The sequence below is a fragment of the Rhipicephalus microplus genome, chromosome X (assembly GCF_043290135.1).
Source record: "Rhipicephalus microplus isolate Deutch F79 chromosome X, USDA_Rmic, whole genome shotgun sequence".
Taxonomy (NCBI): domain Eukaryota; kingdom Metazoa; phylum Arthropoda; class Arachnida; order Ixodida; family Ixodidae; genus Rhipicephalus; species Rhipicephalus microplus.
In genome coordinates, this window is record NC_134710.1 from 39,635,961 (window position 1) to 39,780,139 (window position 144,179).

Here is a 144,179-nt window from a genome sequence, read left to right on the forward strand (position 1 = left end):
GAAATGGACTGCAGCAATCTTTCTAGCATGTTCAAGTATATTTGTAATTTTTGCAGTAGAGTATAAATATAATTGTCAGCAGAAAAGAAGGCTATATCATCAGCATATACATAGACACTGATATCCTGGCAGTTCGGTATGGAACTCATTAGTATATTGAATAGAAGAGGTGAAAGGACTGCTCGTCGGGGAACTCCGGGATTCTGTTTGTATCTAGATGACGAGCATCGATCCTTGACACAGTAATATACCCGTGAGGTCAAAACGTCTGCTAAACACGCCTTCATGTACTGTGGGAAGTTTAAAAGTCATCAGTGTGTTCAGCAAAATCAAATGTTCAACGCTATCATCGGCTTTTGCAATGTCAAGGGTCACTAGTTCCACGCATTGTCTTGTTATTTTAGCAAGCTATATTCGGCTCTCTAAGTCTGCATGGGAACACCAGAATGGACAATCGGATCTAAAGCCGATTTGTTGGGGTTTTAGTATTGACTTGGCTTCTATGCAACTTGTGATCCTGCCGTGCAGAACCCCCTCTATTAGTCTGACCACGTTAGAAGTTAAGGATATAGGTGTTATATTTTCTATGTTGAATGCTGATCTTAGGTCTTCTTCTGCTTCTCCTCTTCTGATGGCTCTTACCCAATGCAGGTAACTAGACTGGCTTGGTGCCAACTGAAACGCTTCTCCGCTTTAGTTTATGTCCTGGCTACGATTGCCTATTTGATCACGGCGGGAATCCGGCTGCAGTCATATGCGTATGTGTACTATATTTTAGAACTGTAGCGTCGCGCCTGTCTTGGCCAGCTGCCGCACTAAAGAAGAAGAGGGCCGCGTGGCTCGTGACAGAATCTGGACAATCCGCGACGAGCATCTGCAATAGTCCTATTTCGTAAATTTTCCAGACTGAAAGATGCGAGAAATTGTTCTCATCCAGGCAGGACAGTGCGGAAACCAGGTTGGAGCGAAATTCTGGGAAGTGATCTCTGACGAACATGGCATTGAACCAACTGGCAGCTACCATGGAGACTCTGACCTGCAGCTCCAGCGCCTGAACGTCTACTATAAAGAGGCTCCTGAAGGCAAATATGTGCCGCGTGCGATCTTGGTTGACCTCGAGCCTGGCACCATGGACTCCGTGCGGTCCGGTCGATTTGGGCAGCTTTTTAGACCCGACAACTTCGTCTTTGGCCAGAATGGTGCCGGAAATAACTGGGCGAAGGGCTACTACACTGAAGGTGCCGAGCTCCTGGACTCTGTGCTGGACGTTGTCCGGAAGGAGGCGGAGGGTTGCGATTGCCTGCAGGGATTCCAGTTGACGCACTCGCTTGGTGGCGGCACCGGCTCTGGTATGGGCACCTTGCTCATCTCTAAGATCCGCGAGGAGTACCCCGATCGAATAATGAACACCTTCTCGATCGTCCCCTCGCCCAAGGTGTCGGACACCGTCGTCGAGCCGTACAACGCGACCCTCGCCGTTCACCAGCTCATCGACAACACAGACGAGACCATCTGCATTGACAATGAGGCCCTGTACGACATATGCTTCCGCACGCTGAAGCTCACCACGCCCACGTACGGAGACCTAAACCACCTCGTGTCTGCAACCATGTCCGGTGTCACTACTTGCCTCAGGTTCCCAGGGCAGCTGAATGGCGATCTGCGCAAGCTGGCAGTCAACATGATCCCATTCCCCCGTCTGCATTTCTTCATGTCCGGCTTCGCCCCTCTCACCGCTCGGGGCTCTCAGCAGCACCGTGCCCTGACCGTACGCGAGCTGACACAACAAATGTTCGACGCTAAGAACATGATGACAGCATGTGACCCAAGGCATGGACGCTACTTGACGGCAGCGGCCATCTTCCGTGGTCGCATGAGCATGCGAGAGGTAGATGAGCAGATGCTCAATGTTCAGAAAAACTCCCTCTACTTCGTCGAGTGGATCCCGAACAACGTCAAGACGGCCGTGTGTGACATTCCTCCTCGCGGGCTCAAGATGTCCGCCACATTCATCGGAAACAGCACTGCCATCCAAGAGCTCTTCAAGCGAATCTCTGAACAATTCACAGCCATGTTCCGCCGAAAGGCTTTCCTCCATTGGTACACGGGCGAGGGCATGGACGAGATGGAGTTCACAGAGGCAGAGTACAACATGGACGTACTGATCTCAGAGTACCAGCATTACCAGGGGGCCACTGCAGATGAGGAGGGAGTGTTCGAGTACGAACCAGAGGCCGATGCCGAGGCTTAGGCTGCATTGTTTTTTTTTTTTCATTCATTGTTTCCGAACCCGCTGACCCTTGTTCATTTTGTTCCAGTGTTTTTTCTCATTCTTGTGCAATTTTAAAATAAATACTTTTTACTCTTGAAATGTAGAGAAAGACGAGTAGCTGCCGCTCAGCTGAAGGTTTTCGGTTGCACGTCCTGTGAGAGGGAATTGGTCAAACTTATCACCTTTGGTTCTTTATCTGCTGTAGAACTTGTTTTTGCTGATTTTTCAGGAGCCATCAATGCCAGTCTCCGGTACCTGCCAGGGCTCACCCTGGTCGGCCAGTCGCCCTGCTGAATCGGTACCACTGGAGTGTTTTCTCAAGAACAGCGTATATGCAGTTTGCCTGTCGCGCTTGTGTCCACTGATGGTGGAGCCATTCGGTTGATTGAAACGGAAGTGTTTCAAGAAGAGCTTCGCAACATAACCGGGCACTTTCTGAACATCCAAGAGGTGAGGCGCTTCGGCAAAACTGGCAAACTATCCAGGTCTTCAAATATTCAATGCTTAACGGACTTACTGGTCTCCACGAGATTTGCGTTCATTGCTGTTCATGTTTTTATCCCCCCCCCCTCATCTTGCTTGCGTGAAGGGCATTGTTCGCGGTGTTCCTTCTAACATTAGTCCTAAAGCATTCTTGAAGATGGACACTCCGGCTGGCGTGATATCTGTCTACAGATGCACCAGATCTGTAGGTGATACGTGTGTTCCTACTGAAAGTGTCATTGTTACCTTTGCTGGTCTGGCACTTCCCTCTGACCCGGAGGCCTGGCCTTATCTATTCCTTGTTGACGCATTGACACCTCGCCCACTGCAGTGCTGTAACTGCTTGCGATTTGGACATAGCGCTAATGCTTGCAGATCCTCATTGAGATGTGCGAAACGCCGTGGGGCACACGCCGCATCAGATTGTCTGGTAGACAACTGCAGGTGTTGCCTATGTGATGGAGCACACACAGCCATGGACAATGGCTGTCAATGGACAATGGACAATGGCTGCTGTGAACGTGAAACAAAAATTGTGAATATTGTGCAGAAACGCAGTTGTTCTCGGTCTGAGGCAACATCTTTCATTAAAGCATGCGAGGTGGGGTACGCCACTGCTACGTCACGCGAGTGTGGGTCCATTGAAGCGACGGTCGCTTCTGCAGTGTCGGCAGCGATAGATAAAGCTATGACGGTGATCATGGAACGGCTTTTCAACACCTTTGCCGAAGGTCTGACGAAGATGCTCGCCGCCAGCGTAAACAGCCTTATTCCCTCTTTCGCTGCTCACACTGTCACGGTTCAGGTGGAAGCTGGGCACCTCGACGATGAACAAAACAATCAGTGTCAAGACGACGTTCCCCCGGAAAAAGCTCGCCAGCTTTCAGTCGCCGACCCCTAGGAAAGACTGCAGGCATGGATAGAGAATGAGGGGGTGCTGGGGGAACTGCAGAATGAGTTTGGGAAACCCAGGAGGTTGGACGACAGTCTGTTCTCACTGAAGCAGTGCATCGCAATTGCTGAAAAGGAACCCAAGCCCCTGTGGCTAGCATTTTTGGATGTCAAGGGAGTGTACGATAGCGTGGTTCAAGAGGACTTGTGGGGAATACTGGATACACTAGATGTGGAAGATGGAGTCACTAATCTTTTAAAGGATATCTATAAAAGTAACAAGGTATAGTTATAAAACGAAAAAAAAAAAACAGGTATCCAACCACACAGAGATAAAACGGGGCTTAGGCAGGGATGTCCTCTGTCCCCCTTATTATTCATGATGTACCTACAAGGATTAGAGGCCAAATTAGAGGGGAGTGGACTGGGCTTCAATCTCTCTTTCATCAAACAAGGAAAACTAATTAAACATGCACTACTAGCATTTATGTACGCAGATGATATAGTGCTAATGGCCGACAACAAGGAATATTTGCAGAGATTGATGGACATCTGCAGTAATGAGGGAGATAGGTTAGATTTCAGATTGAGTAAGGAAAAATCAGCAGTCATGATTTTCAATGACAAAGAAGGTAGTGAGTTTAGGATACAGGCTGTCACGCTAGAGATAACAGATAAATACCAATATCTGGGAGTATGGATAAGCAGGCGAACCGAGTACCTAAGGGAACACGAAATATACGTAACGCTTAAAGGTAACACGAATGCAGCGGTGATTAAAAATAGGGCACTGTGGAATTATAGTAGGTAGAGGAATATGAAAAAGGGTCATGGTTCTTGGTCCATGACCCTTTTCCTCAAACTCAAAGTGAGTTTGAGGATTCGTACTTTGCAGTGAAAAGTTTAATTTTCACTCGTGCCTTGACTTTAGCCACCAATCAGATAACCTCCTTCTAGTTAAGTCTACCCGCTTAAAGTCTATTTTGCCCTCGCTGTCCCTAAACGCCAGTGCTTTGAAAAACTCTGCGCCACCATCCTGAACTATAGGGTGAAGCCCTTTACAGAACATTATCAAGTGTTCGGCAGTTTCTTCTTCCTTTCCACACGCACTGCATACTGTGTCTTCCCCTTCGTATTTGGTCCGATATGTCTTGGTTCGCAGTACTCCCGTCCTGGCTTCAAACAGTAGAGAACTACCCCGAGTATTGTCATAGATCCTTTCCTTGGCAATTTCCTGCTTAAAAGTTCGATAGATCTCTAGTGCGGACTTCTTAATCATGCCCATTCTCCACATGTCAGTCTCCGTTTCCTTCACTTTCTTCTTAACCGAAAGTTCTTTTTGGTTTGTCCACCTGCTGTTTTCTAAGTATTTACCTGTCAACTTCCTGGTTCGCTTCCTCCATTTTGTATCGACATTCTTCATGTACAAGTAGATGAAAACCTTCCTAGCCCAACGCTCTTCCCCCATTTCTCTCAATCGCTTCTCAAACTTTATCTTGCTGCTAGCTTCCCTGCCATCAAATGATGTCCATCCCATATCACCTTGTACTCCCTGATTTGGTGTATTCCCGTGAGCTCCTAAAGCAAGCCTACCTATTCCACGTTGCTTAATTTCTATTCTTGCTTGAACTTCTGATCTCATGCACAATACGGCAGTGCCGAACGTCAGCCCAGGAACCATGACCCCTTTCCGGGTCACGGGTTGGGCACGGCAGCGCCGCGACGCAGGAGTTTACGGCAAAAGGCCCACACTCATCCCATGTATTCGACTAGGTCACTCTAACCAGGTTCTCTGAAAAGGTGTCCTCTTCCTTGGGTCAAGGAATTCATTGTTTAGGTTGGATGTGATGCGAATGTGCCAGATTGGCGCGTGAGCTCTTGTCGCGGTGGTTTGCAGCCGTTCCTTTTTTTCAATGTGTGCCCCTTGAAGTTGTTTCATTCGACGATTGTCAACTTCTGCGTCGTGTTCAGCGTAAGTCAGAAACGATCTTAAAGTCATGTAATGAATAAGACTAGACAGTACGGCAGATTAGTGTGTCATCTCAGTTATGCCATGGTGGACGAAACTACGCTCGAGCTCACGGAACTTCCAGCTCCCAGCAGAAACCTGAATGATCACTTCTCGTTGCATTCCTGACCAGATAACACAGAAAGTTGTGTCATGGCTGCTGTCTTAATGTGAAAGAAAGGTGATTTTGAGCCACACTGTCTCACGGGTGGCGTATTTTGGGACGATCTTTCCGTTTTTTTTTTTTGATTAATGGCTGATGTTCGTGACCGGCTTGCACTGACTCGTGCTAACGTCGATAACTAGTGTTGACCGAGTTTGTGTATTTCTAGGTACGCCTGCCGTGCTGCACGACCATGGGTTACGATCTTTGCCGTTTTCAAGGCGACGTCGATGAAGAGTTGATCTGCCCGGTTTGCTCAGGTGTTCTTGAGGAACCCCTACAGGTATGAAACTTTGTTTCACCTTTTTTTTTTTCGTGTCATTTGAGCTTTTTTATTAATAGTCGGACTGGTAGTTCGTGCGTGAAGTTTGCTAAAGGTTGTCATGATATGGTGCATAACGTGTAGTGTGTCGGGTTCGACGGAGCTTTGATGTCCTGAGTTCTTCACAGATGCCTCCAAGACTAACTCCTCTGTGTCCTACGCTGCTGTCGGCCCATCCTTTTCGGATGCTGGCCCTCTACATCCACGCACAAGTATCTTCACAGCGGAAGCTTACGCGATACTGGTGGCAGCTAAACACATCAAACAATTACAAATACAAAAAGCAGTAATTTATACAGACTCCCTCAGTGTGGTAACAGCTCTGCACAGTCTTAAAAAACAAAAAAACCCAGTCCTTGTCTCACTTTACTCCATTTTGTGCACACTCTACACGCACAAACAACATGTTGTAGTGTGCTGGGTGCCAGGGCACCGTGAGATCCAAGGCAACGTGAGGGCGGATCAGCTCGCTGCATCCGTCCATGAGAGCACCGCCATTACATCCATATCAATCCCGGCCCTTGATCTTAAGCCGTCTCTCAAACTAAACCTCAGGGACTACTGGCAGAGCAAGTGGGATACACACACACAAAACAAACTACACGTTATCAAGCCACACCTTGGCCATTGGCCACCAGTATCAAAATCACGTCTAACAGAGGTAACACTAACAAGACTCAGGATAGGGCACACATACACGACACACACACATCTTTTATCCGGTGGTGATCCACCATTGTGTGATAAATGTGGTGAGGCTTTAACAGTTCTTCACGTTTTAATCCAATGTAAACAGTTAGACACTCTAAGAAGACAACACTTCCCATTACCCTACCGACAACATATACCTTTACACCCTGCAATGTTTGTCGGTAGGGAACCACTTTTCACCCATAAATCATTGTTAGCTTTTTTAAGAGATGTTAATTTTTACCATGTATTATACCCAGGCATTGCGTAGCGTGACCTCTCAAGAGAGGTCGCTGCTGCTGTGATTACATTTAAAAGCACTTGCCTCGCAGCCCTTCGACACAAGGGCACTGATGAGACAAGTGTGCTAGTGCCAAATATTTTTACATGTTTTTATTATCAAAACCTTTGTCACCCTTTTTAATATGCATATCACGCCACTGTCATGTCTTTAATACTTATGTTTTTACCCACATTATCGCGAGGAATTTTAAGGCCCCTATACAGCCACGCAACATATCATTGTCCGCATCTCTATACTCATTGAAATGGCGCTCTTTGGCCATCAATTGGCCCTTGCGCCATAAAACACCACACATCATCATCATCGACGGAGCTTTGACAGCGTTTCGCATCTAATTTCACAACTCTGTGTAATTTCTGCTGTGTGTTCGTTGTCGCACTGTGTGTGAACTGCAATTATGTCTAGCTGAACATAAATTCTGTTCGTAAAATTCTGTGTTGTGTCGGCGCTGTGGAACAGTTCACATGCCCGCTCGGGGACGCGCGCATCGAGGCACCGTTAGAGAGCCTTCATGTATAGACCTTGCATCAGGCGAGAAGGTCCGGTCTGGCAACCATTGCAATCCTCCTCTCTGGCAAGCGGGCGATGGCTTGGAGTGTGTGTTGAGGCTGGTACGTGTGGCGTTATCGAGCGGTTTGCCATGAATTAAGCCAACCTGCAGATTTTTTTTCTTCATTGCTAGGATGGCCAAGAATTGGTCATCAGTGAACCACTGCGCTGTTTTTCGGTGCAGTAACAACTACAGAAAAAAGAAACTGCTGTCGGAAGAAATATGCCATGTGCATCACCGAAGACGTTTTTTTTTTGGCTGGGGACTCTTCTTCAAGTTGCATCGTTTTCCTATTGACGAGGAACAGCGGCTTCTATGGCTTGCAAACTTAAACAGGAAAAACTTTGTACCTTCCGTGGGTACTGGGGTATGTTCAGAGCACTTTTTCTCAGGCGAACGAACCGCAACGACTTGACACCGATGCTCAACCTCAGCTATGAATGGAAGGTATACAGCCTACAGCTATTCCAACAATGACAGTATTTCCCCGATAAGCAGCCCCAAGTAACATTTCTTTCTATCGCAGGTCAAAGTACTGCGGCACCGAAAGTCACTCAGATATCGCGATTAAAGAAAAAAAGAAGATAAAAAGGGGATGCGCAGACACGTCAGCATCGTTTGATGTAAAGGCTGTATTCTAGTGCACACATGTAAAAACAAATGAGCGAGTAAGATACCGTCACTCCTTCAGATTTGAGAAACAATTCAGTTAACAGCTAGTGTGCAGTTAACACAAACCGTCAGTGCCATGAAATAAAGACTAACCGCTACACTCCAATTCACCGCTTCATGCAAGAGCGGTAGCCGGTGCAACGGCATTGTGTAAAAAATCTTTTTAGAAAGGCGTATGACTACAGCCATCGGTTACCCTGTCTACGCGCTACATGCCCGGCCCATGTCTATTTCCTCTTCTTTATTTCAACTATGATATCCTTAACCCCCGTTTGTCCCCTAATCCACTCTGATGTCTTCTTGTCTCTTAAGGTTACACCTACGATTTTTCTTTCCATTGCTCGCTGCGTCGTTCTCAATTTAAGCGGAACCCTCTGTGTAAGTCTCCAGGTTTCTGCTTCGTAGCTAAGTACCGGTAAGATACAGCTATTATATACCTTCCTCTTGAGGGATAGTGGCAATCTACCTGTCATAATTTGAGAGTGCTTGCTGAATGTGATCCACCCCATTCTTATTCCTCTAGTTACTTAAATCTCGTGGTTCGGCTCTGTGGTTATTACCTGCCCTAAGTAGACATAGTCTTTTACAACTTCAAGTGCACTATTACCTATCTCGAAGCGCTGCTCCTTTCCGAGTTTGTTGTACATTACTTTTGTTTTCTGCAGAATAATTTTAAGACCCACCTTTCTGCTCTCCTTGTCTAACTCCGTAATCATGAGTTGCAATTCGTCCCCTGAGTTACTCAGCAATGCAATGTCATCGGCGAAGCGCAGGTTACTAAGGTACTCTCCATTAACTCTTATCCCTAACTGTTCCCATTCTAGGCTTCTGAAAACCTCCTGTAAGCACGCGGTAAATAGCATTGGGGAGATTGTGTCCCCCTGCCTTACACCCTTCTTTATTGGTATTCTGTTGCTTTCTTTATGAAGCACTATGGTAGCAGTTGATCCCCTGTAGATCCCCGCGTAGACAGAATAACCGATGGTCATTAAGGGTAACTAACTGGATTCCCAGAGAAGGGAAGCGGGTTAGGGGGAGACAGAAGGTTAGGTGGGCAGATGAGATTAAGAAGTTTGCTGGTATAAATTGGCAGCAGCAAGCACAGGACCGGGTTAACTGGCGGAACATGGGAGAGGCCTTTGTCCTGCAGTGGACGTAGTCAGGCTGATGATGATGATGATTACAGCTCAAGATTAAGATATTCACTATGCTCTCAAAGTGTTGTTGCTCAGTCTCGAAAAGAAAGAACTCAGAATATTGCACATATTGTGCTGTGAATATATTGCATCAACAGAGGCGGACTCATTCGCGGCGCTGTGTAATAAAACTATTGACCCTCAGCGATTTGAACCTTGTCAGAACGTCTCATAGACTCATTTTTTAAAGAACCTGCATCACTTCAGTCAAAATTCACCACGTAAAAACTAAACAAGAACAATAAAATCGCAGCCGCACGTTTAATTTCTATGCAAATAGCGAGCTTCCCGCATGCCAAATGGGTTGCCAGACCAGAAAAAGGCCGCCCGGTAGCAAATGGTGGTGCCCACGAAAAAAATGTTTATAACGCCTAGAATATACTGGCTGGTTGCTGAGCGGAGCAGTTCACAATGGGAGGAAATGGCTGGGCCGGTGGTGCCTTCCAACTTTAGTGGGCAAGCGGCGCCACTTGTTGCTAAGGTGCAGTCAGTGCCGCCCGTTTGTATGCGTGTTGCCTTTGTTGCTTCTGCGGCATTGTAAGTTCTTTGTGCCTCGTGTTGTCAGAAGCTGTATTATTGACGTGTGCACTGTTTTTAGTGTGTTAACCCTGTTCTTTATGCCCTTTGGATCCGCAAAGACATGATATAACGGGAGAGGCATCAGGGCAAGCAGAAAACGTGCTTTGTGCTGAAGTGGCTATCGCACAATCCCGGAGAAGTTGTCTGTGTTTCCTGTGTCGTCAGACGTGACTTGCTGAGTGGGAGCGGCTCAGGCTGACTCAGGCATGTGTGTTTTATGAGAAGCATTTTGAGGACATCTACTTAAAAGAACCTTTAAAGCTACTGTGGGCGTCGTTGTCAAAGAGATCGCCAGGGAAATACCGCGCCTGAACCCTGACGCACTACCAACAGTATTTGACAGCTGCCCTAAACACCTTCTGCGTAAAAAGGAACAGGAAAAGAAAGTCAGAAATATTTGTGACCGTACCATCACTAAACGGCCAAGCGCAGTGCCGTTACAGATGTCAGCAGTGGGTCATCAAGCACACACCTGCATTGCAGTGTTCAGTCCATCGTGCTTCAAGCGGAGTGCTCAGCCACGGGGCTCTGTTTATATTACTGTGCTTCAAGCTCAACACCTGTTCTGCAAGTTTTCAATTCCTGCGACGTGGACTATTTTGACCGAAGCCAAGCTGGCTCTATCGCCTACACGCGTTATCACGCAGAAAACAACATTGTTGCTGCGCTATTTATTGAAATAACGGGGACATTTGGAGCTGACGTTCAGAGCTGTTATGCCCCACGTGATTCAGTACTGGCTACAGCATATTTCAGGGAACTGTATTTTTCTGAAAAGTGTCAGCTTAGTGTTGATAGCTGCGCGCAGTGCAAATATCTACGAAGGCTCGTGCAAAACAGACTGCACAGGAAAAAGTGCACAACATGCTCTAAACAATCTGTCAGTGTATCATATTGTGTGAAACTGGCCACTGTGCAGAAGCAAGTGGCTGGCATGAAAGTCCAGAATGAGGCACTGAATAAATTAGCAGTGCAAGAAAGAGTAGCAACCCCCCTCAAAAGCGGTAACTTGCTGTGAAAATATGCTTTCTTGCTGCCCAACGACAATCTGTGAAAGGCATGCCATACGATGTGAACTGGATAGTCGAGTGCCTTTAGATGCGAATGCTCAGCTCGAGACTCTATGAGCACCTGCGCAAGGAAAAGATATATTTGTTTTGCCGGGATGAACTTATTTGCAAAACGTACGTGCAGTGGTTTAAATTAGACTTAATTCAAATATATTTTCTGCCTGAAAGAAAAAGAAGACCAGGGAGATGGATTCTTTCAGCCACCACGGGGGCCTTGTCATTGACCAGTCCTGGGCAAAATATCTGTTCGCGATTGACAATTATAGTAGCCGCATGATCAGACTACCCCGGCACATAAAGTGTACCCTTAGCATGATGCTGCATCATACCGAGTGTGATAAGCCGCTAACGAAATAAAATATCACAATGATTGATCGAGCGGTGTGGATAGCAGTTGACTAGATCGAGTAAAATTATTGCGTTGGAAAGAAAACAACACGGCGGGACAAAGAAAAAAAAAGAAAGAAGCAGGCACTCTTCTTCAGTTCTGTGTGGCGCGGTTTTTAAGCAGTAAGATGTACCAAGTGGCAGCAGCTGCGAAGACACCCTAAATCGGGAAAACTTGCGAACAGTTTTGTGTACCTGTGAAAAATCGGGAGTTTTATTGTTCATAATCGAAATTGCCATGAGCCAGTTTTACGACACGATTTCTCGCATCTAATGTGTCAATCTTAACTTATTATTTTGAAATAGCAGCTTTTGTAAGCCATAGTACATTCAAAGTGGCTCCTCGTATTTGGCCTTGGTCGTCATAAGCACGGAATCGCGAAAACAAGCAGACGATTTGAGGTACGTGCGTGTGAAACGCTTCGTCGTTCTGTCATTCCGAACCAGCAGAGGATTATCTTAGGGCATATGAAAGGATTTTTTTAACGTGAGGTGAATTACAAAACAGAAAGGAATAGAGTGACAGGACAGAGTGCTCTGTCCTGCCACTTTATTCCTTCCTGTTAAGTATTTCGCCTCACGCTAAAAAAATCCTTTCATATGCTTCATCAACAAGCTTACATTGCAACTATCTTGGGGCAGTTATTCAGCACTAAGATCTTTTTGCGTCTGGTCAAGTCTGTTGTCAAGTGTGTTAAAAGCAACGAAGACTGGATTTGCTGCAGAAAGTGCTCTGCTACGCTTCTCCTAGCGCAGGAGCCGCCGACGCGCGGTGGACCTTAGAGAGTGGCAGCGCCACTATGCAGTGACGGTGGGAAGGCATCAGCGCGGCGGCCACGCGAGAGCACGCACTGAGCACACTTGCCAGTATACTCTAGGCACTATACTTCATGTGCGCGCGTCTCCGTGTTTAAGCATGGTGACAACTTCGACCATGTTTGCTTACAGCGGGCTAAAACGACCACCATACTTGACGGGCCGCCATGTTAGTTCTCAGCGGTCGCTCATTTACATTGAAGGCAGCGTCGGTTTCAACGAGAAGGGGTTGGTGTTTTTTTTATATAGCAAGTTCTGAAAGCTGGAGGGTTGTTTTCTGAAGTTAGCTGTCGTTTTGTAGAACAGAAAAAACGTCATACGACTCGAGTTCGTATGAAATACCATTAAAACAGTTAGTTTCTCCCATTTGGTAGACCCACCGCGGAGTGAGGATATTTAGGAGTCTTATATTTGCGAAGGGGAGAACCTCGATTTCACTGTGAACAAACTTCAATGTCTGGGTGGCATTGCTGAAACTCACCTTATCACTGCAGAAACCTCAAAGGCCTTGCCCCGCCACGGTGGTCTAGTGGCTAAGGTACTCGGCTGCTGACCCGCAGGTAGCGGGATCAAATCCCGGCTGTGGCGGCTGCATTTCCGATGGAGGCAGAAATGGTGTAGGCCCATGTACTCAGATTTGGGTGCACGTTAAAGAACCCCAGGTGGTCGAAATTTCCGGAGCCCTCCACTACGGCGTCTCTCATAATCATATGGTGGTTTTGGGACGTTAAACCCCACAAATCAATCAATCAAACCTCAAAGGCCTTCTAGTGCAAGGCTTGAGACCATGCTGTATTATGTGACAGCATCCATAACGACAGGGAAGGCAGTTCAAACAACCGGGTAGCTCGCGATGTTCTTTGTAAACTGCATAACTCCACTAGCCTGTTTCTCATACCCTAAATATTACTTTTGTTCGTAATATAATTTCCCACAGCAAGTTTGGATCTTGCAAACGAATCTGTACAATGGACTGCTTCAAAACCTTACAAGCTGTAAGCATTGCCAGAAAATAGTAGGGTACTCACTCATATTACACCAACCCTCCCCCTCCCCCCACAAGCCTGTATATTAGGCTAGAAGAAAAGCAAAGGGAAGTAACAAGGGACAAACCAAGTTTTTCCAGGTCAGATTTTATTGCAAGCAGCATCCAAACAGCATCTGGCCTTAATTTCTTCAAACTGTCCTGCCTCCTTTGCTGGAAGCTTGTGTCCTCGCAGTGGGCCTACGATAAAGCAATAAGGCCAAAAGTTATACACGGCGCCGACCACATATACGGAGTCCATACACATTTTCTCTGCAAGCACTAAATAAAGACTGAGTTCACGATATCAAATCATATTTTTGGCTGGTTATGAAACAAAAGGACGACAAAACTAACAACGCAGCAGCAATCTCTCATGGGGCATATTTGAGTTATGGGCCAACAACTGACTTGCTTAGTGCACATTTACTGCACCGTTCAGGACCGCCACACAGACAGATAGACAAACAGTAAATCTGTCGCATTCTATATTGTTAAAGCTAAATACTTTTTGCCAATGTAGAGCGAGTTTCAGTGTGGTTCTGCATGTCATTGAAGGGAATTCAGAACGAATATTCCATGGAAAGCCGCACAACATATAGTTGTGTTGTAACTGTTCAAGACTACAAGAGTCTACAGGGAACGGGTTCGTCGGCTCGTCTGTCTACCTCTCCAAATGCCCCTCCTGAGCGACCGAAAAGAAAGTGCAAAAATGTGAACATGTGTCAGCAAAGGAAGACGCGAACGCGCGCGTCTGTTGGTGGTTTACGGGCGTGGCGTTTTCCGGTACGAATACGGTGACGGCTTCCGAAACCAATGAAACGCAGATAGTGAATGCATGCAAGGCCATACGTTCGACTAGTCATATCATTCGATTGGTGAACTGCGGTTCGACTACGAGGATAAACAAGCATACTAATGTTAACCAGCTTTCGCCCGCATAACCCGGCGTAGCCGAATGAAGCCTGGTCAATTTCTTTACTGTGCAAGTTATCGTGTTTACTTTGCTCAAACTGCTTCTTTTGCATGTTTAAGTCAGCCATTTCACTAAATATGTGGCGATATACTCAACCCACTCGTAATAAAATGGGTACTCGCCTCACAAACACAGGGAGAAGTAGTCGGCTCCATGGAATCTTGCTTCACTTGTGTAATCCAGCATTACTATTGGGGAGAGCCAGTCGGGAAGCGGGACAGTATCCAGATGGTTTCGCATTGTGGCATGCCGTACCCTGGCAATCACACTCCAAAGTTCTTGTAGGTGCGCTTAGCGCGAGGATGTTGTCGTAGCCGAAGCTAGGTCAACGGTGTAGTCAAATGCAGCTCATATCGCCGCTAGCACATTTTTTTTGCGCCAACATGCACCTGGTGCAGTGTGGCAGAGCTGGAATGCGTGACCGCAAGAAGCAACATGGTGCTTGTTGCCGTGAAAACTGGGACTGGCAACATAGGGCGGCGGCAAGTGGTGGATCAAAGGCTGACACCACCCCAAAACAAAGACGCGTGCACATGAAGGCTCCCTAGACATCCTAGTTTACTTGGTGTTGTTGAGATACTATATGCATAGCTAACTTTACTTGGCAAACGCGTGACCCATGCCGTGACCCTGTTTACTTATACCATACATTTGTAAAAGTGCGCACTCAACTTTAAGCGCTTTACTTTTTTAATGCTGCTACCACTTTTTTGGCAGCCAAGGTACCAGTGGCACATAAGCAATAAATTATCTCTGGCCATCTGTTCGGCCGTACAAGTACAGAAAAAAAGAAGGTTGAGAATGAAGTGCCAGAATCACTTAAAATTTGGATGTAGAGGATTGCATATCAGTTTTGATCACTCGGGGTCCTTTAATGGGCATCGTAGATGTTAAAGGACCTACACCTGGCCAGAACATGTAATTATATCCTGGTGGAAACGAAAAGACCTTGAATAGTGACAGATTATATATAGTGTCCGTTTCACAATCGGGATAGTATTTATACTTGTAAATCCCGTTTGGCAGTCACGAAAAATAGTGCACTCTGCTTATAGAAAGTATTCACTTGACGTTATCCACAAGGTGTGCTAGTGTCGTTCCAGGATGCAGCCATCTTGGCAGCATCCTGGTTCAATGCGCTTGCGGTAGCTCCGGTGACACTGTAGAGCTATCTGTTTTTCTCTGTTTTATTGGTGTACCTGTGCTACCTGGAGAAAGTGCATCTGTGCAGTGGCTTGGACCCAATCGAACTTCAAGACCCTGAACTCCACCGTGATGTTTAACTGCTGCCGCGGGTCAACTTCACTGACATAAAGAGGGCTACCTTGTTCATGCGACAAGTTTTGTGTCACGTGAGCATAGGTTGGTCACGAGTCGGCTCACTCGGATTCACTCAGATCGAGCTGGGAGTCGGAGTCTGAGTGAGTTCGGGTGAGTAATATTTTCGTGAATCTGAGTGCGAGTGAGTCCGGTTGAAAAAAAATTTTCGTGAGTGCGTGTGCATGTGAGTTTGGCTCAGGAAAATTTTGGTGAGTCTGAGTGCGAGTGAGTCCAAAGCGCAAATTATATACCTTGAGTGAATCTGAGTGAGTTCCACTTTCTTTTGCCAACATAAGGTCCTATCTAGTCATCTTTGGCATTTCTATCAGCCTTACCTGGTTTCACGTGTGTACTCACGTGTTCTCACAGATATTCCAAAAGGTTGTCATTCATACACTGTTTCAATGTTTATAAATTATAGACGTGAATTACAAAGCGGATGCCTTGACCTCCCCCCACCAACTCTTCCAGTGAGTTCCTCCATTACTGTATCTTATGCTGCCATCTCACATAAAATCGGTGATATTATTGTTGTTGGAATTTTCTCAGAAGCACGCTTGGGTTAGCGGCGAAAACTATGCTTTATTAGATATTGGGTGTCTCTAGGTTACAATTTTAGGGTTCAAAATATGGAAAAACCTCTTTATTTACTTTACAAACTTCCCGATTTAATAGAGTAATTTGAGTAGATTGTGATGATGGTTTTAATTTATCGAGTTTCAACTGTGTATGTAGAGGTGCGATGAATTTAGTTGGAATTTGAAACATTTTTGTCATAAAAAATGAAATCCTAGTCTGTATGCTGTTTTTTAGTCCTTGAAGAACGTGTGATATCTTTGTATAGGTGCGATAAATTAAGTTGGATTTTGAAACATTGTTAAAGTAAAAAACGAAATCCTTATATGTATGCCATTTTTTATGTTCTTGAAGAATGTATGATATCCTTGTATATGAGCAATAAATTTAGTTGAAATTTGAAACATTGTTATGGTAAAAAATGAAATCCTTATTTGTATACCATATTTTAGTCCTTGAAGAATGTGTGATTTCTTTGTATAAGTGCAGTAAATTTAGTTGGAATTTAAAACATTGTTATACTAGAAAATGAAATCCTCATTTATATGCCCTTTTTTAGTCCTTGAAGAACGTGTGATATCCTTGAATTTTCTCCTTTGAAGCCAGTACAAGCCCTGCTTAGCCGACTTGTGCGTTGTCTGTTGACAGTGGCAGCACACGACCCCGATGTAGCGCAGCTAACTGTTGCACTAGCCTTTGTCATTGACAGTGACATTGTGAAAGCGCAAAGCTTTGGCTAAAGTTCTGGAAGACTAGAAAAGATGTCCTATTTAAACTTTCAAGCTCATAATACTGTGGTGCATTATGCTTCAAATGATGCAAACATTTCTGTACAGTGCACGTCTCGATATTTTTTTTCAAAGACAAAGTGGCGCATGTACTCTGGTTCTCTATAAAATGACAATTTACTCTCCTCTGCTCATTGCTTCTTTTTAAATTTAAAGCCAGTAGTTTCAAAGTCATAGGTTGAATGATTTTTGCTTTAGTAATATTGTTGTTGTAATGCTGTCATATTCACTTATGCCAACATTAGGTGGCTTAACATGAGTCGAAAGGATTCTCTATCGTCACAAGGAGAATATGAGTATAATAAAAAATGTTTAGATAGTACTTAGCTCTTTTGACATTGCAGGAAAGTTGTTCATATTTTGTAGGTAGCAGTAAATATTTTTTGCTATGGATAATTTCATATATCAATATAAAGCTAAATGAATTATTTTTAGTGGGATTCCTGTAAAGCACTATTAGGTTGTTTTATCCAATAATTTAATGAAAAAAAGGGGGCAGGGGAACGGTTGAACATTGCATAAGCTATTCATTTTTAGGGGGATTCCTGTAAAGCACTATTTGGTTGTTTTATCCAATAATTTAATGAAAAAAATGGGGCAGGGGAATGGTTGAACATTGTATAAGCTATTCCTGATGTTGAGTGAAGTACATAGAAGGAAAAACAAAAAAGTTATCTGAAATGTACTAGCTGTCAGCTCAAGAGTTGTCTATAATAGAGGAAATCCTCAATCATTTAGCTCATAAAGTGTATGAGTTACAAAATTCCTTTTTCTGCATAGTGAAAACTGCATTGTTTTATCAAAGAACGAAAGAAGGCAGTTTTTTTTTCTTGAGGGGCAAGTTTTTTTGTTGGACATGGCCAAATGAATTCATTGGACCGTTAAGCCAAGTGAACTTGGATCCTACCAACGGAAAGGGTGCTGCTTCATCCACGCTAAATAATTTCAGCATGTTTCATAATTAGTACACTACGGTTGAAAACAACAAATAATGTTCCCTGTGATTACTTTATCTGAATTGTCTGTTGGATTTATTGGGTTATATTGTCAAATTGTAATGTTATAATTTTTCCTCTACAAATTTTCTAAACACACTAATGAGTATTAGTAAAAAAAATAAAGTTGCTTTAGAGACATATTTTGGCAAATCATGCTTAAAAGCAACACAAGAAATCTCGTACCAAGAGATAATACTGAAGACAGCACCAATAAATCCTAAAGTTTCCTTAACTGTAAGCAATAAGAATATTTTGAATGTGTCAGGTAAAAAAACCTAGAATTTTAATGTCTTGACACTAGCGAAATAACTGGCATCTCATTGTTTTCACCTTGCACATGAATGAGCTGTGTCGTCTGCAGTAAAACCTATTGTCACTCATTGCTATAGTGTTGTGAGGTGCCTTACAATTTTCAGTCACTGTTCCATAAGCCTGATACCTTGATGGCCATGTCTTGTCAACGTATTGTGCAGATTATTGATAGAATACAGTCTGAGGGGTTTATGCGCAATGCTGATCTTTGCTGTTGCAGGGAGTGTGTTAGTCGTGACAGTGACTCAGTAAAAGTCTCTGGCTTTCCAATGGCTAGCAGTCTGCTACTGCTGAATTGTGCAGCTGGACAGATAAATGATGCCAAGTAGAAGAAAGATACATTTCGTCTTTTTCTCTAGTGCCAGTGGTGGGTTTTATAGTGTCCGGTGAAATGCGTGTGAAAGGCTTATATAGTCGATTCCCATATATCGTTGCATTGCCTGTTCTGCTGAAACAGCTGACCACACAGTGCTGGAGGCTGTGCCCATTTCAGATGAAACCTTTTCAATTCTCCTCACCTATATGAACTGATACCCTCACTGTGAATGTTTTTGTGGCAGCTTCACTATAATAATTTCAGACCTACACTCAACATTCATATTCTCTGCAGGCACCACAATGTGAGCATGCCTTCTGCCAAGGCTGCATCTGTCAGTGGTTGTCAAGACAGCAGACATGCCCTGTTGACCGGCAGTCCATCACTGCAGCACAGCTTAAGCCCGTGCCACGCATTCTGCGAAACTTGTTGTCCAGGCTCCAAATGTCGTGTGACAATGCCCAGTTTGGCTGTAGTGCCATTGTCAAGCTTGACTGTCTGACATCACACCGAGAAACTTGTGAGCACAACCCTCGGCGACTAGTGCCATGCGAGCAGGGCTGTGGCCTTGTTGTTCCAAAAGATGAACTGAAGGTTTGTTGAACTGCACTTATAACGCTGGGAATCATTTGAATAATGTATTGAATGAGTCAAACAGACGTTTAGGCCAGGAAAAGTGTAGGGTACAGTGATTGGACTCTTTGAACTGTTGTGTTATAATAATAACGTAAATTGAATGAAATGAAAGTGAAGGAAAAAAAAAAACACCCTTTCATCACAGAGACCCAAATCCACGACTTTTGAGTAGTGTGTTGAATACTCTACCCATTGTGCTGCGGTAGAAAGTGCTTCCCTGTTTGCTTTATTGGGAATCCCCGAGAGCCTCGGCCAGTGCCACTTGTAATGAAGGCAAAAGTGTGGAACACACTTCTTGCCAGAGGGTGCCATGTGTTACGTGATCTTTGCATGAGGTGGCAGCTCACCAACAAACTTTCCTATGCAAAGGTAAGGCATTAATTATGCCAAGAAAAGCCCTCGCTATGAATGAACAAAAGAAGGTGATTTTTTTTAGAGGAGGAAGGGGGGGGGGGCTCATTTTATTGTTACAAGCAACCAAATAAATCCATCTGACAGTTGGCTTTCCTTGGCTTCAGTGACTGTTTTCGTGCTGCTTCTGGTGGTGCATGGCTGCCTTTCATTAAGTGTCTTCTATGGGAATAGTTTGGAAGCTTTTAGCTAAAGTGAAGATTTTAGTGAGGAAGATAACCACTTTAAGGTAAACTGGTGTGTGCAAATAAAGACAAGGACACAAAAAAGATCAGGTAGCGACGGGCACACTCCAATTTATCTTGAAATATGAACCAACTTGCCCAGCTGCAAGTTTTACTGAAGACAACCACATGCCTCCATCACAGGATGGAGGAAGTGATTTTATAAAAGCCAAGGACGAACATGACGATGACCTTGTAGACTGCTGCTCTGGTAGCACAAAACCATGTTCTTCTGGAAACCGTGCAAATAAGCCCGAATTGCACCCAGAAGAGTGCTATGAGCACTGCCATACATTGCCCAGCTATTGCTGAAAGACTTGAGCACAAAATGAACTGCAAAAATAATCATGTAATGAGCTTTTCCTTGCACAGTTGTTTCTTTCACGATTCCCGAGACTGGAAAAATTGTTTTGGACTGGAACGGCTGGAAATTGGGTGAAAGTTTCAAACAATAAAAGGTTAAACTATGAAGTCTTGTTTCTGAGGAGTCCATATGGTGTTTTTCATATTCTTATGTGGTTTGGTTAAGGACGATGTAATAGAGCAGGCTCACTTTGAAAATCGTGAAACAGTGTTTTACAGCAGCAAAGGGAAGGCAAACACACGGTTTTTCTTCCGGTAAGTTATTTTTTTCTTCCTCCTCAGGAGGATACTTTGGTGGCTTTTTGCAACTTTGTTCGTCCAATACCATTAAGGTCTTAGTGTAGTGTGAAAGCTTCCCTCTAGTATTATCGCTGTCAATACCATTGACCTCCATGTGGTTGGGCAACTGTTCATGAGGATTTTTCTTTTCTACTCTGGGGTCACATGGAAGATGACATTTCAGATGCCTGTTTTATGATTGGGCAAAATGATATATGCTCTTTTGAATGTTTGGATGTTGCAGTTGTTCTGAAGTATGTCAAGCTTTACAGCCAGGGAGATTTAATTGCCCCATAAACATAAATGTATTGTTCCTAATGCATTGCTACTGTGACTTTTTGTAAAATTCATATTATTCCGAAATAGGGCTCTCATCATTGTATATGATTTATATTGAACTGTATCCTATTTAAACATTCTTGTCCTTACAAACTAGCCCAGAATCATGATAGCCAGGTGGTGAGAACTGATCTTGTAGCACGCGATAACATCGCTGGCGAAAGGAACCAACGCCAACCCATCCTGAGAAACCATGACACATCAGCGAGCTTTGTTAATAATTTTCGTTGGTACAGCCTGAAGTACAAACAGCTAAAGTAGAAGCTGCGATTTCCCTGTTGGGGGACACCAAATAGTACTAGTCAAAACCAGAAAAAATGATGTGGCGTTTGCTCATGATGGTACCTCAACATAAGTAGCGATACTTAGTAAACTCTTACAAAAGACATTATTGTGTTCAGCAGTCTTAAAAATGGAAGCAATATTTCACTTCTCTGGGTTGTTCTTTCTCCAAAGGATCACAACTGTGTGAAGGAGCTTCGATCACTGGTGCAGTTTCAGCAACAAAGGCTCAATGAGTTCCAACTGGAGATCAGGGAACAGGGGCGAGAGATCAGCATGCTCAAGGTAGATGAAACGTTTTTTTATGGTAAACTTTGCGTGTCACTGCATGTGTGTGTTTTATTTAATACGATTGACTTTGCCGCATTTTAAGATATAAACTAAGTTATTCAGCTCCATAAGCTCGTATTTCCTAACCACCCCCTATGCTTGATGACTTTTATAGCCATGATACCTTGAAACTCTGACATCCAAAGACAGTTTGTGGCTGGTCGGTATTTTTCATACTGAAGTAAACTTGGCATAATTTCATAGAATGCTTCCATAGAATGTTCATAGAATTCTTCTGGATTCCAGAAAATACAGAGAGAACATTCTGTACAGTGAATTTAATAACCTAGGAAAGGTAAAATAAGGCTTGTGACAGCCTTTCGATAATGTAGCTTTCTCTTCTTTGGTTTTTATCGTTTTTTTTCCTTATTTCTTTTGCTTCATGTGTTCTTGGAATGAAACAAATGATGAAGAGTGAAATGGGTGGCACAGGTGAGAATGCCAGTTGAGAGATGCTATTTTTTGCTACAATCTGACCCCGCTACAATGAACTGCACTTCAGCAGAATTCCACTACAACTAAAAATTCTCGGTTCCCTGTCAACAGTTCATCGGAGTAAATGCATAACCATTTTCGCCACGGCGAACACTTTTTCTTCTGCCATTTCGCTCCACTTAAGTTTGAGGATGCAATTCCAGGCTCAGATATTTAATGCCATGTAGTAAACACAAGCTCGAACATTCTGATGCATTTTCAGAACATAAAAATGTGTACACAAGGTCTTTCTAGCAATGCCAACATGCGTTCGCATCGCCAGAAACCACCACTGTTTACTATGCACGAGGCCACCATTGCTCGATAGTGATGGCGATGAGACTGCCCTGCTTTTGTCACTGGCTTGCTTCTGTGCTTGCAGACAATCCGAAGCTCTAGCTCAGTTTCTCAGTTCATAGTTTCCTACCTGTAGCTGCTAATTGCAATTCAGAACAATGCCTTTTTCGATGCCAATGCTATTGGTTCTTTTTGCACGTGGCCAGTGCGGTCACTGGTCAGAGTGGCTGTTCATCTGTGTTATCAACAAAAGCAACCAGCTGCAACAAGTGGGTGATAACAATAACATAGAATAAAGCAGAAGTCATCGCTCCACGATACCATGCCGCCATCTTGACGTTGTCGGACACCTTTGACAGCAGAAAGCTACTGGCGTTAGCGCAACTGTTAGGTTCGTTCACGGAAGCCATTGTGGCCGTCGTTTCAGTGTGCTTTTCATCATGGCGTCACTATGCATGGGTGAAAATCGCGTTGTGATGCTTCTGGGGAAAAAAAAAAGGAAAAAGCCGACACATTCTGAACTGCTGGAATAAAAGTTCCTTTGTTTTGCTAGCTCAGGTCAGCTATATGTTTTTTTTCGATTTCACTACAATGAAATTTTTGCTTCAACGAAATTTTTTTCAGGTCTCTTCAGCTTCGTTGTAGCGGTGGTCGACTGTAATAACCCTGCTTTTCAAACACTTTTCTGCAAAGCTTCGCTTGGATTTTTGTATTGCCACTAGTGAAGCAGAATCGCTTTTTATTACCATAACTGGCTTTATATATAAATTTTGCGTGACTTTAGGACTTTATTAGATTCTTTGTGGTTTATTTATCAACATGGCAAACAGCACGGAAGACAGGACAAAAGACATTCAGTGAGGTTGCCAATGCACCAACTGGGCCAAAACATGAAACTAGCTATGTAAATCCTGCTACATTTCCACAGACTGTTGTCAAACTGTACTATTATTGTGCCATAGGATGCACTCTGGCTTTCAGAAACAGAATTGAGTATCGAGCGCCACCTATCATGTGAGCTACCGATTCATGACACACAGGCCAGTCCAAGTTGTGCCACGCTAGATGGTGATACTGTGGTATTCGTATTAAGGCCTACTTAATCAACCATACCTTTCATTTGCTGTCTGAATTGGTAAATCTGGCTGTAACTAATATGCCCGAAAGCATGTGAGACTCTTGCTGTAGCAAGGAGGGTCTCATGACTTCCTTCACAGTGTGGTTGTGGTGTGAGGTAGCTGTCTTCATCCTAGAGATTACCACCCATAAATCCCAACTATTTCATTACCAGTGGTCTAGTCAGCTCAAAGCATTTGTTTTTTCATGTCATTCCTGCTGATTACTGTGATACAGTTTTGCCCTCTTTATACCACCTTAGTGCCCACCCACTTTAAATTTACCAACGGTTAAAACATAGTAGCGACGAATCCCCGACTGAATTTCATAGCGACTAATGCATTCAAAGACCGTTTTAAGTCATAGTAGTTCATCTTATGCCTACTGGTCAGTACGCAATAACATTTTGCGCCATAAAAATTTAGCCCTGAACTTGCAGATGCCACAATGTGCCGCAAACGGTTTTCTGTCATTTCGAGAAGTACGGAGACTGGCCGATTAACTACTGCGCCTTCAGCGCGATGGCGGCAGTGATTTTGTGGGCAATCATAAAGAGAAAAACAAAGCCATGGTGGCGACCGTTGACAAACACACCAGTATGAGTTATCAATCGACGAAAAGCCTTAACACAGGAAGCATCCGCAGCCATGTACTAGGGAATGCATGTGGTATAGCGCCATGTAAGCCTACTGTACATTTTTAATAAGCGGCTACTTAAACGCCCTGGGTGGCCAACTGCTGCTGCTTCATAATGCGGGAGCAGGACAGTGTTTAAGCACGCACCGTCTGCAGAAGTGCCAGCAGCTTGCTGTTGCGGAGATTAGCACTTCAGGTCACAGGCACCAAGAAATCTTGTTGTATTGACGGTAACATGCTCACGGTGCAGCAAGCATTGTGCTGTTGTAGCCATATTGCACACCTATGTTAAGCGACAGCCCAAAGGCGCATCCGTCCGCTGCCATTACCGCTAGAGCATCGCGATGTGCACATCGCTTGTACAAAGCTCGTTATCACTACATTAGCCCAACAGGCTACTCGCTGCATCTGTGCATAGTTGGAAGCGGAGTGGGTGTTTTCTACACAAGAGTGGAAGTTCAGCACCAATTGCGCCATTCTGCACAAGTGTGACCTGCTGGTCCATGCTGAGCATAATATGGCGATTTCTATGATAATTGTCGATTCGAAGTGTAAGTCATTAATGCTAGCCGATTATTATCCTTGACAGAGCAACACTGAGCGTTGGCTATGCAAAGGACGCGCCCGCATCCATATCCAGTGTTCGATTACGTTGTAATTCGGTTCATTCATGGGGCTTGCTAGTGCTTATCTTATCACTGTTATTGCTGTGGTTTCTCCCCTAAAGTGGTGTAACCAACATGAATAACTGTGACTTAGCGAGTAATGCAGTGAAATCTCGATAATTTGTACCAGCCGGGAACCCGGCATGATCATACACCAAATGGCAGTGCGTGCTTACAAGTACAAATATCCGTCTACTGACGTGTGCCTTTGCCAAATATAGTACCTCTGTATATGTTGCCCAAAGTACCCACCAGAAAGTGTTTTCTACCTTTTTGCGAAAGTGCAAAAAAGAAATTAGGCTGGCACTCTAACATGATCGTTTTATAGCGCGTATTGGTGACACAAAGGCGCATTTCGAAACTATTACAGGGTACGGAGCGACTGAAACAGCGACAGAACGGACTATCAGCTTTTTCCGATACATTTGTGCGCTTCTCTACTGCGATCTTGTATTAAGCGACAACTGACAGTTTCATTGAAACACAGAGTGGTCGCGTGGACTCGGTCATCTCCTGGTTAGTTGCGTGCAGCGTGGCACCTATGCTGCCCACGCCATCGCTGTCAGACGGCTCAATGTACGGTGTGTGCGGATTGGCTCTGTGAATTTCTCCTCCCCACTCCGCTTCATACCGAGCTCAGAGGAGCAGAGTACAGTAGACTTCATTTAAGACGAACTTGAAGGGATCATGATCATTTGTTTGTCTTATCAGGAGTTTGTCTTATCAGAAGTGCCCCCCAAAACAAAATGGTAACATGCCAAGTACACCCACATATGTTGCTTCAAAACACTGAATGAAGTGTACTTACAATGGCAACAAAATGAACAAGACAAAACGTTCATTTGTCTTAGCTTGACAAAACATACTTTCGAGTAGACTATTTACACTAATCTAATGAGTATTCAATTTTTCTAGTTCATAATAACTATGCCTATGTGTGAATTGTTGCCACATTTAAACAACAAAACTTTAGCATGACTCTATTTTCACAATTACAAAAAGATAAAAAGGGAGAGGCAAGCACTGTTTTCTTTCAAAAAATGGGAAATTTATTCTTCTTGCTGTTCACCTTCCGAAGGGCTGTTTCACTGGCTTTGCTATCATTCTGGGATATGCCTCCATTGGATACGATTACCTCTACAAAGCTAATATATGCAAAGTTACTTATGAAAGTCGGCAAGCTTTTCTTTGAGGTTCGAATGTTTAATTTTCAGCCACAGTAACTTTTCCTGAACGACGTCCAGCTGAAGATCTCCGTTTACACTACTCACGATCACAAGCCTCTGGCACGCAGGAAAGACACGATGCAGCTATATTTTGTGTGCAAAAATAAGCTTCCTTCGTCGGGCACTTTCATAATCAAAAATAGTGCATCACAGTTGGCTGTATTTTACTGGGAACAGATACGACGCACACTGACCACAACATGTTCTCAGGCGCCATTGTGTGACAGCGATAACAATGCATCTGACTCCTCTGACGGGAGTTCTGATGCCGCAAATGTGGTTTCGGTTTCATGTGATTTATATGAACAGACAATCTTTCTTCCTGTTTCTACTTTCATTTGGCTTTTATTTTTGCCCCCCTTCCCTTGCATTTTCCCCTCTATCCAAGCTCTTGTGTTCTTCCTTTCTCCACTAACTCCTGTTGGGGAACAGAACGTAAGGAGAATGCAAAAGGAGGAATGCTTTTTGTTGCTTTCTTTGCTGATAAAACTGCCTCTTTCTCCACGTATCGGCTATGGGTTGTGGGAATTGAGGCTAGCCCGCTGCCTTTGCGCGGGCTTTGCCGCCTTTTCTGCCGTTCTCATGTCCCGACATGTCTGCCCTCCTTTGCTGTCTGCTGCGCTGAGAGAGCGGAATGACGTTTAACTCCCTCACCCGGTAGCGGATGTTGACTGTGGCGCCGCGCGCGGGGACTCCCGAGAGGTTCTCGCGCGCTGCGTCGGGAGCTGTCAGATACTCTCCGGGACAGCAAACGGTGAGCCACGCTATCTTTTCCGTCCGTCGACTCCCGTCACTCGGGGCTCGTCGGACTTCGCTGACGGCGCCTCGCGCCCGAGGCGAACGCTCACCTTTTGTTGCCCCGCTGCGTACGCACAGCCGGGGGGTGGTACGGTGTCCTAGTGCGTGGCCTAGCTACGCCGACCCGTCTCCCTTCGAAGCCAACACGAGCGCTTTTGCCCTCGCTCGAGCAACCGGGCCTTGGTCCCGGTGTCTCCGTGGATCACCTTTACCGCGGAGACGTGCTTGTGGCACCCTGTGTAGTACTTTGTGCCCGTGGCGTGGATAAGCCGACTTGCTTTCCCGCCGCGCCTTTTGCAACGGGCTGTACTGCGTTTGGTGTTGCCACAATAAAGTGTTGCGACTTTGAGCAGTATCGTGTTCTCGCGACGGCAATGGTTAACGTGTGCCCTGCGGCTCGCTAAGACCGGACCCACGCTAGTGGCCGTACTCCTTCGGGATACGTGTACACCACAGGGTGAAAAAGATACCAGCTTTATGCATGGGCCTTTCTTCTCCTCTTATCTAAATCGGCAAACATCCATATTTAAGTCCATAAACAAGCGTGTAATATGAAATTATTGGTATTTTTGCTTGCTACCAGCTCTAAACTTTAGAAGAATATCATTAACAAATACATTGTAGAATACACTAAATGTACACAATATACTTTCACGATCACAGCATGGGTTTTGTGCTGGCTATGCTACTGTTATACAGTTGCTTCAATTTACGCACGACATTGCTTCTTTCCTTAATGACAAAAAACAGGTTGATGTCATATTTATTGAATATTCGAAGGTCTTTGACTTTGTTCGCCTGGCAAAATTTTTAGATTTTTAACAATTTTTTATGGCAATAACAAGCTGGTTGATTGGATAGCAGATTACTTGCTCTTGCGCTCAAAATTTGTTCTGTTTAACCACACGAAGTCAACTGATGTACTTAATACATCAGTAGGGTGCCTTCAGACTCGGTGCTTGATGCGGTTTTGTTTGTTATTTATATAAATGAACGAAAAAAAGTTGTCGGCAATACTCAAATTCAACTTAAAATGTAAACAGATGACTGCATTATCTGTAGAATCACGTCTAATACTTAAGGTCAGAATGCTCTGAATAGTGTTTAGTCGTTTTGTAATGAAAGTAAAACATGGTAAACTTCAACGAAACTGTGGTCACAACCTTTTCAAACAAGAAACAGCCTCTTCATTATACATATACTAATGACGGTGTCGGTCTATTGTAGGTGTTTTAGTAGATGTTTAAACACATTGGTGCAACTATCATAGCAAATTTAAAATGACACACTCACGTCGAAACAATCTGGAACAAGCTCTTCGAAAATTATGGTCTCTCCAATGCACGTTAAGCAACTAGACAAAAGAATGCTGACATTTACTATTAAAGGAATTTATGTTGGTCAAACTTGAATATGCGTTGGTTGTTTTGTTGCCTCACCACAAACATGACATAACTACGTTAGGAAGAGTTTTCTTTAAAAAAAAAAAGCAATGCTGCTTTTATTTTGTCGCTATGACTAGCGTTTCTTGCCTACTTCGCATGGGCATTATTATCACTGCAGCCATTCTCAAACATTGGCACACTTACAACCGTGTCATCCTCCTGCTTAAACAAGATAGTTCACACTGGTTCGAGCGTTCCGGCAACCATATCCTTCGTTGCATCTTCTGCACACCGCACCTAGTTATTTGATCTTCAAAATATTGTGCCCATTCAATTTTTGTTTTCTTTTGTTTAGTTTGATTTTCTGCAGAATGTGCACTTTTTTTGGAAGGAGCTTGATGGGTATTTGCACAGACTCGGTGCTGAGAAATTGGAAAAAAAAATAGTGTGAAGATGTTTTTTTGTTAAATTATATTCAAGGTGCTGAACTTCTCAGTTTTCAAGGTGCTGAACATCTGTATTTACACCTGCTATGTCTGGAAAACCGAGACAGCAGTATTTGCAAATAAATAGCATTAAGGCATGCTGCTATCACATTTACTGCTAGATACGTAGCAGAAACCTAGCTTACAAAGATGGTTCAGCTTGAATTGAGGGCGATGCAGCGAGCGATGGAAAGGAAATGGTGGGTGTAACCTAAAGAGACAGAGAGCAGAGTGAATCGGGGAACAAACCAGGGTTAAGGATATCATAGTCGACATCAAGAAGAAATGGACATGGGCCGGGCACGTAACATGTAGGCAGGATAACTGCTGGTCATTATGGGTAACTGACTTTAAAAGGCAAGCACGTTAAAGGGAGACAAAAAGTTATATGAGCAGAGGAGATTGGGAAGTTTGCGGGTATAAAGTGGCAGCAGCAAGCACAGGACAGAGTTGACTGGCGGAACATGCGAGAGGCTTTTGTCCTGCAGTAGACGTAGTCAGGCTGATGATCAGGATGATAATGCTTTCACGTTAACTGCTTCACCTTTTCGGGAAAGCAGATTTTGTTCATATTAATAGGAAAATTTGTGTTACTCACCAAGACTTCGGTGTTCTAATAAAATTTTTGTTTATTATCATATTGAAATGGAATTTTCAGGCAACGATATTTTAACCTGCTATGAAAATATATGCAATTCATTTTCTTTCATCTCAAGTAGTTTTAGAGATATTGAATAAATAATGAATAGCTGGATTGCCCAAATATTCTGCAATTTAATCATTGAATATCCTAGAACACTTTATGTGGACATAACCTGAATAATCAAGGATTACACCTATACTATCACTCTAATTAAAGCTCTATTTTTATAAAATTTATTGCCATATGTATTGTAATGGTTGGGAACATGAGAATCTTCATGAGATTTATCAGCACATAAAAATTTTTCTCTTGACTAAATATAAATTTCAGTAGTCTTATTGTGTATAGGAACTCATAAGCTGTCAATTAGAACAAGAATTGTTGAAATCTGATCACTAGATCAAAAGATACTGTGGGCAACAGTATAGCACATAGGCAAAAAACTGATTTTAACAAAATGCAAAAAGAAGTTTGAAGACTTGATATAGGTTTAATTCTTGCCAAAAAAGCAACAGATAGGAGTCCTTTTTGCTCTAGAAGCCACCAGGCACATAATCACTATCGCTCTTTTTCACACGCCTCTTCTTCATGGCATTCTTGAAGTCTTCTGCTCTGGTATGCTTTTTGTCGCATGCCGCTAGCCGCTGCTGGTCCTTTTCCAGACATCTTTCAACATCTGTGTTGCCTTGGTTCAAATGCAGCTCCTTTAAAATGGCCTCAGAAGCACGTTTCTTTCCAGCATTGAACCGAGCAACCGCTTCCGCAACAGCAGTTTTGACTGTGAATAGTGAGGCGTGCTTGGTTTTCGGTACAAGTGACCAGATCACTGAATAAAGGCTCTCATTTGAGTTTTGAGTTTTGCCTCTTTGGCAGCGCTCCAACAGCTTTCGATCTGAGAGGCGAGTGTACACTGGAAGGAGCGCTTCAGCAACATGTCCCGGGAGTTTGTACCGATGCTTACGAGGAGCCTGCTGCCTTGCCACTGCCTTGTTGTGTGCACACCATGAGTCTTCTCTCTTTGGGCACCGTGAATGTTGTGGCTTTGCATCAGTAGAAGTCACATGATAGTGAGTGGCAAGGGCAGCATTCTTCATCTCATCGATGTTTCCCCGGTGTGCCTTAAGTGCCCAACCATAATAATTTGTAAGCTTCGTTGGAAGCTCAGCAGTGAGCTTTCCTTTGCCACCGAGGTTTGGCCGACCTTCCCCCTTGCTCTTCTGCAGGAGGTGTCTCAGTGCAGCACCCATCCTTTTATGTATATGATTTACGCAATCCTCCTTTTGGATAGCCACGAATCCATACACTTGTTCCTCCCGAAGGCTGTTAAAAGCGTGGCTATCGCCATCGCACAACATCGTTGTGTAGTGGAATCCATGCTTTTTGAGCTGCTCGTGAAGGCTGTTGAAAGCGCGGCTATCGCCATCGCACAACATTGTTGTGTAACAGAATCCATGCTCTTCGAGGGACCGGCGAAACAGAATTTAGGCAGCCTCCACCTCCATCTGGCCAGGCTTGCTCGAAGAGATTTTTCGGCATTTATGCCGAGCTCACCACTCACTGTATCGAGGGTCATCGTTCTTGGGGCCAATCTCGCAACCCAAACAGAAGTTCAAGAGAACTTTGAAGTCCAACACATAGCCCGAAAACAGTTTTATTACAATTCCCACACAAATGTTTGACAACTGGCCACGAGTGAGCCAAGTCCCGTCGAAGCAAACTGCGATATTGCCGGGGTTCCCGAAATTAAGTTCAGTATAGATGGCCTTCACAGCTGTTGTGCACTCGCTCATAATACCTACGGATGCGTTCATCGCGGCAGGGTTCATCTTGGTTTTCACGTAGTCTTGGTACGTTTTGTTGTGCATTCCACGACGAGACATTCAGGGCCGAAAAAATGTCGTTTAGCACTGTCTGCCCATTGCCTGTGCTGATAACTACACGAGCCGCAAGCACATTTACTTCGAAAGGGTTGCACTTCGCATTCCCCCCTGCTCTCGGCGAGCTCCATCCGGCGCTGACATCTCCGCAGACGGCACAGTTCACCACTATTCTAACTGCCACTCTGTACTCACGGTCGCCCCGTGAAACGTTCAATGGGCCAGAGCAGAATTCGCATTTCGCGCACAGAAGCAGTTGGTTCAGCAACGGTAGGCTTAGCAGCATGAACTGTGTGCCGGACCCACCACTTCCAGGGAATCTCCGATAAGCGACCGCTTTCGGCGGGTAGCGGATAACGAAGACAGCTTCTGTCGTTGCTCTTTCGCGCGATGCTCTTTCGCGCGATGCTCAATCTCCACTTTTTCAGCTTCTGTCACAAAATGCGTATCGATGCGCGTTGTCCCCTTGTCGTCAGCCACAGGCATCGCTTGCGCGGCTGCAGCTTCGGTGGATATCGTGCACCCACTGGCGCATATCGTGGAGCTCATCGCCATCGATTCACTCGACGGTACTTCAGGTATCCAAGAGCAACGCTTCCGTTTTCTGTCGTAGGCATGAGCTGTCGTGATTGCGTTGCCCGCCAACCATCGTCGCGTCCGAACAATTTGTGACATGGAGTCGCGCATTGTCGGGCAGGCGAAATTTTCGGTCGTCCAATTAGAGAGCAGGATTTGCTCCACGTGGTACGAACGCGCCAATGCCGTGCGAGTATTCCCTCCTTTTTGGTGGCGTGTAGCTCCACAGTCGCCATACTTAGAGTTGTTTTCTCGCTAAAACTGGATTGCAGAAGAATTTAGCTTTCGAATGATTCCAAAATGGCCACACTGCGGCTAACGGTAACCGCAGACGATTGAATTTGCCAATGCGGCAAATGCGGCTAACGGTTACCGCATTGAATTTGCCCATTTTCGGGGGGCATTTTCGAGCGAGAGTGATCATGATCTCTTTAGAACGTAATAACAAAATAAATAATAATCGGAACGCGTTAATATTTCAGCAATAGATTCTTTTGGACGTCCAGATTTCGAAAAAGAAATATTTTGAAATATCGATTTTTTCAAGACCCGTGTCTTCCTTTAATACTTGACCCCCCTCCCCTCTACGCGCCGCGCCTCCGCCGAAGGTGAAAACACCACAGCACCACCACCGGCAATTTTGGTACCGGCGCAAAGGTCTACTTCCACCCCTGTCTACAGCAAGCGGATCTGTAGACAGGCGTGCGCTGAATGCAGCTAGCCAGTAGACGATTTAATACTTTGCTGCCGTACTGCGTATAAAAAAAACCCAGTTTTCGCTTGAAAGCAGACTACGAAACACATGTATCGGGAACAGCCGATTATGTCCATTCCATCGTCCAGGATTACATATCGTACTTTGTGTATCCTGGACCCCGCAGTAGTTTCTAAATGCTCCTTGGCGTCACCGTTGTGTGCTATCACATGGTTGTGCGGGAGTGGCAAGATCTTTTCTGCACTTCATTAAAGAGAAATGGCTTTGCGGGGAGTACTTCAGGCAATATTTACAGTGGCACTGCATTTATTCCTTTGCTGGCGGCGATGCCGCACGTCAGCAGATGCAAATTTGTAGCTGGTGGTTAATTCATAGTAAGTTAAGTGGGTATTTATGCTGCCATTCATGGCAAGTAGGTATTAACGAGGTTTCACTGTACTACTTGTTATGTTCGAGTTTAAACAAAGGTTTCGTTATTTCTTCCCTATTTTTCCTGCTACAGGCGGATCTGTAGACAGGCGTGCACTGAATGCAGCTAGCCAGTAGACGATTTAATACTCTGCTGCTGTACTGCGTACAAAAAAAAACTCCAGGAAATTCAGAAGCTATAATAAAGAAAATGTATTTAATAAATACATTACTTGGTCATTTCCTTGATTTATAAGAGCTGTTTTTTATATCTATGTTCTGATTAAGCTTCAAGACTGCTGTGCACTTTTTTCTTAACATTTTAGCATGTGTCTGCTGCTTCTACTGCCACCCTTCTTGAAAGCCCCCTTTTTTTTCCCTTCTTCTTCTTTAAAAGACATCTTTGCATGCTCTGAAAGTGTGATTTCATGCTTTTAGCATTTCCACTTCGAATTTTGTTCCGAAATGACTGTAGCCAGTTTCATAACTCAAGTTTACAAGCAGAGCACTCTTTCTTTAGGTGAAAGCTTTAGGTGTCTGTGTTTCAAGATTGTAAGGGTTCCAGAACATAAGCTAAAAAAAAAAGTGAGCGCACTAGCTGTGCGTGTAGTTCGTTCAATTTGTTTTTGTGGCATTCCTACGAGTTAAAGGAAACACCACAGTGGTGTAGTGGTGCTCAACTGCTCACCCAAAGGTCGCAGGATTGAATCCTGGTCACAGCGGTAGTGTTTTAATAGCAGCTAAATGCTAGCCGCTCATGTAACCCTTTGTCGGTTGACCTATATTTTTTACACAGTGATATGAAAATGGCTGCGGTATATTCTTATAAACTTCAAAGAAGTAGTATGAAACTGATTTCATTACAATCAAGCCAGTAGTTTACTGTAAAAAGTGGGATATACATGTCCTACTGACTCGTGAGACTGTTTTGAAAAAGTGGGAAAGCACTGTCCCACTGCCTCATGAAGGCACCATGTCACGATTGGTTCAACAGGTATTTGGGATGAAATGCCCGAAGGAAGTGGCGCAGAGTATCACTTCTCAAGCTTTCAAGAGCAATGTTGGGTGAACCTCCTTTCAGTAGAACGCTATCTGCAGTTGTTCCTCTTGTGAGCCTTCATAGCGTTCTGTTCTGTTTCTGTAAAGCTTACTTCACTGCCAGTGCAAACTATTCTTTTTTGCTTATTTGATTTTCCTTACTTTTTCTATCATAACTGTGTAGCACAGCTGTTGTCCCAGAATACGTGCCTACTTTTCGAAAGGTATAACACACAAAGAGAATCATTTCCACGCGCTAATATCTACAATAGCACTGAGGGATGAGCAGGGCGATTTTGAAGGGGATTGTTCGGCCATATTCATTGGCAAGTTATTAGGCAAATTTACAAATACGTGTGATGACTGGAAGCTATAATGACCTCTTGAAAACCACAAACAGAGGAAGTTATCCGGAATTCTGGTTGGTAGGTTCTGTGAATTTGAAGAAGAGGAAAATTCAGAAGCTATAATAAAAAAGTTGGCCAAACTCCCACATAATTGTAATACAACTTTCGCCCTTCAAGAGCATGATAAAAAAATTCTTGAGTCTATGAAGACTTGACCCTTTCGTTACTGCGCCTGTTCAAATTGATCACCGATGATAGTCGATTTGGCATGTTAAACCTGTTTCTTGTGCATCCAACACTTTCTGGTTGTTAGTCCAGCCACTCAACTTTCAGAATCAAATTGAATTTACCCGTTTCGGCAACATAGTGTTTTTTGGCAGGCCTTTGTTCGAACCAATGTGCTTGTGTTGTTGGAAATGTGCACTAGGCTGGCGAACTTGACAAAAGGGTGTGCTCCTTGTGATTATGGTACTGTAACATCGCAGTTATGTAATAAAAAAAACCTTTGCAAGCTAAATATTGAATTAAAGTGTCAGCTTCACAATTTGACAATGTTGAGCAATAATGATTGCCAAAAATTTATGCCAGCTATTCAATAGAAAGTGGTTGCTAGGAGTTAGGGAAAATTTATTCTACAAAAAATATTTCAGAAGGTCCGCCGCATGTTGAAAGTGTCAAAGTGACCTTCTCATCCAGTTTCCAGCAGCTTTGGCATTGCTTGCATTGTTATATCAGACACAGGGTCGCATCTAGTGTCATTAGTCGCTCCTATGGCATCATCAGCATACGCGTATAGGTGTGCACTAGCGCTGAAAAACACACACGCCGCTCGAATCTTTCTTGCAACCGCACCTGAATTGAGTGAGGACGAGCTTAGAGTTCAAGGATGACAGCACCTCAGCCTCAGGTTTTACGGCGGATGTTTTGGGTCAGCCTTAGACATCTGAAGCCGTTCATGGGTTTGTTTTGTTTACAGCCTCAAGATATTTCCTCCGCTGAAAGTACGTAGCTGCCGACCTTTGTGCACAATCTTATAGCTACTCCAGTTACTTATGAGGTCCACGCTTTGCTAGGGAATGGTGTGCTGGTGTCGGCTGCAGAGCTTCTCCTAATGACAACAAGGCCACCGGAGCACATCTTGGCGCGGACTACGGAGCATTGCAAAACGTTTTAGAACTGCGCGCGATATCGTTCGTTTTTTAAGACTGTGCGAAATGCTAAGAAATATGCTTGGATGCATATGTCAATCTATACGGAGTGAGCTGGCTCATGGAAGGAGGTGATACTAGACGAAATAGTGAAGTTCATTATATTTTATTCATAGAGGGATTACTCACATTATGGGCATCCATTTATATTAAAAAACCTGAAGGCTATTATGGCAAAAAACAAAAAAAGCTAAAATTAACTGAAAAAAAGTGTAGATTCACTTGTGTCTCGCGAAAAATCAAGCAATGCTTCACCACATGGCACGGGCATTAAAGCAGCACATCGGTTCTGATTTTCTTTGTCTGTTTGAATAGAAACATTTCGTAGAACATTTATTATTTTTGATACTATTACTGGGTCTCAAAATGTATATTCTGAATTTTCTTTGTTTTGAATATTTTCGTATTAATAGTGTTTTTTTTATTGTACTGTTTACCAGCCGGCAACCGAAAATCACACACTTTTCACATTTTTATTCATTTTAAAATATTTTTATTGCTCTAGGAAATATTTTTAGAAAGAGCACTTCATTGCACAAAATTTGGTATACCGGAATGCATGTTTTAGTTCTTTTCAAGCTGGCAAAAACGATCTTACCGAGACATATGAAAAATAACCATTTTCGTGTGGTAACGAAAGAGATAAGTAAGATAAAAGTGACAGATAAATAATCATTTTTGCATGGTAACGAAAGAGTGAAGTTAGATATAAGTGACTTAGCGCTGCGCTAAGTGCGACGGGTGATGTGAGAGATCATTTTTTCTTTGGACGGCAAAGTGGGACGTATGTGTCCCACTTTCACACAAAGTAGCACTCCAATGCATTTTTGACCATACTGAGATAATGCCATTTTGAATGTAGTGTCGATCCCGGATATATCGAACTTGAAGGAGACCACGAAATAGCTTGTTATATAGATAATTCGAAATACAGATTATGCACATTTAAGGCTTGAAGCATTTGAGGCCTGAGAAATTGTTACAAGTGCTAACATGACGATTCGCTTAAAGTATAGTGAACAAATGTGAACTGCAAGTTGCAACGCTTTATTTCGCATGAAAATACACTCAGACCTCATTATAATAAATTTGCATCTTACATGAAAATAAGTTTGCTATATCCAAAAATTCGTTATAAAGGTTTATTCCTAACACTATATCTATTGCACGACTATTTTTTATTTACTTTGTTATAACCAATATTTCATTATATCTGTATTCCTGCATTTCCGATGGAGGCGGAAATGTTGTAGGCCCGTGTGCTCAGATTTGGGTGCACGTTAAAGAACCCCAGGTGGTCTAAATTTCCGGAGCCTTCCACTACGGCGTCTCTCAAAATCATATAGTGGTTTTGGGACGTTAAACTCCACATATCAATCAATCATTATATCTGTATTCGTTATATCGAGGTTTGAGTGTAGTCCAAAAGCTTGTCTTGCTTCTTGTGGGCTGTTAAGTTCCAGTCCTCCCCAATATCATCGAAGCTTTTCAAATAAGCAAGCTCAACTCCTTCGGCCACAACAGCGTTGATTGATGCAAAATGCTCATGCAAGCTTTGAAGCGCGGTGGGAGCGAAGGCGTTCACATATTCATAACCACACAAGTACACTTCCGTGGCAACAGCAGCCATGCTCTCAGCATCAATGCAGGCAGAAACAGCTACTTCGTCATCTGCACTAATGAAGTCGCTCACTGTTCGAGATCGTGCCTGGAAACATTGATAAGTCGCAGAATTCACTGGAGAACCGTACGCTGTTGTCAGTGGTCATGATTCACCCGAAGTCATAACCTGGCCCGCAAGGAAGATTTACAGCGGTGCTTTACTTGATGTCGCTCCAAGTGCCAGTTATAGTTTTTATCGCTACGTGTGCATCTACGTTCTGTTCTACTCTTGAATGAAGATTTATTGGGAACAAAAGGTTAGAAGTCCACAAGGCGCAAAATACAACGTCGTTGCAATGTTGCCAATATCGATGTCACTTGTTGCTTTGTAGCCGTCAGCCACTGCTTTCAGCTGCTTTGATGCGAAAAGCTAGAAAAAGCGTAGCCCTAGAGACATGTTTTCAAACCATAAACACCAAAATACGTTACGAGGTTGCACATCTCGAAGGACATGCTTTTAAGGCTTTCATACCATTTTGCGCTAGCAAACAAAGAAGGGAATGCAAATATTGCAACGAAATCACCGAGTCACTTTGCATTCTTATTTTAGTGTCCTCGGCAATCGGCCTTTTCATAACACTATGCATTAAGACCAGAAGATTGTGCATCAAACATACCGGCGCACTCGCAAGCGCCGCACAACGATCCATATCAGCGCGATACAATAGCACTGTCGTTTCAATATAGAATAGCACCACGCAAAAAGGGTTCGGAACTCGTTAGGACGTGGTCAAAAAGTGATCATATTTGCTAGGAAAAATGCACTTTCTGGACTTCGGTACAGCGCAGCATTGGATATAGCGGATGTTCGCTGTGCAGAACTTCTATGCACTGGTGCACCAGTCCCATACTTTTGCATGGAAAATTAAAGGGTATTTTCAACTGTTTAATATAGTCAATAATTCAATATAACCATGTTTGATATATCTGGGTCGACTGCATTAAAAGTCATGTACTAGCCAGGTTGGTTCATTTTGCTGAGAGACCTTCAACAATTTTAGTAAGCGTTCAGAAAAGCCCAAACCATAGCGAAATATGCTGCACGACGTCATGGCTGGCCATGGTGTAAACATAGCACACGTGCTTCTTCTGTTGTACAAAAAGGAAGCTGGTGATGTCGTCTGATGCGGAATCTTGCTCATCAGATGATGAGCAAGATGATGAGCAATCTTGCTGTGCCAGCCTGTCTGAACTTACCAGTGATGGATTCAGTGATGATTGCAGCGACGACTATGTGAGCACAGAAGCATCGACTTTTGATTTCGATCTGCTGGCACGTGAAGTTGCTGACGTGCCCCGCATCGATATCCTCATTGCACAATGTTGTGTGCGCTTACTACAAGACCCTATGTCAACGATGACTAACTCGCAATGCAGCTGACAAAATCGAACTGTTCTTGTGTCGTAGTGGCGTCGTAGACGAAAGCGCGCGCTGCATCTATTTGCTGGGCTACGCGGGGTTGGAAAAGAGCAGTCATGTTACGCTACATACACAAAGTGGCCCAAGCATTTACCAATTTTCAAATTTGTGTTAAAAAAGAAGTAAATGGCACGGTTTTGTGATTTGGCACATATTATCAGGGTACTGAAGAGAACATATGACACCACATGGTCAGAATTTCTGTAGCCCTTACACTGAGGCATTCTTCATAATCACATTTTGGTTTTAGGACTTAAAACCCCAAAAAGGTGCTTTGAGCTTTTTAAGAATGTGAAGGCGAAAGACTACTCAGATGTTCTGTTGATCTGCTGTGGAACTTTCTGCTGATATGTTTAACTTTATGACTAGCGACAACTGTCAGTGGAGACACGTGAACAGTTGTCGTAGTCCGAAATTTTCGAACCTAATAAAGAGAAATTGCTTTGATAGGTGGAGGTAAACAGCACAGTGTACAAGCTCCGAGTTTATTGCAACCTAATTAAGAGAGTGATTTGAGAGCCTACAGACACACTCATCATAGTACAGCACTGTTTCTACACGACTCTGACAGAAGGTAAGGGCAATAATATTTGAAAGTTCTACAGATTTCAATATAACAGTTCATAAATGTCAGCAGGATGTATATGATTGTCAACAGAAAGTTCTTTGGAAGCTTAACAAAGTTTCAGTAATGTGCTGCTACAAAGTTTGACAAGATGTGGGCATTTAGTTGAACATAGACTTCAGTAGCATATCAGCAAAGCGTTCAACAAAAGGCCTCAGGGGGCTTTTGCCTTCACCTTCTTCAGAAGTGCTAAGCATTCCTCATATTTTATTTTTGAGTTTCATATCTTTGTCTGTGTATGGACCATTGATATGTGGGCCAACTGTGAACTTGCCAAGCCTTGAATGTGTGCACCTTGTTAATAATTATTGCTTAAAAATCTTCTACATTACAGGATTACATCAGATCCATACGGACATTCAGCTCCCCCCTGCCTCCTGCTTTGGACCCCCTAGTTGAGCAAGATGAAGTCATGGGGTATGAGTGCCTTCTCTCTCTTGAACCCTTTCTTCTTTCCCTCTGTTTTCTTTTCAATTGAGGAATTGGCACTCCTGATGAACTTCAGTAATATTGCCCAAGCAGCGGTTGAGCAGCTGTACCAATTGCGCCATGTTGATACAAATTTCCATTTCTGTGACGAGCTAGCCAAAACCATGAAATTTCCTTAAATTGCACCATGCTGTGCCAAAATCCCCGACTAGTCTCAAAGTTTTCTCAGTTGCGCTAATTTCGACGAAAAATGTAGGCTACGTTGGTCACCGACAGTTTGCGTCATCAATCAATCCAAGCGCGCAGATCCTAACCCTAAATTGTGGTGTCAGATACATTCTCATTAGGTCAGAGCACTCGTGAGACGCGATCAACGAGCTAAAGTAATGAATCCGCGCACCCATTTGTCCGCAGCGGATACCTATCGGCGGGACGACGGAACTTATAGACAAAAATGCGTTTCCGTAGCCACCAACGCTTCGCGGGAAATACGAACTTCCTAGTCGGCAAACGTAGCTATGGCATGTTAGCCGCTAAAGCGGGAAGTGTATACCCCATTTTTCGCGCGCGAACAGAGTCGACGTGCTGCGAACGCCTGCGTTGTGACCACGTTGGTCGCCATAGCAAAGGCACATAAAACATTTTTCTGCCTTTAAGTTGCTTTAGTTGCGTCGTCTCGGTGATAAATATCAAATACCGGATCAGCGGGTGCGTGCCTTTGTTACTTTATCTAGTAGAACACGTCTTGCAAGTGATCTGAGAAGTTGTGGCCTAAAGCTAACCCTATAGTGAGAAAAAAAAAAGAGGGACTAGGGACGTAGCGGTGTTCGAAAATTTCTTGGCCTTGCTCTAACCCGTGCAGAACGCTGCTTAAGCCACCTTCGCCCCAGTACACCAGTTCATTGCGGAAAAGCATATTGTGATTTGGAAGGGGCTTTTAGCACTAGTCACGGGACATAGCTCCTTTTGTTCAATCACTCATGTGCGCATACAACACATAACTGTGAATACCAGTATCATTGATGACTTCTAAAATTGTTACGGGCAATCATTCGGAGCAGTGCATGACATTGCTGGTGCCTTAAAAAAAAGTGTGTGCCAATTTTTTTTTCTTCTTTTGCCAACACTACTCCTCAGTTTTTCATCCCCTGTTTTTCAAGGTCACCAGTTCGGCAGGTACACATTTGAATTCACAAGGTCTGTCAAATTATTTGAAAGATGCGTCAAATGGTAGCATGGACTTCATCATTTATCATTGTTTGCTCAGTGGGGTGGTTCAAAATACTACTCGTATTGAAATAATAGTGCACTCTGCAAGATTCAGGTGATGATGAATGGTTTGTACATACTTGTTTTTTTAAATGTAAGCCTTCTCTTTTTATACGGCTTGAAGTTTGGTTCATAGTGATAAAAATTCATTTTTTTTAACATGCTCTAAATTTGCATTTTAGTGCTCCAAAAGTAAAGTTTTTATTGCTCTGAAAATTGCTCCAAGTTCTATTTTGGCTGTTCCACTCCTGCCCAAGGTTTTTCATCACAGCTATACTTCAGAAACTTGTTAATACACATTTAACAAGAATGTGTTGCAATATTTTATTAATGAAATAAATTTCAAGTCCACAGTACTCCTTGGCCAAGCCACGTAGAGGCACTGTAGTCGGGATTCAGAGCGTGGCGTCGGGCAAATGTTAGTGTGTATCGTGTCAGCCAGTCATTTGTTCACAGCTTGCCAGGTTGCATTAGGTGATTGTGGGTGTGCGCCTCTATGTGCATGTCCTGAATCGTGAAAGAAAGCAAGATTTGGAGAGTTTTAGCTCAATTTCTGCCTTGCCAACACCTACTTTTGTTTCGGTAAGGTCATCTAAAAGCAAGTACATCGTGCACCTATGGGTGCCTCTATCTCGGTTACTGTGGCAAACCTCACAATGAAGTGGCTGGAAAATCAGGCTCTCACTTCTTCCAGTTCTGAATGATTTGAAATGCGAGCGCGATACGTAGACAGGGACAGTAAAGATATGGACAAGCGCTTACTACCAACTGAAAGTTTAATTGGAAAGTTCTTTAAAAAGTATATACTGACAGATGAAGCATTTTGTAAGCATATACGATAAGACCACACCACAAACCAAACATAACAGAACTGATAAAATATATATGTATAGCAGCCCCACCTTATACCAACGCCCACTTTGCCTTATAATAACTCCTTAACGCCTATGGCATGTGCCACTTTCAAAAAACATGAGCTCCTTCTCAGACATAGCTATTGACGGTTTGGTCATGCAAGTCAAGTTATCATGTGCTAGCTTTAAGGATAATCCTTGTACACTCATCTTTGTGTTTATTAACCATGACTGTGCTGTGAGACTGAACTTCACAGCCACATCTACTGACATGTTGTGTAACATGTCAGCCCTCGTCGAAGAATTTTCCTGTGCTGTAGATGATTTTTTTTGTGTCATCGAGCGCTCTGCTTTGGAAGCATTCACAGCACATCTGAACAATCAAGCTGCCTCCATTCATTTCACTATGGAATGGGAAGCTGACCAGAGGCCACCTTCATTAGATGGTCTCGTTAAAATGCGGTGCTATCTTACAGCATGCACAGGAAAGGCACACATACTGGCAGGTACCTGAACTTCAAGTCTGTCCACCCTGACACTCATAAACAATCGTTGGTTGTCTTATTTTTAGATAGTGTGAATCAGATTTGCACAATTCTGGAAGATCCGACCGCTGATGGAAAGACATTTTAGGAGGACTTTTCAACGTGCAGTCGCCTGTCAGTGGTCATTAATGCGGTGGAACATCGTTTGTATGTTCCCTCTCAACCTGCCAGTTTCAGACAAAAGAAACGCGCACGTGTTCCTAACGGGCCTTGGATAAGCGAGACCTTATTACGTCTATTGCATAGCTACAACGTTGGAAGTCGTCCACGTGCGTGTACGCAAGTTAAAGCAAGCTCTTGCAAGTGGGCAGGACAATCTACCAAAGGAAGCCTTTCCTAATGTTGTGTAGAAAACCCCTTGTTTGTATTACGAAAGTATTTATATCAGGGAAGCTGGCAACTTCAGCAGTGCATGCGCTAACATCAGAATGAACTCAAAAAGAAGAAAGTGGCGTCTAATGCTCTGGCCAAGTGTGGAGCTATGATTGATCACCTCATTGACTGGATAAACACAAGTATCATCTGTAAAGAAAAAGCAAATCACGCCCGTGTCTCGAATCACTCGGCAAACAATCTACAAGGCAGACACTGAATCTCAAGGATGGATACCTTCCCTCGTCCTATGTGCGTTGCTTGCATCATATGCGGAAAACTATATTGGAGACCTTACTATTTTATTGGCCTTATGTGATGGACTTTCATATGAAAGCCAAAACAATGTTTTCATTCAGGCTTTTATTTAGCCGGTGTACTTCCTTTTCTTCATAGTGGGAAGAAACATGTGCAGAGTAGCTCACAGAGCACCCAGAGCTCATTGGTAAAATTTACTGGGAACCTAGCACACTGGGCCGAATCCAAGTACACTGGGCCAACTGGGCCAAATCCACGAAGCACAATTCATATTGTCACGTGCTACAAAAGGTCTTCAATTAGGAAGAACTTTTCGGTGCAGGGAGACGCACCAAAAACAGGCAAGATGGCTGCCTCAATAATCAACAACTAGCCAGAGCACGCGCTGCCCCAGAACATCCGTCTCCGTTCTCGCAAGCAGCTATGGCTTGCGCTCGCCGTAACTAGTGGCCAAGTGGCAATTTTCCCCTCCTCTGAAAAAAAAAAAAGAAAGGCATCGCTATGATGCTCGGAAAGTACAAAGGCAAAGTCGGGGCGAACCAACAGAAAATCATCATCATCATCATCATCATCATCATCATCATCATCATCATCATCATCATCATCATCATCATCATCATCATCATCATCATCATCATCATCATCAGCCTGACTACATCCACTGCAGGACAAAGGCCTCTCCCATGTTCCGCCAGTTAACCCGGTCCTGTGCTTGCTGCTGCCAATTTATACCCGTAAACTTCTTAATCTCATCTGCCCACCTAACCCTCTGTCTCCCCCTAACTCGCTTGCCTTCTCTGGGAATTCAGTTAGTTACCCTTAATGACTAGCGGTTATCCTGTCTACGCGCTACATGCCCGGCCCATGTCCATTTTCTCTTCTTGATTTCAACTATGATATCCTTCACCGCCGTTTGTTCCCTAATCTACTCTGCTCTCATCTTGTTTCTTTAGGCTACACCTATCATTTTCCTTTCCATGGCTCATTGCGTCATCCTCATTTTAAGCTGGACCCTCTTTGTAAGTCTCCAGGTTTCTGCTCCGTAGCTAAGTGCCGGCAAGATACAGCTGTTATATACCTTCCTCTTGAGGGATAGTGGCAATCTACCTGTCATAATTTGAGAGTGCTTGCCAAATGTGAGTGAGTGTTGGCTCTACGTGTAGTGCACATTTTGTTGTCTAATTAGTAAGAAGTTACAGGCGATGGAGCGTGTACTTACAGCAATTTTACTCATTTTGAGGGTCTCAACTTGCTGCGGACATGATTTTTAGCTGGCATCTATCAAGTGTATGCAGTTTGTTTTGAGATGAAACTCAAGGGTCGAAGTCGGAGGCACGCTTCAGAGTAGTGCACGCCGCTTCGTCCAGACCGGTGATTTCTTCCAGCTGTCTTTGACTGCGCATCTGACCAGCATGATGTGCGACTACACCAACAAATATGCGTGGATGTGTATTTCAGAGAGGCAAACATACGCGGAAAGAGACGATTCGTGGAGGAACTTCAGTCATGATCAAGTGATGAGGTGCATTGTAATCCTCATCTACGTGGGAAATGTTGAATCCCCTAGCCTTCATCTCTTCTGGAATACCTCAGAGTTATTTTCGGGCCTCATTCCTTCGAAAATTATGCCCAGAAGCCATTTATTTTCGTTCCTTGCTTTTCGAAGTGTCATGAACTCTGAGCTGACAGATCCTGTCCGGAATGAAAAGCTGCACAGTGTAACCCATATACTGCTGCACCATCACTTTCTTTTTTTGTGGAGAGAACAGCTTTTGGCAATAACTTTTGAAACTTGTGCGACCTTTTTGCTACATAAGCTTCAAATTGTATATTTTGAATTATTTTTAACGTCAATATTTTTTTTATCCTCGTTTTTAAAGTGCTAATTGTATAATCATTGTATAAACTCTTCATTATAAACATTTTTTTCTTAGTGTGTACTGAATATATATGCAAAGTTTGTGTTATTGGACAGAACTTTTTTTTTTTTAGCTACAGTTTGGTACCAAGCAACGTAAATAATGCATTAGTATCTAGCCGCAAAAAAAAGTTTTTTATGCCTAGTCAAACGGCTCCTTTTCCTGCAGTAGCGATCAAGCAGTTTTTTTTTTTTGCATAAAGCCTATGGGAAACCACACAAACACTACTGTGTCCATCTTTTAATTGAACAAAGGCGTGCGCAGAGACTCGGACTCTACAACGTGAAATTGCACAGACCAAGAGCGCCTACTCGCAACTGAAGTGTCTGTGTGCGCGCCCTTATTCAGTTAGAAGATGAGCCAATACCAACTAGCCAAATTATCCATGCTACTACTGTGCTGTTTGTCTTAAGCAAGAATTCGTCTTGACAGACTTCGCCTTAATGGGAGTTTACTGTAGATTTGTGGAGTATAGTTTAAACCAGCACTATTGAAAAGAGAGGAAACAGCAAAAAAAATCTCTCTTGTGGGATTCAAGGGATGCAGAAGAAAAGACAAGGGATTATCTAAGAACACATTTTATTGCCAAAATTCAATAAGTTTACTCTGTTGAGACTTTTCCTGCAATAATTTCCTAGCTTTTGAATTGCATTATAAAAAGTATTTCATTGCTATGTCATCATCATGCTCACCGAAAAATGAGTGCACTGTCTTCAGGGCATTCAACACACCCTGCGGGCAGGGGTGGAACAGCTGCACCATTTGACTCATTGTGAGCCACACTTGTTTACCTGTGCCATCCTGCGCCGAACCACCATTATTGCTCCAGACTTGTTTATCAGTGCTCTACTGCGCTGCAGCACATGAATTTAGCTGCAAGGTGTTACAGTCATTAAGCCTTGGACTGAAACATTGTTTTTTTTTTTAAACTGTTTTATACCCCTGTAACACAAGCACTTAAAAGTCTTTTGAGCGAGAAGACATCTTCCGAAAAAAGGTTTTGTTTGCATGCATGACAGAAAGTGATGTCTTCTTCAGACACAGTATTTCTGGAAGTTACATTTGTGGATATCTTTCACAGCAGTGAAAGAGTACCCTCAAAACCATTAGGCGCCAGCAATCGGGAATCACTGGAGAAAAAATTGGCAAATGGTAATTAGTCATCTTGACTGAACATACAAATAAACTTCATATCTTGTGTAAGGCATAATACCGTAATTACCCGAATCTAACGCGCACCTTTTTTCCTGTAAGCGAGTTCATAAATTGCATGCGCGTTAGAATCGAGTACGAAAAAAAAATGAATACGGTCATTCTATTGCCATCGACATTTCCAAAATGGCCACCTCCTACGTGCGTCGGCACGAAGGAAGGAAAGGTAGGAGAGGCCCTGATGTCACTCCTGAAGCCACGATGAAGCTGGAAGTCGGCCATATTGACTGGGCAAATTCTCCTGTCTTCTTTACATATGAATGCGAAGCAGAAGGCGCGTGGCCTGCGCGCCGTGTGCGCCGGTGCTATGCGAAACCACTGGAAGGAATTTCAACACTCTGTCCTGCCGCGTTACGGTTGACGAAATCTCTGCGTATCGGTGTTGTACTCTTGCACTGTCGGCGTTTACGATAAACACGGCAAGTTGCACATTAAGCTTTTTTTATTTGATGTGTTCTTTGTGGAAATAAAGATGATATTTCGGACATTGCCGCGTGACGAACCAGGCACCGAAATTTGTACAGCTTCTTTCAGATCACTTTTTCTCCCTTCTGTGCTTCTTTTTAGGTTTTATGAAGTTTTCGGTCAGGCTGTGGGCTAGACACATAGATAAAAAAAAGAAAAAAAAAATGTCTTCCCTGCAATAAACCCGGAGGTTCGTAATTATGCCAGTAATGTCGGCGTCAGTAGAGCTTGCATGCGTGGCAGCCCGTTGAGTTTGCGCCGGCCTCTTTTTTTCGCCCCTCTTTTGTCCGACGCGCACTGGTTCCTACATTTACCCCAAAGGCCATGATTTTATTAGGACGAAAGCAGCGAAGACCACCCGAAAGTGCATGGGAAGACATCTCCAGTGTGATTCACGCGCACTAGTAGCTATGGAGAACGGAGACCAGGATAACGTTTTGGCGAAAGGTGAGAAAGTTAGCCGAAGGAATGCGTGAGAAAAGGTCTGCGGGGAGCTTAACGCGTCGACACAGCCGCCAAGGACGGCAAAGAAAGCCAGCCAAATGCGAGGGAAGATGTCTCCAGGATAAGTTCCGGGAGAGATTTTTTTTATTGCGGTGAAATATTTCTGTGCGTCATTGAATTGTACATGTACTGCTCCTTGTGTACTTCACAATTTTACCCCATACTTGCTATTTTCGTAAGTGTCATTAAAATGTGTTTTACTCGTTTTATTTGAGTTCTCAAATCACTTGGTCAACATCGTTCGAACGGCTTAGTCAGCTTCTGAATGCACAGTCACGCGCATCTAGTGAGGTGCACCTGGTTACCTTGTGAACCTTGTGCAGGTGCGTGTAGACACTTTAACGAGTTTTGCTACAGTACAGACAATATTGCGGAGAGCGAGACAATATTGCGAAGAGCGAGCATCTTAAGCGAAGCAGAACAGGAACTTTAATGCGCAGAAGCATGTGGTAACTGTACAGGAACATGAAAAGCAAGATTAGATTACAGTCTTAATAAGGGCCTGTGCACCGCAAATGCATCGTCCGTTGTCATAAGAAGCAACACCGCATAACTGTCACTAACCTGCAAGGCATTCATTGAACGAATTCTTGAGTACAGTCGTTATCTTTTATGATGGCTTTTCAGCACAGTTTTGATGGACGCTGCAAATTCCGAGTACGTATACGCACGCTCGTCCCTTGGTTTCTAGTTCAGACACCTGGTTACAACCACCACCGGAGGAAAATCGCGTAGCTAACAATGCGGCACAAAGAATGGTTGCTGTCGAACACCTGCAGTACGCCACGGTTAGGTGCGAGGCCCATGAAAATGTGCACACTGCCGCTGGACCGCCTGAACGGTGCCGCACCGCACTACATCAATAATAACAAAACGCCGCCATTGTGCCCAGTGAATATGGCCGCTGTGACGTAATTTCCGCCACATTTTTTACGCCCTGCGCCGGCTGGGCATGCCCTCTCCTACCTTTCCTTTCTCCGTGTGCGTCAGCATGGCGCGTCGACCATTTCTGCCTATGTGTTTTCCATGTGCGGCACTTCGTACGTGCGCTGAGTAGTTCGTCATCTTGTAGTGCATTAGCATCGACGGCATGGAAGGGCCGACTTCTCAAACTCGACGAGTGCACCACGATGCCACTTTTAATAGAAAAGTCATCGCGTGTGCCGAAACGGACGGAAATCGGGTCGCATCGCGGTCGTTCGGAGTTCCCAAAACGTGCGTGCGGGACTGGCGGAAACAAAAGCAGAAGATTGTCGACAGCAAAGATTCACGCAAAGGCTTCATTGGACCACAGCAGGGTTGGTTTCTGAAAATTGAAGAGCTGCTCGGCGAGTATGTGATTGAGCAGTGAGCGGCACAGCGGCCCGTGACGACAGAACTGCTCCAAGTGCAGGCCATGCAGTTAGCCTTAGAAAAAGGGCTAATGCGGAAACAGTTTAAAGCGAGCAGGTGATGGCTAACTAACTTTATAAAGAGGAAAGGCTTTTCCCTCCAAAGGCGAACAGGCATATGCGAAAAGTTTTGCGAAAGAGTACCATGAAAAGCTTTATAGTTTTCAGAGGTTCGTCCTTAACTTTCGGCACAACAACGGCTACCTGCTTGGGCAAATCGGAAATGCCGATGAGACGCCTCATTACTTCCACATGCCTGGCACCACAACCGTCGAGAAGAAGGGGGCGATGCAAGTTCGTGTGCTGACATCGGGCCAGGGTAAAACTAGAGTGATGGCAATGCTTCGTTGCACGTCAGATAGGCATAAGCTTCCCCGTACCTCATATTAAACGGAAGACGTTCCCGAAAGGAGTCGTTTTCCAAAGTGGTGTGATCGTGCGGGCCGAGAAAAATGGGTGCGCGTTGCAATCGATGTCTTACTTTTTTTTTTCATCATGGAAACCGGGTGCGCGTTAGAATCGAGGGTGCGGTAGAATCGAGTAAATACGGTAATTAAAGCTTATTTCTCAAAGTAGTATCGTAAGCAGGTCAATAGGCTCAAGTATACATAGCAATTCTTAGCGCATCGCACACACAGTCTCAAGAAGCGTGGCATTGTTAAATATGTGGGCAACGCAGGTTACCGAACACAAAAAAATAGCTACAGTGATCGGAAAGGGACATTGGATTTTATATATTGTAATTTGTAGTTATGTTTTCTGGTCCTGTTTTGTAGTGATGCGTAGTTTTGTTTTCTGGTCCTGTTTTGAAAGTTAGCTCCACACTTTCGGTTCTATGTTCAGAAGAAAACTCGTCAATGCCGTGTGTCTGCAAGGCAGCGCCTCTTCATTGAAAGGCTCAACTCTGTAAAAGACCCCTTACGTAATTTTCGAGTTCTTGTTATATGGGTAATACTTTTGGTTTCCTCAAGGCTGGGTTTGCTCGAGGAGCAGCTGTGGACTTCTATTCTGAAGGCGTGATTCCATGCACTAACTTGGCAAGCACCAGTGCGAATAGCTAATAGACCTTTCCCCATACAGCATCTTAAACGGGCACTGACATCAAGTTTCAAAATCGAGATGTGCCCTTCATTCGATTGCTTGGTGTGCATAGGTCCTCTTCTGAAGAAGATTTCTGCAGAGTTTTTTTTTTCAAGCGGATGATGGCTTTTTCGGCTGCAGTTGCTATTTCAAGTCTGTCTTCACCATCCTCGTGAGCACCGAAGAAGTGGTGCAGCAGGTCTGCTGCATCGAACCCTTGGGCAGATGTTGATACGTCGGGCTTGTTTACGTTAGGCCTCGGGCTGTCATCGACACACTCGTTACTGTCATTAAGCCCTCCTTTCACTGCATGCACAATTTCCGCCTCGGTCCACTCTTTAGTGGACACCGCGTCAGCACTGACCTATGTGCAAGAGGGGCCATAGTCGGGCACAACACCAGCGTCAAGAAGAGTGTCCCACGACGCGAGGGCTTGGTCGCCTGCGGCACCCTCATTGACAACAGCAACAAGACCGTTGTAACCACCACTGCTGACTCCAAATGAAGCATGCTGGAAGCAGTTGGTGATCGTGCCTGCAGTTACAGCCATCCAAGCAGCCTGTAGCATCTCGATTGCTATGTACAGGTCGATCGTGGTTTCGTGCTTCATGCTCATATTGAGAAGAATACAGTTGATTACTTGCTTGCGGTAGCCCGACTTCAAGTTCATGATCACCCCTTGGTCAAGGAGTTGCACAACCGCTGTACTGTTTGGCGGCAAAAAGCACAGCTCGATGTTTTTGAACACAACGGAAGTGTGGTGGGCCAAGCAGCTGTCCAGGACGAGGCATATCTTGCTGTCCTGCTTACCCAGCCGCTCGTCTTACTCACGCAGCCATTGCGCGAAAATGTCTCGTCATTCAAGCCTTGTGGTTGGACACATAACTCACTTGTAGTTTTTGTTTGCTTTTAAAGCATTGTGGTGATGCACTTTTGCCATCCACAAGGACCGGCACCTTTTCCCACCCATTTGTGTTAGCACAAAGCAACACAGTCACATGGACCTTGCTTTGCTTACCGCACTGGCAGCGGTCACCTTTGAAGGCCAAAGTTTATTTGCGGCAGCATTTGATAGAAAAAATCAGTTTCATCCGCGTTTAAGAAATCTCTGGCGCTGTATTTTTCAAGGAGCTGTCTGTTTTTTTTCCACCCACGCCACTGCAGCCTCATGGTCGACAGACTGCGCTTCCCCGATGACAGCCCTGCCGACGATGTCGTGGTGCTCCTCGAAGCACTGTAGCCAGTCGACGCTTGCTAGAAAATCGTCTTGCCCCAGGATGCTCGCAAAGTCTCTCGCTTTCCGCTGCAAAAGTGCCCCACTCACTGGTGGAGTGCGACGTGCTTGCACTTCCAAAAGCCATTTGAAGAGTGCCTTCTCTGCAGCTTCGAAGGCGGGGGCTCGCAGCTTCCTATCTCCTTTGGCGCGATGTGTGACAGCACCAGTGACAGCTTCGCTGCTGTTCAAAATCGTCACAGCGTGCTGAATGCTACACTCAAATCCTCGGCCACTTTTTTCTTCTTGACGCTGGACTAGACGGTTTTCAACATCACCGCTTTTTGCTCAATTGTGAATGTTTTGCGCTTTCGTTTGCCATTGTTGTCGTCTGTCTCTTGTGTAGTGAGAGACACGCACACGGAGCGAATGACGAGCAGCAACTGAAGTTGAGCCAAGTTTAACCAGCGCACAGCAAAATAGCGGGCAGGTGCAAGGATTCTACTCATTGTATGGGAGAAAGGAGCAAGGAGATGCGGGCATGCAGGGGAGGCGGGAAGGTCACGTGACGCGCATGTTTGCCAGTCATTGCCAGCACGCAGCAGAAGAGTGGGCGGGTCCACGAGCTCTACAGGAGAGGGGAGACTGCGTGAAGCGCATGCTTGCATATGTTGCCGGTCCCACCATGCAGAAGAGCGGGCGGATGCAAATGCTCCGGAGAAAAGGGGATGCTTGGAGATGCGCACCATTTGGCGTGTTGGCACGCAGCTCCCGTAAAGCACGAGGCGCGAGTTTTGAATTACCGCATCTGTGTTGGGACGTAAACCGCCGGGCGCTTGAAGTCATTGACTTGACGAATATAAAATGATCAGTAAATGCCCGTCGTAGATTAAAATGGTTTAGTATATTCATTGTGAGAAAATTTTAGCTTTGTTAAAACGAGAATTTGAAAACATAGGAATCTATGGGAATTTCAAAGGGAATTATGATTGCTTCATTATATTCATTATTTTGTTATATCCTGCTTCGTTATAACCAGGTTCTACTGTATAGCTAATTTAGATGCACGAGCGAGCATGGCCGAAGCATGCGTTCTCAGGCACCTCCTCATTGTTGCTTGGAATGGAATTCATTTTGGAATCGCTGTTCTGCAAAGAGTTGATTTGGGACGTCACGAATAGCGGCGATATCAAGTTCCAGACTGTCGTATTTGGCCCTAGTTGACATTTTGTAAGGCGACGACAGCAATGCAGGGGACAAGGCATGACTGAATGTGTGTGCCTAGCAGACAAAATGCTTGCGGAGCAGCATGGCCTGACGCAACTCTTTTTTGTGGAGAAGTGGTCAGCTTTGGCGCGGTCTGGAGGTGACCGCAAGGTAGCGCCACTGGTAGCACTCCCAGCGCTAAAAATGGCAGGATTGCTGGTTGTTTTGAATTGTGTTAGAAACCAGTGATATCAATCAATAAAAGTGATAATTATTTGTCCCTCAGTTGCATTATAAGTCGTGAATTGCTACTATGGTTTGATAGCTACTCATTGACGCAAAAATTTTGACATGAGTAAACTTTCTCTGTGCTCCTTTAATGTGAAGAGACTGTGGAAAGAGTATCTGTCCCTGGAGCTGCTGGCTTCTCTTATACCAGTGTTTTGTTAAGGTATGCGATATCGGATTCAAAAAAGTTAGATGCCAGCCTTACTTTGTATAACAGTATGATTTGTTGCTGTCACATTCTTTGTTTTGCCATTTCCAGGAAACTGGGAATGTTTTTATAACTTAATGGCAGTGTTCAAAGAAAAAAAGAGTGCTCAAAAGAAGCAGGTGTAGTGTCCAGTTCTCGAAACAACCTAGAAAAGACGGGTGCCGAGTACTGCTCGTTGAGTGCACACGCATACACTCAGACCTCATTATAACAAATTTGCATCTTACAAGAAAAGTTTATTATACCAAAAAGTTGTTATAAAAATTATTTCCGACACTATAGCTATTGCTAGGCTATCTTTTATTTACTTCGTTATAACCGACATTTCATTACAATTTGTGCTTGTTATATTGAGGTTTGAGCGTATTTTAGTTCATTTTGCCAAAGTCCAACAAATTTTGGATCTGATCTCGCGTAACACTACAAAATGCTGCTGTGAGAGAGTACAACTACTCCAGAGTGAGTAACACTTTTAGTTTTAGCAAAGTCTCTGTTATGAAAGCACAGCACGTAGAATTGTATGTGCTGCCCACTGATGGCTGCTTGCGATGAGTAAAGGAGAGGCACGAGGCGGGTGCCAAACGTGAAAGAGCAGTGGCGTTGCACAAGAAGAAAAAGTCATCCGAGGGCACTTGCACCAGCAACGTCGATGCAGAGGATTGGCAAGATAGGGGCACGTGGCATGCGACCTGAGTGGTGATGGTTAACTATGAAAGAGGAACAAGGGACTGTTCTGTGGGGCTCCGGACGAAGAAGATTGAGGAAGGAGCAAGCGTGCACCCTCGAAGAAGGTGGCTGGTACTTGGTTCCGGAAGCGGCGGCACGCAAGGCCAGGGTAGTGGCCGTCGACTTTGGAAGGCTTCTAGCGAGGCTGCCCGGACTTGCCGCTCCTTGGCACTGTAGTTCCGGGATCGCCAGCAGCCCTTCTCTTTTCGGCAGGACGGCTGCAGACTACAGTACAGGCAAAAAGGAGTCCGTCCTGTGGAGTCCCGAAGCAAGGAACCTAGGCCTGGTTAGGCCTAACCTCGGCTGAGCGGGGACGGCGAAAACTACTGAGGACAAACGTGACGAGGAATAGCGACAGGCTGGAGGAAGGTAACTGAAGATGAGCTTGGGCGCCTGCTGAGGACATCGACGGCGGTCTTGTCGAGAGATTGACGCGACAGGAACATCGAGTCAGCATGACAAACGACGATCGAACTGTAAGAACATTATAGTACCGCAAAGCCTATAGTGGCCAGACTGAGTTGAAGAGACGTATCTAAGCCTAGCTAAGACACTCTGTTTGGCTAGTTTCAGTGCTGGGTGTGATCTAAGATTTGTTAATGTAAATAGGGGTTTGTTTCTCTTGTTCAGTGTCATTAACATTTTTATTTTATTTATTTTTTATAAAGTTTGTTGGTCATCGTATCACGGTTTCCTGTGCCCATCCCACTCTCTCCCGATCTGATCCAGTATCGCAAGCACTCCCGAGATGATCGTGACAAATAAGTGGCGAGTCTGTGCCAGGATGTTTGCATCAGGCCCAGTCACTTATCGTGAGGGATGGCAAAGATGGATTGGGAGAAGTTGGCGGCCGTGGCCAAAGACTTGGGCATGAACAAGGAGGAGACGATAGAGTTTTTTTTACTAACCTTCAGCAACAACAGGAAAGGGAAGACAAACGAGCACGTGAATAGCATGAACGAACGCTCGTGGAGAAGAAAATAGAAAAAGAAATTTAAGAGTTGAAGTTTGGTTTGACACAAGCGAATGAGGCATCGCGAGACGATGCAAGTGTGGCGGGTGCATCATATATTGAGGGCGTTGGCCAATTCACCCTCTCCCAGAAGAAAGCCTGCCTGCCCTCGCAAGTTGATGGTTTTCTTAGTTTTCCATATCTGAATAAATGTTGTCACTTGGTGGCATATTAAAAGTGCTTTTCCATGCAACTTAAAGAAACTATGATTGAAGGTTGTCTAGAAAAAAAAAAACGTCTAGCGAAATTAGCCTTGCGTGATGAAATCTAGTTATTTAAATCCTCCATCTTCCCCTGAACATGTGTAAATTGGTATTCTAACAGTCAGTGAGTTCCTTCCTTGAAAACCTTTGAATTTTAGTTGTGTATACAAGCATTAACCCTGAAAAGGCACTTTTGCCTGCTCTCAAGCCCATGTACCTTGTTGCACCCTTGTGCAGGGTGTTTTTTTTTTTTCTAACTGTTCTGGTCTCGGATCATCAGGATCGTCCGCCTTGCGCACGTAAGTGATGATGGCTTCATTGGTCATTTCTTTGTGCAGAATAACGTCTTCATCTGCGCAAAATGAACTCATCGATGCTAAGGCCATCGGGAATTTTATTTGCCGTGGCACAAAGTTGGCCTCATGCACTGTTCAGTGGCAGTGGCTCTGCACTGTCAACAAGTGTGATGAACTTCTACTTCTTCATTAGATGCAGCATCTTGCAGGCAGAAAAATCAGACTGTGAATCGCTACAGACAGTACACCAAGCACACACGTGACCGTGTCATACTAAGTGCGGCCGCAATGGGTATGCGAAGCCAACCAAGCCAACGAACGAAACTTCATGTGGAGGTGGATTTAGCAGCGTAGTCCATGATTACGAATCAGCGTAACAAGCACGTATTTCTGTGTCGGATCATTAAAATATCTACATGTTCCCACTGAAAAGTCACCGCAGATATTCGGGGTTTGTTTTTAAGAAAGTCACAGCTTTGCCGGAAAGGCAAAGCAATGAACGCGATAGCAACAAATTGAAAGGTCAAGCGCAGAATAGAAAGCAGAGCGAAACTTGCCCCGCATTCCTAACACAAATTATGCACAAAACGTACTCACAGGTACCAATGCATGCAAATAAGCGACTCATTTGTTACTTTGCTGTGTCTTAAATGTGCCTACTTTTCGCAAACGGAGACTGCAATGATTGCAGTGACCTTTTTGCACCCGGTAACTGCAGCAGAGTCGTTCCAGGTAAAGCCCTAGGCTAGCCAAGGCGTACGACCTTCCCCTCCTCGCCACCGCAAGATAAGGGTGTGAAGGGAGCCTAGCTCCCCTTCTGTAAGCCGGACAAAGTACGCATAGGAGATTAGAGCGGGCGCTGCCGTGCGATGTGGTTACGTGCGCTCATCACCTTCTTGCTGGTGACGCTGAAAACACAATTCCCCCCGGAGGTGCTCGTGAGCAGCGGTAAGTGGTAGATATAAGTAGCTTGCCGTTCGAAGGGTGAAAGATGTGCTCCGGGGTGATTCAGTGGTTAACGCCTTGCTTTCAGGACGCAGAGGTCCCACATTCGATTTCGTGTGCCGGAGTGTTTTTTGCTGGATTTTTTTCTTTCTTGCGTGTTCATATATATAGATACATATATGGTGCATGACATCGACGCCGATGCCCACGGCGTTGCGGCGAGATCCAGTCGAGTGCCATGTGCCATATAATTGCTATCGCAATAATATGTAGCAGCTGGTACTGCTAATTAAATGCATTTTTGGTCGGCACAGTCTGGAAATTGTGCAGTCACCCTTACCGTTGGGTAAACCATCATTATCATGGCTCTCTCTCTCTTTTTTTTAACCATGATGGCAGTGGCTGCTTAATTTGCACTTCAGTGATAATTTTGCACAATTTAAGTGTACCACGAATACATTTGAGCAGTTTTTGAATGCAGGTAATGTTACTAGCTTAGATTATTTGTGCACTCCCATTTGAAAAGTTTCCTTAATAAGGAACTGTGGTAGAATAATGTTGTGTATTCTCGAATTACGAAGTGCATTTACTCCTATGGCCATTTGCTGGTGCTCTGAAAATATTTCTTTGCAGCGAGAATTTCATTCCCTCGGGATTACGTAATCGCGGGTTTTTTACTAATGCTTACAGAGGCGTACTCCATTGTGGAATGCTCCCTCCCTTCCATCCTTTGTCCCTTCTATCCTCCCATCACCATCATTACTGTAACTATTGATTGTGGTCACCACTGCTGTCATAGTTAAGCCTAAAGCCCTGCCATGAAATGTTCGAACTATGTGCTTTCTTGTCAGTCTCAATAAGTGTGCTGACCAAGTTGCGTAGTGGGCATGCTGGTGTGTGCACACTCCCCCCAGCTTGGTCTAGCAGTGCATAGCTGTCTGTGTGCATCTTCACACAATTTAATCGCATCTTGAAGGTAATTAGTAGAGGGTTCAAAATATAAGGGCGAGTTTGGATAGATTGGTGCTTTCTACTTACATTTTTTTCTTTTTCTAAAAGAAAAAAAAAGAATACAGGGCACTTCATTTAGTAAAATGACTCTACAGTGCTAAATGCAGGGCCTTTATTAGCAATGAGGATGTTGCACGATGCAAACAACAAGTGCACACAAAAATTTTTAGAGCGTCTGCATGCTTTTTCATTCTTAATTTCTATGTGTGTGCAGGTGGGCAGGTAAGCTGCAGCGAGCACGAGTCACACGCTGGGGCAGCATGATTTCCACACCGGATGCAGTGCTTCAAGCCATGGTAAAGCGTGCCCTGACTGACAGTGGCTGCCCCCAGCACATCCTGCAGATGCTTATTGAGAATGCTCATGAACGCCGCTGGCCTCCAGGGCTAAGCACACTTGAAACACGCCAAATGAATAGACGTCATTACGAGGCCTACGTCTGCAAGCGCATCCCGGGCAAGCAGGCTGTTGTAGTGGTAGCGTGTGAGAATCAGCATATGAATGACGATATGGTGCTTGAGCCGGGCCTAGTCATGATCTTTGCTCATGGCATTGAGTGAACATGTGCGAGGCTGTTGTCATGGGTGTGGTTGATCTGGCTGTAGTAAGTTTAGCAGATGATGTACTGGCTAGGTTAATTAGTGAAGCTCTATTGAGAAACTTTGCTGTTGTTGGTAACATTACCACGAAGGGTGTTCAGCCTCACAGCGTGCCACTTTCAGCTGCTGCCTTGTTTTTGTGGGATTTAGCAAACAGAAGCAACGTGAGCTTCAGTACCTAAATGTATGACAAGTACATATATTCATTTTATTGGAACAAACCGAATGCAAAGACAAAGTGCTAGGGTGTGGCATTCAGCTGTGGCATTTAGCTAGGTAGCTAGCTAGCTAGCTAGATAGATAGATAGATAGATAGATAGATAGATAGATAGATAAATAGATAAATAGATAAATAGATAGTTCAGCATAGTTGTTTCTGACGAAATAACGGAAAAAAACAAGTATGGGTGACTGAACTTCCCAAGAACTTTGCCTCCACTAAGAGGCTCACTAAGGAAAACAAGTAACATTAAGACGCATTTGAAGCATTGTGTGACCCGAAAAAGTTTCCACATTACACTCGTTGGGCATGTGAGGGATACGCTCCGTTCTTAATCGCTTAACGGCGATACTTTATCATGCGCCTAGTAAGATGGCTGCCACAGCTGCCATCTTGCCAAAGGCACAACTTCACTCCTAGGCGATGATTTTTACTCTAGCAATTAAAAAAAATCCTTCGTGGTCAAGACATGAATAATGTCACAATCCCATTGCGCACTTCCCGGCAAGCAGTGGCACATACCCATGGGCGGGTATGTGCCTCTGGCATGCGGGTATGTGCCGCAGGTGTTTGACACTTGCGCAGGTGTTTGCCACTTATCTGCCCAAGAACGACGAGAATATACTGGAGCAATTTTAAGGCGCGAGCGTTAAGAAGTACCCGACATCGGTAGCGTCAACCCCACGAATGCAGAGAATAAATGTCAGGGTTCTAGCTGGAATCGAACGCAAGCATTTTGCGTGGCAATGAAGCATTTTACCACAGAGCTACGCCAGGTCTCGAAGCTACTTTTCAAATAGATGCTAATCTTCATGAAATGTCAATAGTGGTTGCAGTGCTGCCTACACAATTTTATAAACATTACATATGTACTCCTTTGATACAGCCGTCACGTCGGGTTAACGTCAATTATGATTAGTTGCCACGCGCTGAAGTTGATTTATGTAGCAGTGTCCAGGGCCAGCATCCTCGCTAGCATCAGCGCTTCATATCAGCTTCTGGTGTTGTTAAGACACATGTTCCCGTTGTCGTCGTTGCACAAGTGAAAACAACTGGTTATATAAACATCTGCAACTCTTCAACATATGTGTCTGTGTGCAACATTTGTACTTATATTTGGCGTCATTTCATGACGTGTCGCTCAAAAAAAAAAAATCCAACACTGTCACCTTCCCTTCGCAGGCTTCGTATAACGTCGATTCCCAGGTACGTGGGGATCTGCTGAATTTTTAAAACTAGAAACTGATAATGTTTAGTGTGACAGAATTTGCTATGTTTTTCGGTTGAAAAATGTCATTGAAGTTTTCGAACTGAATTTTCGGAGTAGGCATTGCATGGAAGAACTATGCCACCAGTGCAAGTGCACAAATTGCTGGAGTAAGCACAAATCGTAAGTTCGCATACACTGCGAATTCCATCAGACAGGCTGATTCATTTGTTTATATTTAAAAAAAATGGGTAAATCATGATGTGCTGACGTTGCGAGAAGCATGCAACGTGTTGCCCACGGGTTATTGCTGTGTTCCAGTGAAGCACTTTTTTTTTTCTGCAGGCAGCAGCGTGCTGGGATGCTTGGCCTGTCACTCATTCGTATCGCTACACTTTATTGCCTTGCAGTTCTTAAGGGCCGTCATTTCTGCGGATTTGGGGCGAAATTGGGGTCGGAATGGGTACACGACACCCTAAGTTTTCTAAGTAACTGGGCTTGTGCTGACCGTCGCTTCAAATTATCCAATTCAACTTCCAATGCTAAATGTTGGACCGCAAAAATCATTGAAAAAATTGAGGTTCACTTATTTACTTGAATGTAACAAGAAGGATGACTCTCCAGTCATGTAAAATAGACATGCTTTGACTGTGAACATGAAACGATGTCAATGGAAAAAAAAAGAAGTATCTTTATTCACAAGAATCACAATTCAGAAGAATGTTCATTGAGAGATCATTCATAATTTGAGAAGCTTTCTTTGGCTGCAATCTTCAGGCAACAAGTAGAGGAGATAGTTTCTTTATTCGCTTCGAAAAGGTGCTGAACTGCTCCTACCTTTCTCATGATCAAGACCCATAGCAGGACTGACATGACATCACTTGCATAGGAAATGTTGCAAAAGTTTTAGCAATGTCAGACCACATTAAAGTGATGTACTAGGCACGGTGACTAACCCACAGTTCCGCTGCTCCAGGCAAGCCAAGAGAGCTTCGACTGTGAACCTACACCCATTTTTTCGCGGTGTATAGTTGAACCACTTCATAAGAGATATGCACCAGGCAGCAATTCTGGTCTTTTATATGAGATGTCTCTTATAAGCATGGTACCACGTATACATTTTCCTATCAAACCGTATTTTACTGTAGGCACGCTGGTGTCTCTTATACCCATTTGTCTCTTACATCAGTGTCTCTTATAAAGGGGCTTGGCTGTATAACCATACTAGCCAAACTTGCACGCATCTTACTAAGTGCTTCGCATGATCATGCGAACCTTGGAAGGTGACACTTGCAAATTTTAATCTGTACGCACACTTTTCCTTAGCATGCAGTGTTGCCGTAGCTGTAAATGTGAGACGAGATAGGTACGGCCACCTGCCGCACAGAATGGTTGATCCAGAAATGCCATGTATTATACTCTTCTGCCAATTTCAATTCTCGGCAGTGATGTAGTTATTGATGCATTGCTTTTTTTCACTATTTTTACGCCACAGTAACTCGGCAAAAACAAGGAAACATTTATGGTAATGGTTGCACGAAGCATCACAATATGTCTGAATCATCGTCCATTAACCTGGTACTCCGAAAAGATCTCTGCTTATATCGGAATTCTGTATGCGCTAATATCCTCTAATAGAGAGTTTTAGTGAGTTTTGATGGCATCTGGACACTTGCTCACTTGTATGTGTTAGATCAGACAATGCAACACTGCATGCGTCAGTTTTGTGGGCTCATGTATTGAAGCTTACAGAAACTGAAAGTAATTCTTTTAAATAAGGCTATACTAAACTGCCTAGGGAGAATATGTGAATGTTGGGGTGTGTATCCTACTTCTAGATAAATAAGAAACATTTGCATCAATGAATGCACTAGCGTCAAAGTTGATGTCGCCACACCTTTAAAAGTTAAAAAAAAAAGTGTTTCTAAAAGACATTTTGTGTGTTTAAGCTGATTCAGTGTTTCTTTTCACTGTTCCTTTCTCAGTAATTTTCATTCTATAAATGGCTCACAAGGCAGATTTGAATTGTTATTGATTCTACGCTTGACAAATGATATAGTTTGGACGTCGCTATACAACCTCCTCCTTCACAAATGTGTAACTGGGATTGAAATTTTAGAACCTACTGTTGTTGGCAAAGTGCCTTCTTGGCCTTCCACATGCTGTTTAGCTTCAATGAAGCAATCTTCGTCGACTTTCCACGAAACCAGTGCTGGTTAAGTCTAGTGATTCAATGTGGGGTCTTAATGAATGGCCAGTGGTAAAATATTGAGCCACCGTATCCATATCACTAACTATAAGGTGGCTGCTGAGGAAATTTGGGTTTGCTGGTGGCTGGCTGACAGCTGCTGTAAATGCGCAAGTTTGGCTGAGAGTCCTTCAGAGGAGATGTTGAAAGTTGACATGTAGGCAGACAGCACTGAACTGAAATTGTCCAGCATGAATAAGGATTCACACGCCAGACACTATTGTGGATTTAATGAAGCTAAATTTCAAGTAGATACCTTGCTGAAACGAAGCAAGGAACTTCTGTAGTCAGTTGCTTTATTTGATAGTTCTAGTCTTCTGCGAAACAGGTTACTGCTTCATTTGTTAGGTGCAGTAGCTTGCCTTGTGAAAGGCAAAGCATGCAAATTTGCCTCTGTTGCACACTTGAATTTGCATCTCTTGCCATTCAGGTTTTTCTGGTTGACTGTCTCCCATTGAAAAAGGTTTGTGTGACTGTGACAGTGATTTCTGATTTTAGGTAATTATTCTTAAGCCAATTTTTGTGTTTTGAGGAGAAGTGTTCATGTGATATTGGGCTGTGTCTTACTGTCTGTGGGCATAAATAATATTTCTCAGCTGTATTTTCATTCCCGGGTCATAAGTAACGTCTGTGCTATCAGCGGAAATGGTCCGAATTGCTCATCTGGGTGTGGCTTTTGAACTTTCACTTTTTGTTCATTTTATTCTTTCTGATATGCCCTATATGTTTAGAAAAGCCTTTCCCATATTGGGTTGTAGAGGGGCAGTTTTATATGGAATGTGGGTTGAGTGTCTGCAACACTGTGCTCTTGCGGAGACTGTAGCTAAGCAGCTGCTGGTTTGCAGTCGGAATCTTGTTTTGTGTGAAGAGCAAGGTAGCTCACCTGTATGCCGTTTGCTCTGAAAAAGCTGTGATAGAAACCAGTAGAATTGTATTTTTGAGGGTCAAGATATTACATTTGTATAGAGAACGACTGAGCAACCAGCTTAGTTGGGTGCTGTGTTCTGGTCTCCTAGACTGCTTGTTCATATGTGTCTGCATTGCTCCCGTATTACATGTATGTAGTTTCTTTGCAAATCAGTTGCCTGAAAGGCTTGCTATTTATTTTGCCCTGTTAGTCTGTGAGAGAAGAGTGCGATCATTATGATACTGTAGATAGTACACTTTTGTCATTGCCTCTTTCTCTTTTTTTGATGTGTGCTTTCATGTTTAAGGGGTAATGTACAGCCTTCATTGTTGGTGTTGCTACTTTTATGAGCTCTGTGAGCCTCTTATCTGCCTTCTGTAGTTTTTATTATTGCTATTAATAGTACTTGACAGCTTATACTCTTCCATGTTTCTTGCAGCCCCGGCATTATCAGTACGCACCAGGCTCAACATTCCGTATACTTGTCTTTAAGATGAATCTCTGGGTGGATGTGTGGTTACTGCATTTTCCTCCCTCATGTGTCGGCGGTCTCCAGCGTACACGGTGTTTGGACATGATAGTACGTTTTCTCTCTGCTGATGCTCCTTTTCTCAATTCGACTTGTATGTTTTTTGGGCTACTGATGTCCGGTTATGTCAGACTATTTATTGTGGAAGTATATTTAGACTATATTGTTCATGTATTAAATTTCTTTTTTGTTATTGTTGTCTTGTAATAAATTCTTTCAGAGAATATTTTCTTGTTAGTGGCATTATTTGTTACCTAGCCACCACATTTGCACCACTGTAGAAGTGCGGTTTGTGGTGCATCCAGAAATGGAGCTCTTATATGCTAAAAAAAAAACTGCCAGGCTTGTGTGGAACATGCAGCACTGTCACAACAATGACTGGAAGAGTGACCTTTTAGAGCCTTTGTTAAATACTCTTTGGGTAATTGCTAAAAGCATACTTGCAAGGTACCTACTATGCCATAAATTATCGCAATTGTATGTGTTAGGGAGGCATTCTTTGCTTTGCTTCGCTTTCCAGATACATGGCACGTAACCACTTTGGGGGATTGGTCAAGAATGCAACGTAGAGACTGTTAAATGTTATTTTAGGTAAGCTATGAAAATTAAAACAAAAAATAAAGAAATGAAATTGCAATAATATGTAAAATATTCAATTTAACTACAAGTAGTATGCTTTTGAGCCTGTATTCCAGACTGCCCTAATAACCTTACCGCACTATGCTATCCTTCGTTTTTCTTCGGAGAAGCACAGTACCCTCTACATCCTTGCAAGGAATTTTGTGAAATTTTTTTTATGATGTGGCTGATGAAGACATGGATATATGCCCGAGATTTTTTAATGGGTTGTGGTATTTAGTGGCCCACTCGTTACACAATTCGAATTGTGCTATACCTGGTTGTTCCTTTGCAGTTATAAAATGCTTCATTGCTCATAATAACCTGGTTCCTTTCCCATCATCAAGCCTGCCTGAGGCCATTTTGCAGCAGAGTTTTGAGCAGTGAAGGGACTCAGTATGAACCTCATAGAATGTAAAATCCTCTATCTTCTAAAAAAGTCTTTACAAGTTACGTGCCTGAATGAAATTAAAAAAAAAAGCTTTTTGCACTTGGCTGAATTTGCATTTTCTTAACATGCTTCAGAAAATCCTTGCCCTAATTTATACATAGGAACCGGAAAAATCGTGTTGCATATGTTTTTATGCAATTTCTTTCGCCCGACCAAAACAAAGTATTAATTGGAAAACCGAACTGACTAAAAGCGGACGCTGTCCGCAACTTCCTTAAAGAAAGCTCGCGTGGCTCTGGGCATGCTTGCGGAGCTAACCACATAGTTAGGCAAAACACGACAAAAGCATAACTGACTTACCGTTCTCAAGAAGAGGTGTCGAACATCACGAAAGAAAATAAACTTATTAGCTATTTGTCGCACGAACAGATGCGACAGGCTCAGTCCCCCACCCCCCTCCCTTTTTTACTCTTTTTTTTTATCTGCCTGTTTGATCTGTCGAAATCCGGAAGCAATAGATCACGTTTTTTTTATTGCTGGGGAGGGGTCTACTTCAGGGATGTTTTACAGAGAACTCTTAAAAAAGGAACTTCCTTTACATTCACTGAGTATCAGGTTTTTAACAATGAAAAATGAGGATGCACTGCCTTTTGATCTTATATGCTGCTAGGTCTCCATTGTCTATGGCGGGCTAGAACGGCCGGTTTCTACTGTGATCCTGACAGGCGTCCTGCGCGCGTGCTTTTCCGCGAAAGCATTGCTCAATGCGTTTATATACTCAAGCATCTAGACTTCGTTCATGAGTAGCTTTTAAGGGTTGAACCCCTGGTAAAGCTAAAGGAATTTAAGCACTGTAACTACTAATAGTCTCGCAACAGTCTTGACGTCGCTTCTGTTGTGCTTATTATTGTTCATAGCGACCTATACTGATGTGTTTACCACAGGAATAACCGGTAATAAAGAAAAAAAAAGTGGCGTGACTCAGTGGTAGAATACTAGGCTGGCACGCAGAAGACCCATGTTTAAATCCCACTGTGTCCTTAGTGTTTTTAATATAATTAGTTTTTTTTATTTCGCGCGATATTTATTATGGACACCGGCGGCAACGACAGACAACTACGGCGCACGTGACCCGTCTTGTGAGCTCATAACAGCTTTCGTTGTAAAACAATATATATAAAAGACCAAGTCAAGCATGCTCATTTGCCTCAGTTGTTTTTTGCTATGTACAAGAGCATTTAACTGCCAACTCACTATCCTGATTGATCGACCTATTTCCACCATGTGTAGTGGTACAATGCACATAACAAGGAACATGGTGCAGGTGTGTACTGCAAACTTTCCAGTTGATAATGAACTAAAATCTTGGGGGAGGTGTTCCATCTCGGTAGTGATAATGGAACCGATTCCACTGGTGTAAATCACTCCTTACTGCTCGTAAAAGCTACTGATATATTGGTGCTTAGATAATGCATAATTTCTAAAGTTCTCTCCGTTAAATATGATAAGAAGAGAAGGACGATGATGTGACTAGCGCATGTCTCGGACTTTACATTAGGAACGGCCAGGAATGGACGGGTTGCAACTGTTTTAGTGGCCCATTTTTCATCTTACTAACGAGGAGGCTTCATTTCTTCTACATTTTATGGTGCCGAAACCCGGGAAACAGGACTTTCATGGGCGAGATAGAGCGGATTTCACGTATTCTCGACTGAATCTGTGTTGCCTCAAGGACTTTGGTGAAGCTGCCATGGGTAACGCTGATGTGTGAGGACGAATCCTACCGGTGACCTATACATGACATGTGAATTATGCCAAAATATTCATTGTGCGAGCCTTCTGTGATGGATGTCATGTTGACTCCGAGCCTTCTGACGCGGACGGCCAGTAATTTGTCACGTTTACGACACGGACCGGATCAAGGATATGCAGAGGGTGGCTCCAGAAATGTCACACGTTTGTGGTTCTCTGGTTGCACAAGCGGCGGCGCTGGCATCGTCATCAATGGAAGAAGTTTCGGAGGGACGTTGCATCTGAGCCGGTTGTGAGCCGGTCAAGTCCTGCAGAGCAACAGAGTTTGAGCCACGTTGTGTGGCTGTGGACATTGTTGCGCCGAGTTTTTGCCGTTAGCTTTGAGTGTTACGCACCACGCAAGATGACAGTATGCTTTACAGTGCATACTGTAACCATGCCGCGACAACGGCAAAACCACTGTTAGGCGCTTGGGTGTCTAACAGGCAACGTGTTCGTGAAGAGTAAGCAGGACCTGTCATCGTTTGGCGTTCTGAAGGATGAAAACAGGCCGAAAGAATGCGAGAAGAACCAGGACAGGGCGGACAAGCTTCTAGAAGACACCAACGCAGTTTGCGAACTCCACTTGCAACCGCGTCTGTGCATATTAACGATGGAAAAAAAGTGCGCATACTTCACCCATTATCCACGCCGAGGCTGTTTTCAACTTGTTCGGCTGACCAACTTTTGTGACCGAGGAGGCCTCCTTCATCCCTCAAGTCAGCTGTACAGCTTCAAGAAAAAGCTCGAGGATATTTTCACAGAATGTTTTTGCCAGAGTAAGCTGCACTCTGACAGCATTATGGACATACTGGCAATTGTTCAGCGCAGACTCTCGATTGAAGTTGGTTGCAGTGTGCACGCAGCTACCCTCACAGCGAAAGTAATTAATTTTTACGTTGTCACACGTCTTTATTCAATGTGAAAGGACTGAACACTGACAATTAGGCAGGGAAGCGGCAGAGGGCCAAGCAGCTGAAGATGAGCCGTCACACATGAAGTGAATAAGGTGTGTAAATCAGTGGCTAGATGGTGTACTTCAGTTCTTGCAAATAAGAGCTTCGTGTCAGGAGCAGAAATTACGTGTGTATGTTTATTTAGTTTTTTACTAAGTTGCTCTACATATGTCTAACATAGATGTATCTGCATAATTATGATTACTAATTATCCCAAGAAAACTGTTGTGCCATGGTCTACAACAGAAGCAGAAAAAAATTATGTAAGCACTACAATTTCACTTTATAATAAAGGTGCAAACCCAGCCAGCACGCCTGAATGTTAAAGCTTTTTTAGGAAGTGAACGTGCACTGCTTTCTAAATATGTCGTGAAAGGGCGGGCTTAATCTTGTTGCGAATTCTTTTTAGGTTCGGTTTACACAGCATGAACCGTACGTTTGGTCACTGTATCAAACCATATAATTTGTGGGATACATCATCCATTTCGACGAGGTGTTATATTCGAGGAAACACGATGTGGCCTGAACAAATGTAGTGCTTATCAGGAATACTCAACTAACTCAAGCACACACCCTCCGAAACCCACCCACACACACACAAAGTGTTAACTGCGTCGCACTAGAAAGGAGAACGCACAGACTGTGCCGGCTGCCATCGGACTAATTTTCGGGAAGCTGTATCGCAAAAGAAAAACACTGTGAAGCGAGAGCACCAAAAGCTCATAATATAATCAGAGGGCAGTCAAAGCATGCAAGTTTATTACAAAAAATTCCCAAGCATTTCCCCGAGGGTGAACATGGTTAAGTGCGAATGAACGGGGTGATGCTATGAGGGGTATTTATTAATTCGCACTATTATATTTATTAATCACACTATGGTGCCTTTATGGTGTAATGGTTCCTGGGAATCGCAATTTGATCACACGGGCGAGTTTACGTTAACTCACTGGCGAATGCCAACGGATTTTAACTTTACTCCCCCTCATAGCATCACCCCGTGCATTCGCACTTGACCATGTTCACCCCCGGGGAAATGCTTGGAAGTTTTATTACTGATGATGATGATTAAAGTGTAATTAATGAATTTAAGTGTTGTTTGTCATGAAGCATTTGTACACAGATACATTATATACGAAGTATTATTTATTTACACTTCACGACGCGTCCGGACGAGCAAAGTCCATGGCTCGCACCCTTTCCCGCGCGGCACGTTCACTGGCTGGAACGGCTTCGGGAACGTCCACTCGCCGTTTACGATTGCGAGCGGCGTCTTGACGCCGGCCTTCATCGCCCTTCTCCGCCTGACGCTTGCGTTGTCGTTCCGCTTCTTGGGCCGCGTTCGCGGCTCGATGCTGACGCCTCATCTCGGCCTCGCGAGCGCGCAGTTCACCATCCGCTGCACGCTTCGCCCGCTTGTCCTCGGCCTCGCGAGCGCGCAGTTCACCATCCGCTGCACGCTTCGCCCGCTTGTCCTCGGCCTCGCGAGCGCGAAGTTCGGCATCCTCTGCACGCTTCGCCCGCTTGTCCTCGGCCTCGCGAGCGCGCAGTTCGGCATCCGCTGCACGCTTCGCCCGCTTGCACTCGGCCTCGCGAGCACGCAGTTCGGCATCCGCTGCACGCTTCGCCCGCTTACGTTCGGTCTCACGAGCCCTTCGCAGCGCCGCCTTGTCTTCCAACGTCGGCGAAACCACCGCGGTACCGTCACCTCCAACGACGGGTGCAGTGCTGGCATTCGGTTGTACTGCACTCGTTGTTGATGGTAGCGTTGCCTCCGGGACATCCATCGCACGACCCGCTCTCGACGGGAGACTGAGAAAGAAGGCGGGCGCGCGAGAGAGAGGTGTGCGCGCGCAGCTGCAGCGAGCGAGGAGAGCGAAGGGGGAGGGGGTATAAGGCGCGTTACTGACACCGATATCAGCGTCGCGTCCGTGGCTTATTCGGTAGAGCGTCGCGCTGCGGCCCGCCAAGTCCTCTTTCTTTTAAAGATAGAGAGAAGACTGCGGACGCCGCCGACGGCGGTGGATGGTTTGGGGTGGCTTATAAAGTGTATTGACACTTAATATCGTATAAATGCACGTTCCAACTTTTACGAGCGGCCATCGGCGAGCAGCTTCTGCAGGTGAAGCTTCCATTGAAGATGCCTGTGGCGCCATCTCTCTTATGTGACGCCAAAAGCGTCAGAGTAGCTGCGGAGTAAGCCCACTGCCCTCTTCTAGTACACTATAGCGCAGTTAAAGGGACGCCTAAGTCAAATAACAAATTTCGTCAGAGTGAAAGCTTAATGCATGACAACATCTAAAACGACAATACTATCAACAGTGCCCTACTACTGAGAAATTGAGGTAAATGCACGAGATCATGCGCCGCAATAGTACATTCTCAAAATGATCTCGATGACACGGACTGCCTAATATTAATCACTAGTAATCGATCTAACTGCACTAAATAAAGGACCTTCCGTGAATAAAGAGGCATAATAAAAATGCTGTTGGTTAGTTTCTGTTCATGAAAACAAGAACCGCCGGACGTTACTATGGGAAATGCGCGAGCGGTTTGGAAATTCAATTTTGGCCTGTTTGGATGGATGGATGGATGGATGTGGCCGTACCCTTTAGATCGGGCGGCGGCTAACGCCACCTAGCCGTGATACTTAGTGAACTAACCATTACATCTATCTTTTTTTTTTCCTTTAAATAATGAAGTTGAGGATTCGTACTTCGCAGTGAAGGGTTTAATTTTCACTCGTGCCTTGACTTTAGCCACCAATCAGATAACCTCCTTCTAGTTAAGTCTACCCGCTTAAAGTATATTTTGCCCTCGCTGTCCCTAAATCCCAGTGCTTTGAAAAACTCTGCGCCATCATCCTGAACTATAGGGTGAAGCCCTTTACAGAACATTATCAAGTGTTCGGCAGTTTCTTCTTCCTCTCCACACGCACTGCATACTGTGTCGACCCCTTCGTATTTGGCCCGGTATGTCTTGGTTCGCAGTACTCCCGTCCTGGCCTCAAACAGTAGAGAACTACCCCGAGTATTATCATAGATCCTTTCCTTGGCAATTTCCTGCTTAAAAGTTCGATAGATCTCTAGTGCGGACTTCTTAATCATGCCCATTCTCCACATGTCAGTCTCCGTTTCCTTCACTTTCTTCTTGACCGATAGTTCTTTTTGGTTTGGCCACCTGCTGTTTTCTAAGTATTTACCAGTCAACTTCCTGGTTCGCTTCCTCCATTTTGTATCGACATTCTTCATGTACAAGTAGCGGAAAACCTTCCTAGCCCAACGCTCTTCCCCCATTTCTCTCAATCGCTTCTCAAATTTTATCTTGCTGCTAGCTTCCCTGCCCTCAAATGATGTCCATCCCATATCACCTTGTACTCCCTGATTTGGTGTATTCCCGTGAGCTCCTAAAGCAAGCCTACCTATTCCACGTTGCTTAATTTCTAATCTTGCTTGAACTTCTGATCTCATGCACAAGACCGCATTGCTGAACGTCAGCCCAGGAACCATGACCCCTTTCCATATTCCTCTCACAACATCATACCTATTGTAATTCCACAGTGCCCTATTTTTCATGACTGCTGCATTCCTGTTACCTTTAGTCGTCACGTATATTTCGTGTTCCCTCAGATACTCGGTCCCATTGCTTATCCATACGCCCAAATATTTGTATTTATCTGTTATCTCTAGCGTGACCTCCTGTATTCTAAGCTCACTACCTTCGCTGTCATTGAAAATCATGACTGCTGATTTTTCCCTACTGAATCTAAAATCTAACCTATCTCCCTCATTACCGCAGATGTCCATCAATCTCTGCAAATCTTCCTTGTTGTTGGCCATTAACACTATATCATCTGCGTACATTAATGCTGGTAGTGCCTGATCAATAAGTTTTCCTTGTTTGACTAAAGAGAGGTTGAAGCCCAGTGCACTTCCCTCTAATTTTGCCTCTAATCCTTGTAGGTACATCATGAATAATAAAGGTGACAGGGGGCACCCCTGCCTAAGCCCCCGTTTTACCTCTGCAGGCTTGGATACCTGTTTTTCCCACTTTATAACTACCTTGTTACGTTTATAGACACCCTTTAAAAGATTAGTGACTACATGTTCCTCGCCTAGTGTGTCCAGTATTCCCCACAATTCCTCTTGAACCACGCTATCGTACGCTCCCTTGATATCCAAAAATGCTAGCCACAGGGGCCTGTGTTCTTTTTCTGCTATTTCGATGCACTGCGTCAGTGAGAACAGATTGTCTTCCAACCTCCTGTGTTTCCGAAACCCATTCTGCAGTTCCCCGAGCACCCCCTCATCCTCTATCCACGCCTGCAGTCTTTCCTTTATAATCTGCATCGCCAGCCTGTAGACCACTGATGTCACTGTTATAGGACGGTAGTTGTTTATGTCAGCTTTGTCCTCCTTTCCTTTATAGATCATGCTCATCCTGCTAAGTTTCCATCCATCGGGAACTTCACCATCGATTATTATTGTACTCACTGCCTCTCTCAGAGCCTGCTTAGACTTCGGACCTAATGTTTTTATCAGCCTAATTGGAATGCCATCTGGGCCTGTTGATGTACTACTAGGAACCCTTTTCTCAGCCCTTTCCCACTCTTGTTGTGAAAATGGAGCCATTGCACCACTTGATTCGTCTTTGTCTATTGTGGTGCATAAAGTACTTCTTTGTTGAAATTTTTCTGTCACCCTTGTTCTTATATATTCAATAGCTTCGTCCCCTTCTAGCCTAGCACCTTGGGCTGTAGTTATAAAGTTCTGCTCTAGGCTCGTCTCATTTCTTAGGGAGTTTAGATGGTTCCAAAATTTCGCAGCTGCCTTTCTATCTTTTTTATGTACTTCTGCCAGCCACTGAGCTCCCTTCCTTCTAATCTTTTCATTGATCAGAAGGGATGCATCCCTTCTACAGCTTAGAAAGGTTGCCCATTTTCTTTCCACATCATCTGTCGGTTCACCCCGCTGTTTAGCATGTCTGTGTTCCCTAGAGGCTTCTTGACGTTTTGCTATGGCTCTCTTAACTTCCTCATCCCACCAACTTTTGGGTTTGTGTCTTCTTTTCCGGGGTGACTTGTCACGCGTCTTAGCAAGCTCTATCTCAAAGAGTCTAATTAGATTCGTGTATGTCCACACTGTCTTATTATCCTCCGTGATTACTTTCTTAATTTGTTTAGTGGCTATTTCAATTTGCCTTTCTGGATAAAAATTTTCCTGTAGTTGCTCATCTTGTCTCCTTCCCACTTTCACTGCTCTTCCAAAACTTAGCTTGATACGTTTGTGATCGCTACCCAGACTTCTGGAGCCACCTTCATCTATGTGCATTTCCCTGAGCTTATCATACATCCTATGTGACATCAGTGCATAATCTATCGTCGACTGAAGCCTTCCTACCTCCCATGTTATTTGCCCTTCACACTTCTCGGTACTGTTGCAAATGATCAAATCAAGCCTTTCACACATATCCATGATCATTTTGCCTGTCGGGTCGGTATACCCATCTATATCTTCTATGTGCGCATTCATGTCTCCTAGTATAATTATCTCGCACTCTCTTCCTAACTCCTGAATGTCCTTTGATATACACTCTACCATTGCCTGGTTTTCCTCTCTGGCCTTTGCTCCCGTCCACAAGTACACGAAACCAAGGAGTGTCATTTGACCTGCCACTTTCCCTTTTAGCCATAAATGTTCCTTGCACTCCTGCTTGACCCTTTGCCAGTCTGTACTTTTATGAATGAATGCCCCAATACCACCCCCCTTTCTGCTGCCTTCTGTTCTATTACAATACTCCCACGCGTAGTCCGGATTGTTCGGAGGTTGTTCCATGTCCCTGAGATGTGTTTCTACAAAACCGTATACCATCGGCCTCTCTTCCCTTAGCTGTTCTTCTATCTCTTCCCACTTCAGCCTGTTCCTACCACCCTGCATGTTAATATACCCTATGTCTGAATTGGCTCGGCGCTCGTGGCTACGTCTATTTATGCCCCGGACTCTACGTATCTTGGATATTGGTGCCACTTTGGAATCGTATCTGTCCATACCACCTGTCGAAGAGTCTCCCTGGTTGTTTTCCTCGTTACTAGCTATCCTGCACCCCGCAGGGCTCGCTTGCCCCCCAAAAAAGCTACTGCGCGTCCTGCAAGTCGCCAACCCACCTCATGACCTAGCCGCCCATCGAAGTGAATTCTGTCTCGTTGAAAACCCCCCCACCTATGCACCTCTCTGTTTATTTCCACCGCCTCAAAGCCTTTCTATCGACTCATTCGCCATATCTCTTGGTTTGCGTTGACCACTGCTCTTTGCAGGTTGCTATCACGCACCGGTACCTCCGGTATCGTGCATATCACTACCTGCACCTTAGGAGAAGTGGCGCGCATGTCATCGACGCCTTTCGCCAGTGCGGCTGCTAGTCCTGCTGTATCTTCATTTAGAACATCGTTTAAACCGCCTGAAATTATCACGAGGTTGCGTCTATCAGCTGTCGTTTTGAGCTTTGCGCTCGCTTGCTTCATGACTGCTTCCAGCTTGCGTCCTGGGAACGCCCCTACTGCAACCCTCTTGTCACCTCTTACCCTCTCTTTGATGGCTTCTGTGCATCGATTTAAATTTGAGTCCCCGGCGATTATCACATGCTGTGACTTTTCCGCTGGAGCGTTCTGCACCTGGGGGCTACTTGCACCTGTGACGCCGGCTCTTTTGTTCCCTTCCTGCCCCACCACTACCTCGCTGAAGCTGGGCCTTGCGACAGTTGAACCGGCTAAACCTGTTTTTTCCAAGCTTGCTTGCTTTTCCTTCTCCACCGTTCTGGTTGCCGGTTCCCTACTGTTTTCTCGGTAGGTCGCTTCTTTGTTCAGCTTCGCTATCACTTCCTCGGCGGACTTCAGTCTTTCTCCCATTGCCCTCGTTTTTTCTTGCTCTGTCGCCAACGCAGTCTCGAGTTTGGCGATTCTCATCAGCAGTTCACTCTGGGCAACCATCATTTTCTCCATTTTTTCCTCGACCTCACATTGCCTACACTTCGCGTCAGCCTCTTCTCCATCCGCTTCTACGCTTGGGTCCACTTTCAAACCCACTCCACATCCTGAACACTTTACAGTCTTTTTAACCATGCCTTTCTGACACTAATTGTTCCTATACTCGATAATTACTAAACTCGAGCCCTGCACTACGAAAAAAAAGAAAGTCCAAGCTCTACTACAAAAATTTGCGTGTTCAATGTACGCGCACCTCCCCAACGGGGTGGCAAAAGAAAAAAAAACAACAACAAAAAAATTCAAACACACACACCCGCACTAAATAATAAATACCTGGTGACTGGCCCCCGAAAAAGCCGTACCATAACATAAGTGCTACGAAGATTTCAACCGCTGCCTTATAATTATAGAGACAAGCTCAAAACATGCAAAAACACTTATCTGCGCAGTCGATCCGGAGCGCTCAAAAAACACGTCCATCCACCTTGACAGCCTGAACTGAACTGTTTACACGGGACAGGCAGTGCCATCTAGCGGGCCCAATTGAATCAAAAACCATCTGCAATCTCAGAGCCAATGGTTGGAAATTGATCAATGGCCGTTGTTGCTGCTGTGGCTCCCGCTGCTTTCGGTCTGCTGCTACTATAGCGCAGTAAAGCCGGGCAACGTGCACGGCAACAGTGACATCAGTAGATCCGGTGTGTCCGCTTCTTGAGGCGGGTAATTTGAAATGTGCTAACCCGATGCGGGCCTCTAAAACGTGATTTTATTTCAAAATAGGCCCTTTGGCACAAAAGTAACACTACAAGGTTTATAGACCGCTATTTCAACAATGAACGTCGACTTAATAGCGGCCTTTAGTGTCCCTTTAAGTTCGCAAAGCCGTCACGCAAGCCATCGGAAACATCGAATGCCTTGTGCACATGGATCGCCCCCCAATAAGTGAGTGACGAATTTTCACCGAATTTAGACTAACGAGTAAGCAGCTTCCTTGAGAAATCGATAAGGTAGAATATGCAGTTCACATTGGAAATTTGGAAGCTGAGATGGAGGAAGCAGACGATTATGTTCCCCAGATTACTCGAGCGAGAGTGAGAGCAGAGTATAAAATCGAAGACGCATTAAAAAGTCGGCAAACTCACCTGAAAATAAAAGAACGGATGAGAACAGACGCAAAAAGAAAAAAAAAGGGGGCTCTTCTATTGTACCAACATCTAGCTATTACGTACCGAAAAGCACTCGTGTCGCGCAGAAGTTAGATGAGTTGGCCTCGGGAGAAACAGAGAAATATAACAGCAGCATACAAACCAGGGTATGACAGAAACGGCAAACCGAAAACCCAACACCGAAAAACAACCTCCAAATGTAAAGGCATCTTCCACGACTTCAGAATTCTCGTCTACGTGTTGTACCTGTGAAGCCAATGACAAGACAGCAGCTGTAACTCAGGTTTACGGAGTGGAAGAGATTTGTACATACGAAAAGCGAAACGCTTTCGACTATCGAAAGGATAAACAAACCACCAGATGTTAACGCTAAGTGCATGACGAGTCTGACGGATTATGGTGTTGTACAGCCCTCTCTGGCGTGCTTGGAATCAGCTGGGGAAAGCAAAACAAGGACAGTTTATTAAGCGAAAAGAAACAGAAGAAAGACCACGAGGACACAGCAGCAAAACCTTTGTATTGCTTATAACTGCTCTTCTCCCCGAAAGCTGCTGACGTTAAGATTCCAGGCCTTGCAGATGGTACATATTGTATCAGCGAAGAACGCAGACAGAGCTTCGCTGTGGCGAATGAGAGAACAGACCAAAACCAAGCGAAAAGGCTGATGCTTCCAAGGTGAATGCAGCCAAGGTGAGAAAATGACGAAAATTTCTGAGGAACAGATACACCAGAACCTCGTGGGAGAGTCTGTATAAAGGATCTTCCTGCAATTGAAACCCGAGAAAAAGTTCACCGACGACGACACACTCAAAAGCACGCATATGGAATAAGCGTCGTAAACACCGCCAGAGGACCAGGCAAGGGTGTAAAAGTGAATGATCCCACCAGGACTGACATGGAACTCGTACTAATACTGATGAACATTGTGTACAGAGAACTCATATGTGCGTTCAGTTATCTTCAGCATCAGGTACTACTGTGGGAGTGCGGAGGATGTTGAATATTGTGTTGATGATGATAAGTGCCATTTGGATCTACGGCAAGTTCATTCCTTCCTTTTGACAGCCACATTCCAACAACATTTCAATCACATCGGTTCTGCGCCGAGATCAACGGCAGTGCAACTTGCTGAGAACTTCTACGTCGATGATCTTATCACAGGAGCTAGTTCTTCAAACGATGCGTTTAGCATCTATACCAAGAAGTGAGTCTAATCCTGAGCAAAGCCGGCATGAAGCTGCAGAAATGGTCTACTAGTGATGACGAGTTCGGACAACACATCGCTAATGGATTGGACTCCAGCTCAGCAGCACCTCTAACGAAGGTTCTAGGTCTGCTATCGGACACAACTGCGGACAAGCTTATTCTGAACATGGAATCCCTGTTGGAGCTAAAGTTCCTCTATCTTAGTTGGAGCCTCTTGAAAAAAAAAAGATCGACACCAAGAGATGTGTCCTCCAGACTACACCATGATTTTTCGACCCATTAGGTTGGCCGTCACCTTGACTAAGCTGAGTTGCTCCTTCGACGCGCCACTCGAACCACCTTACGCTTTCACGTCTCTTTATATGTCTGGGATCCATTTTATTGTGAACGCAATTATTAGCCCCGAGTGTTTCAGCGGAACCTCGAGCTACTGTGAAACAGAAATTAAGAAAAAAATTAGAAGTACTTTTGCGCACACGCACACGCACACGCACACGCACACACACACACACACACACACACACACACACACACACACACACACACACACACACACACACACACACACACACACACACACACACACACACAAACACACACACACACACACACACACACACACACACACACAAATACTTTGCACGCCTGGCGGCATTGTTAGAAATAGAAGCAGCTTTTCTTTTACTTTTTTGAAGGTCCTATGGCTGAGACAGTGTTTTCTTAGGCCTATTAAAACGTATGTTATCTCTTTGCAATTGTTACTCTGTTGCTTATTTTTTTCTGTTAGCATTATTTGATATAATAGAGGGAGATATGAAGCCAGCTTGATGAGAAGAAAAAACAACGCTATAGGCGTATGCGGAGCACACAGCCTAGTCGCAGTGAAAGCAGGAGGGGCAGTGGTTCTAGAACCCAAATTAAAATCCATTGGGGTGACTTATATATACACAAGATTGCTTGCATAATACCCACTATGCCATAAGTGGTGATTTTTTGTGAAGTAGGCGAGCACCCTCTATGCCATGCTTTTTCAAAGTAGGTGAACCTAAAGGTTCCGCAGGGCCCACCTCCGGGTTCCGTGAGCCACTGATGATTTTCTCCGGGTTCCGCACTCGCCAAGTCACTTCGATGGTGAACCCGCGGGGTGCGATAGATTTAATGACCTCCATTGCTCACGGCGAAGTATCGATAAGCACTCAGTGCATAACAGAAACACGCGAGCTGCGCAATAATTCCCACCAGCACCTTGTAGCCAGCCACACTGTAAAAACTGGCCACGTGGTTAAACTATTGCAATCGGAGGCCTATTACCCCCATGCGTGTTTTTCCCGTTTGAAGAAACGTGTTAAAGATAAGGCACTGGACGTGCTGCTGCAATTTGCAACAACATATGCCTGAGAGCAGGCATTCTTCACATTAGGCTATCCGAAAAACAAGCACAAAAATGGGCTGAACCAGCAGCCTGCGTGCGGCTAGCTCTGAGTGTGACTGAGATACGCATTCATTTGCTGGTGTAGGGAAAGTGATTTCAATTGCGTATCAGTGAATAAATTTTTATATACCCTTGCTGTTGAATTCATTTCACGTGAATGTTGTGTGAACATGTTGTATGAACATGTAGTGCGAACATGTTGTGTGAACATGTGTGGTTAAAAAATGCTGACATAAAAGCGGAAGAGGGGGGGGGGGTGATCCTGCTAAGTAAGGGAGCCTTTTCTTAGCAGGGTTCCCTTGGAACAACATGCATGAGAACCCCTGCCCAGTGGCTTAACTAGATAGGACGGTGCCCATGGCAAATATATTTCGGAATCCCCTAGGATGGTAATATATGACAGTGATTCTTGGTTCTTTTGATCAATAATATTGTTTTGTATGGACAAAAAACCATTCTGAGCATGGGAATGAGCCGTCTAGCCACGTCCACACATCGTACGACACACTAAAAGTCCACAAGGTTACAAAAAAAGTGCCTGAAGAAATGGACCTAGCAGTTCACTTGTCGTTTCGCTTTACACGAAATGTGCCAAGATTACAATTTAGATGCACCCACACGAAATAGAGAAGCAGGCGAGTAAACGGTTCTTGTCGTTTTCGGCTACATCACCATAAAAGGTTTTGTTCCAAATTATCGCATACACAAAACCTGCCAACTGTGCCTGCTGTTTTTTATCACATGATGCCAATGATGTGTTCAAAAATTCGTTCCGGCAAATCCTGTTCTCGCATATATTGTAATGCCGTTTGCGACGCCAGTCACAAATTTCATTATGAACAATGGTTGTAGACAACCACGTTCTTTATATTTGACATATAACATGATGCACGCGCATTACGAAAGGAGCTGTCCCTCTTCGGTCATACATTTCCGCCCTCGGCTGCCGTAGATCAGGCGTCTGAAACACGCTTCCCGCACACCTCACACCAGTGAACCACGCCCTTCATCGCACTTTTCTCCTTCGTTTTTTAAAGACGATAGTTTTTCTTGGGGACCTTCGACGCAAAAATTTTGGTCTGTCTGTCTGTCTGTCTGTACATTTGTCTGTTTGTCTAATCTTACGGGCATCGGGTACTTGAAACGGCCGACCCCATCCGCAGCGACCATCAATGTTGCTCAAGGTTGAGCGTTCATGCTTGTGCAATTGTCAGTTAAAAAGCAATTATTGCGCATGTCTGGGGCCCCATAACAACACGCATATATTCTGCATATGCATCTCTTATTAGAAAATGCATATATAAGTAATTTTAAGGACCGTAGCGCTTATCACGCTGCGCTTACCATGCAACGCTTGCACGGAACTGGGTGTGCTTCCAACGCTTTGCTAAGACGAGATGGTGGTGGCACCTACTCGTCGCCTCGCGTTCTACACCTTATCACCTCTTAGATGGGCGCGCATGGCCACGCGCTTTGTTTTCCAAAAGAAACTGCCAGATGACGCTCATGTCTCACGTGTGACGTGACTTGATGCGTTCGTTGGCCTCCGCTGCACGCTCGAGGCACTCTAACGCAGCGCCCCCGGAATACCATTCACCAATTTTCTTGCGCAGAACATCAAATAAATGTTTTGTGCACTCTCTCCACACGCAAGACTATCGTCTTTCGACGACATTTACAGATTACGTGCAGATTACATGCATTTGCAGATTAGAACGCATACGCGCACTCATATTGATGAAAAAGTTATTTTGATTGTAGAAGTGGTATCTGAGATATCAATCTAGAAGTGTACTGGACTCTTTGCTTCAGGGGACGTGGTGCTTTTAGGACAAGGAAGAGAGGGGCGAAAGGAACTGAGGAGACTAGGGACGAGGAATGCGAAGAAAATGGAGGGGTTGCTTAAGAGAACCAGTCATGGGGCGCTCGACGTTTCTGTGGAACCGGGGGGGGGGGGGTTGTGAAGTTAACCCATTTGGCAGCCCGGCTCAACTAACGACCCACCATGCGTTTTGCGCTGGCTGAAAAGCGGCAGTAGATGCGATGGAGGGGCTTTAGGCTCAACATTCTAAGACGGAGGGGACATATGGTAGTGAAAGAAAGTAAGAAAGGCTAGGACACCCTTTCTAAAAACTAGCCGTATTCGCTGTGTTGATGACAAGAGAAATTACTATCCTGCTGCTGCTTTTTTTTTTCTCTTTTCAGTACTGCTGCCATGGCTGTTGGCTGTGACTGCCGTTTATTTATTTACTTTTTTTGCGGAAGACGGGAGTTTTGTTTTTCCGATCAAACAGGAACATTGCTCAAATGTCTGCCTTTATGTCCTCTCTGAGAATAAAACACATCTATCTCTTTCTGACGAACAGTGCTGAGACGTATTTTTGACCTGGACAATGCAACAGCGCTTGCCTGTGAACAGAAGAGGGGAAAAGATAATTTCTGCAAGCCTGGTGCGCGCGCCATGACGTGTCTACGTGCATCACCTTGCGTTGCATACGGACGTTTGCGCGGACCTGTAAGTTGAGTAAATTGGTCAGCCTTCTCTTATCTCTCTCAGTATATGTGAAAATGTAGTTGGCTTAGGGGGTGTAACGTTCGTACCTTCTATTGCTTATTTATTTTGTTGCGCTGTAGGAAAATTTTCTTTATTCTGTGCTTGAGGCTGTTCGTTTTGAGGAACTACGTGCTCATGCAATAACTACTTTGAAAAATGTTCCCTACGACAAGTATCAAAACAGAGCGGGTAGTGCAAATTAAAAACAAAACAAAAAAAATGCTGACTTATCTAGAAAATTATTTTGCAAACGAGATGAAGCTAGGTTTTTCCTTAAAGACAGGCTGCAACCATGAAAACATTAAGGGCCTACTTTACCACAAGTATGACAATGAGCACGTACTAAAATGCGACTGTAATCAGCATTAATATTTCATAAAATTGGGAAATGATCGGGAGGAGCAATTTTGATGCCATCTACGAGAGTACCCAAATTCGATTATTTTAATAAAAAATTGCTTTTGAATGTTTCAGAAAAGGCAGACGCTGTCGATTTATAAATACAAATTTGGCCAGTTTTGAACTTTGTTCGCGTCACGTAGGTTTGTTTTTATCATGTAGCGGCTGTCTAACACTGGAGTACATGGGATGTGCTTCTTGATATTGAACGCTCATCCTGTCTTATTTTTTTTTTTGTCTCTGTGTGAGGTCAGCTTTAGAAGTTGGTTGTTCTCATCTACTCGCAGACTGTATAGGATTTATTGAGTGTCCGTGGCCTCAGTGTTCTCAGTTTTCGTGCCTTTCGCATGACTTGCAGTTCTCATGTATAACTATTTTTTGCTAAATTATGCAGGAAGCAATCAGCTGAACCCCAGCGTCGTCAATGAATATGATGAATGGTCCTTCGAGGATGGTGAAGAGTTGTTCCCGGTGGCCGCGCTTCCTTTGTCGCGCATATTGATTTCATGTTATCTGTCTTCTTGTTTTTTAATTTTTGGTGGCTTTTTGCATGTTTGTTTCTTGTCTTTATTTGCCAAGGGCTGGCTCATCAACCAGAAACCGTGAATTATTTCGAATAAATCAAACAATAAGAACTTAAGTGTTTTCTTGAATTTCTTTTGCTAGAACTTTGTGTAAAAATACACAGTGACTCTGCAGTTCTTGCATGAGAATGGAGACTTCTTTCATCTAACCAATGCGTGAAATGATCAGCACAAAAAAAAAACTAAACTGTGGAGCAACTTGAAAAAATACTGATTCACCTCACTGAAATCCTGTCCAGACGAAGTATAAGTGCATTTGTGAAACACTCCGGATAGAGATACCACAAAAAAGCTCCGGATAGCCACAGAGAAAAATTTGCGAAAAATGATCTGGAAGTGGCGCGCAGTCACTCAAGCCAGTTGGAGGAAAAAGCCAGTAAAAAGTACTCCGGCGGCACCAGGAATTGCTCAGGTCGGCCGGAGTGAAATATATGTTAAAAGTACTCCGGGTGCGCCACGCCCTTCCTCCGGCCAGCCGGAGCAAAAACTTTGCTTTGGAGGTTCAGAGTAAAAATTGCTTCGTATAAGAGGGACGCTAGAGGACAAGAGCTTGACTCCGACCTCGGAGTATTTTTTTTTTACAGTGACAGCTTACCGCCTGAGGCCGACAGTGAAGTCGATGTCCATGACCACCTTGTCCCCCGAAGTACTGGCTAAAACATAAGCGTATAGATCTTTTGTGGTGTAACTCTCCTTCTTGGGCGTCTGATAAGAACAGTAGGTTAGACCTTAAAGAAACACTAATGAGAAACATTAGGTTGACCTGGAATGAGCAGGGGCATTGAATTCGTGCAGTTTTGCGTTGGTGAGAAAAGATAAGTTCACAGAGGAGATGAAACGCATACCGTTTATCTCCTTCTTAATTTATCTCGCCTCAGACTTAGTGATGAAGGGAGGTCGTCAAGAATCTGGTTGCTCTCAGCGAGTTAGAAGGCGCCATCATGTCACCACGCGTGCAATTAATAGGCTGCCAGCCGCGGCTTTCATGATTGCCGCGATGGATGTCGTTGCAGACTTTGAACCTCGTATCGAAGACCTCGACATGGAAGCAGGATTGCGTTTCAGGGAGTCTACATCCATCTCCGTGCTCTCACAGGGCGAGCAGCTCTTTCTGCGAACAAGGCGTGGCATTCGCGAGGCGTGCGATTGCCGAATGCTGTTTTTTTAATCAGGACGTTTTCGTTTTGGAGAACTTGAATAGAAGAGACGTGAAAAGAGTCGCCGCACAGCAGTGAACCTGCCCTTGAATGCTGCACGCGTCCGAAGAGCAGATGCGAGGGCACCAGTTGGAAGAAATGAAACACGAGATCAAAGTCATGAAGCCCCATAGTTTGCTGCAGCACAGTGGCAGAACACGTGTGAAATCCGACGCAGAATGTCTGCGAGGCTCACTTGCATAAACGACGTCAACATCATTGGAGTCAGACTGCACCTCGATGCTGTTATTGCCAACGCGCTCGCAGTCAGAAGAAAGAAAACAAAACAGAACGAATGAGGAAGATATCAATATGAACAGCGCTCGGGAAATGAGGGCTGGATCGCGTTTGTGATGATTGCGAGAAACGTCAAGAGAAATTCGTACTGTCGGCGTCAATTGAAACGCGACCAGCGGCAAGCGTCAGCAACGGTCTAGCGTGCCCCATCCAGGCATCACCGTGGACATGTGCAGCGATGGCGAATAGGGCTGCCGCGCGCCTATCAATCGTGATAACTGGAGGGTGCGCACTATACGATTGTTTACTGACCACTGTTCGCATTTCATTGGATGCCGATAGTACGTATACATATGAGGTGCTTAAAAAAAAAGAGCCAGATGTAGAAATCGAAACTGAGCTAAATTACACTGGAAAAGCATACCTAAGTATCTTCAATTTCTAGAACCGTTATAATCGAAATGGGGCAATTCAATATTGTAACATGACCTCAAAAAGGCAGTTTCTAATCAAAAATGAGCCAAGTACTCTAACTGTTCAATCAAAGTGAGCCTCTTTCATTAAACCAGCACTGCGCTAACAGACATAATCCAAACAACCAATATGCTCCCACCCAAAATGTTTTATGTGTGTCTTAGTTGGTTTCTTATCGTGTTTTTTCATTTCATTTTTCATTTTATTATACTGTCAGCCCCATTCGGGCTATAACAGTGGTGGAAAAAATCAATATACATACAAAAAATAGGTACTCCCTATACAACTTCTATTATACATAACAATAAATGACAAGAAATAGCCAAAACACTCTGCTCTTGAGGACATAGAACAAGCAAAATATAAACTATACATCTTTATACACGACATCCTTAAGGCCCTTCAAGAAAGAAGGTACACATTCCGATAAGACAGTGGAGTTCGGCAGCCTGTTCCACTCACTGATCGCTCGCGGAAAGAAACTGAACTTAAAACAATCGTTGTGTGATCTGGGAGGGGGGATGTACATGTTATGCCGGTGCCTTGACGTTTCCCCAGTTTTTATATACATATACTTCGATTTGTCTATTTTTACTTGTTCTTTAATGATTAAAAAGAGTAATTTAAGTCTTTCATACTCTGTCCTTTGTTCTAGTGGTTCAAGGTGGGCCAGCTTGCAAAGCTGAGTTGGGGAGTGGCAGCGCTGCAGGTATTTGTTAAATATGAAACGTGACGCCAATCTTTGTATTCTATCTAGCTTAGTGCGGTTACTTGTTGTGTACGGATCCCATACCACCTTTGCGTACTCCATAATTGGCCGTACGAGAGCCTTGTAAGCCAAGCATTTGATTTCCGGGCTAGCATGGTGCAGATTTCGCCGAAGTCTCCACAACGCTTTGTTAGCCTTAGCACAAACGGAGTCTACATGCAAATTCCGTCGTAGATCGGAAGTTATTAATAAACCCAAATATTTGTGCTGTTCTACTCTGCCAAGCTCATGATCGTTTATAGAGTACGTCGTATTTAGAATGCGTTTTTTCCTAGTTACGGTCATCGTTACTGTTTTTGCGGCGTTTAGATCCATCTGCCAAATGGTGCACCCGTTTTGTATTTTTTGGAGGTTTAGATTTAGTTCTGATTGATCGGTAGGAGACCTGACTGTTTTATACATTACGCAATTGTCTGCAAAAAACCTTATGGGGACCATAATCATCATCATCATCATCATCAGCCTGACTACGTCCACTGCAGGACAAAGGCCTCTCCCATGTTCCGCCAGTTAACCTGGTCCTGTGCCTGCTGCTGCCAATTTATACCCGCAAACTTCTTAATCTCATCTGCCCACCTAACCTTCTGTCTCCCCCTAACCCGCTTGCCTTCTCTGGGAATCCAGTCAGTTACCCTTAACGACCAGCGGTTATACGCGCTACATGCCCGGCCCATGTCCATTTCTTCTTATTGATTTCAGCTATGATATCCTTAACCCCCGTTTGTTCCCTAATCCACTCTGCTCTCTTCTTGTCTCTTAAGGTTACGCCTACCATTTTTCTTTCCATTGCTCGCTGCGTCGTCCTCAATTTAAGCTGAACCTTCTTTGTAAGTCTCCAGGTTTCTGCTCCGTAGCTAAGTACCGGCAAGATACAGCTGTTATATACCTTCCTCTTGAGGGATAGTGGCAATCTACCTGTCATAATTTGAGAGTGCTTGCCAAATGTGCTCCACCCCATTCTTATTCTTCTAGTCACTTCAATCTCGTGGTTCGGCTCCGCAGTTATTACCTGCCCTAAGTAGACATAGTCTTTTACAACTTGAAGTGCACTATTACCTATCTCGAAGCGCTGCTCTTTTCCGAGGTTGTTGTACATTACTTTCGTTTTCAGCAGATTCATTTTAAGACCCACCTTTCTGCTCTCCTTGTCTAACTCCGTAATCATGAGTTGCAATTCGTCCCCTGAGTTACTCAGCAATGCAATGTCATCGGCGAAGCGCAGGTTACTAAAGTACTCTCCATTAACTCTTATCCCTAACTGTTCCCAGTCTAGGCTTCTGAAAACCTCCTGTAAGCACGCGGTAAATAGCATTGGGGAGATTGTGTCCCCCTGCCTTACACCCTTCTTGATTGGTATTCTGTTGCTTTCTTTATGAAGCACTATGCTAGCAGTTGATCCCCTGTAGATTTCTTCCAGGATGTTTATATATGCTTTATCGACGCCCTGATTCCGCAGTGTCTGCATGACGGCTGATATTTCTACTGAATCAAACGCCTTCTCGTAATCTATGAAGGCTATGTATAGTGGTTGGTTATACTCTGAGCATTTCTCTATTACCTGATTGATAGTATGAATGTGGTCGATTGTTGAGTAGCCTGTTCGAAATCCTGCTTGTTCCTTTGGTTGATTGAATTCTAATGTTTTCTTTACTCTGTTAGCAATTACCTTTGTAAATAGCTTGTATACTACAGAGAGCAAGCTAATCGGCCTGTAATTCTTCAAGTCCTTGTCATCTCCTTTCTTATGTATTAAGATGATGTTAGCGTTCTTCCAAGACTCTGGTACTCTTCCCGTCAGGAGACACTTCGTAAACAGAGTGGCTAGTTTTTCTAACACAATCTGTCCTCCATCTTTCAGCAGACATGATGTTACCTGATCCTCACCAGCAGCTTTGCCTCTTTGCATGCTCTCCAAAGCTTTTCTGACTTCTTCTATCATTACTGGTGGGGTGTCATCTGGGTTACTGCTAGTTCTTATAGTATTAAGGTCGTGGTTGTCTCGGCTACTGTACAGATCTCTGTAAAACTCCCCCACTATTTTAACTATCATATCCATATTGGTAGTTATTTTGCCTTCTTTGTCCCTTAGTGCATACATCCGATTTTTGCCTATCCCAAGTTTCCTCTTCACTGCTTTGACACTTCCTCCGTTTTTCAGAGCGTGTTCAATTCTCTCCATGTTATACCTTCTTACATCGGATACCTTACGCCTGTTAATCAACTTCGAAAGCTCTGCCAGTTCTATTTTGTCTGTTGTACTTGAGACTTGGGACCGTAATATCTTTAGGTAAATCGTTGACAAAAATGAAAAACAGTAGGGGGCCCAAGACACTGCCTTGGGAACTCCAGAAATAACATTGGCAAGGGCAGATTTTTTCGTGCTGACTTGAACATACTGCTTGCGATTGGAGAAATAGGAGGAAAACCACTGCGTTAGGTTTGGGTTTTTAAAGATAGTATTTATTTTTAACAACAGTTTAGCATGGGACACCTTATCAAAAGCTTTTGCAAAATCTAAGAGTATCATGTCAACCTGACCTTGCGAGTTAATTTCAGAGGAGAGATTCTTCATGAATCATGAACAAGTTAAACAAGCTGAGATAGTAGATAGGATAGTAGATGTTTACGTTCAAAACTAGGTTTTATAGCTCGCGTTTGCATTTACAGAAAAACACGATGTTCAATGACAAAACTCGATTATAAAAAGTAAGAGGCTGACTTGCCTACTTCTTTTTGCATCTTAGTGATTCTTTTCAATTTTAGCGCAACAGTATCTTGTCCTCCGTTCACTCCAACACAGTACATTTGAAATAAAATATGCATGAAATAATGATGTTGGGTGACTATTTCCCTAAAGAAGAAGTGGTCAGAAATAGCACCTCATTAAAATAACTGGAACACTTTTCAAGGCCTTCAATTGATGCCAGGAATAAGAAAACACTGATGACAGTCCAGAATAGTGCACCTTTTGCAAGGAAGGGCCAATCGCTCTTAATTCAAGTCTATTAATCACCATTTCGCCCATGCGTCGAAGCATGGCACCAATAAAAGCACAAGTATGGTGTCAATTTTATCGCGAAATATTGTTCTACCGTACATTCTCACTGTTTTACACATATGGTGTCTCTACGTAAACAAAGTTTGCGATTACTCATTATTCGCAGTAAGCCTAAAGCCCGTTGAGCCTTAGCTGCAATGTACCCTTTATGTGGACTCCGGTTAAGTTTTTCATTGTACAACACACCCAAATATATAAGAGAGTCTACTTGCGGAATGGGTTTCTGATTATATACAATTGCGATTGAAGTGGAACCGCCTATGGGAAACGCCAAGAAAGCACTCTTATTGACATTTAAAGCCATTGATATTGACTGCAGCCATCTTTCTAGCATGTTCAAGTATATTTGTAATTTTTGCTGTAGAGCATAAATATCATTCTCAGCAGAAAAGAAGGCTATATCATCAGCATATACATAGACACTGATATCCTGGCAGTTCGGTATGGAACTCATTAGTATATTGAATAGAAAAGGTGAAAGGACTGCTCGTCGGAGAACTCTGCGATTCTGTTTGTATCTAGATGACGAGCATCGATCCTTGACACAATAAAATACCCGTGAGGTCAAAAAGTCTGCTAAACACGCCTTCATGTACTGTGGGAAGTTTAAAAGTCATCAGTGTGTTCAGCAAAATCAAATGTTCAATGCTATCATAGTCTTTTGCAATGTCAAGAGTCACTAGTTCCACACATTGTCTTGTTATTTTAGCAAGCTGTATTCGGCTCTCTAAGTCTGCATGGGAACACCAGAATGAACAATCGGATCTAAAGCCGATTTGTTGGGGTTTTAGTATTGACTTGGTTTCTATGCAACTTGTGATCCTGCCGTGCAGAACCGCCTCTATTAGTTTGACCACGTTAGAAGTTAAGGATATAGGTGTTATATTTTCTATGTTGAATGCTGATCTTAGGTCTTCTTCTTCTTCTCCTCTTCTGATGGCTCTTACTCAATGCAGGTAACTAGACTGGCTTGACGCCAACTGAAACGCTTCTCCGCTTTTGTTTATGTCCTGGCTACGATTGCCTCTTTGATGACGGCGGGAATCCGGCTGCAGTCATATGCGCATGTGTACTAGTTTAGAACTGTAGCGTCGCGTCTGTCTTGGCCAGCTGCCGCACTAAAGAACAAGAGGGCCGCGTGGTTCGTGACAGAATCTGGACAATCCGCGACGAGCATCTGCAGTAGTTCAATTGCGTAAATTTTCCGGACTGGAAGATGCGAGAAATTGTTCTCATTCAGGCAGGACAGTGCGGAAACCAGGTTGGAGCAAAATTCTGGGAAGTAATCTCTGACGAACATGGCATTGAACCCACTGGCAGCTACCATGGAGACTCGGACCAGCAGCTCCAGCGCCTGAACGTCTACTACAACGAGGCTCCTGAAGGAAAATATGTGTCGCGTGCGATCCTGGTTGATCTCGAGCCTGGCACCATAGACTCCGTGCGGTCCGGTCGTTTTGGGCAGCTTTTCAGACCCGACAACTTCGTCTTTGGCCAGAATGGTGCAGGAAATAACTGGGCGAAGGGCCACTACACTGAAGGTGCCGAGCTCCTGGACTCTGTGCTGGACGTTGTCCGGAAGGAGGCGGAGTGTTGCGATTGCCTGCAGGGATTCCAGTTGACGCACTCGCTTGGTGGCGGCGCTGGCTCAGGTATGGGCACATTGCTGATCTCTAAGATCCTCGAGGAGTACCCCGATCGAATAATGAATACCTTCTCGATCGTCCCCTCGCCCAAGGTGTCGGACACCGTCGTCGAGCCGTACAACGCGACCCTCTCCGTTCACCAGCTCATCGACAACACAGACGAGACCATCTGCATCGACAATGAGGCCCTGTACGACATATGCTTCCGCACACTGAAGCTCACCACGCCCACGTACGGAGACCTAAACCACCTCGTGTCTGCAACCATGTCCGGTGTCACTACTTGCCTCAGGTTCCCAGGCCAGCTGAATGGCGATCTGCGCAAGCTGGCAGTCAACATGATCCCATTTTCCCGTCTGCACTTCTTCATGTCCGGCTTCGCCCCTCTCACCGCTCGGGGCTCTCAGCAGTACCGTGCCCTGACCGTACGCGAGCTGACACAACAAATGTTCGACGCTAAGAACACGATTGCAGCATGTGACCCAAGGCATGGACGCTACTTGACGGTGGCGGCCATCTTCCGTGGTCGCATGAGCATGCGAGAGGTAGACGAGCAGATGCTCAATGTTCAGAAAAACTCCCTCTACTTCGTCGAGTGGATCCCGAACAACGTCAAGACGGCCGTGTGCGACATTCCTCCTCGCGGGCTCAAGATGTCCACCACATTCATCGGAAACAGCACTGCCATCCAAGAGCTCTTCAAGCGAATCTCTGAACAATTCACAGCCATGCTCCGCCGAAAGGCTTTCCTCCATTGGTACACGGGCGAGGGCATGGACGAGATGGAGTTCACGGAGGCAGAGTACAACATGGACGTACTGATCTCAGAGTACCAGCATTACCAGGGGGCCACCGCAGATGAGGAGGGAGTGTTCGAGGACGAACAAGAGGCCGATGCCGAGGCTTAGGCTGCATTGTTTTTTTTCATTCATTGTTCCTGAACCCGCTGACCCTTGTTCATTTCGTTCCAGTGTTTTTTCTCATTCTTGTGCAATTTTAAAATAAATACTTTTTCAACTTGAAATGTAGAGAAAGACGAGTAGCTGCCGCTCAGCTGAAGGTTTTCGGTTGCACTTCCTGTGAGAGGGAATGGGCCACACTTATCACATTTGGTTCTTTATCTGCTGTAGAACTTCTTTTTGCTGATTTTTCAGGAGCCATCAATGCCAGTCTCCGGTACCTGGCAGGGCTCACCCTGGTCGGCCAGTCGCCCTGCTGAATCGGTACCACTGGAGTGTTTTCTCAAGAACAGCGTATATGCAGTTTGCCTGTCGCGCTTGTGTCCACTGATGGTGGAGCCATTCGGTTGACTGAAACGGAGGTGTTTAAAGAAGAGCTTCGCAACATAAGCTGGCATTTTCTGGACATCCATGAGGTGAGGCGCTTCGGCAAAACTGGCATACTATGCAGGTCTTCAAATAATCAATGCTTAACGGACTTACTGGTCTCCACGAGATTTGCGTTCATTGCTGTTCATGCTTTTATTCCCCCCCCCCTCTTCTTGCTTGCGCAAAGGGCATTGTTCGCGGTGTTCCTACTAACATTAGTCTTGAAGCATTATTGAAGATGGTCTCTCCAGCTGGCGTGATATCTGTCTACAGATCCACCAGACCTGTAGGTGATACGTGAGTTCCTACTGAAAATGTCATCGTGAGTCCCTACTTGTGATACAGTGTTAACTTTGTGAACCAATTGGGTGTGCTGAAAGAAAATTTATTCAATATGTATGCTGAAAAATAAAACACTCAGGGAACGTTTGCCTGTACTCTTACATATCCTCTTACATTATCTCAGGTATCACTCTTTAAAGTCTTGAATTTCAGCTAAATAAGCAGAGAATGACACAATGTAGTAGCCTTTTTTTTTGAAATTCAAGTTTCGGTTTTCACGCCGCTGGCACCGCCATTACCGACAAAAAGTGGCCGTGCGCCGCCGCCGAATATTTTGCTCGGCGTGCACCGACGACGCCGCTGCCGGTCCAGACCACCTCGGCGCACACCTCTAGTCGTACATCGTATATAGTTCGTCCAGTTATAACTATTCCAGTCTCCGAATGTGTTTTTTTCGTGCGGTGACACAGTGAATGCGCTTCTTGCTGAATCCTATAGTCAGTGACCGCGGGGCGTGACGTTGTGGCAAGTGATTACAGCCGGCTTGTGCACACGCAAGGAAAAACCACGGTCAGACTGGTACGAACGCTTGACTAGCAGCACTGCGATGACGGTTTTTTTTTTATGTGCCCATTTTGACAATCGCGATGCCAGGTGATTCTGGTGCGGTGCGCGGATCTTGCTGAAAAGTGAGAGTTCTACTCGGGAGGTGGCCCGAAGCAGCGCGTTTAGGCTCCTTTAAGTGAAATGTTTCTGAAGGTGCATTGATTACACTCTCCAGCTGCTCTGTATACGTGCATATGCACAAGTATTTGTAACAAGTGACATGCACTAGACGTGGATTAGACGGGCTGTTGGCGTTTCAATAAAAACTGACAAATAAACTTGTTTCCCGAATCCGTGTCGACGTACGTCGACGGAGTTGCACGAAAGCGTTTGCGTGAAATGTTTCATGGCTACATTTCACGGCGTGCATCTTTTCTGACAGCACAAGGTAAATTGAAGAGAGCGAAACCGTTTTCTCGAGGAAAGCGAAGACGGCAGCCCAGCACTGTTGGAAAACTCGGATATTGCATTGAACGTGCACCACGTTCTTGCTTTGCCTTTGCTTTGCTTCCCTAGATACATGGCACGTACAAACTTTATGTATTGGCGAAGAATGCAACGTAGAGACTATTAAATGTTATTTTAGGTAAGCTATGAAATTTAAAACCAAAAATAAAGAAATGACATTGCAATAATACGCAAAATATTCAATTTACCTCCAAGTAATATGCTTTTGAGCCTGTATTTCAGACTGTCGTAATAACATGACGGGAATAATTTTGAAAACTTACGCCTTAACTTAAAGAAATGACATAAAATTAAAATTACAAGATTAAAATGGTACTCGCTGAGTAGTTATAATGAAATCACACACGGCATCAAAGGCATCCTTGTGGCAGTATCCTAACCTGAGGCACCGAAGCTTAAAACATTTTCCTCCGATAAGGTCAAGCCTATTTTTGTAAAAGGAGTAATTAGAAGTCGAGTTCTGATACGAGAATATCTTGCACTTGACAAAAGTAATGTGCGATGTTTTCCAGCTCTCCACAAAATTGGCAGAGCGGTGATATCGTCAGACGAGCCCTGTACCAGTAAAAGGTTAATAGGGGACACGACATCGAAATCTGGTGATCATCTCTTCCGATTGTCGAGAATGGCTCAACAGCGATTTCCATGGATATTTTAGGTGATTATATTCCGTCCACGTGGTTACTGCTTCCATCCTATCTGTGTGGATAGCTGATCTTCTAAACTTGATTGCGGTGAAGTATTCTACCGCCAGGATAACCAGAATTGTTGGGAGAGGCTATAGCGATGAGTGGGCTAAGGCGTCGGCCATTTCATTATTGTTAACCCACAGTTACCTGCTACCCATACTAATTTCAGGTACTTCAGCTGAGACGGAACTAAAGATCGTAACGTCATGATGGCACGAAAGGTATGAGAAGTTGTAAGAGCTGTGCATACCAAGAGCGAATCAGTAATTATTATTGCCCTATTCTCGTTCCTCAATAATTTTCGCAGTGCCATGATGACTCCCATCGTACGCCCCTTTCATGGCGAGGAACCTGGCAACGAATTTGCGCTTGAGGGTTTTCTGTTGCGTCACAGAGGTCACAAGGTCGATGACATTGTATATAGAAGAATGGCCTCGTCGAACACCAGCCATAACCTCTGGATGTATATTGTAGCGCTCTAGGTATCACTCGAGGCATATGAGGACCATTCTTTTCATTATTTCCCCGCGCAGCTAAACAGCGTAATAGGTCGGTATGATGCGAGGTCAAGCGGCGACTTTCCAGGATTGAGGATTGGTATCCAAGCAGCCGGATTTCCAGCTATCGGGAACGACACCGTCAGTCCATGACTGGTTGTAGCATTCCCGTAGCAGGTCTCGGCCCCGTCCTCCAAGATGGCATAAAGCAGCATACTTGATGCCACGTGGCCCAGGTTACGATGAACGCCTGCAGGTAGCGTCCGCGTCCAGTTCCTCAAGTGAGAAAAGCACATTCAGTTTATGGACACGCGCTACAGCAGCATCGCCGAACACCTCGTCACTCATGGTGACCACGTTACCTGCGCAGTCCTCCCGCATAAATTTTCGGCAATGTCAACTTTAGGCGGCTTTGTCGGAGAGCCAGTGAGCTGAAGGGATGTCGTTGTTGTGGAGTAGAGCGAAGGCCACGTACAGTTTGCCATATAAGGAACATTGGTTCGCGAGGATCGAGTGATTCGCAAAATTTCTTCCACCCTTGACACTCCAGCTTGTCCAATCAAGGTTGGATTTTCTTTAGTAAACGTCGAGCATCTCTGAGGTCATGAATTGAATTAGTGCGCCTGCACCGCCTCCAAGCCCGCCTTCGAATCGTTCGTAATCACTCAAGTTCCAGATAGAACTCTTTGCGCTTTTATGTGTGCGCAATGGTGCTCTTAACCATTTTCATTACATTTACAATTACCTCCTCCAGGCCACACGTGACACTTTCGGATGCCTCATCCTCCTTTGTGTTGCACATTGTCCAATTAACCTTTCTGTGAACTCAGGAAAAGGGATGTGCTAAGCCACTGAGCTTGAAATACGTTGGCATATGGCCACTGCCATGAGTCTTAATATCGGTGAACCAGCGCACTTCTTGAGTAAATTGCCGTGACACAAGCGCCAAATCCAAACTAGTGCTATAACTCAAACCAGGTATATACGTTGGACTACCGTCATTCATAATGTGAAGTTTGTGGTGAAAGGCAAATTGAGCAAATTTGCGGCCCCTGGAATCAATTTCTATGCTACCCCAAAGGAAGTGAGGAGCATTGAAATCACCAGTGATAATCGAGGGACCAGGTGTTGCTGTCAAGATGCTATGCAGTATTTCATCGTCGAACTGAACAGATGGAGAGATGTAAGCTCCGATAAGCTTAAAGGCTACCTTCTGCTTTAAACACGGAGGCACACGTACTTATTTATTTTGTGGGGTTGCACCAATTGCGGAATGTAGGTTAGATCTGAGCGGATATATACAATTACATTGCTGGGTTCACCACAAGTCCATGAATTGAAGGCTTCGTAGCCGGAGAGCCTGATCGGTTCTGATAGGCTTGGTTCATATCTGATATAAGGAACGTGTTGCAGAAAACATACTGACGAAAACATGAAATCCATAATTTCAGTCCTCTGGCATTCCACTGAAAAACCGTCGCACTTCGCACTTCTTCTTCATGGTATGAAGGCGGCGGACGAGCTATTGTGTCTACACAAGGTTGGCAAGCACTGAACTCAGGGCATTCAATACTTGCACTGTGCGTCGTGCTGGTGGGGTGTTCATATCACCTACAAAGGTGCGCATGACATCGATGAAAGACTTGATCACCGTCAAAATTTTATGGTCACGCTCTCGGAGCTCATCTGGGCGAGATGTGGAGCGTGGTGCTACCATTGCACTTTGCAGCTTATCCGCAGTAGTTATTCTAAAAAATCATGGTCATGCTTCTTCCACAGCCTCCTTTTCTGGCGTAGTATTTGCAGTGAGCGTGTGGTTCTGTTAGGGGTTGCTAATAATGTAGATTCCACCGAAAGAGTTTTGCTACAAGCATGCTACGGTAGGCAGACTTTCTTGATGAGCGTCTGCGACGAGAATGATGTTGCATGAGGATGCAGCTCAGCCGGTATCTGCCAAGACCTCTACGGAGCAGTCAGACTCGCTCGCCAGAGACATTCGGACAGTTCGTCATTGTACATCGCAGTCGTGGCCGAAAGCCCGAAACATATGCAGCGTTCTTGCGGCGTTTTCCCGGCGTTTTGTACGCCGGCGTAACACGGCGTCGACGTTGCCGGTGAGAATGGCCGAAACGTCCCTTTCTGGACGATTCAGATATCTGCAGCGCCGGCGCCAACGCCGGAAGCGGGTCGACGAATGGAGAACCAATCAGCGCACGGCTGCCAGCGACTTCCGCTACGTACGTAACATCATTGTTGATGCAGTCAAAATGGCTGCGGCCCGCCTCGGATCTGTCAAGCAGTATATTAACCCTATGCTGTCAAGCCGTCGCCGTGATCTGTGTGACCCAAAGATTCTCAACAAATTCTTGTATTTGATAGCTTGTTACTCAGAAGCTTCGATAGAAAGCGCTCGGGTTTTTTTGGAACCGTTTTCAAACGCCGTACTCAAGTCCATAGAAATAGGCTAGCAGGCCTGAGTGTATTGGCTGAATACGTGGCCTTAAAGATGTACAACAACTGCCAAGCTCAGGGGCTATGTATCGCAAGTTCCTGGATTTTCCTATCTTGAACAGCTGGCGCTAACAGTAAAAAAAACTTTTCAGTGGTACTGTGATTTGTTTTTCTCACCTCAGAAATGCAAATAAGACATGAAAATGGTTTTCAGGAATATTTATTGTTGCTGCATTGACGGACACTGCACAGTGCAAACAGGCTCTTAAAGAGTGTGTCACACTCGCAACCACGGCTTCTAGTGGCGCTGACTGACACTCCCAAGTTTAAATTCACATATATACCAATCAAGTGGCTGGGAGCATGGCCGCCGTGGTAGCTCAGTGGTAGAGCATCGAACGCGTTATTCGAAAGTCGCAGGTTCGGTTCCTGCCCACGGCAAGTTACCTTTCACCCACTTTTCTTTCATATACACCCAATAAAGTGGCTGGGAGGATGGCCGCTGTGGTAGCTCAATGGTAGAGCATGGAACGCGTTATTCGAAGGTCGCAGGTTCGGTTCCTGCCCACGGCAAGTTATCTTTCACCCACTTTTCTTTCTTTCATATATACCCAATAAAGTGGCTGGGAGGATGGCCGCCGTGGTAGCTCAGTGGTAGAGCTTCGAATGCGTTATTCGAAGGTCGCAGGTTCGGTTCCTGCCCACGGCAAGTTACCTTTCACCCACTTTTCTTTCTTTCATATACACCCAATAAAGTGGCTAGGAGGATGGCCGCTGAGGTAGCTCAATGGTAGAGCATCGAACGCGTTATTCGAAGGTCACAGGTTCGGTTCCTGCCCACGGCAAGTTATCTTTCACCCACTTTTCTTTCTTTCATATATACCAAATAAAGTGACTGGGAGGATGGCCGCTGTGGTAGGTCAATGGTAGAGCATCGAACGCGTTATTCGAAGGTCGCAGGTTCGGTTCCTGCCCACGGCAAGTTATCTTTCACCTACTTTTCTTTCTTTCATATATACCCAATAAAGTGGCTGGGAGGATGGCCGCTGTGGTAGCTCAATGGTAGAGCATCGAACGCGTTATTCGAAGGTCGCAGGTTCGGTTCCTGCCCACGGCAAGTTATCTTTCACCTACTTTTCTTTCTTTCGTATATATACCCAATAAAGTGGCTGGGAGGATGGCCGCTGTGGTAGCTCAATGGTAGAGCATCGAACGCGTTAATCGAAGGTCGCAGGTTCGGTTCTTGCCCACGGCAAGTTATCTTTTCACCCTCTTTTCTTTCTTCACGTTTACATTACCATTCGGTCTGATAGCTTCCCCCATACTTTCCTTGGCATTATTGCCTATTAGATCTCATTATTGTGTCCAAACACGGAAAAACGAGCCCTTAAGTATACACTTCTTTCCCTTAATCATTAACGAAGGTCTCATACTGCCAGACGTGGTGCCTTTACGTTGTTTACGAGGGAATGTTGGTCAGCTGCCAGCTCGTAATAAGTTCACGTGCTACGTGACGCCAAACAGGCTCATAAAGAGTGTGCCACACTCGCAACCATGGCTACTGGTGGCACTGACTGACACTCCCACGCTTATATTCATATGCATACCCAATAAAGTGGCTGGGAGGATGGCCGCTGTGGTAGCTCATTGGTAGAGCATCGAACGCGTTATTCGAAGGTCGCAGGTTCGGTTCCTGCCCACGGCAAGTTATCTTTCACCTACTTTTCTTTCTTTCATATATACCCAATAAAGTGGCTGGGAGGATGGCCGCTGTGGTAGCTCAATGGTAGAGCATCGAACGCGTTATTCGAAGGTCGCAGGTTCGATTCCTGCCCACGGCAAGTTATCTTTCACCTACTTTTCTTTCTTTCATATATACCCAATAAAGTGGCTGGGAGGATGGCCGCTGTGGTAGCTCAATGGTAGAGCATCGAACGCGTTATTCGAAGGTCGCAGGTTCGGTTCCTGCCCACGGCAAGTTATCTTTCACCTACTTTTCTTTCTTTCATATATACCCAATAAAGTGGCTGGGAGGATGGCCGCTGTGGTAGCTCAATGGTAGAGCATCGAACGCGTTATTCGAAGGTCGCAGGTTCGGTTCCTGCCCACGGCAAGTTATCTTTCACCCACTTTTCTTTCTTTCATATATACCCAATAAAGTGGCTGGGAGGATGGCCGCTGTGGTAGCTCAATGGTAGAGCATCGAACGCGTTATTCGAAGGTCGCAGGTTCGGTTCTTGCCCACTTCAAGTTATCTTTCACCTACTTTTCTTTCTTTCATATATACCCAATAAAGTGGCTGGGAGGATGGCCGCTGTGGTAGCTCAATGGTAGAGCATCGAACGCGTTAATCGAAGGTCGCAGGTTCGGTTCTTGCCCACGGCAAGTTATCTTTCACCCACTTTTCTTTCTTTCATATATACCCAATAAAGTGGCTGGGAGGATGGCCGCTGTGGTAGCTCAATGGTAGAGCATCGAACGCGTTATTCGAAGGTCGCAGGTTCGGTTCCTGCCCACGGCAAGTTATCTTTCACCTACTTTTCTTTCTTTCATATATACCCAATAAAGTGGCTGGGAGGATGGCCGCTGTGGTAGCTCAATGGTAGAGCATCGAACGCGTTAATCGAAGGTCGCAGGTTCGGTTCCTGCCCACGGCAAGTTATCTTTTCACCCTCTTTTCTTTCTTTCATATATACCCAATAAAGTGGCTGGGAGGATGGCCGCTGTGGTAGCTCAATGGTAGAGCATCGAACGCGTTAATCGAAGGTCGCAGGTTCGGTTCTTGCCCACGGCAAGTTATCTTTTCACCCTCTTTTCTTTCTTCACGTTTACATTACCATTCGGTCTGATAGCTTCCCCCATACTTTCCTTGGCATTATTGCCTATTAGATCTCATTATTGTGTCCAAACACGGAAAAACGAGCCCTTAAGTATACACTTCTTTCCCTTATTCATTAACGAAGGTCTCATACTGCCAGACGTGGTGCCTTTACGTTGTTTACGAGGGAATGTTGGTCAGCTGCCAGCTCGTAATAAGTTCACGTGCTACGTGACGCCAAACAGGCTCATAAAGAGTGTGCCACACTCGCAACCATGGCTACTGGTGGCACTGACTGACACTCCCACGCTTATATTCATATGCATACCCAATAAAGTGGCTGGGAGGATGGCCGCTGTGGTAGCTCATTGGTAGAGCATCGAACGCGTTATTCGAAGGTCGCAGGTCCGGTTCCTGCCCATGGCAAGTTATCTTTTCACCCACTTTTCTTTCTTCACGTTTACATTACCATTCGGTCTGATAGCTTTCCCTATACATTCCTTGGCATTATTACCTGTTTGATCTCATTATTATTGTGTCAAAACACGGAAAAAAGAGCCCTTCATTACGCACTTCTTTCCCATATATATATATATATATATATATATATATATATATATATATATATATATATATATATATATATATATATATATATATATATATATATATATATATATATATAAATATCAGTGTGTTGACAGTGGTTCTTCCTCTTTTTTACTTTCTTGCTTTTGTTTCTTTTTCTTTTTCGTCTTTTTTCTCCCGCTTTTTGTTTTTTTTTGTTTTTTTCCCTTTTTTAGTTCCCTCTCACTCTCGCAAACATCTTTCAAGGCGAGAGGGACGCGGCAGCAACGAAGTTTGGAAGTTCATGTCAGTATAACTCATCTCCTGATGAAGGGAGGACCCCTCCCGAAACTGTTGGGAAATAAATATATTTATCCTTGTTGACAACGCTCCCGTTGTGCCATATCCCATACCTATATATATATATATATATATATATATATATATATATATATATATATATATATATATATATATATATATATATATATATATATATATATATATATGTATATATATATATATATATATATATATATATATATATATATATATATATACCAACCAGTACAAACCAGCTTTTTTCATAAGCCAAATATTCGGGCATAAGTAATGAGGAGGTCGCATTGAACCTAATGGAACGGTAACGTACAATAGCAGAACTATAAAAATCACTAAAGTAGAAGTATTAAAATAGCAGAAATATTAAAAATTCAACTAAAGGGAACAGTGTGTAGATGCAAAGCAGCGGGCGCTAGCGCTTACACTGGCGGCGGCGTTGACACTGGCGCTCATCGCGGCTTTCATCGCTGGCGCTCAGACGCTGCCAGCGCTGGCGGTGCCAGGCGAGCCAGGAGGGCACGTACGAGAGAAGGGGAAAGGAGCGCGCATGCGCAATGGGGGTGTAAATGTCGCTGGGAGGGATGTCAAGAGGAGAGAAAGGGGAAGCGAGTGTAGGCTAGCAGACGCTGCATGCATCGGTATCGCGAGGCGAGAGAGGGGAGCGTAAGAAAGGATGGAGAGGGAGGGGCGTGAAAGCACTGTAAGGGTGATGACACCGCACACTGGATTGAGCTCGACCATAAGACGCTTTGTCGCGGGATCGAATCCCGGGAGCGGCGGCTGCATTTTCGATGGAGGCGAAAATAGGCCCGTGTCTCATATTTGGGTGCATGTTAATGAACCCTAGGTGGTCGAAATTTCCGGAGCACTTCCCTACGGTGTCTCTCATAATAATATGGTGGTTTCGGGACGTTAAACCTCACATATAATTAAACCATAAGACGCTTCACATATACAACTTGCAGTTGCGTGAATGAATACAACCGATGAGCGAAGCTCTTTAAAATTGGGATGAAAATGACTATGCGCCTGATCTCGCTGCTGGCTATCAAGAAGGAAGTAGGCTGGGGAGCAGGTGGGCAGAGCGTCTGCTGTGCTCAGTGGCGGGAACGACTGAGCGAGTGAGTGCGGCAAGCGCAGCGCAGTTCGAGACATCTGCCACCATGCCTGCGCTTCCGCTGCGCCGTACAGCGGGATCGCACCTATTGTTTTGCTCCACGCGCTTGCCCAGTACAGGGAGCTTCGATGGTGATGACGGCGACGGCGGAGTGCGGGCTTATTTAAGGATCAAAGCCGTACCTCTGCTAAGGTCGAATTCAGCTAACCAAGCGGTGGAGGCTGCACGCTGTGCACCCTTGGCCACTTGCTCGCGGCGGGTGTGTTGTGGTGGTTATGTGGCGGGTGTGTTCTTTGAATGGGTATCTGGTTGATACACGCCAGAGGTTTGTGGCGAGCCTCTGTAACACATTGCCTGGGGGCGCGGTACCTTATAAAGAATACAGTTCACATGCTTAGACGTTGATGCACTCTGCCATGGGTGTGCATCCAAGGAAGGCTAACATCACGGTTTGCGTAATTCGAACACAACGGTGCCGGAAAGGCCCGGAGACCGGTAAGTTATTGTAATCTGATGACTCAGAGGCACTGGCACAAGGAAAGCCTTCCTTTTGAGTGGACCGAACAACAAGGCTGCATTATCAGGAGGAGCTTGGGTATCTCTGTAATCTAGCGTATGTGGATGCCGCTGCCCATAGAAATGGGTCCTCGCACGTCAGACAGGAAAGTTTCCGGTCCATTCAAGCTTCGAAAGTGTGTGCACCGCGGCGTACCCATGTAAGCCAGCCTAGTTGTAGCCGCGACCTCTGATCAAGTCCCTGCCCACCTCCTCGAGGTCCGCCACGTGCAACAAGTGAGTGACCTCGGTACTCAGACGGCTAAGCGGGAGGGTACCGCGGGTTTTTCACCACACCCTCTATGGTTCTCAGGGAGAGGTTCCCGCTGACATGGCGTCCCTATGCGGATGGTGGCAAAAAGAGTTGCGATCTGGCGCAACCCAGCTAAGTAAGCCGCCGCTATGCAATCGGCCGAGGCTGCATGCTGCGTGGCAGAGGCTTCACTTCGTTTTCACCCCCATTCGCGCTTCAGTGCGTGTTGACGCGCTTTCAATTCTTGCTCTTCTTCCTGCGAGGGAACAACACGTACCCACCCTTTAGCGAGTCCTAAGGACAAATGTTGATGACAGCGCTAGTATTACTCCATGACGCTAGCGCGATGCCAAAGCGATACGTCACGAGCCAAAGGGGCACCGTGAGTGGTGGGAAGTGGCACCACCGAGTATCGCGACACTCGCAAAAACTATGGACCATCTCACCGAAGGAAACCCTGACGGGATGTGAAGCAGCAGCGGTGAGCATGGCGTTGACCTGGTAGAAACGGGCGTCGATGCGGGTGCTGAAAGAACGATTTGAAGCGAAACTCGGTGTAGCCTTTACTGAAGTAAACGCTTGTTTGAAACGCAAAGACATGGGAGGAGGGACGCGTTGAAGACGCTTGCGCTTGGCTTCCTCGGTTCGCGTCTCGTCGGTCCCGCGCGCCGTCTCTATTCTCGAACACGATCGGCGTTCTTGACTCACACCTCGTCGGTGTTGTTGGTTTTCCACTGCCGACGATTGCGTTCGGCTTCCCTGGATCGCGCCTCATCGGTGTTCCAGGCGTGACATCGCCATTCGGGAACGTGATCGGCTTCGCTCGATCGGACGACGGCGCACGAGCGCGCGCAGCACGCCTACCCGCGACTTCTCGCCGACAGATGGAGAAGAAGCGCGGGTAAGGAGATGATGCCGACGTGAGGAGTGGGCTCAAGCGTTGCGAGAGGTGGCTAGGGTGAAGCGAGTGGGACGACACGTGGCGAGCGGCAACAGGCTAGGGAGAGAGTGACGTCATGCGCGCACACTGCGAGGGAAGGCGTAGCCTACTTAGCACCACCCCAGTGCGGAGGGACAGCGTTACAAAGGCTAGTGAAAAAGCTGCTTCGCCTCTAAAAAGCATCGTCGGTGACGAGGGGTGCGAAAAATTGTGTCTTTTGACTTTCAGACGGTGTCGGCTGGCTCCTATATGCAGTTACACCATTAAAAATAAAGAAAAAGCTGTATAGGTGATGCATCGCTTAAATAATTGAGCTTATAATGCTGGTCATGTTATCGTCAACGTGCTTTCGTGTAGTTTCTCGTGAGGTTAGGTGCCGAGCGCTTTTTGGACAATATATTGGACCCTCTAGGACGATGGGTGGTTAGGCAGGTGATGGTTTGGTTCCTTCTGCAGGAGTTACCTATAGATACAAATCACGTGCAGATTGTCGTGCCCCGCAGAGTTAAGCATATAGCCTTTGTCATCAATTTTCTCTGTATGTATTAGGGTAGTCTGTCGCACTTGACCAACACTCAATTTTTGTTAGACTCCTTCATGTTCAGGAAAGACGAAATATTTCTCTGACGTGTTTGTCTGTGAGTAAAGCTCTGAAGCAGCCGTTGCAAACACTAAGAACAGGCTACATTCATTAGTTCTAACATGTCGTACACCAATGCACTAACCGTATTGTTCGATCATCGCAGGTGACCCCTCTAAGGCTCGCTGGTTTGTCCGTTGAATAGAGTACACACAATAAACACAAAAAGTTTGGGAAAAATCTTTATTAAACACAGCAGGCCAGTATCAGTTGTACCTACGTGGTAGTACAAAGCTCGGAATAAATCGAGCCTTATCGTTCAAGAACGGAGCACTTTTCTTTTACTTCGCATGCGCAGCACATGTGCATTGGTGCGGACAGTGAATGATCACACTCCTCTATGGCGTTCCCGTGTGACAGATGTCACTGTGTTTTGCATGCCAACGTGATGACTTTATATTTTAATACATAATGGCTAAAGAACGCGTGGAACGTAGATGTTTTTGTCTCACATCGCCAGGTTGCATTGCGTTCTTGGAGTAATTACCTGCGTAGTGGTCGATACCAGCATATTCAAAGCTTTTGCAGCTACAAGCTAAGCGCGTGCAAAGTGCGTCTCAGCGCTCTTCGCGTCTGATCATAGTTACCACTGAGTACGCAAACCCTGAATGCACTGCAATTCTATCGTTACCAGCCTCAATATTGGCTCTGGCAACCCCATTTCTGTTCGACGCTCACAAGGATCGTTAGAAAGTTTCACGCCAGTCAGATGACCTGAATTCTGAAACGCGCAGCCATGAACGGAAGATGACACAAATCGCTCACAATGGTTATGCACTTGTTTATGCTTGAATTTCAAAAAAGAAACACGCCGAAGGTTTCGAAAATGGAGTCGCATCGTTAAAAAAAATGTAGTGGTGCGTTCGCTTAACAGTCTCATTGCAAGAGAACGCTGAACGAACTGTTCAATGGAGCAGCTTACGAGAAAAAGTGAGAGAGGGAACGTTTTGAGTTTTCACTGCTTGCTGCATGCATTTTCACTGTGAAACGTCGGGTACAGAACAATAAAACTAAGCAAACAAGGCCTTGAGAATCGCGTTATTGAAATGAAGAGATCAATATTGTGTGATTCAAACTTTGAGTTTCAGAGGCGAGAAATACTGTCACCCTGTTACTTCAAGATGACTTACACTTCAATAATGTCAGTGTAGTTTTTCAATTGCGGGTGGCTTCGCTTTAACGGCTTGTCCACGCGGACTACTTCACGAATATGACAACTAGCACAGGTCGAACGACGCGAGTGAAAACTGACCCGATTCCAAGAACAGTGATCGCAGATCTTCAATATAACGACTGTACGCTAACTGAGAGGGCAAGGGCAAAGAGGTCGCTCATTTAATTAATTTACTTACTTTCACAATATTCCGCTTTATCGAAAAAGTGGAGTAACGTTTCAAGCGCGTGAGTTAATAGATCTCGGAACGTAATTGGTGACAGACGAAAGAGGAGGATTCAACAAGCAAAGTAATTTTTTTCTGTCTAACAATTGTCAGGCAACGTAAAGTGATGTTTAGGAATGAAATAAGTAGAAATGTGACACAACTGGCGCTAAGCATGAATTACGTCACCGTTGAATGCTCAGACAGATTTTGTTTCCGCCTCTGATGCACTGAAACCGTCGCACGCAAGTTCGACTCAACACAAAGCGAGTACTCGAACAGATTGGTGAGAGGGGACATAGAAGCATTTTGTAGAATTGAGGGAAGCCCACGTTCGTGTTCTCAGAGGAAATACTGAAAGTAAAGCACCCTGGATCACGGTTCATTAAACACTGAATTTTTCGCAATGTCTAAAGAAAACAGTCCCGTGAATCATTTTTCTGGCGATGGTGGTTTCATCCGTGTTACGTAAGCTGGCAAGTTTGCACGTCTTTTGGAAAAAAAAATTTGGCGGTGTGGACATTCCTTTCATTCACCGATATCACCCATGCGCTTGAGCGGTAGCATGCACTGTTAGAGTATGCCAAGATATGACGAAAGAGCTTAGAAAAGTGAAGGGCAATAGGAAAGGGAACGCCCCAAAATTGTAGACCCGAGATCAGCTCTAAATACTAACATTGATGTGGTTGCGGACGCGCTGCCTTCTTGTGTCACGTTCAACGCATGTTTCGCCCTTGTTCTTTCCAGGACCGGCGTTAGCCGACTAGTGTTCTGTTGCTGAGAAAATGATTTCACGGACCCCATATATTCCACACTCCCTTGCCATTGTGCGAAACAGGGCTCACAAATCGCAGCGCTGTTGGCCAGAACCGAGGATGGTACATTCTTCGTGAGCACAGGACTTTCATGTAGAACGAGAACGCTTTTAAAAGAGCGCGCTCAAGCTGTTCTTTCTTTATTTTTCACTTTCTTTTAGAGCTGAACGGGTGCAATATTTTCAAGCGTCTGTGGGGAACAACAGGCAATATATACGCACCACGAAATGCCGGGAGAACAACAGGCATATAGTACACACGGAGGTCGGAACTCGAAGCCACACGTGCATATTCACAATTCTTTGTGCTTGCAGAGTAGTAGTTGGCCATGCCAAGAAGGAGAGAGAGAGGAGAGAGAGATTATGAAAGATTCATACGCAGGAGCTGGACCGAAAGTTTACGAGACTCGACACCTACGCACGACGCGACATACTGGCGATTACTCGATAGCTTCACATACAGCGCATACATACAGAGATTCCATAGCGTACATAAAAAGAAATAACACAAAAACGAAGGGGCTATTTACAGCGAACATTGTACAGATGAGATCGCTCTTAGGTGTGAACTAACAGTGGACATTGTTCAGGCGACGCCCATTACAAAGCGTGGTGAACACGAGAAACACAAAGACGTCGCGTACAGAATTGATTTAGTGGTAATAGAAACGGTAGTCGACGTATTGTGACTTTTGGCTATTTAGTCTGAACTGGAGCCATTTACGGTCACGAGTCTTATGCAGTGACTCGGTTCAGACCGTCTCAACACGCACACACACAAACGTAAGAAACACTCAGAGCAGTAGATTAAACTTTAGTTTCAGCCGGTATACTGCGTGTTCTTTGCCATAACCCCGTTTTGCACGGACATTAAGCCACACCTGAACAAAAGCTTATAAACAAGAGCCTTAAAAAGGACAATGCTGTATCATAGTTTCAGCGCCCTTCCTCCTAGCTCAGCACATGTTAGTCATCAATACGCAACGACACACACAAACAAAAAAAGACGAACAAACTGGCTTTAAATAAATAGAGCAGGATCAACATAAACCAGTTTGGTCTCTTGACGTCGAAAAGGAGAAATTTCATCAATATATGTCTAGTGTCAGTGATTGAAAAAAAAAGAAGTTCTTTTCACAGTAGAACAAGAGAAAAAACGTAATACATTATAAAATGACACTTCCGGTTGACCGCCATGTGGTGAGTATCGATAATGAGCAAGGTCACTACTTTGTGATGCAAGCGCTTTAAATATTGATGTATGTACACAGTTAATGTATACTCGGGAACTGGGCACTGGTTGCACGAACAAGACCTGGACATTGCCATCGAATACGCATTTATTTGTCAACAAATGTGTGAGCATGCAATGAATGTGGCTTAGGGAATCCGATGCCAAATAATCTCTGAAGTTGTGAAGCTTTATCATTTTTTTATTTCAAACTTGACCAATGAAGCCCTTATTTTCAAAATAATCTAACAATACCCACATTAATTTAATTATAAAATAATTATCTGCCCAAGGTCAATAAATATTATTTGTCAATTGTTCACGTTTCATCTGGATCAAAACATGTCTATGTTTTCTCCCATATATTAGAAAAAGTGAACCAGCCTGTAAACTTTAACGAGTTGGGCTCAATGTCCGTCACGCTTGACAGTTTTTGGCTTTCCCAGTGGAAGGCAACTAGCGATGCATCGGTTCGTGCAAGCAGACCCTGAGGCAGGCACCCGAAGGAAATTACGCCTTGCGCGTGCAGGGCACGAGGGGGGAACCCGGTCACGCAGCGCTCTCGATCCATGGCTGGCCGGGATTCCAGCCGTACCGGACAAGCGCCGCTGTACACGTTCGGCGGATAGCTTGGCGAGAGTTCTAAGGGTTGCCGGCTTGGTAATGGGTATACTAGGCGGTACGCCAGACGGTGTTGCAGCACAACCGTTGAATGGTGAGAGGGGCTACAGTGCGCTCTTTGGCACAACACGTGATGGCCGGCGCGCACTGAAGGACTTTTTGCAGCGGCGGGGTAGAGACGCTCACTAGACAACACCGAAACGGCTGCGAAATCATCATAAAAAGCTCCTGCTATGAAGCGAGGCGCGCGGCCACGAATGCGTGTAGCGAAGCTCGTCGTCTGCTTCTCGTGCTTGAGTGATCACAGACGCAGAGGAACAGACGGTACGGATGTTACTGTTGGCCTATATATTATGCACGAGGCAAAGATGATCCGTTATGCAGGGACCAGCTGAGCGGCGGCCACTCGTGTGCCGTAAAGGCAATGCTCCTTTTTTTTTTGCCCAGAGGAAAGGGAACAAAGTTGCGCTATTGATACGCTCGGAATCAGTCGATGCCAGCTACAACGCATAGATAATGCTGACCCCAGGTGACCGTCTCGGTAGACCTTGGTTAAGTATACGCCCAGGCCGTGCATATTTTGTGAGGACGCCCGATGCGCATTACTCCTGCGCAAGACAAAAACGCGTTGTGTGAGATACTTGTATATATGTTCGCGCTTGTATAAACTGTATACGTGAGGCGGAATATGAACACCATGCACATCGAACCTGTTGACGTTTTTAAGAAAACGCGAAGACTCGCATTGCCGTTCGCCACAATGACCTGAGGAATAAAGTGCTGGCGGCAGGCTTTCTGGGCAGAGGGCACCAGTCGCACTTTTTCTGTCAGTAACAGCTGGTGAGTAACCAACATTGACGCCCATTGCTGGATAAGGGCAAAAGCTACAATGAATTGTGTACGATGGTTTGCAAGTATCGTTACTTTTCTTTTTTTTCTTTTTGATAGGAATGGACAGTAAAAGAGGGGTGATCAGGTATGTGATAGTAGCCGTTCAAAGTGGAGAGATTCGTTATACTATATTTGAAGGCTTTCATGCGCGTTACATAATGTTCTATTCGTGCGCTTAGAAGAAAGTAGTCGGTTCCCTGAAAGAGAAATAAAAAAAATAGGGAAGTCCGGCCGCTGGATGAAGAAAAACAGGCTAACAAAGCCTACTTACTGTTCGACTTAGCGTACTTTACAAGTGTGCTACCTTAAGAAAGATTTGCGTCTTTGAAATTTGGTCACACGCGTCTCGCATAGTGCCCCTTCCGAACTGATTTCCTTCGATGTTTCTGTTGATTGTGAGCACGTGTGCGGTTTATGAGAGGTCTGAAAAGCCTCAAATCTAGCCGTCCCATCATTTGCGTAACTCATGCTGAAATGAAATATATTGAAACTGGTAACATATCAAAGAAACATAGTTTTGTGACTAATAAAGTTTCTTTTTTATTATTTTTGTTAATTATAGTTGTATATTCATTTTGTTTCGTTAATATCCCATTAATGCAAAATTATGTAATACGTAACATGTGATGCCCTTTTGGCGCTAAGGCTACTGCGCTCATGTTCAAAAAAAATATGAACGTCGATCATACAAATGAGTGGCAAACAGCCAGTTGACCATATCGACGGCTGACTAAGTCAAAAGTGTCCGTAAGATATTGAGGGTCGTGCAGAGCTGTTTCGGGGTAAACGTGTTGATAACTCAATGCACAAGCTCACTCAAAATCCCGACACACTATTATTTCTGCTTTAGCAGTAATCGAGACCAAAGTACCTGCACGGCAACCACAGCCTCAACCACAGTGGAGCGCGGCAACACGACGTGGAAAGTAGACACATTGGCCGAAGATGGAGCTCGAACGCTTGTGCTCCTGCGAGCATTCTCGGAAGCCGAGACAAGCTTGGTCGTCCTTTAATGTCGGAGCGCGGCACACAGCAATGACACCCAAGCGTAACTTACCAAGGACGCGTCTGAACGTGTGTGCAAGAACCATCTGAGCCGGAGAGCGAACTAATGAAATCAGCTTTTGTTTTTGCTCATCCTTTGCGTCTGCACTACGCTGCGTTGAGTTTCATCGAGGCCACATTTGACGTCAGCCGAGTAGAAAGACAAGCGCGAGGGGAAGTCTTTTGTGTGTGTGTGTCGGTGGTGCGCGCGTGTGTGTTCGTGTGTAGGTGCAAATGCCGTCGAGTGTGGTCACGGCACGGATGTTCACGGAAAGTGCTTGTGGCTGCAGGCCGCGGCCCCATCCGCCGGCCTCGCGCCGTGGGATTCTCGTGGTTCTGCGGTTTCGGGGTGCGGAGGAGGCGAGGGGAGAGCTCCCGGCGTGATTTGTACCGTTCAGGACGTTGCGCTGAGGGCCCGTCGCCCGCACATCGGCCTTCTTCGGTGGCCAAGGCAGACGCGAGCAATGGGGTAGGCGCGAGAGAGGCCGGGGTGGGCAGTGGCGCTGCGAACTCACGCCCTCCGGCCGGCCAGCACGGCGGTCAGCAGCAGCAGTGGGGGCATCGAGAGCAGCGGTGATCGGCGACGGGCGGCGTTCGTGTTGCAGCCGTCGCCTTTGCAACACTCAAAACAGCTGTACGAGTCCTTGGAGCGGTCGCAAGTGTCCAGGCCCAAGCCCTGGCTCTGCTTCTCGTCGCGCAGGTTGCAGGGCCCCAGGGCGCATTTCTTCTCGATGAAGAAACCCTGCTGGGCTGCAAGGGAATGAGCGAGTGTCATGCCACTGATTCGAGGAACCACACAACGCCAGTCGACTTGAAAGCTCAGTGATTAGCGAAGACACGCTCTGAACATCCAGTTTCGCGGAACCTGGCGATATGTAGGAAACCTCATGAATAAGAAGCATTGTTGCCCTAAACTAGTACCCTTTAACCGTGCAAAACTTTCTTTACGAGAAACGGTCACCCGAGGCACCACTGCCCGTCCCGCCCGTTTTGTCGTCTTTGTGATAGCCATTGGCACATTCGGCTGGACGTTTGCGAGCGCTCTGAGATATGGCTGCGCCTTCGGTTGGTAGAATTTGAGCGATCGGCCTTCGTTCTGGTGGTTCTTTCGGAGCGTTAGCCTCTTACTCAGAGCGCTCCCGACTGCTTTGACTAGGTAGATAGGCCCCGCCTTGGTGGTCTTGTCGCTAAGATACTCGGTTACTGACCCGCAGGTCACGGGATCAAATACCGGCTGCAGCGGCTGCATTTTCGATGGAGGCAAAAATGCTGAGGCCCGTGTGCTCAGATTTGTGTGCACGTTAAAAAACTCCAGGCGGTCGAAGTTTCCGGAGCCCTCCACTACGGCGCCTCTCATAATCATATGGTGTTTTGGAACGTTAAACTCCACATATCAATCAATCAATAGGTGAGTAGCAAAACGGCACATCGTCTGGTATGGTTCTTCCGGGGTTTGAGGCCCATCCCTTCGCTGCTTCAAGGTGCCTGCTGCGCAGTGTAATCGGGGAAAAACACATGTAATTTGTGATGCGTGTGTGTCTATTTATTCAGTGATTATGTTTGTAAATCTTTTTTGCGAATAAATATATGCTATTTCGTGTATTTCAGAGAATGAATTGAGTAGTGAAAATGGGCATACACGAAGAACGGTAAGCGGCAAGTTTCGATCACAGCATGCGGTGATACTTTAAAACATACGGTAATCTGTTGAGGATCCACCTTGATTTAGTATTCTCAAGCACAAACGCTGACCACTTCAAAATAACTCGTACATATGGGCAAATGCTGGCAAATGTTAACATACGTAGGATGACAACATAAGTACGCGTACTCTGCCCGCCCTGTATTTGCATTGAATATTCTGCATCGCCAACTGTTCGTAATATTGATGAGCACGTAAGAGGCCCGCGGGATCAAAGAGCCACTGTATTAATGGTAATGTGGGACGTAAAACGATCGAAGTCGCTTTTGAAGCAACGAGGAGCATGGAATGATGTCTCTATTATGTCAGAACTGCAAGCTTGAAGTGCCGATAGGCTGATTGATTTGATTGATACGTGGTGTTTAACGTCCCAAAACCACCATATGATTATGAGAGACGCCGTAGTGGAGAGCTTCGGAAATTTCTACCACCTGGGGTTCTTTAACGTGCACTCAAATCTGAGTACACGTGCCTACAGCATTTCCGCCTCCATCGGAAATGCAGCCGCCGCAGCCGGGATTCGATACCGCGACCTGCGGGTCAGCAGCCGAGTACCTTAGCCCCTAGACCACCACGGCGGGGCGGTGCCGACAGGCTGTGTTATGTATATTGAGTGCGGATATTTCGCATTGATTGCATTTAAACGCAATGTTTCAGTGCATGAGGGAACGACATTTGAAGTGAGATGGAAAGGCGTAACAAAAAAAAAGAGAGCCAGAAAACTACAAACCCGCATTTCAGTTTTTTTGTAAGAAAGAGTTACTCTTGCCATTCACTGTATATCAAACCCGGGATGATATCTTTGCAACACAAAAATAAATAAATAATTTTACGAGTCAGCCACAGGAAAACAAATGGGCGGATATTTTGTGAGGCTAGGACATGCTGCAAAATCTTCGTATGAGACAAAACATGCGCGATAACACCCTTTGCTGCAAAAGAACAAGCATGTGTCTGGAGGTGCATACCGCTTGAGTGCAGATATGACCGCTCACCTAAGTATATCTATCTTAAAAGGACGGCATTTTTTATTCACCTAAACTGCATAGCGCTCCAGATTCGTGAGAAAAATGCACCGAGAGTACTGCGCGGAACACACAGAAAGCGGTGGCATTGGCAAGAATGCCCGTGCGGCGGCACGACACTTCGAACCGGAAGTCGATGCAGACGGGCGCCGTAGCTCATGCAGAATCCTTTGCGTGAGCCACGATTTTGCTATCCAAGTGTGGTGCAATATGACCCAGAGGACGAATCACGTGACACAAGCCGGCAAATCACGTGGCTTCCGGCCGGTGAACCAGGTGAACAGCGACAACAGCGCATTCCGAAAGAAGACATCGCCGGGTGCGCTACACCTCGTGCACGTGCGTTGTTAGCGGCGTTTTTGAGCGTGTGCGGCGAGAGTTCACATCTACGGAGCTTCAAATGCGCCATGTCAATTACTCGGCGGCTAGCGAAGAGAGAGCGAACGTCAATGCTCTCGATCGTAACAGCAGCTCGCATACGTGGCTTGCCTTGAAGATAACAGCTCGGACGACGGCGATTGCCAGATTTATGTGCTGAGCCCAGAAGGCTGTCACCGCGTCCAGACATGTCGGAGATGTCCAGTGAACTATAATCAGTGCCATTTGTGAACGCGGTGCAGGAATGTTTACCCAGCAGCTTCCCGTGCTGGCTGCACGGTGGCGCTGCTCTGTGAGATGCTCTGAGATTGCCGACGTATTCGGTTGGTTGCCTCCAAGGAGATTATACCACTAGTATAATCTCCTCGGTTGCCTCTCGCACTGGGATTGCGAGCTGCCTCGGAATCTGGCCACTCCAAGCCAGGGGACCGGAGCGGCCAACCGAATATGCCAGATGAGCATGCACCCATGCATACTTTACGTCACGACTCATGTATGGCGCGCGCTTCGTACCTCCGGCTGCGTTCTGGGTGTAGCAGTCGTTTCTACATTAGTTCTCCGAGTGTGCGCATAATGCAATATGCGAGAGGATTCACCCGTTGCGAGGCGCTATAGAACATATTTAAATATAAGAAGTTCTCTCGCAACAATGAGACTGCAGGAGCCTCGGAAAGCCCCTTGCAGCTAAAGAAGCATATCACTGCATATGATTGCTTTGAGCAACATGCTTTTTGGAATTATACTTGACTTGTTCGGGCATTATGTCAAGACAACCAGCGCCTCTTCTATTATTTAAATGCCAGCTAGATGCACCCGGTTTAGCCATGCACCTCCATCTCCTCTGGCCCTTTCGCCCATCGCATGTAGCCTTCGCGTGTGCTTTGCGGTCATGGGAGAGAGAACCCTTTATGTGGTGCCTCATGACGGAAATCATATGAAGTAATATTTTGCACAGTTTCGTACAGACCCATGGGCCGGCGTCTTGCATTTCTCGTGTTCACGATGTAGGTGTGTAGATGTTGGGGGAAAGCAAAATGAAGAGAAAATCACGTCGTTGTGAATTATAGTTTACAGCTGAAAGTACGTATACAGTGTTTCACAACTAAACAGTGAACGCTAAGCCAGGAATTGTGTTTTGTGCGAGTTAAATTTAGGAAGCGTCCTCTCTCAAATCTTCATGCTTCATATAGGTGTAGCATAGCGGAGACATATGTCTTCAGGAAGAGGTCAGGGGCGGAGGTTCATTGGAGCGCCCCTCCTTGTTGAAGTACGGTGAAGGCTGCTCCGCGCCTTCTCTTAGGTGACTATAGGAGCCCCGGCTCCCCCCTTGTGCGCACGCCTATATGAGCGGTGACGTATGCTGGCAGAGTTGTACACCGAAGTATGCCGCGGATCACATACAGGGTGCCCCAGCTATCTTTAGCCAGACTAAAAGTATGCCGACGCACGCAATGGCGACACGATTAAGTGCATGTTGCTGACTGTTGCCTGCAGTGAATCAGTCAACATTTTATGCTCTGATTATTTGCTTAATTAGACCACTTTATGTATTTAACTATCTTTTTAAGCAACGAAATTGGGCAAAAAATTCCAAAGAGGAAATTGTTCATCAGGTTCCGAAACGTCTGATTAGACAGTTTCGAGCTTTACATCTTATTTTTAGTGTTCTTATGCCAACTACAAATGTTAGCGAAATACAAAAAAATAATACCATGTGACAAGCCCGCTTGCACACCAGTGGGGACGATGATTTTAGTGCTCCCTAATGTTCCGCGTACGAACGACCATAGCGTTCTCCCCATTGTGCTGTCTCGACAGGGCCGCAACGATGGTGGTGGCTTGGCAATGAACACGTTTCGCTATCGGCCACAAAGGCGATAACCAATGTGACTCCTTATCGCTGTCATGAACCGGTGTCAGAGAAGTGTATCGTTCGCACGTTGAACGTTAGGAAGCACCAGAATCACGGTGCGCGTAAGCGCGTGAGTGGGTTTGTCACGTGGTATTGTTTTTGTATTTCGCGGGCATGTATGGTTAGCAAAAACACTAATTATTAACTGATATAAAGTTGGAACTCGTCTAATTGGATGTTTTGCAATTTATCTGCAACATTCTCATAGGAATATTCGAGCCAGCTTGATACTTTCAAAAGTTAGTTTATTGAAGGGGTCTAATTATACAGGTAATCTGATCACAAAAATACTCTGAGCCACTACAGGCAATGGTCAGTAACATGCAAGATTTGGGTGCACGTTATAGAACCCCTGGTGGTCGAAATTTCCGGAGCCCTCCACTACGGCGTCTCTCGTAATCATATGGTGGTTCTGGGACGTTAAACCCCACATATCAATCTAAGTCAGCAACATGCATTTGATCGCGTCTTTATGGAGTGTGGTGGCATATTTTAAAACTCTTGCTGAAGATAGCTGGGTAAATTGAGAGCTATGCTCTGACGGTAACTTCTTGCGCTGCGAACAAGCGCAGCGCAACAGAAACATATTGATGTGACGCACTGATAAAAAAAAATCCTCTGTAAAAAATGCTTTGACCAACATATTCACACCAATGGACAGCTGCCGTACATAGTCGGCTATTATTAAAAAAATGTTCGCGTGTTTCGAGAAGCACAGTGTCAAAAGATGCCAACTAGCGCCTAAATCTGCTGGTATGCCAGCATATAACTCGACACTTTTCCACGCTAATACACCTCTCCTGCATTCTAAGTCTAATTTTTTGCAGAAAAGAACGCATAGAACTATCATTTGAGCCAAGCAGCACACGCACGGGTGGCAAAATGAGCAGCAGTCTTTTGCCCGTCTGCTGAATAGAGCCAAGGGGCGGTGTTGCTGAGCCATACTTTTCTGCACCGTGCGTATGCGCCACTCTGTAAAACTGCATGGTACCGATCACGGTTGCCATTAGGTGGAATAGAAAAAATGCCAGAACTCAAGCCAAATGCAGTCAAAGTAATATCTATGTCATTTAATATTATCCCCAAATTAGTAGCCAAATAAAACAGGAGTGGTAATATAAACAGAGCCTTTGCTAATGATGAGCAAATAAAACTTGTTTGAATAAAAGAAACCACAAATTTACGAGTAGCCAGTAAATAGTTATGGTAATAACTAAAAAAAATTTGTCGCCAAACAGCTCTAAAAGTAGCCAACTTGGTGCAAAGTAGCCACCAACGGCAACGCTGGTACCGATCCGCAATGGAGTGTGCCCTCCATGTCACGCGAACACTTCTTACCATTCTTGACGACCATGGTCATGCAGACGTCGTATGCCTGGTCCGTGGGGCAAGTCTTGAGGTAGCCATCGTGGCAGTCCTCGTTGTTGGCCACTCGACACTGGTAGCAGCGGAAGGATGGCGTCCCCGACGCTCGCGACCCTGGAACAATAAAGACGCGAGATGCTTTATGGTGTTGAACTTGCCAAAGTAACTCAGGCTGTGGAAGACACCGTATAGTGAAGGGCTCTGGCTACTTCAGGCCACACTGACAGCGCATATGTGGGTCTCCAGCATTCCGCCTGTGTTGAAATGCGACCACCGTGACGCTACAGCAGTACAGGGAGCTTGCATGAACGGCGGCGACGCTATGAATTCTGGGTAGGCAGCCATTTTTTTTTTGTCAAGCGGCTGGAGAGTCCAGCAGAGCAGTCGTGTTTGCGAGCGTTGGCGTAGCTTGCAGGCGCGATCGAGTGCGAGCGCGACGCGAATTTGACTCCCAAGAAGTGTCGTGCACGATGTCAGCCTCACCGGAAGACTACACCGCAATGCTGTGCCAGAAAGACCTTGAGCGGTACGAAGAGACGAGAATTTGCTACGAGTGGACCCATTCACGCTTCGTGCGGGCGACTGTGTAAGCGACGTGCACTTGCGACCGCGCGTCGACAGCTCCAATATTCACGAATTTCTCGTTCTGAGGACGAGTTTGAAAACCCGGGAGCAGATGAAGCCCAGAAAGGCCCTCGAGGGTCACAAATTTGTGAAGAGTGGCCGGCTGCGGGAGCCGTGAGTGAAGGAAGTCGCCGCCGACACCATGGTCGTAGTCACTCAAGTAAGACGTGTTCAATTGAGGAGAGCTCTTATCGTGCACGTGCGTCGTACTTCACGTAGAATAACAGCGCAGTGGTATGCGAGCAGGCTTCGCTGTTCCCGGCCATGCATGTGCAGTGCGCGGCAAGGACCTCACCATCACTCTTGCCCATGAACAAGACGTTGACGAGGGGCTTGTTAACACACTGAGAGTTTTACCTGAACAGAAAAACGTTAGCATCTACGGCAAAATCAATTTAACACTTCTTACTTGAGTGACGACAATCACGGTATCGGCGGCGAATTTCCTCACCCACGGCTCCTACAACCAGCCACTTGTCACAAACTTGTGGCCCTTGATTGCCTTTCTCGACTACAACAGCTCGCGGGTAATAAAACTCGCCCTCGAAACGAGAAACCCGTGAATATCGGAGCTGTCGACGTGCGGCCGCAAATGCACGGCGCTTACACAGTCACCCACACGAAGCGAGAATGGGTCCATTCAGAGCAAACTCTCTTCTCTTGTCCGCACCGCACAAGGTATTTCTGGCACAGCGTTGCGGTGTAGCCTTCTGGTTAGGCTGACATCGTGCAAGACCTTTCTTGGAGTTAAACTTGCGTCGCGCTCGCACTAGATTACGCCTGAAAGCTATGCCAACGCTTGCAAACACGACTGCGTTGCTGCATCCCCCACCACCTCTGACAAAAAATGGCTGCCTACCCAGAGTGCATAGCGTCGCCGCCGTTCATGCAACCTCCCTATAACAAAAAGCTTTGAAGACATAAAAGCGCTCCTTATGAAGCTAAGAGAAGCAAATGAAAAATCTTGTATCTTGCTAAAGATGAAGGTATGACCATACGCAGAGTACAGAACATTCGGATAAGTAACAGCATGGTAGACGTTTTAGAGCATGACGTTTTTTAAGGGTTCAGAATTGATGTAGAAGGTGGCCATATAGGAGTAATACAGTGAACTCACACGAGAAAATCAGAAAGCTTTAATTTCATTTCTCTTGCGTCGAAGCAACATTCCCGACTGATTCCGCATGTTCAGCGCAGGAATATTGGTTTTGAGGGCTGACATCGTTCTTTTTCAATATGTGAAAATCCACCCTTCAAATTCTTTCGTAATATAATATTGTAACAGGCAAACAACATGGCGCCATGCTCGTAGAGTCTCTCAACGTCGTCTTCTTTCCGGTCCTCTTCGCCGTCCTTGTCTGCCCGTTACAATATTATATTAGAAGAGAAATTAAAAGGTGGATACACGCGAAAAATGAGATATCCTCATCTTTTCTGCGGAGCGAACGTCGCCTTTCTTGCCACTAGAAAACGTGTTTTTGTCATACCACAATACCTTTCTGATTGATGGCTACGTATGCACTATAGCTTCTGAGTGGTGCTCTCCGCATAGCTGTGGCCTCCAGCTTCAACCACTTATGCAGGGCATAACGTGCATTGACCATACGCGCAGACACCAGGAAACAAAACATATGACGACCTATTGCATTTTATACATACGAGGCCTGTGCGAGAAGCTGGCCACAGCATATACATCGCCGGCGTCGCCGTCCGCTTTTCCTGGCGAGAAAATTGACTCTGTTATTGCATGCTCAGCTGAAGAAAAATGAGAGCAAAACGTTCGGCCAGCCTTTTATAACCCTCCCTGTATACCTCAATTTGGTAGAGTGCTGCCCCGAATTCGTTGTCTAAATGTGAGCAGTCGTCGGGCGCGTGGCAGAACACCCGGAAACAATAAAGCCTGCCCGCTATGCACGGCATAAACGAGAATTTAGCGGAACGCCAGTTTCGGTCTCCTTCGGTAACTGGAGGAGTGAAGCTCGCGAAAGATAGCGCACAATATGCGGACGTATCGGGAATCTGGTGCGAGCTCTTGCTTTTAGAAACGGCAACACTAAACATTGTAGGAAACAGGTAAATAAAAGAAAAAACAAAAGAAACAGGTTGACCCTATGAGAAAAAGGTTAAAAAAACTGTGTTGGATCGATATGATACAGCTGCATTTTTTTTTTGTCATGACGAAACTATCTACCTGGTCCAGAGAAATACCCAAATGCCTGCAACCTATTCAATGCCGTATTTGTTGGGATGATTATATTCACTTTTATTGTCCGCGTGATGAAAAAACTTTGACACTGGGATATCAGAATACAGAATAAAATTCGGGGAATCTCTGTCGCAGCTAGCTCCTAAACTAAGTGGCGCAAGTATCCAGGGGGTTCTCGAATCGTGGGCTCCTAATCATTACTATATTAATTAAATATACTTTAAATTTCATACCATCCTTACTTTTATTGTGTGTTGGTTTCATTAGGTTGTATCTTGAGAAAAAAGAGCCCTTCATCCATTCGTGTTTTTCGGTTAAAGATGAGAGGAGAAATTCCTGTTTAAACATCGGCGGTATATAGTCTCAGATGCCTGTTTTCCGAAATTGTTGCATTTATGGATATCTTTTAAAACATTACTTATTCCATCTTGCCAACCACGTGTGTTTAGAATGTCTCACAAGTATTCTTGTATGGCAATTGTATTCTTGTATCACAAGTATTCTTGTATGGTACTCCTGATATGCAGGAAGGTCAGCCACATGGAATTGTGTTCATTTTCTGCCATTTCCATTACTGGATTGCGTAAATGGAAAATATTGCCCCCTAACTGTCTTCGCATTCAGAACTTATAACTTGTATCCCCAACCTGGAAACCACTGACGTCACTTTTATATATAGCATGGTAGTTGTTTACGCCAGCTTTGCCCCTTGACCTTACATATAATACTCGCCCTGCTCGTCTCCAATCATTGGGGGCTTTACCATTCATTATTGTTTTCCTCACAGCTTCCCTTTGTGTTCGCTTAGATTTTGGACCGAATATTTTTATTGACCTATAGGACGTCTTCAGAACCTGTCAATGATCTAAAAAGAACCCTCTTATCTACCCTTTTCCACACTTGTTGTCATTGTTCAAGCGAAGCCACTGCGCCAATTGGCCTATCCACTCTGATAATATATATATATATATATATATATATATATATATATATATATATATATATATATATATATATATATATATATATATATATATATATATATATATATATATATATATATATATATATATATATATATATATATATATATATATATATATATATATATATATATATATATAATCAGAGTGGATTAGGCTTACTTTGTGTGGTTTAACATCACATATGCGGTGTTGTGGAAGGTTCCGAATAATTTCCGTCATCTGGTGTGGTCACACAAGCACAGAAATCCTAGCCTTTTGCTTCCATATATGATGTGACCGCCACGATCTTGATTGAACCTACTACTTTCGGGCCAGCATTCACGTAGCGTAACCACGGCGCTATTACGATCGGCGGTCAGAGTGAGGTCTGTTTAACCTGCATGTCCACCTAATGAGAGACCACTATAATTTTTTGACTTCCGCCGAAAGGCGATTTGGTGCACCGCGTTATTGCACTACTGCACAGAAAAAAAAAGCAACGGTATACAGAAGTGCACGTGATTCAGTTGTGATAAACTTCGTGGTCAGCATTCGCAACCATGGCTGTCATTTGCAACCTTATCCGAGCAAGTGTGACCACCTTTTACAAGTGTCCTTATCACACCTCCAATGGCAATGCAAGTTGTCTACACTATGACAAGACAGCCAAGGCGTGGAGCCTCGTCGAACGCACCTCACCTCCTTGAGTCAGGTTTGAAAAGAAAAGTGTGATACATTCGCCGAGCAGTGCGAAACATTCGGAGAAATGCCGGTAGTGCCTGCTTCCACCTCAACACTTGCGGTTCGAGTACGATGTAAGAATATTCACGCGTTGACACTGCACCCGTCTGAGCGCCCAAAGTGTCTCAATAAGCGTGTATAGATTGGGTTATTAGGGTAAAAAAATTGGGGGACCCTTAAGCTTCGCCTTCAAAGGGGCCCTGTAACACTTTTTTGAGCATGTTCAGAAAACGCTGCCGATCGGTAGTAGAGACTCCCGACAACACGCGAGCCAAATATTATAGCACAGCACGCGGCCTAGAGATCAGAAATAAGGCGACAAAGGCATTTATACATAAAGCAGGCTTCTTTGGTGCTTCAAGTAGCACCTATACCGCAACTCCGCGTGACATGCGGTTGAAATCATGTTGATTGAAAAATGCTTAGCGCAGACATGGACGGTATATATTAGAGCTCGATTTGCAGTGAGAATTGGCCGGCACCACTGACCCACAGGATCACTGTCGGATGGCACATTGAAAACAGGCACATGCTCTACACAAGTCCGATAGCCAGGAGGGCAGTTCGCCACAAAACATGTTCTACCTATTTCAGACGCCCTCCAGCATTTCAATGACACCTCATTTTATGCAAGAGCATAAAATGCACGTGATCAAAAAGCCTGTCTTCAAGGCTGTGTGGCACTAGCGAAAAAGAAAAAAAAAAAAAGAAAACGACAGGATTCACGCATTGTGCATGGAAGTCGATGTATTGCTGATGTACAGCCGTCAGCACCTTTAATGGTCGAAGTTTGAAGTTACTCGATATGTATGGATTCAGGCAGTTGGCTTAGTTTCTGCTGGTTTCTATTCTGGCTGAGCGTTCGAGCGCAGCTATGTATTATGCATATGCTCGTTACTTTCACGCGGTAGCACTGCGAGCTCGCGTATTTCGTGACTGACATAATGGTGGTTCACTCGTGATTACGCGACAGCGCGCTATTCTCGAAATTTGTCGGAGTGGTGCTCATGTTGCATCTGCGAAGCGGGTGCCGTGTCCAGCGCTTCGTTTACTTCAGCGCCAATGTAAGCACTAGCAAATGTTTGACCAGTGCTGTAGTGATTGTTAGTTTGACTGAAAGCTCGAAATAGGTATACTTTGGCGTCATGGAGTGTGAGAAAAAAAAAAAAAAACTAGGAACCACTATGATGCCAAGACACTAGCTTCGGAGCCATCTTGCTCTAATGTTCCCCATGATTGGCGCTGATGTGCAAAAACGAATGTGCAAAAACACACGCTCGCTAGAGCAAAACGAGTGACGTCACGGCGGCAGTGAGCAGGCCTCGAAACATTCTTCTAGGTGGCTTTGGCTTGGTGCTCTCTCTATCGGCGCGTGCAGGCACAACCATGCCGCGTGCCGCGAATTCACCACGGTGGCCACAAATGACTTGCGACAATATTTAGGGGTGACGGTACGTTAAAAAATAACAAAAAACACTTTATTGTTTTGCCACAGTTTTCGAAGCTCAGCGCTTTTGCATAATTTTTTGACAACATTTTTTTTCTTTTTCCCGCTGACAAAATGAATTTTGGGTACGTGATGGCACCGACAAAGCACATAATTGACTGCGAGTATTAGAATTTTGTTGTCGCATCACTAGCGTGAAATGACTGTCGGGAAAAGTGGACATTTCGTGAGCCCCAATGAAATTAATTGTTTATTATTTTTGAAGAAGTCTCAGTGGGCTCCGTTATTTTCCGGATATGTGATCATATGAAGTGTCTAAGAGCGCCAGTTGCGTCGATAAAGGCGAAATGTTCGTCCGCTGCATTAGACGTCGCTCTACGAGCCTATGTTCTACCGGGTAACAACGAATTTAGGTGGCCATAATACCAAACTTTTGCTTATAATCAGGTGTCTAATGGAATAATTTATGGACGTTCGCAAAACAAGTCCGCCAAAATTTAGCGCATTTCGTCAAACGCCTAATTTTTAATTGACTATGTTTATTAACACGCGAATGCCCTAACAGTTTGGCAACATTGGCACATTCGCGAGCCGTTTCGTAACAATATGCTTGCAGTGCGAGTGTCTCCATTCCGGCGTAGTTTTTCATTCCCTGATCAACTGCGCGTGCAATAGAGTGATTTCAGCATTTTTTAGCTTGGCATTGAAATAGAACCATTCGCAGCGCCTGAAACTTAGGAAGAAGACGCAAGGTACATGTAAACTTGTAGCGTAACTTCTTAGGAGCCCGTGTAACCGGTACTTGGCGGCTCGTTGCCACCATCGCCATCTACGTCTGGAGGAGAGAACTAACAGATAACAAAAAATAGAACATGACGTCACAACCGGAAGTGGTAGCGACGTCGTGCCCTACATGGCGCGAAATTGAAAGTTTTCTTAATTGCTGATCTCTGACTTGCCGTTATAAATACTTTAATTTATTGCGCCTTATCGTTCGCTATTAGCGTGCGCGAAAGAAAAGAAAGACCAACAAGGAAGATTGACGAAGCAAAGTCGCTTTATTAGCCAAATGGTGGAGTTGCATTATACACCGAAAACTTCGCAGACGAAAGTGTGACACAACTGTCCGCGAGCACAGTAGCATAATAGTTTGAGAACTCACACTGTCCAAGAATGGAACACCACTGCAACGAGACAGCAGCCTTGAGAATATCGCTTTGGTAACCGTATAAAGTGCAGCGTCGCATTGATTAGCGTATCACGTTCACCATCTTCAAAGGCGAGGGCACACCGGCTGTGTGTCAGCGAAGGCAGTCGGAAGTACCAAGAGCGGCTATCTACACATTATGTGAGCTAGTTCAGCTACCAAATGTCATGTGAGTAAACAGCACATAAAATAATAAATATGTTATGGAAGGTACGCATGAAACCACCACGCGAAAGTGAGCGATGCCTTGTTGACCCGGCCACTAAACACAAGCCCTGATAACAGATTGCTTAGACCCCCCACCACCACCACCCGCAATTTATGGCACTCGACCAAAAGTTGAGCCAGCCAACCATTAAGTCAAGAGTCAGATAAACAGCAAGGTAAGTCAAAGTTATCTTTGACAGATATAAAAATAAACAATTTAAATACATATTGAGTTTTTTCTTTTGGTTATTTTCATAATCCTCCTCTTGTGTTTCGGTCGTCCGCGGGCGTTGATGCATGTGGCAATAGGTTTTCGACCCTTATAATTTCAAGTTTCGCGACCCATATAATTTAGTCATGAAGACGACTGCTCCGCTTCATGCAGCAAATGACGTCTCTCATGCCACGGCAAAATGGCGGTCCCTAACGGCGGGTGGGGTTTATAACCGGTGGCTTCTACGGCTAAATTTGCGCTGAAATATTTTCTTGTGGTTCATTTTTTATATGTGGTGTGGGTGTAATAGAAGTACTACGTTTATTTTTCACCGAAAACCGCAAATTTTAGGCTTGGACATGGCCCTTTTAAAGTGCCCGCCCAAACGTGTACGTGTTACACAGATAGTTTTTGGTACATCACTGCCATAAACATGTTCGCTGCACTGAATTAATGAAAAAAAAATAGAGGTAAAGGAGGGCTCAAAGTGGAAGAGCTTCAATACGGATGCGCCATCACTGTCTCACTTTATAACATACTGTATAAAAAGACTTCGATAATATTTTTATTTCGCCGGTGCGCTTACGTAAACCATTTACGAGATGCCCTGGGTTGTTCACTTTTAATGGTGAAATATTACGCGCATTCTGGCGAAAATACGCTAACGATGAATTATACAAAAAATGGAAACGCCGGAAAGCGAAAAACGAATGTGTTTCGGGGATCCATCGGCAGATAACAGCGCGGTATAGGCTTTCAAGAACGAAGAATTGCACGAATCCTGCTTTTATCTGTATTGTGGAGAGAATATGTCCACAGTGACATTATGCGTGCCTCGAACTTAACGCGTCTTGCGAAACACGCTCTCGCAATACATCTGAAGAGCACCGCCGTTTGGGCAGGAACTGGAAAGGGTATCGGTGTGGAAGCTGCTCAAAAAGTAACCTTTCGTCAGGCGCAAAGCACGATTGCATACATCTCGTGTGATGAAGGGAAGCCAGCTACTTTTGAAGCACATTTGTGCGCGTCAGTTTTTCTGTCTTTAATATAAGCTCGTTTTGCAATAAAAAAAAAGACTGCTTCACATTGTGTTATCTTCTAGAAGAAAGAATAACTTTCCTTAAAAAAAAGCATGTACTATGCTTCATGACCCGGTGGACAATTTCAGTATAGAATTCCGCTTGCCCGAGTGCAGAAATATATTGCTTGCCCCGGGCTATTGCGGGGAGAGTTCGAGCTGTTTTCTTTCAACGGCTCACTATCGTGGTTAAAGCTAACTCGGCGTCCGCACCAGAACAAGCGAAGGCTTACCACATTGAAGGTTGAGAAATGACACATTGGAAGCACTGTGTTGCCCCGCCGCGGTGGTCTAGATAATAAAGGAAAAAAAAAGCCGCGGTGGTCTAGTGGCTAAGGTACTCGGCTGCTGACCCGCAGGGCGCGGGTTCGAATCCCGGCTGCGGCGGCTGCATTTCCGATGGAGGCGGAAATGTTGTAGGCCCGTGTGCTCAGATTTGGGTGCACGTTAAAGAACCCCAGGTGGTCTAAATTTCCGGAGCCCTCCACTACGGCATCTCTCATAATCATATCGTGGTTTTGGGACGTTAAACCCCCAAAATTAATCAATCAATGGAAGCACTGTACAAAGCGAAATTGGTATAAATGAGAGCGCTGCTTTACTTCCTAAGTACAAAGGGTTTTAAGTATGTGCCCACTTCAGCTTTTTTTCTTGTCTTTTTTTTTGCAAATCTGAAGCATAGTGGAGCTTGCTCATAAAAGTTTTGCATTTAAGTTAGAACTTGGCTAATAGTGATTTATTTATATCGCTGCCCGTTATTTTTCACGCTAGAAGAATGTGAAATAAAAATAAAGCAGGAAGATGACTGATATAAGACAGGTATAAAAAGCCCTCTTTTCATCACAATGCGTTATGAAGACCCTCATATCGCAAGGAAATGTGCCTTTGTTTTGTTTTATTATGTTTTCACAGGTTTTGAGCGAAAGTACCAGATTGGCCGCAATCAGTCGACCGACGATAGACTCGGTCACGTGCGGTGACTTCGCAGCTTGTGGTAAAGGCCTATGCATTTATTCCTCCTATAGGCGATGGCAGTGGCTTAGTGGTGTATACGTTTCTTTCCGCTAAACAGATGGACTACGACAGATAAAGTTGGGCAAGTGATCGGCCGCAACCAACAGGGTAAAGAAAATACGAGAATCAAGAAGGTGGGGACCAGGTGAACAAAAGCAACAGAACGGTTAAAAAAACAACAACACAGAAATAGTAGAGTTCTTTACACATGAAAAGAAAAGTAGAATCATGGCTATATTTTTCTTTTTTTTTCAGTCAGCTCAAAGTGTTCACATGATATTAAGCAAGCGTGTACATTTAATAAAGACGCTGGTTCATAACTTTCGACAGTGACAGCATGGGCGTTAAAAGAGAGATGACGTTGTCACCATAACTTCCGCGCTCACCTTAGCAAGCAAAAGTTGGGACAGTGACATACTGGCACATCCTTTATCGCTTCAGGCTTTCTCTCCAACTGACAACGGAATCGCGGACTTTGCAGGAGCTTACACGAACACGAAATTGTCCGGTTGTGTGTTCAGCCACAGTTTGTATCTGGAAACAGATTGAAAATCCTGAAACGAGCTATAGCTGCCAGTCGGAAGGAAGCGCAGCAGTTGGGGCTCGAACGAAGATGCTTGTTTTATTGACACTATAAGAAAAGTACCATTTTTAAATATCGTCACCATAAATCTACGAAGGGCGACAACACCGAGCTCCACAGTCCCTTTTGCTTTTGCTGACTTCAGCGCCAGTCGCGATTGATGTGAATGAACGAGCTTCCGAGGTATATATACGCTCCATTTGTTACCAGCTTTGCAACTGTCCAAGGCGAGCTCTTTGTTTTGTCACGCGATGAAACAGCGCGAAAGACCGATCAGAAGAAAAAAAAATAGACAGCGCAATTGTCGTCAACTCAAGTTTGTTAGAAAAAAGAAAGCGCGCACATAAATGATAATCGTCATTTTACACCACCCCCCCTTCCCCGTTTGAATGTGGCGACCAGCGTTTGCCACCCAGACTGTTCCCACACAGTAAGGTGCTGGTTTAACTATTGCACCTCATGGGATACGACATCTTCATTATTGAGGTATTTTTTCCCTTTCTTCATAGTAGCACCTATTTCTATGATGCACTGTGTTTGCCGCCTTTGGCCACTCCTGTTCTAAGTCGCTTTTCAGCCTTTTTTTCTTCTAAAGATGCCTCAAACGATGTAATGATATGAAAAGAAGGGCGAGTTGGTTTGAGCACATTCCTGCGTCCACTGTGTGCGCGCCGAAATGTTTCCAAGAATTGCTTTAAATGAGTCTTGCTTATGTAGACCACTGACTATTCTGTACTTTCATTTCTTTCAAAATCCTCAGCCTGTTAAAGATGCACGTCATCCACTGGTCTTGTATTATCCATCCATAAGAAAGAATTAAAAAAAGACAGGCAAGAGAGGGAAGATGGAAGCTTGCGATGAGAAATTTGTAAACAAGGGCTGGGTGCTAGAACCGACTTGTCGACGAGGGGATTTGTCTTTTCCAGGTTGTTTGCACACGCAAATATCAACTTTCATATGCGTTGCCTGTTGGCCAGACGACAGAAACGCGGCAAAGAATTAGAAAGGGTTGAAGCAAAACTTCAATTCGGCCTAGTTGGATCATCTTCATCTTGAAGTATTTGCGCAGGCGCACGGGGATAAATTTGAAAAACGCAAATTGGTGCATATTGCGTTATCAACTTTGTCCCCGTGTGCCTGCAGAGAAACTTCGGGACATGCCCCGCCACGGTGGTCAAGTGGCTTAGGCTGCTGACCCGCAGTACGCGGGATCGAATTCCGGCTGTGGCGGATGATTTTCCGATGGAGGTGGAAATGCCGTAGGCCCGTGTGGTAAAATTTTGGTGCACATTAAAGAACCCCAGGTGGTCGAAATTTCCGAAGCCATCCACTACGGCGTCTCTTATAATCGTATGGTGGTTTTGAAACGCAAAATCCCGCATATCAATTTTATTTGTTAGTTTTTATTTAAAAAACCCTTACAGACTTCGTTAGAGGCATTGGGTAAGGGGGCATCACAAAAAATAAATCATCACACATAGTGAATACATATTATCACACAGGATAAAATAGATGAAGGTACGCACATAGCTTCGCAACACATTAAAATAGTGGGTAATAATGAAAAGAAAAAGAGCGAGAGAGTAGATCGACGCACTTAGAATTAAAACAGATTAGAGAGTATATGAAACTATACATTTTGTAAAACGCGTATGCAATAGAAAGAATAAACGTAAGAGCACAAAAAATGATCGAAATGAATAAAATAATAAATATAAACTAATGAAGCTTACATAACCAGAGCAAAAAAAGAAAAAGAAGAAGTACATTTTGACAAGTTTATACACAGTAATGCGAAATGATGAGAGGACCAGAACTTCCAGAATTTTTTTGAGACACAATGAAATTAAGAAGTGCATTCCGCAATAAAATAGCACGAGGAATTACGCTGACGAATTTAATTCGTCAGTTCTTCCGTACATGCGAGTGAAACTGAGATGATTATGTAATAGTCGAGATGTGCAAGGTGAAACTTCAAGCCACATGAAATAATGTTTACCAGCATAATGTGCTTGCGAAACAACGACATGAGCACAAGATCACGATGAGCACGGCATGTAGGAAGAGGGATATCTTGTTTTATGCGTGAGGTGCTGGATTTGTAAGTATAGTTATGACAGATTAACTTAGCGGCCCTATCGTTTACTGATTTAAATAAACTTATTAAGTTGTTATAATGTGGTAACCATACTGGAGAGGCGTACTTCAGCTGAGGGCGAACAAATGTCCGAAAAGCTAGCTTGCGGATGTTGTAGGGAGAATTTCGCAGGGTTCGACCTAAGTACCCCAGTGACTTCGAAGCGTTGATTGATTTGTGGGGTTTAACGTCCCAAAACCACCATATGATTATGAGAGACGCCGTAGTGGAGGACTCCGGAAATTTTGACCACCTGGGGTTCTTTAACGTGCACCCAAATCTGAGAACACGGGCCTACAACATTTCCGCCTCCATCGGAAATGCAGCCGCCGCAGCCGGGATTTGAACCCGCGACCTGCGGGTCAGCAGCCGAGTACCTTAGCCACTAGACCACCGCGGCGGGGCGACTTCGAAGCGTTAGCACTATGGTTGTGACGTGAAGGTTCCAGGAAAGGTTTGACGTGAGATGAACTCCTAAGTACTTGAATGTAGTGGCAGGAGAAATTGGGTTGTGATTTATATGGTACGGAGAATTAAAAACTGAGTCTTTTTGGGTAAAATAGATTCCCTTGCATTTAGATCAATTGAGGGTCATTGACCACGTTTGACGCCATTCGAAAATAAGCTGAAGATCGTTGTGTGTAATGTAATGGTCAACGAGCTGGATATGGGCCGGTATAAAACGCAAGCAGACGAACAGTCGTACACGAGAAGCTAGGCTATTGGAGAAGTCCATGATATATATTAGGTAATCAATACTTCAACATATAAAGGGTTTATAGATAAATGTAAGGCAATAGGAATATGTTCGCACCCTCACATGCCATCACGATTTGAGGTCATGGCGAATGCGCTTATTCAGTGAACGGTATATTTTAATAGCGTTACTTTGAACTAACAAATCACATTTAGCCGCCAGATAAAAAAAGGTAGTATACAATAGCGACTTTATGCTTATGCTTTGTACAGTACGCGTACGTTACTATAAACTCATCTCGGTAGCATATATGCTTCTATAACAGGGGTCAAAACTGTAAGCATCTTAAACGGTGAAGGGCTGTGTCGAAACTGTATCTGTTAGCAATGTTTTGTATAGCTTCGCGAGCGAGATAGTGCACCCAGCCTCGCCATTGATTTCAGCTTATACTATCGCAGGATCTTTCCTTGTAGCAGAAAGCGTGAGGATATTGTTTGGTTGTAGGCGAAATTGTAAAGAAAAAAAAACACTTGATGTTTATCGAATTTACTCTCATTTATTCCTGATTGGAATGGTCAACAATATTGTGAGCCATTTCTAGAGAATAGACAATATATGCTCACGTGCGCCGCTGTTTCGTTCAGTTTTTATTTTGAATATAAAAATATACTGTTCGGCGATGTTGCGGACTGGGGACAAAAATCTAAAGTGGGCTTCAGCATGTCGTCTAACCGTAGCATTTTACTGACGGTAATAATGTTAAACAATGTACAACTAACATAACGCAGTACAAACGTGTGGAAAGGCAATGTAGAAATTACAGTAAGCAAAGAGAAATGCGTTCTTACATATTAACATGTAAAATTAACGTGTTGTGCATGTGTTTGGCCAAAGCGAAAACTCCAGTCATGACACTGGAAGTATTGAGAATAGAAATAAATGTTGCAAACTGAGCACTATGTACAAATTGTGCAAATATAGCGAAGAATATGTGAAAATAACATAATACACAAACACTGTAACCAATATGATGTACAAGCAACGTATTACTTATTTATTTAAGTGTGGTAACTGCATGCGCAATTCTTCTTTCCCACTGCAGTGAGTTCTGTAACAAGGAACTTCCATATTTCCAGAAATCAAGTGTCACGTTTATTAACGTTAAACAACAAAGGGAATAGTCTGAAGCGAATGTTTTTTTTTCGAATTTTATTAATAGTGCCTAATGAGCACAAGTTCATGAAGGTTTGGAAGCGAAAACAAATGCAACTGATGAAAAAGTGAGTTGCATTCTGTTGAATTGGTTCCTGATTACGTTTATACTTGTTGCGGTTCTTTGACAATCACACGTCCAGAAGTATAAATATACACGAACGTTCTTGAATTTTGCACCCGCCTAAATGCACCCTCTGCGGCCGAGATTGAAGCGTGACATCAAAGGCAACGCTCTGGCGAGTGTGACCGTCAAATCACGGTCTCCCTGCTGGAGTGTGATATCAAAGGGCCCTTTATTGCACACGCAAGCGCCCTCCATCATACGGCACGATAAATCTGTCTGGTCCGCGAAATTCAGCTGTTGCAAGTAGTGGATCGCTGAGTTATCCTACAGACGTGGCACAGTGGGGCGGCAGCGGCAAACTCCATTTACAACCTCTCCATTGCAAAATAAGTTCGCACATTTTTTGCGCACGCATGACTCGAATATTGATTTCAATTTTGATTTCCGTAATGCCGGAAGGCCCGAATAAAAATTCGCAATTTTTGCTTGACGCACTTTCGTGCCCCCTGCACGAGGTGTTTATACCACAAGGAAACAGACTACACACACAAGTTCATGTACCATATTCAATGTCACTATAGAAAAAGAAAGTAAGGCGTCTGCATGCGGTAGTTTAACAATACAACTGTGAGCACTACACACAAAATCAGAAGAAAAAAACATGGCTGATCTCTCTGTATAGTAATCAGTTTAGCACGAAAGTGAAACGAGTCTTTACGGTGTCAAAAATGAAACGTGCCTTCAACGGGTATTCAATTGGTTTCAATCAGTTTCTTTGCTCCCTTTCTCTTTCTTTTTTCATTTTTTCCGTGTTGTGTGGGCCAAGGAAGTTCTCTTGTTATGTTGCTGTGTACCAACTACACCCAACGCAAGTTTTGCTGAAGTTCACAGAGGCAGTTGAGCATTTATTGGCCATTGTTTCGCGTCAAGGGTAATGAATGCTACAGCAATAAATTTTAGTGTCACGTCAACAACGGCAAGCAGCTGGAAACTTGAAGCGGCAAGCACGCACGAAATGAGCATACACAATATTTACTACTTAGTGCCTGAGCGACGCGCTGCTGGGTAAACGCGGCCGCGGCAGCGAGATTTGTGACCTTCGTGCTCTCTTTAACCGCTGTAACCTCGAAGAAAACTTGCGTTGGAAGCACAGTGCGTACAAAGCGCCCGAATCGCGAGATAAGCGTGCGTGCACATGCACGGCAATGCCCTGTGGAGGCACGTGCGCAGTGCATGCAGGGCGCGGGGCAACGACCAGACATGCAATCTTGAAACAAAACAAACAAACCGTAAATGTTTAAGTCAAGACAATTCACGTTACCCAGTAGTGCCACATTAGTTTGCAATTAAGAATTTGATATCGTTATTTTATTACAACCCAGTTACGCATATCTTTTCTTGTTTCGATGGCAGTGAAAGTAATTGAGGACCATGTATTTAGAATTTAGGTGCACGTTAAAAAAAACCCCAGGGGGTCGAAATTTTCAGAGTCCTCCTCTGCGACGTCCCGCATAATCATGTGGTGGTTTCGGGTCGTTAAACCCAAACAAGGTATAGTAATGCCAGTTCCTCGTTGAAAGAACATATTCAACACTACATGAAGCATATACCTAACACCGTTCCCGCCATATTTGCTTCTTAAAAAGGCGCTTGCCATCATTCATCGTGGCGTTTGGCTTACATAATTACTTCCACCAAACCGGAAAGAATGTTGAGCTACACCGGAGGCCCGATAAGTGGTGGATATTCTCTTTTATGCATTGCAGATTGAGCGCTTAGGCGAGCATGTGCCATTATTTTTGTGCCATGTGGCACCACATGTATTATATCCCAAAACTCTACACACCAGTTTTCTTTGTCTTGTCTTCTTAAGCTCATTAAAGTTGCAAAGCCCTGCGGGGGGATATTTCACGGCAATTCACTTTAGCAGACACCTGAACCGCATTTAACGGCGTCATTGGGAAAGCTGAATGACTTAACAAAAGACATTGCGGGCTAGTTGGTTCATATAATTAAAAAAAAACGAATAGCGCTAAAAAGTACAAAACAAAAGATACACAATGAAGCACAGAACAGGCTCTGTCTTGTGTTTCTGTGTTTATTCTTTGTCTTGTTAGATTTGGCGCTACCCATTTCAGAAAAGCAGAATGCCTTTTTGTGAACGTAGTGGCTCTGAATTTTCGCTGGAAGCAACCGCTTCATGAAGGTTTCTGTGTTCATTTTTCTTTCTTTCTTTCTTTCTTTTTCTTTCTTTCTTTCTTTCTTTCTTTCTTTCTTTCTTTCTTTCTTTCTTTCTTTCTTTCTTTCTTTCTTTCTTTCTTTCTTTCTTTCTTTCTTTCTTTCTTTCTTTCTTCTTTTCTTTCTTTCTTTCTTTCTTTGTTTGTTTCTTTCTTTCTTTCCCGCGTTTAACGATCTTTGAATCTGACAATTTTTTATATAGGGGTAGAAATAAATGTAAGATGACGAGAAAAAGCAAGGCGTGGTCAAATAGGGAGGTGACGTACATGAGTAAAAAATCGCTGATATAAAGTTACTGGCATCTAGTTCGTGCGTTCTTATAAGCGACTGCGACTGACAGTAACGGTGCAAAGCAGTGTTGTTAGCAGAGTGAATAGCGTTCATTGATACCGAATGAGGTTCATAGAGCCGACAGAGCAAGCATAGTGAGATCATTAGGCTTTCATAAAAAGAACGCACACGTGTAGCCATTAAAGTGCGAGATAAGGGCGTCGGGATTATCGTGCGATTCAGCCGCATGCCACAGCTTTGAGTGCGCACTGCGCTGGCACAGAGGTCGGCATTATTCTACTGAACACCAAAAAGTGCTTTCGGTTCCATCATGGTTTGTTGACCAAGAGTTGGATATTTTATACCCCGAAGTTACTTGTAAAATAGAAACGATGGTTTGCATCGGAAATAGAACGAAAAAAAATGTGTGGAGTCATTCCCCTCTGCGAAAGTATGTGATAAACAAATATGTTTAGATTATTACACTGAAGTTAAGCAGTGGTTTCGACAAAGGTACGAACTCATTTATTGTCTGCACCGGCACCATTCACCGTGGACGTGGAGTCTTCTTCTTTTCAACGTTCTTAAGCTCCGTCAGCTGTTACTTAATAGGTGGATCACACAACCACCGAAGCACATGGTCGACATTTACTTTTGGCAAAGCCAGATTTTTTACAATGCCTTCGGCTCTCCAAGCCGGCTATACATCTTGTCACAAACAGGGCTTTCATACCGCTACCCCAAAGGTGGGCAAAGCCTTCTCAGAAAGTCTATACTCTTTTTACATTTGCTTTGCCCTGAGGGCACACCACGTTCATATAGTTTATATCTATTCACTTCCTGCATGAGTGGTCAAGACATTCGCGAATTGAGACTGTGGAGGCCTGGCTTCTAACCCAGTCCCATCAAGACATTTATTTAGACTTATTCATTTATTTCTGACAATACTTCCTAATTTCACTCAAATAAATTCTTGCCCAGCTCAGATACATTTATATAGAGTGGTTCATACACTTTTTGTTCGATTATGTTCTGTTGCTTTGCGCTGCAGCCACTGTTGTGACACTGATGCCTGCAATGTACGCTGAAACGCAATAGTCGACTGTGCACTATATCCAGACATGTGTGTGCAGGCCGCCGAATGGTTCGCTAGCGAATAGTTGCTCCTCAGCGTTATTATTACGAACAGCGCAGCAGACTTTAAACACAAATAAGGAAGAAAGAAAGCACCGAATTTGTCTCGCTTCTTGGACTATGTTGTCTTGCGTTGTTTGTCACGAAACCGCATTTATGTACCCTTGGCAAGTTCTTTTAAGTGTGTGTTGTTTTTATTGGCATGTTTGTTCGTTTCTAGTTTATATATACAGTGTATTTTTCGTTATTATACGTCCTTGTTATATAATAATGATTAGCATAACGAGCGATAATACATCCATTTTTCCAATTTTACCATTTCGTATGGTATAAAACGGGAACTTATATACATATAAACAGATGTGCTATAATGAAAGACGCCGTACAGTATTGAAATCTATAAGCTAATTTTGCAGGCATGGGGCACTTTAAAGAAACAAACAGTAACAAGTAAGTAAACAGGAGGAAAAGAAACACTCTGAGGGTCCCAGACGCCCAAGAAATGAAGGCGAGTACGAGTGCCATCTTACAAACTTTTACCAAGCACTGACGATGGTGCGCTTCCTGTAAAGTCATACCTCCGCTGATGCTTCTATTGTTGCCCCAAGAATTTTTTTTTCTTCTTCCGTATCTCCTACAGCCAGCCGGAGTAAGATCGTTCGCGTGACCTTGTTCGGACCGTCGGAAGAAGCATATCGACCCAAACTCTGGTCGCGAGAACAATAAAAACAAACCGGCCCGAAGGAGGCAGTTGTTGGGAATCATGCGTGCTGAGCGGTAGTGTTCTTTGAGAGGAAACGCACTTCCATCTCGGCACACGTCTGGTATATGCAGCGCCCCAGTGGTCCGACGGAGAAACATTTCGTTCCATTTACCTCATCACGGCACCGAAACGAGTGTTGGCCTTCTCCAGCGCAGGCGACGTATCAATGTATACAGTGGGCCAACCACAGACCTAGCGAAGAAGGGATGGGTGGTTTGGCCGGCTTCTTAGGGGGCGACGTGCCTTCGGACGCTGTGGGCTCCAATTCCAGCAGCGCTTCCGTAAGAACGAAATACACCCGGGGTTGAGTGTGTCTGTGCGGAAAAAAAGGGGGTGGCACGAGAGAGAGGGACACAGTGGACGCGTTTGCACTGGGCCGTTTTTTCTGAGACACAACTTGAGGAGGCGTCACCATGGCAACCGCGGACACTGGTCTGGAGTCAGCGCTGCCATCAAGGCAACGACGCCCGAGGAAAAAGCCGATGGAGCGAATCAACGGTGCCCGGCGTCGTCAGTCGTTCTGCTCCGCCGGGAAAGCTCTCCCAGATGGCCTAGCTCCGCCGAGAAGGAAAATACATCCCGCCTAATTCTGGCTGTCTCTTATTTTTCTTCTTTTTTATGTTTTTCCCCACACACTCCCCCATTTTTGTTTCCTTACGCGGTTCTCCCGCAACTTTTGGCGCTACCGCATGGCTGCTTTGGAGCTAATTCGCGGATCGGAAAAAGACGCCGCTGCGTCTTAATAGCGGCGCTGCGCAGTACGGTTGCGCGCCGAGGTCCGCCCTTCCTCGCCGCAGCTCCACTCCTTCGGCAGGCTGTCTCGCAGGAAGTGCCCCGAACAACACGCGCGCCTCTTTCTTCCTTTACGAATCTCGGGAGATTGTTAATTTTTTAACTTCCGCGTGCATACTGCACTCTGTTGTGCATATCCGAGAAACGTGTTGCGGCCGCCCTTAAACTAGAGCGCTTGAATGAATAAACAAGCATGCAAATGGCAAAGCCCCTTCTTGGGAATGCGCGCGTGATGCGGACTGCGTGCGCCTCACGTGCCGGAATGCCTCTTTTTTTTTTTTTTTTGGAGCAGCTGGTGACTATGGCAACGATCATATCTGATTCACGACTCTGATCTTCTACGCATTCGCGTTGAAGGCGGCCGAAGGAAGGAGCACGCGAATGATCACAGGAGTCGTGCGTCTTAGTGTCATCAGCGAACCACTCTGTCCTCGCCAAATATATATATATACTGTATTCCCCTTCCAAACACTTCTCGATTACTTTGTCAATTGTATTCTAAATATAAATTGGAAGTGACAGACTAGAAAGCACATAGTTTTTTTTTGTAATACATATGAGCGGATTGAGCTTATGCAGGTGTCGTATAATATTAACAAAAGGGTTTGGTACAATTGCGCCATACAAGTGTGCATTCGAGGCACTGCAGAGCCAGGCACCGAAAGTTATTTGCGTGCCAGAAAGATTTAGTCATACACTGCTTGTTTTCAGCTCGTCAAATCTATGTTCCCACCTTTTTGATGTTGATATGACGCGTGTATGACATATACAATGAGCGGAGAGGGCGGCCTACAAATGGTGCCTGCTATCGTCGCTCAGTGCCAGCTATATATAGCTCTTTGCCATGAGCTTCGTGTCGGCGAAGTTTGACGGTTTACTTGCTGTGGACGCTGCTATGTCGATTTGTGTGACGTTGTATTGTGTGACGTACGGCAGTGGGACAGACGTGAGAAGTCCGCAGTGCGCCAATTTTACTCGCAGGTCCATCGTAGCTTTTCTTACATCGCTCATGTTAGTTTACGACATGATTTTAAAGCAAATAAGAACGATTATTTTTGTAAATTGAAAGTATCTGGCTTATGTACAATAAAAAAAGCATGGGTGCGCAGCCATTATCATTCTGTTGTGCACGCGTTTATACTGTGGTCGCATGCTGTTAAACCGTTATTGTCACGCCGCCTCTGTCACGCTGCTATGCCTTGTGTAAAATGAAAAAAAAAAGACAAATGTATTCTGTAATCATCGTCAGATTATTTCATTAGAGTCAGCAGCACATTTCTGAAGTATTGCCAGTGTTTGAATTTAACTTCTGGTGCCTATACATAAACTATTCGCTTACTTCGGGCAGTCAGCTTCAACACTTGCTGCAATATCTTTTTTTCTGTCTTGCATTCGTACGTTTTTCAAGTACATTTAAAGTGTGGTTGTTGAAATGACGATGTCGATCAATAAAAGACGCGCGTACGAGGTGGTGGCGGCTTTTTGATTTATAACAAAGTGATCAAGGCTTCCGTGTGGTAGCCGAAACGTCCTTTTCTGCGTTTGTTTTTCTTTTTAAACTTTTGCTTTGGTCGGCGCAGTGCCTCCAGGTTTTTTTACCTTCAACCATATAACTGAGTCCGTGGCAAAGTACCTTGCCATGTTGCGTTTTGATTCTGTGGTCGATATCTAGTGTGCTCCACCTTGACGGTCTAGGGGCTAAGGTACTCGGTGACTGGCCCGCAGGTCACGTGATCAAAACCCGGCTGCGGCGGCTGCATTTTCGAAGGAGGCAAAAATGCTATAGGCCCGTGTGCTCAGATTTGGGCGCGCGTTAGAGAACCCCAGGTTGTCGTAATTTCCGGAGCCCTCCACTTTGACGCTTCTCATAATCTTATGGTGGTTTGGGGACGTTAAAACCACACATCTATTGATGTGTAGTGTAAAACGTCAAATACTGACTATAGCTGCATGCATTTGGTATCGGTGCAAATGTGAGACGATGACTCCGAATGTTTTGAGGTGACGTATGCGCAAATGGCTCCTCACCTAGTTGTGGTGTAGTGGCATAAACGAGAGAAAACATTCATTCATTCGTTCTTTATTTTCACTGCGAGATTTCTCACACAATGGCAGGGGCCAAGAAAAAAGCTGCTCTAGGCTGTTTGAGGGGCTCTTGGCCCCATTCTCTATGGTGGCAGCAGTTGGTGGAGGTGGCAAAAGACATGCTTAGGTTGATTCAAGATGACATCAATGATGAACAATTATATAAATCAAACAACAATAAATAAAAACAAGAAAATACAAATGATTTGCAGAACGCAAATATAGATTCGCGTGAGAAAACAATCTCTTTCATACAATGCAACTGTATACATGCTCAGGCGCATTCTTCGCAGAGGCAGTGATTATTTTAAAAACAAAGAAAAAAAATAAGAAAGACACTAAGAGAGTGCACTGAATAAGTAAAGCTATAGTGGAGACACCATTATGTTTGGTGTATTAATACCATCATTTTCGAGTTAATTAAGCAATCTGGGTAATTTCTTTTTCACCGTTTGCATGCCAAAATTTTTTCGTGATTGGGGTATAGACCATACTTCGCTATGGTGGTAGGTATAGATAGCTGTGTTTTTCTGTAGATAGGCTATTATCTGCAATACGCTTTTTTTCTGAATTTGTATTTTAGTGCCATACGTGAAGCAAGAAACGATTGTAGAAGGAAAAGATGGTCGGGATGTTTTGCTGCCTGAAGAGGTCCTCAGTGTGATGTTGGCGTGTTACGTTCGATATTTTACGTATTTTTTTTCTTTTGTAATAAGTCTATTTTTCTAACGTTTGATTAAGCTGTAGAACCCCGTATGAGGTGAGCGTAATTGATGTGTGTTGCAAATATTGACTGATAGATTAATATCTTTACGAATGTTGGTAGAAGATAGCTATTGCTTTTAAGCATGACTGTGATACGGCTGAGTATTTTTTTATAACAAAGTACACGTCTTGGTCCCATAGTAATGTGCTGCCGAAATATGTGCCTATAGTACCTTCATTTCAGATGCGAAATGAAGCAGACATGTTTCGACTTCTCCTACACGCATAACCAGGGGCGGAAACTTTCGATACCTCCCACGTATTCGCTCTCACCAGTGGCAGCGCCATTTTACCACTGGTAGTTGCCGGGCATGCTAGTGGAATTGAGTTACGAAAAGAAAATTTGTTTCATGATGACACTGGTGAGGTTCCCGAAAAGAGGGAAAGGACAAAAAATCGAGCAGAAAAGGGTTGACGCGGAAGCCTTTCTTTCCCACTTCACATGCAAGCGGAAGACCATCGTGCATTCTTTCAGGTCCGCCGGCCGCTTCGGCGATGCGGCCATTCGTAAAATTTTGTTATTCTTCTTTTTTCCTAATTTTTGTTCGTGTTTCTGAAGAGACGAAAATTATAAGCTAACTGATTTCTCAGTAAGGCGAAACTCTATCGGCACAAATAAAGTGAGCTTTTTTATTGGAAGTTTTGTATAAAAAAACAGAAATAAACATGGTGTCAAAGTGTCAATACATAAAAGCAATTTTAACTTACAACTGACATACGCGCATAATGAGCAAACGTAGAACCTAGAATATTCGAACCAATGTGAAAATTATCAACAATTGCGAGCAGGGCACGTCATATTTGACTCAATCACGTCTGATATGACAGCGAAGTGGTTTTTGAAGAGAAAAAGGAAGGTATAAGTGCGAAGCCATTACTGTCTTTAGGCGCGCATAGTTTTCATACAGATCTTGAGTACCAAACGAGGCTGAAGTTCAGAGGCACGGAGAGGCTTGAAGTGATCAGAGGTTTTTCGAGAAATAACGCTGCTGGAAACAAGTGTTTCGGCAAGTTGACCTGTCCTCATCAGGGCAACAGCGTTGACACGACGAAGAAAAGCTCACTTGTCAAAACGTTGACTCCACCGACAGTCTCTGTAGTAATATTTAGAAGCATTTAGTCCATCACGTGTATTGGAGTGACACTATTAGAAGTAAAGACACAAATTTTGAAACCGCGGATACAAGATTTCCATGAGCAAGAAACAGCATATATAATTACTTGACATCATTTGAAATCTACGCCAAAAGTAAAAAAAAAAAAAAAAACTAAAACTATGTAGCCAAGCCAACTAGAATTAAAGCCTTTCAATAAACGCATTTTTCCGGGAGGTGCGTGGCTGCCGTTTTCACCAAATAGTCAATCGACACTGCACTTCTGTCAGTCCAGTCAGGCTTGCAGAGAAATGGGTTTACCCATATGTACTCATGCGAAATCAATACCTAGCTGCTCAAACAATGAGTCCGAATTCTTGTGCTCACCCATTGCCTTTAGGAAATGCTGAATAACATTTGCGGAACTAGAAATTCTCCAGTTAGCACACCACAGAACCACGCAAAACATGTGTCGCCCGATTAAGCCATTTTCGACGAATGCATGGTTGACTTGTTCGGTGTAGCTCACTGCGGCTTCCGTTCTCTGCCTGCCATAACTTGCCGTCTTTATCTTTCGAATAGTTGACACGCCAACCAAGCGAGATGACTGAGCGTGATCCAACTTCTAATATCGCTGAGCGAGGGGCGAGGAGGAGCGGAGGCAGGCGCAACGAACGCAAGTCAATCATTTTCCGTGCTTCGCCTGGTTTAAAATTCACAAAATAAGAAATAAGAAACGTCATATGAACAAAACATAAGTTTTTTTACAGGGGCATGGATGTGGTAAACACTTGTGAAACCCACTAAATGTGAACATTTACATCAACCTCACTCCGTTCAACCGGATCCTATGGGATGCCCGGCAACCGCCACGAGCGTGCATGTTCCTTGAAACAGAGACGAGCGCTGAGTTTCCGGGGCCTGGCGTACCACTGATACCAAGCTGCATTTGAACAGAGCGACTGAACGCGGACAAAGTAGAAGCCGTGCAAGCACACGTATTCGCACAGCGCGCACGAGCGTGCCCTTTGCGTTCACTTGCGCTGTTAAAACTTGGCATGATAAGAAAACTAGTCCTCCAAAGCTCTTTGGCCAACTGATATCGAACTCAGAAGTAGAAAAAAATGAAGAGTTGTTGAAGCCTTTACCTAAAAAAAGCTAATCTAAGAAATTTCCACCTACAAAATTTCACCTGCAAGCTTCTATTAGCCCTCGTTCATTCTCTCGTCACAAAGCCCCTTTGCATTCATAGAAGAAAGCAAAATCACTCACGAATCACGCAATACCTTGAGCTCGCCTGCAGCACAGATCTTGAACCGAACTATAGGCTGTGCTCGGGCTATACCGTGCTAAACGAAAACAGTCCTTAAGAGGATCAAGTCGAGGGAATGCACCGGTGCTTCATTAAGACGCCATTTCACATTAATGTTCAAGAAGGTAAAGCTTTAAGCCCGCAAATCGATTTTCCCTTACCTCACCTCACCTACGCTCGACGTGAATCACGAGGCTGACTACTTTAAGAGGTGTTTTCGTAATTGCATAAATCTGCAGTTATTTGCATACATTTGCATAACATACTTAGAGCCGAGTAAGAACAATGCATGTCGTCTGAGGATATCGATGGACGTCAAGCTTCCAATATTCTTTTTCATACCGAAGGTGCATCCCTAAATTAACGTCTTCATTTGAAAAAGTACCGTTAACCCATATAAACGACACATGAAGGTTCGATAGCAACAGATCAAGAGAAAAGTCTAGAGAAACACACACTCTAGGAAAACGGAAGCATGCCCGGGTGGTATAAAGAATTGAGTTTAAAAGTAATAATTGAGTTTAAAAATAGTAAGCGTCATAATAATATTAATTTTGAGCTTGGTGACTTGGTGTTAAATCACACACATGTGCTCAGTGCGCTTCGAAAAGTTTTTCAGCTTCCCTAGCAAACAGGTGGGATTGGCCTTACAGAATAACCCAGAAATCCAAGCTTTCGAACATGTTAACACATTGCGTGAATAATAAAGTGTGCGGCCTACTGATGTCTCCAATCTCAAAAAGTTTTTTTGCACGACAAGATTCAGCTGCGGGAGATCTAGACATTCCTCATCGGAGCGGCCACTCAGTCACCAACAACACCGACCAAGTGGTACAATCTGCGTCCGTGGTAAAGCAGCAAAGAAGGGTTTGGGAAGATTGCGCATTTCCTTCCTTGGTTTTTTTCTCTTACTGGGCTGTTATGTCCGTCTAATAGTTTGGCACAAAACGCAAATACTCGCGTTAGCGGGGAGAAGAAAATAGTTACTGGTTTTTCGTAATTTTTGGTCACAGGGTCCCTGCCGCCAGACACATCCTGCAGATTTCCGGCCTTCAGCGCACATTTTTGAGGGGGAGGGGTGTGTGTGTGGGAAGCGACAACAAGTGTGACAACACGTGGCGCAGAGATAGCGCCACGTGTTGCGCAGTAACAGCGCACGCAGCCCTAAAGTCCCTAGAATTTCCCCCTGAAGATCTAGGGACTTTACGCAGTCCACTTACGCTCTTAAAAAGGGCCAGCCTGCGCACTGCCCGGGAGGGAAGTGCTGGGGCTGCCACGAAGCATGGATACTTTCAACCAGGCTGGCTGATTACAGCTGCGCGAGGATCATGGCCACATTTTAGATAATTAAATTATTGTTGTTTGTTTTGACGTGGCGCCTCCGTTGTCCTAAAACGGGACAAGCCCGCTCACAATCTATATATATATATATATATATATATATATATATATATATATATATATATATATATATATATATATATATATATTAACCTTCGAGAATAGTGCAGTATAGGAAACAAAACAATAAAATATTTATTTATTCCTAACAGTTTCGGCTGGTGGACCAGCCTTCTTCGGAGTCCACCAGCCGAAACTGTTAGGATTAAATAAATATTTTATTGTTTTGTTTCCTATACTGCACTATTCTCGAAGTTTATAACTTTTATTACGGTAGCCGGAAGAAACTCTGATCATCTATTTCATCTATATATATATATATATATATATATATATATATATATATATAAGGGCATTGCAGGCAATGTTTCCGATGCCGACGCAGTTTGTCTGACTCGGACATCGAAGAGTTGACGCGCCGGCAGAGCGCAAGGACAACCTCGATGTACGATGTGTACGACTCGACGGGAAGTTGTTTGCGAGTATCTAGGGTCTTCTTCGCTAGAGCGGATCGAACGGCAGGTGTGCCGAATACTTGGCGCAGCTCCTGCTTGAAGGCAGGCCAGTCGGTGAAGTCAATCTCATGGTTCTCGAACCGTGCCTTGGCAACGCCCACGAGATAAAGCGATACTGGGCGGAGCTTGCTAGAGTCGCCCCAGTGATTAGTTGTGCTTACTCGCTCGTAGTTATCGAGCCAGTCCTCCACATCTTCGACGCGGAGACCAGCGAAGATCGGACGGTCGCGCTGGTGGTTTACGATGTAAAGAGAAAGGGCTTGCGGTGCAGGGATGGGAGCAGAAAGGGCGTCCGCCCACTCACTCTGAGACATGTTGGTGGACTGAAGGTCCAAGCGGCGGCCTGAACGGAGCTCCAGCGAGGAGGCGTTGTGAGGAAAGGACCGGGATCGTCAATCCACATCCACCACGTATGACGACTCGGTTGTAACGAGGTTTAATGGCGGTGAACTCGTGAACGAACAAGCGTAGCGGACCCGAAAATGAAGCGCACATTCAAAGACGCTGATGACTGTCAGCCAGAACAGGTGATGATGATTGACTGCTGTCCAGATGAGGATGAAGCGCATAATAGATGCCTACAATATATATATATATATATATATATATATATATATATATATATATATATATATATATATATATATATATATATATATATATATAAGTGTGTGTGTGTGTGTGTGTGTGTGTGTATGAAAACGCGAGAATGAGATAAACCCTGGAAATATCACTCCGGCACGCGGAATTGAACCTAAGGCCTCTGCGTCATGAAGGCGAGGTGTTAACCACTGAACCACCCTGGAGAACGTTGTTCACAATTCAAACGGCAAGCGATTTCTATCTACCACTTACCGCTGCTGTGTTTTCGGTATTGGCCGAAAGATGGCGTGATGAGCGGACGTGATATAACCTAGTGGCGTGATATAACCTAGACTATATTATACGTTCAGTTTGCTGCCCTACGCGAAAAACCATGACACAAAATGACACAAATTAAGCGAATGGGAAGAACAGTAGTTTATCGGACAACGCGCAATCGCCAACTACGAACTCTTTTTGAAGCTCACTGCGAAAAGCACAGAGGTTCAGCACGTGAGCAAAAGTTTTCATTTACTTTTTCTTTTTTGTATTCAGTGCGAGCCCTTGGCTCTGTGTCATACCCAACATTCTCTCACGGTTTCATTGCGCCTGACATACAAATCAAGAATTGCGAACCAACGAGCGAGCCAATGGTAGATAACAAACAAACAAACGAACAAAAAAGAGGCAGATCCCATGTACAGTGGGGATCGATCATATGCGAAGCACGAATGAGGAAGGTTGATATGTCACTTTAAATTAGCACAACGTTACGACGCGGATGTAAATTATGCCCTACATGACTTCCATGTCAGAATTATTCAAGTTTGGACCTGCCATTTACCCCTTTCGTCACCTATTCAAGTCATGTAATACCAATTTTGGTATATGTGAAGCTAGCGAAACGACCGCGAACGCATCATGATCATGGTATGTAGTCATGTTTCTACATGACACGCATGCCATGATTATCATATTCTGACATGTCATTTACCTTCGTCACATAATCATGTAAAGTGATACTAAGTTTGCTATATGTTCAGCTAGCAAAGCGGTCGCGAGCGCGCTATCAGCGCAGCATGTAGTCATGTTTTACATGACACGCATATCATGATTATCATGTTTGTACGGGTCATTTACTTTCGTCGTCTGTTCGTGTCGCACAATACCAAATTTCGTATACGTGAAGCTAGCGAAACGGCCGCGAGTGCACCATGAGCGTATCGTGTAGTCATGACTTACATGGCACGTATGTCACGATTTCCACGGCAGGGTCCGTCACTTGTGTTTTCCATGCAGTCATGTGACGCCGCACCGATTTCGCAATATGTCATGTGAACCAAATCACCGCAAGTGCAGCAAGACCATTAAATGTAAGTCATTCATAACATACATGTCAAGATTTCCATGTTATGACTAGTCATTTATGCTCGTCATACAGTCATGTTATGCCATACCAGTCTTGGTATCGATAGCATTATCGACCAGGAGAGCTAGTCATGGCCGGCCGATAGACAGACAGACAGATAGATAGATAGATAGATAGATAGACAGATAGATAGATAGATAGATAGATAGATAGATAGATAGATAGATAGATAGATAGATAGATATGCTCAAAGTCACCGAAGTTCACTAAAAAATTCTTCGCATATAAAATGTGAAGGAAAGCAAGTGGCAGAAACTGTGGGCGTTCTTTCACCTCCTTCATCCGTTGTTGGTTCAAAGCTGGGTTATGGAAGCTGCAATGATGCTCGCGCGGAGTTTCTTTTCATCGCGCCAGAAAGCGCTACCATTCAAGCAACCACTCCTGCCTAGTGCAGTCTGCAACATCGCCATTCCTGCGTCATTTTCATCTTCCTCCAGCTATGAAACTAAAACGCTCACCGGTGGCACCGTTGTAATAACAAACGCGGCTCGCTGTACGCCGCCGAAATTTTGCGGGCAACAGCAGCGCGTCCTGGTTTTTCCTCTTTTCCCGAAGCTGGCGCGAGTGCAAGGCGCACTCCCCAGAGTTCGCAAGAGCGTGTTGGCTCGCCTTCGGGTTGTTTAACTTCGTTGTTTACAATAATATACGCCGCTTCACCACTCGACATCACGACTTGGAAACGCCGAAACGACATAAGAAAAAAAAAAACGGCGTGCAGTCACCGAGAGAAGCGAAATAGATGGGGGAAGGATTCTCCGTTTTTTTCGCAGTAGAGCCAAACCGAGCGTGAGCGAAAAGAAAAAAAGGAGAACAGAGTAGCGCCGGCTTTATTTATTTTTCTCGATATTGTGTCACCCTCCGTTTTTTCGTAAACAGCAAGATTATTCGATGGCGCCGCTTGTTTTTGGCATCGAGGGCGATGGGGGCTCAGAAAACTGGCAAAAGGGAACAGCGAGCTTCGCCTTATTTCAGAAACTGCTTTGCGCGCGCACGTCTATAGTACGGCGGTGTATTGCAGCGAGACTCATTCTTCTTGAGTTGCATGTTGTGCTGACAAACCAAGGAGAGAGAGTAAATATGTACCCGAGATGTATAGAACAATGAGGAGCAAGGCACAATAGCTCTTCGAGTATTACGTCTGGCAGCGCGATGCGAGGTCGTGCAGCTATATACTGTACAAATGAAGGCTGCTTGTGCGTACGTTAAAATAATGTTCACTAATGTCGGGGAGATTCAGCCGGACTTTGAACTTAATATACGAGGCGCCTCTATGGTGTGACAGTCGTCGCGTAAAGGTGCTCGTGATTTTTTTATAGGCTTGCGGCTTATGAAGGGAAAAGACTGGGCAGGCATCTCTGATAACCACAAGCTGGAAGGATAGGCTATTGAAAGCGTAGTGATGTGGCACACAGCTAGCGTGTTACTGCTGGTGGCCCACACTGAAAACCTGATGCTTGCGCTCTCTACTGCAACCCAGTAGAGAGCACAAGCAGCAGAAAAGCACCGTGAAAGACTCAACAGCATGGTTAGAATAAACAAGATACTAATTTGCGTTAAATAGGCACTCATTAGGTCATAACAGTTGCCGCTACGACAATGTGGCGATACCAGCAGCACTCTTTGCATGAGGAAAAACAAACAAACAAAAATGCTTGGAGGACGTTTGAGCTAAGCCTTTAAGAGTAAAAAGCGATAGCGTAATCAGACCCAGTGCACATCGCCTATACAACCA

General features: G+C 44.7%; 4 protein-coding genes and 1 long non-coding RNA gene across 6 annotated transcripts in view; 4 read left to right on the top strand and 1 right to left on the bottom strand.

The window, feature by feature from the left end:
- Nucleotides 1–348: 348 nt before the first annotated feature.
- Nucleotides 349–4,089, top strand: LOC119175832 (tubulin beta chain-like). The gene has a single exon (XM_037426831.2). It carries the CDS (start codon nt 914–916, stop codon nt 2,249–2,251), a length of 1,338 nt encoding a protein of 445 aa, XP_037282728.2. The 5' UTR covers nt 349–913; the 3' UTR covers nt 2,252–4,089.
- Nucleotides 4,090–5,487: 1,398 nt separating this feature from the next.
- Nucleotides 5,488–57,422, top strand: elgi (E3 ubiquitin-protein ligase NRDP1 elgi). Of its 2 annotated transcripts, none has more exons than XM_037426833.2 (6): nt 5,488–5,618; nt 5,987–6,100; nt 19,008–19,307; nt 21,422–21,532; nt 39,513–39,595; nt 56,799–57,422. In XM_037426833.2, exons 2-6 carry the CDS (start codon nt 6,011–6,013, stop codon nt 57,142–57,144), a joined length of 930 nt encoding a protein of 309 aa, XP_037282730.1. In that variant the 5' UTR covers nt 5,488–5,618; nt 5,987–6,010; the 3' UTR covers nt 57,145–57,422. The 2 variants fall into 2 exon arrangements, with proteins under 2 accessions (XP_037282730.1, XP_075732383.1); XM_075876268.1 differs by lacking the exon at nt 5,488–5,618 and adding an exon at nt 5,728–5,835.
- Nucleotides 57,423–78,725: 21,303 nt separating this feature from the next.
- On the top strand, nt 78,726–80,429 carry LOC142776822 (uncharacterized). The gene is made up of 2 exons (XR_012887823.1): nt 78,726–79,351; nt 80,184–80,429. It is a non-coding gene; the product is annotated as an uncharacterized LOC142776822 (long non-coding RNA).
- A 6,894-nt stretch (nt 80,430–87,323) lies between these two features.
- LOC119175834 (tubulin beta chain-like) lies at nt 87,324–88,661 on the top strand. The gene has a single exon (XM_037426834.2). The coding sequence runs from the start codon at nt 87,324–87,326 to the stop codon at nt 88,659–88,661; it is 1,338 nt and encodes a 445-aa protein (XP_037282731.2).
- Nucleotides 88,662–107,348: 18,687 nt separating this feature from the next.
- LOC119175835 (uncharacterized) overlaps nt 107,349–144,179 on the bottom strand; it is an 81,867-nt gene continuing 45,036 nt past the window's right edge. Inside the window, exons 2-3 of the mRNA XM_037426835.2 lie at nt 113,642–113,782; nt 107,349–108,036 (exon numbers count right to left, since the gene is read on the bottom strand). Of these exons, the coding sequence (XP_037282732.2) occupies nt 107,798–108,036; nt 113,642–113,782 (380 nt within the window). The 3' untranslated portion in view covers nt 107,349–107,797. The remainder of the gene's footprint in view (nt 108,037–113,641; nt 113,783–144,179) is intronic.

Coding starts and splice junctions, on each gene's coding strand:
- elgi (XM_037426833.2), top strand. CDS start 6,011: ATGGGTTACGATCTTTGCCGTTTTCAAGGCGACGTCGATGAAGAGTTG. Junction 6,101..19,007: donor TTCTTGAGGAACCCCTACAG/GTATGAAACTTT, acceptor TATTCTCTGCAG/GCACCACAATGTGAGCATGC. Junction 19,308..21,421: donor TTCCAAAAGATGAACTGAAG/GTTTGTTGAACT, acceptor CTTTCTCCAAAG/GATCACAACTGTGTGAAGGA.
- LOC119175832 (XM_037426831.2), top strand. CDS start 914: ATGCGAGAAATTGTTCTCATCCAGGCAGGACAGTGCGGAAACCAGGTT.
- LOC119175834 (XM_037426834.2), top strand. CDS start 87,324: ATGCGAGAAATTGTTCTCATTCAGGCAGGACAGTGCGGAAACCAGGTT.